We start from the raw sequence: 140294 nt of genomic DNA on the forward strand, positions 1-140294 counted from the left end.
GCTGCGAGTCTTTGGACCAGACAATCACTCAGCAGATGCCCCTGGTTGGCATTGGAAGAGAATGTTAGATTGTGGAGGGGTTCAGGCAGCCCCCCGACTATGTGTGGCTGGCTGGTAATCACGGTGGGTGTCATGAACCGCCGTTCGCACCCAAGGAAAAAGCCACGATGCAGCCCAAGTGGGAATCCCGAGCGACTCGGTTGGTTGGACGGGACATGCCTGGAGTCCAAAGATCCCTGGCACCTCGGGGCAACGCCTTGAGGTGTTATTTGTCAATTGTAAACTTGGCCACCGTGACAGATCCTCGCCAAATATTTCCCACGGCATGTCTCAAGTGATGGAGCTAAGATAGTCAACTTGAGCTGCCGATGAGGGTTGCGTCGAGTGTGACAGAGCAGCCTTTCCTGCAACGTTTCCACAGGTTCCAGGAGCCCGCCGTTGTTACAACCAACGATTGACGCCAACGCTTCGTGCTCGAGACCAGGAAAGAAAAAAAGAGTACATAAGACCCTTCTCATACCGAGAACCCCGGCAATCCCTTTTTTTTTCTTTTCTTGTATAATTCAACGCGCGAATGCACCTCTTCGGCCGACGATTGAGAAAAAATTACAACGGACGTTCCCACACACCAGCCCGAAATACTGACATGATGGTACCTGAGCCGTCGTATGAGTACTACCCTGTCAGGGCGCGGTTCCCAGACACAGAATCCAGGGCTGAAGATGGAATTAACCGACGAGTCTTTGCTCGTCAAAACATTGACGATTGGAGCTCCAAGTGGTCCAATAAAGGGCAGGTTGATCTTTTTATCATGGGCTTGGATAAACTACAGAAATTGGATCGTATGTGACATTTGATCCTTCTCTCGCACCGTCAAGTTCGCCTATAGATGTGCTGATCTTTCGCTATAGCCAAGGAGAGACTATCCTATTTCCAAGTCGCGGGTAATGATTGACTGTTTCTTCCATTTTCTGAGTTTGAGTTTGACATGCATCAAGGTATTCACGGTCAACCCTTTGTGCGCTGGGATGACCCCAGTCCTGAGCCCATGAAGAATGGATACTGCTTCCATGCGCATATCATCTTTCCAATTTGGCACAGGCCATATGTTCTTCTCTTCGAGGTCTAGCCGAAGCCCCAAGCCTCTAACCCAAGTTCGACATTGACCGATCTATAGCAAGCCATATACGACGTCATGATCATGGAAGTAATTCCCCAGTTTCCAGAGGACCAGCAAGCTGCTTGGCGGGAAAAGGCTGACGCCTGGCGTCTTCCATTCTGGGATTGGGCGAGAAGTGGTCGGGTTCCCGACCTTGCCAAGTATCCTACCATAACTGTCCCGAAGCCAGAAGGGGGAAGAATGCGCATTGACAATCCTTTGTTCCAATTCCGTATGCCAACAGATAAGCCCATGCGGAGTGAAGGTGTTGGCACTGAGAACACTTGGGCCAACGACGCAGATCAAGAAGAGTACAAAAATGTAAGCCTGTCCAACGATGTACCCCGTTATGATCTCTTCATCTAATGAAAATTAGTTTGGCAATGCGATTGGTACCAGCAGATGGCCCGACGAAGAAGATCAGAAGCCTACTAGCGAAGGCTGGCGTCACGGTGTGGTCAACAACCGCAAAGTTGCCGATGCGTTCAACGCACACATGGGGTACAATGACAAGAATCATGGTCCTGCTGCAGAGATGGTCTACCGACTGCTCACGGTGCCCATGGATTACACTACTTTTGCGAGTACAAATCCCGCCTCGAAAGACCAAAGTGTGGATGAAGATCTGAATATCGAATACGTGAGTCTTTTCTTCCAGGTTCAACAGCTCAGTTGAATTAATAGAAAGCTTCAAATAGATACACAACAATATTCACGGATGGACTGGTGCCGAGGGGCACATGGGAAATGTACCAGTCGCGTCCTTTGATCCTCTATTCTTCCTGCACCATTGGTCTGTTTGTCATTCATCCTGCAATGCGCATTGATACGAAGCTAACAAGTTTTTTACTCGCAGTAATATCGATCGCATTTTTGCTATCTGGCAAGCGTTGAACCCAGAAAAATGGCTCACCAATATCCCCTCCGATAACGCCACTATTTCGGGATTCTTTCGGCAAAGAGCATGCAGTTGGCGCCGATACACCTCTGCAGCCCTTCAGACTGGATGCAGAAGGTAACTACTGGACCCCAGATGGTGTGCGACACACTCCCAATCTGGGGTACACATACCCGGAAATTCAAAGATGGAATGCCAAATACTATCAAAATGAATCCTTTGATCAATCCTTGCTTGCGGAAGATCTGAATACCGCGATTAACAAGCTGTACGGTGTCTCCCGAGAACTGGCCTTAGACTCGAAGGCTCCGACTCCCGATGGGGTGGAGCAAATTGATGGCGGACTGCAGATCACGGACTTCGCATTTAGTATTCGATTTGTGAAGTGAGTCGGTCGTCTCCAAGCAGGTTTTTCAAGGTATGAAGCTCATGACAAAAACAGGTATGCTTTGGGAGGGCAGCCATTCTGGGTCAAGCTGTATTTGGCACAAGAAGACGGAGTTCAAGTGCCAGTGACGGATCTAATTGCAGAAGTATACAACTTCAGCCAGAAACCGGAGCTTGACGGGGCGACTGTCTGTGGAAATTGCAAAAACGGCCAGACAGTTCGTATCAAGTCGACCGCCTATATCCCGCTTACGCCTGTACTTTACAAGCTACTACGTGATGGTCGCAAACTCAAGTCATTGACACGAGAGGAGGTTCTCAGCTATCTACAGAAAAGGGCCTACTGGCGAGTTGTCAAGGTGAGGGACCTTGATATGTGAGGACCAGATGAGTGATGGAACTGATGAGATACCAGAATGGCAAGGAATTGCCTCGCTATGAAGTTGAAAAGCTCGACTTGGAGATAATTGGCAGCAGTAATGCTACCAAGTTCTTCGAAAACCCTGCAAGACCGCCAGCTTTTGACAACTTCCAAAAAGAGCCCACCATAACGGGTGGCGCAGATGGAGCATTGGATCCAGAGCTCAAACAGCCCAAGGTCCAACCTCCAGCTCCAAGGTGGGTTGATACGGAGAGCTATATACAAGAAATTTCGAGTTCTGACATCTTCAAGACCAGCAAGGCCTCGAGCTAATTTGCCACTGCACACGACCCTCAAGTTCCACAGGCAGCTCAAGGCTGATAGCGTCATTTTGCTGGAGTCAGCGACTGTCGACTTGGTCAGCCCTGGAAAAGGAATCGACATGACTCAAATTTCCATAACAGATGCCGCGAACGAGACAATCTTCCATATGTCCATCCGAAGAGGTCAAGGTCAGATCATGTTTAATGCTAAGGTTGGAAGCTCATGGGGTAAGGAAGAATTGATCAGCCTCGAAAATCGCTTCCGGGCGGAAGAAGGAACAACCATCATGATTCACGATCAGGGCACCGGATTTGAAGTCTGGATTGATTGGATTCATGCAATTTGGTTTGCTAAACGCGTGAAAGATAGCATACCTAATGCTATTTCGTATGGGCTGGGTAATGCGGAAGGAAGTTCTGTGCTATCAGAGGAGTTGGAAGTGCGCACTTATCCATCGATGAAGGCGCTCTTCCTACAGAAGCACGAGAACGAAGAGCACATATCACTCTGATTTTGTTACTTGTTTCATGTTATACACGCACGCGGGATCGCCCACATATCAGTGTTGGGGATTTTCGGAGTCGAACTTGCGGCGGCCAATGCGATGAACTTGGCAACTCTGTGTGGATTAATTATATTTCTCTTCTATCCTATCTCTTTTTCATCATTTTGATATAGTGTCACCCAGAACACCATCCTATGGATCCTACATTGTCCAAAGTTAATCTCCAAATGGGCGGAAGTTTTCGCGAACCCTTTGTATAGACTCCAGGGATTGGACCTGTTTCCATCAGAGCGAGAAAATGAAAGTGGTTGCTCCATTGCGCCTACATTCAGGCTTTTCGCTCTTGCAAAGAGAGATATGCTTCAAAGCCGGTCTCTCCAGCCACCGTAATTTGATGGTTGGTTGGCCGTCGTCTACCTACAATCCATACTTAAAAGGGTGGTTTTAGGGATATCGTGGAGGCTGATTGAACCGAGTCTCCGAGGAGAAAAACAAGGGAAGGGATAGACAAGATATTTGCATCTTGCAATTGATGCTGAGAAAAGTTTTTGATAAGCTTCTTCCAGCTTGAATTACGTAAATCTCAGGTTTCAATCTCATTGTAACGGACATTCCGCAGTTGCCCGGCTACGTAATTGATTGACTATTCGTCCAAAGTGGAATAGCAAATGTAACAAGACGCGCCGAAAAGAAGTCATCTCAATGATCGCTGGTGCAGATTGAGGCCCTTTTAAGAACTGACGCTAGTGGATCTCAGAGGTCAAATTCCTAGAGACGTCTAACCGCCCCGGAGCTCATGAGTTTCTACATAAGAGAGGCTACCAGATTGATCAGATCAGTCACATGAGTGCCTACACATAAATGTGGAATGTACGTGGTCACCACTCAAGCAGTGTCCACGCCTGTCCATGTGTATATCACGGAAGCCTTGAATTGATACAGTGTCATAGAGATAACATGCGTGACTGAAGAATCTTGAGTTCTCCAAGGATGAGAAAACGCGGAGAACAGGAAAAGAATGTATAGCCCTGGTACCAGAAAGTATCTTATTGAGCCGCGAGTATATCCGCAACAACTCGAGAAGCTTTCATTAATTCCTCATCACGCAAGTTTCGGCCCACCAATTGCACACAGCAAGGTGCGCTTTCCACTTCATCCGGCATATCTGGTTATTAGTCATTTAAAGTCAGCTTCAATTGTAGTTTTGAAAGAGAGTCTCTATACATACAAGGTGGTCTGTACTCCACATTTCGAATGAATGCTGCATCTGCAGTCTTGTTTGCGTTTCCGAATGGCACGATGCAAGCCGGGTACTGAGTGGTATTAGTGATGGATCACCTCGTAGGGATCATTTGGGTGCACTTACATCAAGGAGGTTCCAGAGAACAGTGTACGGTACGAACCCAAAGAGATCATGAGTTTGGGCAGTTCCCTGGTAACCGGGCATGATAATGACATCAATGTCGGCTTGCACGATCAGTGAGCGGAACTCCTCTTTGAGCTTGGACCGCTGCTCGTTGAGATCGTAGAGTCCCTCAAGGGTTAGCGGAGCATAGTCATATTGCAGGTATTCATGCGGAAGAGATGTTGAAGCCAGCGCCGGTATGATCGGCTCTCCACTGGCAGCAATGTGCTGGAATGCAGTGCCGGCCGGGTCCATGGCAAACATGCGAAATGCCAGTGCACAGGCGTCCTTGATTGATGGTGTCTCCAGTGGAATAATCTGGTGACCTGCAGCTTGAAGCTTTTGGATTGCTCGCTCCAAGTTGTGAAGAATTGGTGGATGCAGTGGGAAGTGAGGATCTTCCCGGATCACACCTAGACGCAGCGGCGACTTCGAAGTTACAGTCCGCCATGGCGAGAAAATGACCGATGAATCCACTTTCCACGGATCAGCGTTACTTATAAGTGACATGAAAAGTTCCAAATCTCGAACAGAGGGTAGCTAGAGGCCCAGCGCAAGCCTTGATCCCAACCATACCGCGTCGGCCAGAGCTTGTCTGGCCACCATATGGAATACGATCCGCTGAAGGACGCAGAGCATATACCCCATTGCAGATGGCTGGAATACGAATCGATCCAGCAATATCGGTACCGATACCTAGTATGGATCCTCGCATGGCGATCAGTGCCCCTTCTCCGCCTGAACTTCCCCCTGCTGTCAGATTAGAACTATGGGGATTCAGTGTTCTTCCGAAAACGAAATTGTGAGAGTCTGCTGCCTTTGAAAGGTTAGAAATTCATACAGATAGAGCAAAAAAGTGAAGGGAGTGGGTACCATCATGGTCTGTGGAATGTTTGTTTTGACATAAGGGATTCCCCCAAGACCCACGATGATTCCCACAAGTGCTGAGTTCGATTTCACAGGGCTATTCTTGATGAAAGAGGTGAATCCAATTGTGCTGGGAACCCCTTCGACGTTGAAACAGTCCTGAATGGAAGTCACACACATTAGCGTGCGCGCGGAGAAATGATGAGAGGCTCTTGCATACTTTGAAGCTGATGGGCAATCCATGCAAGGGTCCCACGAGCTGCCCAGTTTCTTGCAAATGCCGATCCAGATCTTTCGCTCGCTGAAGTGCGAGATCAAAGAATGTCTCTGTGAGGCACCGGGTCTATGTACAACTGTCAGCCAGCGGCGCCATTGTCATGGACCTTGGAGAGAGAAGTCATACCACCTGCTGTGCAATCGCAGCACGAATGCAAAATGCCTCCGTAACTTCGTAGGCCGACGGTTCCTGGCGACTTAGTTTCTCTAGAAGCGAGGTGGCATCGTAGTTTTCAGTAATTTCTAATTGTTTAGAGGTCAGAAGACCACAACGACGCGGAACGTCCAGCACGTTGATCCTGGCCGTCTCGGATATGTTGGTGTATTCAGCAGGGAGACGCCATGGAAAAGGTATTTTGGCCGCGGCTTCGGCCTGTTTGATCTGGACAAGTACTTCCCAAGATTCTGTCGCCATGGTTTTGATGTATCCGTACTGCTGAGGAGTAAGAGCAAATGCTAGGTTGATGGTCGAGGAGCATATGAGTGAACCGATGGCCGGACAATGGGAGCTTTTAAATAATGATCGAGTGGGGGACTTTCGAGTGAGACGAGTCTGCACATGTGTAATACATTGCCCGAGAGAAGATGACCCTTTGGCCACGAAGAGCAAGTACATGCGAGCTGGGTGGTGTTTCCATTGCTTCGTGTGCTCCAATTTCCCCGCGATCATGCTAACTCGACCCGAATAGGCCAATCATAGATAATTGCGCGCTCCCCGTTCTATACCCGTTCGTCTCCTGAGCCGCTTTTTTAGCGTTGCCTTTGCCGTGCACACCTTGAAAAAGAATGTTGCTGGGTGTCAATCTACCCGAGATTAGTGTTTTACTGGCTACGCAAACTTGACACGAGGAAACAGCGATCTTGATCTCAACCATGTTGTGATTTTGCCATCCTCCCTATACTCCGCCCAAACCCTTAATCCATCGTAATAACCGCGCGGAATCGGACCGATCCCTTCATCATAGCATCTAGGAATTGATCCGCGGTCAGCCGTTCCGTGAAGCCTTGAAACGACATGGGAGACTAAGACTTACCGAATGCTTCGTTGGCTTTCTCCAACGGATACTCTTGCACCATGCACTTGATGTTTTCCAGCTCCGTGAACTGAATGGCTTCTTCTGAGTCCATCGCATGGCCACTGGGCCATCCGTGAACCGACAGGCCTTTGGAAATCTGTTCGTAGTATTAGAAGGACCTTGGTAGTATCAACAACGTAAGCAGGACAAATACCTACCATCGCCAAGGTGTCGAAAGGCACCTCACCCGCCACTGAAGATAAATGTCAATCCTGTCGCTTCTATATTCTCCAGGGGCGGTTCCTTACCGGCAAGAATCAAGATTTTTCCGAGGGGACCAAGGCCTTTCAAGAGTGGCGAAATGACCTGTGGGTTCGGTGCGGTGGCTACGATCAGTGAAGCACCACCAAGCTTCTGCAGCGCCGCGGCCGCGTCCTCCTTGCTGGTATCGATATACTCGTGGGCTCCCAGCTCTCGTACAAACTTCTCCTTTTGCGCATCACGCGAAATGGCGACTACACGGAATCCGAACCGATTCGCGTATTGAATTGCCAGATGTCCCAGGCCACCAAGACCCTGAATGGCCACCGTGGAGCCCGGCTGCACGTTCATCTGACGCATCGCATTGAAGACGGTGACACCAGCGCACAGAATGGGCGCATACTCCGCCGCCCGAACGTGGGTCGGGATGCGAACACCAGCCTCGGCACGGAGAATGCAGTATTGCGCATCTACCCGGGTTAGTTGGTCATCATCTTAGCGGAGAGAGGCGATCTTACATCCGCCGTGTTTCGTGACGCCGTTAATAATCCCAAGGTCACACATCTGGAAGTGGCCTTTACGGCAGGCGAGACAGGTGCCTGGACCCAATTAGCACGGTTTGCTTTCTGGATAAATGCGAATTTGTCGCACCATCGTGGCCTCCATGCCATGGGCCGCCAATTCGATCGCCGACCTTCCACTGGGAAACCGAATCACCCAAGGCGACGATCTTTCCGATAATTTCATGACCAGGAATGATCGGGCTACGGAGATTAGTCGGCGCGCCGAAGGTATCTCGTTCGTTGCTTACAATTTGCCATTCATCCCGTAAGCCTGAGGGATTGTGTCCGAGTGGCAGACACCACAAGCCTCGACCTTGACCAGCACTTCGCCCGCGGCGGGCTTGGTCAACTGCACGTCCTCAATGACCAGTGGGGCTCCCGCCTCCTTGAACAAGGCCGCCTTGTATGAGGTTGGCAAGGACATGATGGACCCTGATATAATGGAAGAGGAATCGATCTGACAGGGGAAATTTTCTGACAGTTAAAGATAGGTAGGGAAGCAAAGCCACTGAGGTGAGGGGCAATTTGAGAACCTCGAGCTTTGATGTCATCGGTGATAACGGTATTAAAATCACAAACCCGCAAAAACGATCGGAGTCGAGAGGCTTTCCTTAGTCTAGCTACAGGTCTCTTATCGCTATGAATCATCATTTCCGCAGCTCTTGGAGACGCCCTCAAACCCCACTCCGATGCTGATAGGACACCCATGGAGATTACGTGCAAGTCCGGTTCACGCGGAGATCGAACCCAAATCCGAACACCAAGTGGATTCTGGCCGGGGCGATCGGCTTTCCTCGAAACCAGGTGGATCCGTGGCCTCTAGCGCACAGAGTAGAGGACGGAACCCCCCACAGTGTGCACTGTTGTCTACACATCCGCCATCTCGGCCCACTGCTTCCCCAACTCGTCCCGGATCCATGCCGTTCGCCAACCCAGCACATGCTCAGCGCGACCGAGGAAATCCAGCGATCCTTCTTGCTCGGCGGCATGTCGCAGACAGTGCCCATCTATATGATCGATGATCGTCAGCAAAAGCCTTTACCCCGATCGGAGTCGAACGAACAGCGGTGAAGGAGATGGCAGGCCATAAAGTATGCATTATGGACACTCTCATTCGATAAAGAGAGACCGATAACGGTTGCAACGTGCGCAGCAATAGTTCTCTAGGAAAGATGAGTCAGCCTAGACACTTACGTTTTTCCAATCCTACCATACCTCGGCTTGGTGCCGAAATCGAGCTCTGGCATAATCGTTCATTTGAAAAGATCGAGGATCTGTCAATGTGAGGAAGACGCGAGCCGTGTGATAATACTGCATTCCCACCACTGAAGTGCCCGTCGTCAGTCAAGTCATTCTCGAAGGGCCGCGTAAGATACAGACCAGCAGGGGCCGACATCATCCAGACTTCAGGAAAGGGGCGATTCGCAGTCAGATCGGGTGCCTGGTATCGAATGGGCTGCCAGGGGATGGTTGTTTTCCCGTGCCACTCGTCTACAGCTCCAGAAATTTGGTGCCAGGCAGTTTCTTCGACTGCCTGTCTGGGAAAGTTTCGGCACAATTGGATGATATGTGCGCAATGAAATACGATCATGTTGGCAAATGCGGCATCTTCGTTCCGTTGAAACATGAATGACCGCTCGTAATTGCGCAAGTCCAACTGAAAGTGTTGATACTGTACTACGGATGCGTAGATGGCCTGACGCAAAAACTGCCAGCTGACAGCCTCGGCCATTCCACCTGAGGAGGCAGCGCGAGACATGAGATTGATAAGATGGTTGGATCCGAGAAGGTGAAACTTTTCATCCGTGTTGTTTTCCAACTCCTCATAGATGCGCAGTATGACCACCGTCACCAACAGATCATCGTCGTACGTGTGTTCAGGACGGTCCAGTGCTGCGATGAGCAATTCTAAGCACTGCCCAAGGTAGGATGAGGCTTCCCAGTCATTTGTCTTAGTGAGAATGGCGTCGTGCCGCGCCGCGAGAGCCATCACTGCCTTGAAGACCATGGGGTTTTCCATTGCACGCCGAGGCACGACGCTGCTAAAGTGCGACTGAGGGTCACATATATCTGCCTATGGTTCCTTTAGATCGCGAGGACTTCCAAGCCTAGACCAGTGAGGTTGGTGCCACTCACCCATGGAGCGAGTTTCTGGATGAAATGTGTCATCAAAGATACCTCTCGCCGAGACAAGGCCATGGAAGTATTTGTTTGAGTCCGTTCTAGCTCATGGTGAATGGAAGCGCGTTGGAAAGACGAATTGAACCCCGTCGTGATGTCTGACAGCGTAGTCAGTTGCCGGCCAGGCGATGGATTTGTTTCCGAGGTGTTTGCTGGGATCGAGGCGGGGCTTTCATGGACAAGGTCATCTCCTTCCCATCCATGAGAGGCCTCGTTGACGAACAGAACTGTGGCATCAACATTAACACAGAGAAAGAAAATAGGAAATTTAGCGCACTTGGCTGTGAAACATCCACCCAGACCTGCTGCTCATCCCATACAAAGGCATAAGGTGCGGACGAGCCGTTGCTATTCTGATATATGTAGTGCACAGCCTTGAAGTGGAAGCGCGCATCGAGATGACATACTCGGTTGAGGCGCGCACACGGGGTACAGACAGAGGCCCCCGCGGCAATCACACAGCGAATATGGCGATGGCGACACCGACGGCAGCCTTTGGCCACTCTCATGAGGCAAATCGGTCGATGCTGTCGCTCTTGCTGTCTACGCAACGCGGAGAGGACTTCCCCGCATATGCTGACTCAGTAAGGCCTTGGCGCCAGCACAAGGGATCAGGTACGTGATCCGTGAAGTTATGCGAATACGAAGGATCTCGGAGGAGAACAATATTCGGGCGGAGCACGAGTACAACATAATAACCGACTCGGAAGATTTCAGAAGATATCTTCGGAGGATCATGTGCGAAAAGAGTATCGAATTACATCGTGGCTACGCAGGGCGACCAGAGGACTTCGTTTGTTCAGCTAGTAGCCTCGTCTTAGTTTCTCTCCGGGCGGAGTCTCTCAATGTACTATGTTATTGGGGAAGACCTCTCCGCGAAAGGCGATTGCTGATCAACGCATATGGTAGAGTAGAAAGCGGGATTTAAAGAAATCCAGGCAGACACATTCGATCAAATACTCTCTAACCTGTAGGACATATCCAGATTAAATTGGCTTCGCGGATCGACGAATGCTGCTGCCTTTGCATTTCGACCGAAATCTCATCTTGAGGCCAATGTAATCGTAGAACTAGGCGGCTCAGTTTCTCCAGAGGCGGAAACTAATTATCGATGAGATTGAGCTTTCCAAGCAACAAAGGGAATTCTACCAGAAGACCCAATTGCGATGGGTGCCGTGGATCAACAAAGCGTCTACAGTACACCACACAGTAATCAAGTCCCGCAGTGGATCCGAAGGGCAGTGCTGTTTTAAACGTCAAATGAAGTACATGGCCAATCATATCTTGCAGCTCATTTGACAGTCTGAGATCGGACGGGGTCTTCAACGGCGGATACATTTGCTCGTCTGGATCATCCGGAAATTCACTTGGAGCCGGCGCCAAGGGGGGGGATCACGGTAGGTGTCATCGTCATAGTTCTGCTTATAGTGCTTCTACTACGGTACATGCTTCGACATAGGCGTCAGCAAAAGAGCAGGCGCAGCTGCGCAGATTCTTCGCTCTCGTTGGCAGTACTTCCAGAGAAACCATCCAGTTCCCAGTACAAGCCCGTTCCTTCATATAACCTTCAACCTGTTTCGCATATGTCCCCTCCTTCACCTCTGTCGCCTGCGCCACTGACCAGCGCACCCGTGAACCGCAAACCGATTGGACCCTTGTCAGCTTTCTTAGATGGGAGGTCAATACATGAAGTACCGTGCGTGGTGACTCCCGTGCAAGAACATCATGAGCTTGATGCCGGGCCAGTATTCAGCACACACCAGCAACCAATAAATCCAGAGGGCTAAGACCTTGAGGGTGAGTACAAGCGGTTCAGCTATTGATGAAAAATAATTCAGAGAAGACCGAGAGATCTATGAATGTCAAGGTGATGCTTGACAATGTTCTTTGTTTCATTCGTCCGTTCGCCTAGATACCCCAGCCCCGTCTTTTCCAATCCTGAAAGTTTAATCAATGAATATGCTTGAACAATCTAGAGTATCTGGCGAATTGTCTTGAGGATCAAATTTCTACGATCTTCCTGGCACCAATTGACTGAACTGAATTTACATATCTCATCATATATTCGAACATTGCAAAGGTTTAGACAATCACCTTGTGGTCAGCAGGCTGCTCCTCTCAGGCTCACCGAAGATGTTGATATTCCAGCGGGGCTTATTGGCAGTGTAAGGAATATTGTAACGTTTGCGGTCCTTGCCCAGCTGGCTAACCTTCTGCACCTCCTCTGGCAGGAGTTCGATCTCCTTGAAGTTATCGCGGATGCGGGACGGAGTGACCGACTTGGGGATAACACTGTGGCCACCGACCTGGGACCAGGCAAGACTGAATGGAATCGTTAAAGGGTGCGATTGGCATCAAGTGGGGAGTTTCATCTTACATGACATGGGCAGGGGTGACTTCGGTGCCGGTACGCTTAGCGACCGCCTCAGCGACCTCCTTGACCTCGGGACGGGTGATGAGGAGAGGAATGTTGAGCATGTTGTTACCAAAGGCCTGATGATGTTAGCACCGAAACACTTCACGTGATAACAGGAAAGACACATACAGAGTATGCAGTAATGTGAATGTTCTTCTTCTGGCAGTACTCGATCAGGTCGTTGCTCTGCAGCACAGGGTGGCGCTCGATCTGGTTGACAGCAGGAACGACACCGGTGCCGTTAATGAGGGCCTCAAGCTATTCAAGTCCTTCGTCAGTGCATGTTCGAGATACCCACTGCAAGCAAGAGCTCTACTTACATGCTCAATGGTGTGGTTCGAGACACCGACCGAGCGAACCTTGCTCTTAGGGAGTTTGGTCATGGCTATTGACAGAGAAAGAGTCAATGCACGTTTGCTCCAGGCGATGCACGAGCCTCCTTACCCTTCCAGGTGTCAACAATGGAAACACCGTCATCAATGATCACATCACCGCCCTCGACAGTGCTGTTGGCGACAAGGGGGAAGTACGACTCGCCCTTCTGGAAAGCGACAGGCCAATGGACAAGGTAAAGCTAAGTCTATCAGTGGCTATTCGTCCGAATTGCAGCGTAATCACACATACATCGAGGTAATCAAGCTCAAGCTCGGCAAGACACGCATCCAAAGAGGCCTCGACGACCTCAGGGCGGTGCTGGCTGTGCGCAGTCAGAACCGTCTGTCATGAAAGGAGATATCGACCTCCGCAATTTACCTATTCCACAACTTAGAAGTCTATGTGCGGATAAATTGTCAGAATTTTCTATTCAATCAAATGTTCCCAAGCGAATGTGTAGTACTCACGATGAAAATGTCCTCACGCTTGAGGCCGGGAACGTCCTGGAAAGCGCGTTTGATGCCAGCGGCAACCTCCTTCTGGTTCTGATAGCTAGAAGACGAGAGTCTGGTCAGCAAAACAAGATTCGGCAGCAATTGAAGCGCCAAAGCGAAACCGAAACGACATACATAGTGGCAAGATCCTAGGAGGTGTTAGTCTTAATTTTCATATTTGCATAGAATGGAGACGTACCAGGTGGCGGTAACCAGCCTTCAGGGCTTCATAAACGGCCTCACCGACTTGGCCGGGGGCAGATTGCCAGGTGCCAAATCCTAGCTGGCTGTGCGCGCGTGTTAATATCTCGACATTCAGCATTTCAATTGGAGAGCATACGGAATCTGGTGGCCAGTGTTAAGAGTAACCTTCTTGCCGAGAGACATCTTGTGAGTTGAATAATAGAAAGATTTAAGATGGAAAAACAGGCAGGAAGCTTGAAATGGAGAGTAAACTCCGGGAGGGGCCACGTCTAATAAAGCATTGACGTGTCTCCGGCGGGGTTTAACAATACCGCGATCTCGCCCTCCGACGCTGCCCCTCCTTCGGAGTAGACCCCCACCGAGTCGGGATCGGCAGCGATTATAGCAGCGGTTTCACCGCACAGGGTCCCCTCTTAAATCAAGCTGAGGTTCACACCTGGAATAAATTGTCGACTCAATGAACACAATCCGTCCATTATAATATTAACATAAATTTTCCGAATGGCAGTAGGGATGAACTCGACTGCATCTCCCAAGAAGTGGCCCCCCTCCGCCCCCCCCCAGTACTTGCTGGTTTAATTCGTGATGTCATATTTATTACCCGTCTCAAGCCGGATAATTTACTGATTCGCGGGGCGACTTAGCAATCAAGATCTTGCAACATAGTTTCCATAGCTCCGTTCTTCATTGCAGTCTCTTGTCGGGCACCAGATTAGGCCTAGTAAAGCTCATTGCGCAATTTAAACCTTTGTCGTATCAATAGAACGTGGAAAGCCTGGTCGGACCAACGCCGGGGTCGTCGGCACGATCGCTTCGGCCATCGCACTTACTCCGAACGGAAACACTTTTGTAAGAGCTGTTTGCATGACAGTCGGCTCGCGCAATCGACCGGAGGCCCAGGTCTTTTTAGTTTGAGCTCGTTGGCAAGCTTCCAAATCCTGATTGTGGGCTAGTTCGCTGTCCTCAACACTTTGACGTCTTGGAGGTTTTTGGCTATACACTGCCAACAGGTGACGCCGTCCACAACTTCCTCTCTTTACAAGTGGAGTCGCAACTTCAATGTGAATTTGAAACCTTTTGAACCGCTAAACACGCCTTGAAATCAGTTAATGTATATTTAACCGGCACCTGGACATTCCGCGAGTTAATGTATTTCGTACCTAACTGGCATGCCCTTTAGAGCCATGTGCGTGACTGGGCAAGAGTCACACTCTTGCGACAGCGTTGAACTTCATATTCTACACGTCTTTCTGTTGAAAGATCGCAAGTCTCGGTTGAATTACAATGAAATTGTATTTGTTAATTCAAGTCTTGGAGTGCCGTTCACTGGCTCATGAAGACCTTCAGCAAGGCCGGGTAGTTAGGACTACCCAATCCAGTCACTGGATCCCAGCCCACGGCAGCCGAGAACCCATTGGTGCCGCAGCCTGGGTTATCGCCCTTAGTGATGTCAAAGAAGGCCTCCGGATGCGCATACAGAACAGGGTTGACAAAACCGACAGTTGTCTTGCCTGCAGCTAGCCGCTCCTCATTGATACGGGTCAAAACAGAGGCGAAGACTGGAGCCGAAGCCGAGGTACCGCCAATTGAGGTTGGCAAACCGGCGTTGAATATGACAACGTTGTCCCCGATCGCGGAAACATCAGGATAGCCTCGTCCAATCCGGTTGTAGATGCCGCCGTTGGCCGCAAAACTGTTATTATTGACGCTCTCATAGTAAGGGTAGGTAGGCTTAGCCGTGGAAAAATAGTCAGCCACAGCTTGAGACTGGTAATCGGGATGCTCGTAGATGTTGCTGAACCCCCCGCCAGACGGGAAACGGGTTACAGCCTCTTCTTTATGGTCTTTGGCACCGGCACCAAGGGGAATGACAGTTGCCCCCACGGCCGTCAAGTACGGGCATGAGGCCGGGAAGTCAGGGTTAAAAACCTTGCCATCTTCTCCCAAGCAGTTGCTGGCTCCAGCAACGCCAGAGTCACCAGAAGCGACAACAACCGACACACCTTGCATGCCAAGCTTCATGAACTCGTTGCACTGGCGTCGCTGGTATGCAACAGGTAGATCAGCTTCATCGCCCCCGTAAGAGATCGAGATTACGTTGGTGGGCTTGTAGACACCGCACTGTAACGTGCCCTTGTAGCCGCCAGCCTGAGGGTCTGGGTAAGGGGGGTCAAGAGGCGAGATTTCATCACAGTATGAGCCGTCGATAGCATCCAGGAAAGTGTTGAGGAAGCCACGGAATGTGTAGTCCTCCTCGTAGACCATGTCATCCGTCTGGAAGAGAATCGAGTTTTGAGGCCAGATGATCGGGTAAGTAATCTGGAAGTCCAGATCAGACTCAGGCCCCGCACTTTGCAAAGGAGCAGGGGCTTTGGCGCCATCTACAGCTTTCAAGGTCGGGTGAGTTCCAGTAGGGATGTCGCTAGCGCAACAGTCAGTGAAAATAGACCGGTTCTGAGATTGAGACACGGTACCTTGCAAGCGTTGTGAAAAAGAGGTTAAGATCCTCCTGAGCGTAGACGTCGCCAATGCCTTCGAAAATTCCGAGTTCGTTACCTTGATTCGCCGATGTGCCTTCTGTGATGTTATACATGTCTAAAGAGCAGCATTAGCGTACATCGAAATTCATGAATACTTGGCGATTTACCCCGGATACACTGGGGTGTGATGGCAACATCGCAGAAATCAAGCAGCCGCCCGAGCAACTGTTCAAGTGGAATTGCGATAGGCTCTAGGATGGGCGGCAGCCCGTTTGCAACGCGCTTCTTGATATTTGGATCACTCCGTCTTCCCACACCAGTCACTTCACGCAAAGTGATACCCGGAGTGATATAGTCGACGTGCTCGCGCACTGAGCTCGGCACATGATATCTATCAATTTTAGTGTTAGTACAGAACACACTCTAAGCTCATCAAGACCCTTACTCGCGGCATGCAACGTGAGAACGACCGGTCTCAGAATGGGCATAGAGATAGTATTCGGTGCGGAGCAGCTTCTCTAGCTCTTCGGCGTCGGCGTCAAATTGCATCCACTGCTTATTCACAGATTGCGAGATACGATCTGTAGCCACACCGGAGGACTCCAACCATCCAAGAACACTATCCACGCTCTCCTGGCTCGGTGCGAACAAGTCAATTACCTCGGAATCGGACATATGTTGACCATAGCGGCTCGAGGATGGGTTCGACCTGGGGTATCCAATTCGTCAACTATTGCTCATATAGAGTAGTACGCACCTTGATCCAGTGTTTTATTGCGCCATAACATACATTTCCATAAGAAGGTCGTGGCCACGGTTCAAATTAGGCTGCATCAGACCGATTCGCACAGGCAATGGTGTCGAGCCGTCTAGTCTTTTCCCTTCATTCCATGAAGATGGCATGAATTCACGTTTCTCGTGTAGCTCATAAGTATGAGGAGTGGGCACGGCGAGGGCACTAACAGCTGCAACTCCTATAAACAGAGCGGAATACTTCATGATGCGTGGATCCACTCAGGTTCACTTCGTATGTGATGCCAATCGGAACCCAGGAATGCTGGGACGAGGCAAGCTTTTATACTACAATTGTAGTGACCCCGCTATCCCCCGTGCTCCGTAGCTCACCTGTTTATATCCTTCTCTTGTCTGTTCTTAGCAATAATCCAATGAGAAGCCACGTACAGCCCCCAACTCAAGATGGAAAGAGGGTTATCAGCTGGTTGTGCCTCGTGGTGGAGCTACGATCGGCGGGGATAGCGGGCCTAGAATGGAGCATCTACTCTGACTATCTCTCGAACCGGTGCATTAGAGACCTTCCCATCTGGAAAAGCCAAAGGACGATCCCCCAAAGCTTGGACCCCTAAAAAGCTAGACAAACAATTAAGGACTTTAGACGAGGCAGTGTTTCGCTTTCTTTGGAATACTACAATTTCGGACTGCAAGCACAGGTGTCACATCCATAAGAAAGGCCATTCACAGAACGGCCCTTCACTTTAGCTCCGGCTCAATTCTAATTCGGTTCTGGCCATGGCTAAAGCCATGTGAAGATTCTGATTTGCCTTCCTAGCATAGCCTTTGGCGACTTTCCTGAGCAGATGCCATTGCAAGCGCGATCTTTATTGCTCTGAATCCTGTCGGCAACGTTCGAGATCTTTTAAGGTAAATAAAGCACTTGCTGAGGAGAAATGGTTGCAGTCAATCGGTCAAATCCACAATTTTTTTGCCATAGCATTCGCCTCTTCGCCTCGGAAGGGCAAATTTACGCCACGTGAAGCTTGCTAGAAATGAGAGATCATTAAAGCGGCTGGACTTTACCACCACGCGTCGAGCATTATATTCAAGACTCAAGCCTCGGTGCATCCATATGAGGAATGAAAGCGGGACCATTTCATCATCGCCCAGACAAGGTTTCCCACCTCCACTTCAAGGGACACCAAGTGGGGGCAGTGTGTCTCCATCAGGAAAGTCATCGCCTAACCCTTGTCACAGGCTCGGGATACCTCTGGATCTGACCAATTATCGAGCATGAGCGACGATCCTGATATGCCCCTGAACTTATAACCAAGGGTCGGGCGCTAGGAACTGAGAAGGGGGTAGGGGGTATAGACGGGGTTAACAACATGCATCCTACCCTTGAAGGTTTTAAGGCTTAGAAAAGAGTTCTACCCCAACATTTGCAACTACCAAAATATTCCGTGCGGGCGCAAGGATATCCGAGGAGTTATATTTCTCTCAGACATGTGCAGCACCTCCCATCTGACGCCGGCAGTGACTCGACGAATGACTGCCTATGTGTGCGAGAAAAGCGCCGACGTCCCAAGATGACCATCAACAGACCCTTACCATCTTATGTACCTATGTGTACGATTCTCTCCTCGTCATATAGTATGGAGACGGAAAAGGCAAAGGGTATTTCAGGATATCAGCTACAGTACACTATACACCCGAAGTGAAAATACTTTTTCATAAGCTTGACATCGATGATCTGGGGGATCTCGACTATGAGCGTCGCTTGCACAATCCATTCTCAAGATATGAGCAGCCCCGGGATAACACTGTATACATGACCACGTCCTATCCCAGGAACCCCTATTCAGGAAGGATCACCGCACCGAGACACGTGTTCCATGAACATAGGTCGCAGTAGCAGAGCGCCCTGTTCGAGCTGGGATTTGGCCCAGGGTCGCTCTTGGTATATTAGGGCCATGAAATGCCGCAGTCTACCCAGAGCAAGTCTAGGCTTTGAGCATGATCTTTGGATCCTTTGGCAACGAACTGTCTCATTCGGCGAGGGATTGCAAATCAGGCTTTGTGATGTCCAGCGGCATAAGGGTAATCCTACACGTGTGTACGTGCAAGGACTAAGACTCATCGGGACTTGAATGCCCGAGGGCAATAGAGCGATTAGACAGGGAGACGGGCCAGAAGATTTTGTGGGGTAAATAAAGACCCACCCTTGGCAGAAAGCTAATGAATGGCGGAATTGGCCACATGGAATAGATTTTATGATCCGCACCATTTCCACAAGATATCCACCAACTGCTGCCTGTGAATCGGCTTAGCCACATAGTCATTGATCCCCTTGGCCAGATAAGTCTCTGCGTCGCCTTTCAGGGCATTTCCAGTCAACGCGATGATAGGGACATCAATGTTAAGTTGTCTGATTTGTTCCGTCGCTGTCAATCCATCCATGACGGGCATGTTGATGTCCATCAGAATCACATTGTAGGCAAAAGGTTTCTGTTTGACCATGCGCACAGCTTCAGCCCCGTCCCAAGCCGCATCTACGCGTTCAAAGCCCAAGGATCCTAGAACCTTGAGCATGATGGTTTGATTGACTTTGTTGTCTTCCACGAGCAGAATTGTCTTGTGCACCGCCACTTTTTGAAGCAAAGATGACCTATCCAATGGAATTTCCTGCCCTCGCGAAATCATTGGTCTGGTCAAAGGAACATGTCGGTCGATACGGCCCATTTTGGCCGACATCCAAAATACACTACCGGTGCCAGCCGGATTCGCATGAAACCCAACCGCTCCACCCATGAGTTCGGCGAGACTTTTGCAAATTGAAAGGCCCAATCCAGTGCCCTGATATCGCTTCGTGGTCGAGTCCGCAAATCGAGCGAAGGGGGTGAAAAGTGTACTGGTTGCATCTTCGGGAACTCCTATTCCTGTGTCCACCACCTGGACTGAGATAATGTACGATTGCGGATCGCTTTCATCCGTGGCATAAGTGACATGAACATGGATGTATCCGCTCTCAGTGAACTTGACAGCATTGCCGACAAGATTTTGCAATATTTGGCGAAAACGCAGAGAGTCGCCCTTGACGCCCCTAGGAAAGCTTGGATCCACAAAAGTCTCAAGCACAACACCGGACTTGAGTGATGGCTGACAGTTTCTTATCACCGCACTCATCACGGCGGGGATGTCCAGGACGTCAGCAGTCAAGGAAAACGATCCTGATGATAATTTCGAGTAGTCTAACACGTCGTTGATGACCTGTAGCAGGATGGAAGTCGAGTCCTCCAAAATCGATGCATATTCTTGCTGTTCGGGGCTGAGAGATGTTCTCATCAGCATGGCCAAAGCGAGAAACATTCCGTTCATAGGTGTGCGTAGCTCGTGAGACATATTCGCAAGGAAATCGGTCTTTAATTTGGAGGATTCCTCAAACGCATCGATCAACCGCGCCTCTGCAGCCTTCCGCTCGGTCAAGTCTCGACTGATCTTGACGAATCCCACATGACGCCCGGCTTGATAGATAGGGGTGATCATGACGTTGGCCCAAAAGTGCCCACCATCCTTCCGATAGCGCCATCCCTCGTCCTCGACCTTTCCGTCGCGCAAGCAGACTTCAAGCTCACGGCCTGGTTTGTCGGACTCACGATCCTCAGGCCCGTAAAATATCGAAAAATGCTGACCGATGACCTCATCTGCTGTGTAGCCCTTGAGAATGGCGGCACCTGAGTTCCACGTCACAATGTAACCCCGGATATCCAACATGAAAATAGCATAGTCTTTAACGGCATCTATGAGAGTCCTATAGGTGTCGTTGAAGTAAGTCTGCTTACTGGTCTTTCGCACGGACTTGGATCGCGTGATTTGAGCTTCCAGGAGTACATATATTAGATCCTCGCCGTCAAAAATGGGGGTCACGTGCAAAGAAAATCCAGATTCGTGGTCTTGGACTAAAATGTCCTCGATAAATTGAACCTCACGGGTTGTGATGGCTGCAGCAAGCGCGCCACTTAACGAAATGATGTCCGGCGCAGGGACGATGCGCGGCGTCAGCTCGTATACACTCACTCCTAGTAAATGCTTGCGATCATATTTGAAGAGGTTGAAATGACTATCTGAAGCCTGAATCACCCGAAGGGAGCCGTCGAGAAGGATAGTCGGGGTTGGTGTGCAGCGGTAGATTTGGGCCATAGGATGGGCATCGATCCCGGGTGCAATTACGGGCGCAGTCGGATTCGCAGTCACCGTCGCCGTCTGCGACGGCGACGGCAGATTGGCGTTGGAGGGATCGGAGAATAGACCAGCTGGTTTGTCCTGATGTCCTAGTTCACTCTCTGCAGGTGGCGTCACAACCATGGCGAAATTAACGGGCCGGCGATCCTCAAGGCTGAGGTGGAGCATTTCCTGGTCCAGAACCATGGCGAATTCAACCTTCCTGCCACTTGGCAGGCACCGCGCACTCGGGAGACAAAACTTGTAGAGGGATCATTCACAGTGATATCGCATTCGATAAGTAATGAGCGAAAGTCCGGTGAGGGTAAGAAGGGGGATGCAAGTAGCTGAGAGATTGAGTTTAGTCCGCCTGCCCTTTCACCTAAGCCTAGGGCCTGGACGAAATTCGGTGTTTGAAAGTTAGCAAGCCCCACGAAAAAACCTGAAAATGGTTCGAGTTGGTCGAGACGCGGCCAAGCCGGCCGAAGATGTACGATGTTCTACTGGACGGCAAAAATGGCCGGCGGGGGGAGAACAGAGCCGCTATCCCGGATCCAGAGTCCACGAACGCGCGAGGCTCGTATATATAGAGAACTCGATTTCTGTAACACAAGGTGGCGAAAAAGAGTCAAGGAGGGATCAAATACCCGGGTGCCCTCACCTAGGTCCAATTGTGTACTTAGTGTGGTCTCAAGGCGGACTTCTGGCACGGACCAAGTTTCGGACCCCTCCCGAAATTTACCAATCGACACTTCAACCATTCCTTCGTGGTTTGAAAAGGACTGGACGAGGACCAAGCATCGAACATCTCAATCAAATTTCCACGATCCACGTAGAAAGCCGGGAAGAAAAACGGCAAATAAGGAAGCAGACAAACAGAAGACAGAACACCCTGAACGACGGAGAATAATCTAAATGATGACGTTCTTGCGCTCCGCCTGCTCCACCATCTTCACCAGCGCGTCCGCGATCCCGTACGAAAACGCATACCCACCTCCACCAAACCCATAGGCCGACAGGATGGTGCGGTGGTCCTTCTCTTCCGAGTCTCAGCCGAAATCCTCCTCGTCGTGATGGTCGGATTCCAATAATATGGCTCACAGCGTCGTCCGGAGGGTGTTCAGGAACGATGTCTGGCGCAAGTCGATGGGCCCGCGCAATCTCGTCGCGAGCGATGTCCATATTGACGTCGGGAGAACTAGGCAGGAACAATCAGCATACCGATCATAGCACTGAGCCACCAGATTGGGTAGATAAGCGTACAGATTACCTTGTTCCTTGGACCCTCCGAGCACAACGCCCTGGGAAAGAGGTCGAGGAATCACATAGGTGTACTCTTTGCCATTCCGGAAGTAAAGGGTGTTGCAATTTTTCGTACGAAAGAAAACATTTTGTCCTCGTTCGGGGAAGCAGCAGTCGTCCTTCACATCCTCAAGAGTCTTGCTACCCAGGCCGCTGGCGTTGATGAACAAGCGAGAGTCGGGGAACATCTTGTACAGTTCGTGTAGAGAGTCGACACGCTGGCGGATGAACGTGCCTCCAAGGGCTAAGATTTTCTTTTTCAGATACGGCAAGTGCCGCGTAGGATCGGTGACGGGTGTCTCTCGTAGGCCCAGCCACAATTGAAGATTGAGGGATGCTCCGTCAGGTCCAGCTCACGGAACTGAATAGCATGTATATGATCAGTGACCATCGGTATGGGAGCAGAGTAGGGTCCTACCTTGGATACTACCGTTCTCCCCCAGATTGCAGAGTCTGGAGCGGGTTCCTGCTCTACATACTCACGGGCATCGACGACACTGACTCCTGATTCAGGGTCTTGGGCCATCTTGAGCATCACGCGATGTGTAACGGCCTGGTAATAGCGCTGGTCTGCAGTGATGCCGCCTGCGGCATGCCACGCGGCCCCTGCCCAGGCAGATGCATAGTAGATGTCCTGATCTCCAGGAAGGAACTCCGCAACGAGCACAACCGAGAAGCCATGCAGTAGGAGTTGACGGGCCGTTGCACATCCGATAATTCCTGCCCTGAGGATCACAATGGGTTGTTGTGCGAAAGGCACTTGAAAAGCATCGTGGGCACGATAACTTTCACCCATTGTGGAAAGCCCCTAAGCGTTGTAGTCCAACAGATCTCAAGACTTCAGCCGGAGAGAAAATGATATCAGCAGCCTCGGGACCCGGAGAGAGATAAAGGTGATACTTCCATGTGCGTGGGGAAGTTCGGTAAGAGATAATGACAGCCCTTCCAGTCTTTTAAATGACTTCCCGGGTCTGTTGTGACTGGCCTTATGTCGGTAGCATCATCAGGAATCACAGCTAGGCCATCTCCACTATGGGTATAGAGCGCTCCGATCCGACCAGTGGAGCACACTGAACACGGGTGGCGGGCCAAGCCGATGTTGCCCGCGTCGCACTCCCATGTCGTCGGTCCCTTTCAGAACGTGTCCCAACCCTGAATTGCTTCGCTCTTCGCTCTGTTTGGACAACTTTGCAGGATATCTCTCGGCATTGTCCGTATTGAGCGTTTTTCTAGCGGGAAACTCCGACAAATTCTCCAGTTCTTGGAACGAGGACGCGTTGAACCTTGATTTTCAGCCGTTGGAAGGATTCCCGTCCGACCTTCAGGCGCATGCCCGACACACCCGGAACGTGTGTGGGCTTTAGCGTCCCGATCCGCTTTTTTCTTTGCGTCTAACAGCTCTATTGGGTTAAGGGGATCTAAAGCTTGTGCTTCACCTCCTTCCGCCTGGGTTCTAGAGGCTGTTGATCGGATCCCCCCGTGTGGGTTGGACACAGTGATGGATAACGAAGAGGAAAAGCATCACCAGCATCCTTGGTCCCCAGTAGGTCGGACCCCTTTCTTCATCCAAGTTCGCATACGCTCCCTTCCTGTTTCAGGGGCAATCGCTCCCCGTTGGCCCCTCACCCCACTTGATGCGATCGACCAGGTGAGAAAGCCGTGCTTGGCACTTCTGAGCATCTCGCCCGTTTGGCCCCGGGAGGCTCCACGACTTTAAAGTGGCCCATGAGCCGATCCACCTAGCTGCCAAGCTGCTTCTTTGAGGACTGGCATGACCATGACAAATGACAAACAACTGACCGTCTGTTTGGCAGAACATCCCATTGGATCAAATCAGTGATGAAACAATCATCCTTCGCGACCGGGAAGCCGAAGAAATCCTGCCATACGATGCAGACGATTCGCCATTCCCTGAAGTTCGCGCGGTCATTCAGCCGGTCGATGATCTATCCCTTCCGGTCAATTCCGTCCGTATGTGGACCATTGGCCTGGTGTTTGCTATTGTGGGTAACACTTTAATCAAAAGTTGATGGATTGGTCCCAACTCTGACCGGTAGATTTGATGCATTTCACTATATTTAGGTCGGGAGTGGTCTCAACCAATTCTTCAGCCTACGGCAACCTAGTGTGACGATCAGTGCTCTAGTAGCACAATTACTGGCCTTTCCTTTGGGGTGCGCCTGGGCGAAGTGGATGCCCATCGGCGCCCTGAACCCAGACCGACACTTTAATATAAAGGAGCATGGATTGATAACCATCATGGCCAATGTCTCTATTGGCTCGGCACAAGCAACGCAGATCATCGAGGCGGTTGTCAAGTTCTATGACATGCCATCCCATGGCGGATTCGAGATACTCCTATGCATAACCACTCAGCTTTTCGGATTCGGACTCGCCGGCTTAGCTTCCCGCTGGCTTGTCAGTCCGGCGTCGATGCTATGGCCGCAGGTTCTATCAAATGCAGCCCTTCTGACCACCCTACACTCTCGAGAAAATCCCGTTGCCGATGGCTGGACGATCACTCGATTACGCTTCTTTCTCGTCGTGTTTCTTGTGGGCGCTGTCTGGTATTTTGCCCCCGGATATCTCTTCACCGGCCTCAGTACCTTTAGTTTTATCTGCTGGATTGCCCCATCTAACGTGGTCGTGAACCAGTTATTTGGCCAAATAACGGGACTGGGGATGTCAGTCTTGACTTTTGACTGGTCCCAAGTCGTTTACGCCAATCAAAGTCCCCTTTTGGTCCCATTTTGGGCTGGTCTCAATGTCATGGGGTCGTTCGCCTTGTTTTTCTGGTTTATTTGCCCCATTATCTACTACACTAACACGTGGGATTCGGCCTACCTGCCACTGCTGAACTCGAATACCTTCGACAACACTGGTAGCAACTACGATACCGATCGCATCATGAACACCGACGGCACTGTAAACCAGACAGCCTACAGGGAGTACTCTCCTATTTTCTTGCCGGCCGGGTACGCGCTCACGTTTGGGGTTGCTTTCGCCAATCTCACGGGAATCTTTATTCACATTGGACTATATCACGGCCGCGACTTGTGGCGGCAGTGGAATGGAACGAGCAAGCAAGACGTTCACGCTCGCCTCATGGCTGTCTATCAGAATGTGCCTTGGTGGTGGTTTATAGTCGTCACTTTGTTAACCTTCGTGCTCAGCATTGTCACTAATGAGGTTTGGCAGACCGGGCTACCGGCTTGGGCAGTGTTAGCGGCGTTCATACTCCCTATGATCTATTTCATTCCCGTGGGCATCATCAAAGCCCTCACCAATATCAGCAGCAATCAGTTAAACTTGATGACGGAGTTTATCGGTGGCTATGCATTCCTTGGACGGCCCTTGGCCAATATGGTGTTCAAATTCTATGGCTATGTTGCCATTCAGCAAGGACTAGAGTAAGCCTGGCCTTTGTTATTACGCTCCGGTCTGCGCTACATCCATTAACCCATGATAGATTTGTTGCTGATATGAAGTTGGCGCATTACCTGCATATTGCTCCGCGGACTCTGTTCGCTGCCCAAGGTCTAGCCACACTAGTCGGTGCCATTGTTCAGTGCGGAGTCACAGTCTTCATGATCACCCGGATCGGCGGGGTCTGTACCTCCGATGCCGAGGGCAATTTCACTTGTCCACATGGACGAGTTACTTACTCCTCGTCTCTTATATGGGGTATGTTGTTCCTCCTATTTCCTTGTCCGGTTCCCATGTCGTTTCTGTCGTGTTTCTCGCTCAGCAGCAAGCAGGCGCTATTGGCCCCGGTCGTCTCTTCTCCCCGGGTCAGATGTATGGCAACTTGTTATGGTTCTTCCTCGTGGGACCGGTGCTTGTAGTTATCACCTATCTACTCGGTCGCCGGTGGAAAGCTGTCAACTACCTGTCATGGCCGGTGGCTTTCGGTGCAATGAGTCTCGTTCCTCCCGCTACAGGTGTGAGCTTTTCTTCGTGGTGGGTGATCAACGCCATGTTCAATGGCCTGATACGCCGCCGGAAGCCTGCATGGTGGTCCAAGTACAGTATGTCTCCCTCTATCGTTCGTCAAGTCCATTATGTCGATCTAACTGGTGTTCTCTAGACTATGTACTATCCGCTGCACTTGACTGTGGTGTTGCCGTGTCCACTTTGATCATATTCTTCTGTATCATTCTACCCGCTGGCTCCTTGAGCTGGTGGGGTAACACTGTATATACCAACACGGCCGATGGGAAAGGCACGCCGTATAAACGCCTTCCCGCCCGAGGCTATTTCGGCCCCCCGCAAGGAACATGGCAATGATACTAATGATACTGGCATAGAATTGTGCTTCGTTGTCGCTTATCCCACGATCCTTCTGTAGGCGCTCTTTTTGAACTGATTTGTGCATACTATCAACGTTCTAGTGTGTTGCATCTGGGTCTGCCCCTGCAATTTGCGTCGGCAAGAGATTCCCTGGCATATTGTCTCGTGTGAATTCCATTCCATTCAAGTTCTGGCAGACAGAGAGTCTTTCTGCGGAATCTATTCATCTGTTCTTCTTCCTTTGCGATGTTTATCTCGCTCTCATTTCAATCGTCCAGTATCATGCCTTACCCTAAGGCCGCACGTCTTCCGATCAAGAGACATACTTACACCAGAATTGACTTGATCTAGTTAACATTCGGACCATATCCTCTTTGAAACCTCCTATGACCTGTACTCTGGTCACAATTTCCAATTTCTTCCAAGGACCGACCAAAATTCCTTCTTTCAGGTGACGCCCTATCTAGGTCCGGTTCATCGTCAAATGGATTATCGCCGCCATGTTTCTATACATTGTTATGGGGTTCGAAATCCTGAGAGGGTATTATTCAATGGGGCGGAACACCGCAAGCTTCATTTTTCAGCTCCACCACAAGGAAATAAATGCGAATGGCATAAGTTGTCGGAAACAAGCGGGAATCAGACAAATGCAGTCATTGCAAACAAAAGAACTCTTATGGTTCCTTTTCCGCCTCCGTTATGGTCAGCGATCAACGGTGGAGCTTGTGCAACCAAGATGCGGGGCAATCAGATCAACCCTTTCAATCTGAGTGAGCGTGAGGAATCAGAAAGACTTACAAGGGAAGCAAGGACCATTGTACAGATATATCGACTCTTTAATGAGCAAATGGCTCATTTTACCGCAGCGCAAACGACGCAGAGGACAGACCCCTAGCCTCATGGGCCCCATTGAGACAGACGACCCACCTCATCGCCATTGCGATCTTCCCCTTACCAAGAAATACCCGCTGCGCACGGGCATGTGTCCCCTCCTTGCCCTCGTATGGACAACAACGGCAACAGTCTGGCATCATGAGTTCAGCTACGAACACTCTAGACTCTTTGACCACCATCGATACCTGCAGACATCCCAAGGTAAGCCGAAGAAGAGTTAAGACGAGAAGCTAACGGGAAGGGTGAGACGGCCATTACCAAGGGTGAGATATAGGAGACTTTTTGAAACGAAGAAAATTAATGCAGAGCTTGCGCTGGCTTGTCTAAATAGAATCGCGGCCGGTGTTTTTCGCAATACGCGAATGTTAGCCTGGGGTGGGATATCTCGAATTAATATGCTTGTTATCTTACAAGTCAGGATACGGATGTCCACTTGATAATATTGTCATCAGACTTTGACCGACTGGCCGCGTACATATACTTTAGCAATATTCCGATCGTCGCCGGTCATTAAGAATTTCTCGAAGATGACCGAGATCGAGTCGTCCTCTTCAACGGGCGTCATCACTCCCGGATATTCCAGATTCATTGTGTGAATTTCGAGTGCATCGAATTCTTTTCCCACAATGAAATTTCCGATCCTTTCGTCGAGGCCACAAACTTGCGCACCCCCCAAAGTGGCCAAGAAGAATCCCTCTGACAGGGACAAAGCAGGATCTCGGCCGTTAGTAAGTGTCTGCCGAGCATTTGAAACCACAAATGCCTGTTTCATGATTTCCAACATCGAGGAGGAATGTCCGCCGCCACTATCGGTTCCCAGTCCAACTTTGATACCACGTCGCAAATACTCCCGTATTGGTGCAACCATAAACTCTTGCATCGTGGTATTTGAGATTGGGCAGTGGGAGACACCACAGCCAAGCTCCTGGAGGGCAACCATCTCCTCCTCCTCCAAAAAAATACAATGGGCTAGAATAGACCGGTCATTTAGCAAGCCAAATTTCTTGTATAATTCAGCTTCTGTGCGGAAATCTGGAAATAATTGCCGTGTGAACTGAATTTCCTGCTTCGCTTCGTTGAAATGGGTCTGAATATGTAGCTGCGGATGCTCCCGAGCGATAACCCCAAGACCCGATAGAAGTTCTGAATCGCACGAAATGGCGAAGCGCGGAGTCAAGACGGGCTTCACCAGTCGGTTCTCTGGGTCAAGATCCCGAATGTGCCGGATCAAGTCACGCGTTTCGTGAAGCGAGTCATCAATCGAGGAGTCTCGATACCAGTCAGGGGCATTTCGATTCATGTTACACTTGCCCACGAGGGCGCGCTGGCCTTTATCAAAACAGATATCGGCGAGGATGCGGCTCGCTTTGCCATGGCGAGATCCGTAATACGATGCCGTGGTAATCCCTTGCTGGAGAAAGCCTGCCACACAAGAAGAGTATGTACGAAAAGCATAGTCTTGATCCTCGAATTTGGCCTCATGGGCGAATGTGACGTTCTCCAACCAATCCAGTAAGGTCTGCCCACGCCCAACGCCGCGTTGAGTCCACTGTGGTGCATGGTTGTGAGTGTCCACAAACCCGGGACACAGAAATTCGCCACGTCGAAGGCGTTTGATCGGGAAAACGTCGGGCGCATATCCGTTGTCTGAAACGATGGCATTTATCTGGCTCGCCTCCACATCTGGCTGCAGTGCTTGGATCTTGCCCGCCTTATCAACCAAGATGAAGCAATTTTCCAGGATCTGGAGCTCGTTGAGAGAGCAAGAGTGTATCACCGTGCCGTGGAAAGCCAGAGGCAACCCCGATGCCGGCGAGGAATGTTTGTCCAATGTATCCATGAAGGAGAAATGTCTTAGGTGTGGAAGGGTTGAAAACCAGCAAAAGCGATCTCTCCAAACCTCCAGCTGGGCTGCGCGGGGCGGTGATGGGTTGCTGTCTTATCAATGAGGGGTTTGCGTCACAACCAATGATGACCTAGTCACCCCATAGAGAGTTTGTGCCCAGTGATATACTTCAACTGGATCGGGAGATGGCGAGATCGAAGCACTTGACAACCGAGAACTTTATTGGAATTGGGGAGGTATTGCCGGCTAAAGATGCATCGAATATATAGCAGATAGGGTACAACCCGGCGACATTCTGGATCTACGGTTTTGACGCTTGAAAGGCCATGTTTCTATGAAGATGTACCTCGCGCACCCAGCTACATGCATACACACGTAAGGCATATCGTCCGAATGGTATAATGGATTAGAAATGCTCTCTGTTTCCCTTCGACGCATCATGGCATCTCCATGCGGTCTTCAAGACTGAATCTATCGCTCGTCAAAATCGTTGGGTAAAACCTGGCTATTGCTTTGCCATTATAATCTTGGGAAGAATTGACCGCATTTCGTCCGAGAAAGCGAAGCTTAGCCTTTAAGTTGATCAGACCTGCACACTTTATTGGCAATTGGAAGAATAGCCCGAGTGGTAACTCTTGCTCGATTCACGAGCCTTTGGCAAATGTCTTCAGATTTGCTTCGCTGCCATTCCAGAGATCCGAGTCGCCGCCGTAACTATAGGAATCCGAGTTCTGCCAGAAGCTCTGGTATGACCAGCCACCAGGGATGGTACTGATAGAGGTTGCATACTGAGCCAACACTAGAGGATAATCTGCACCGAAGGCAGTGCTACCACCGGTGCAGGTATTCCACCAGTCAGCGGTAGTGTAGATCATAGGGTAGCGACCAGTCTTGCTGTTGTAGGTCTCGCCAAAGTCCTGGACCCATGAAACCATAGCGGCTTCACTCAGTCCATAGCAAGTCGAGCCGGAAGGATTATACTCAATGTCCAGCATACCGGGCAGAGTCTGACCATCATTTGTCCAACCACCCCCGTGAGCGAGGAAGTACTCGGCCTGGGTTGCACCGGAACTGGAGTCCGGGTGGGCAAAGTGATACCCACCTCGAATGAGACCAGCATCGGTGGCCCCCTCATAATGACTGGAGAAGGAACTGTCTATGTAGGTTGTGCCTTCCGTGGCCTGGAAATAATATCAATCGAGGTCTTTTAAGCTGTAGATGAACTGCTGGCGCTTACCTTGATCATAACAAACCGGGCGCCGGCATTATACGCACCGGAGAAGTCGACGGTGCTCTGATAACCAGAAATATCAAAGCCCTGAACCCCGCTGGTTCGGGACTCCAGAAGTCGGGCACTCGCAGCACCAGCTGTAAGAAACAGTGACAAAGTGGCAGTCTTCATGATGAAATTTGGCCTATTATCTTGCAGTGTCAAAAGAATGACAACTTTGAGACGGTAGACGCGGTCCTCAGACAGAGACTTATATCCAAATGTATACTCGACGGATTGTACTGGAGGGACCTATGATTAGAATAGGCATCGGGGTGGGCCATTCCTATTTAACTTGGAAGATTCAGGGAGGGCATCGGCTTCACAAGAGTGCGTATCAATGTCACATGCGACATGGTCAATCAGTCAATCCCCAAACATCAAGCTCGTGGTCGTAATAGGGGATATGGTAGGATAACCCGTCCATCGAAGGCATCTACTAGCCGCACCGCTCGATCCACTCAACCGGGGGACTTTTCAGGTCGGCAGATGGAAGAAGCCCCTGTGGTGCCATAGCAGAGAGTTGAAACAATTATGATAGTGGGGATTCAAGGTCCATGTGAGCCAGTGGCAGGCTTCAGGTGAGTGGCACTCATCTCCTTCGCGGATTCAAAAGCGAAGAATGAGACTAGTTGATTAGTTGCAGAAACAACCCCTCCTCGTTCCTTGCAGATCATCTGCCAAGTTGCACTTTATGAATGTAACACACGCTGTGAAGGTGTTGCCGAGAGTGAAGTGCCACCTCGCACAATGCCACCGGAACAAGTTGATCGGCTCCCGCTAAGCGAAGCGAACTTCCCCCACCTCCGCCTTGGTCGTCTCATCCCCAACTTCTCCGAAACTCATCCCCGCCGCATTCCCCACCCCCTCTCCACAACTGTGGCTGAGATGGACTGCGGTTCTAGCCGCCGTCACCATGAGCAGCACGGGTAACAAGGACTTCCGCGATCAGCTGGGCAAATTCCGTCTCGATTCCATCGGATCTTCTGCCTCTCCGGTCTGGTCGCAACCTGCCCCAGAGTCCACACCCATCCCCGACGGCGCCTCAACGCCACCTTCTCGCAGCAAGCGTGTATCAACGGCCTGCGATTTTTGTCGCAAGCGCAAGAAGAAATGTGACTTCCGCTATCCCAATTGCACTGCCTGCACCCGCGCCGGAGTTCGCTGCACCATCCCACCACCCGGCCCCCAAGCCGCCAATGCTTCGATACCTCGAGACCAGTTGGAGAATTTACAGAAAAGAGTGCGATGGCTGGAGGAGGTAGTGTGCAGGAAATCAGGTATCGCCGTGGCGGAGCTTGCCACGGGGACTCCGGTGGATGGCGAGGGTGATCCGGATTGGTGGTATCAAATCCCCGCGATGATTGCGACCGGTGGGAATCGCCCGTCCACGAATTCCATGCCCAGCCCAGGCAGTGGCGGCTCCTCTGTAACGGCTGGTCCAGCAGGGTCGGAGTCGTCAACGGGAGTAGGCACCGAGCTACCCAATGTGGGCGAGATCTTTCGCGATCAATTGGAGCATCGCAGACCGTCTATGGCGCGTCCGACCTCAGCTCCGCGAGTACTACGTCTGTCATCGCTCGACGAAGCGGAGCGGGTCGCCGAGCAGTACTTTGATAGCATGGGCTACCAGTATCCGTTTATCTCACGTCTGGAGTTCATGAGCCATCTCCGGCATATATATTCTGGCGGTGTGCCATCGCCTGAAGTTCATAATACTTACCATATCATCATCGCGATCTCGCTGTTGATCGGGTCGGCGGGTGCGTCGCAGGCTGTCGAGTTCTACCGTGTAAGTCAGGAGACTTTACCCTTGGCACTACAGAACGAAGACTTGGCCGCCGTGCGGGCCCTGCTGGGCCTGGCGCTATATACGATGTTCGCTACAGCTGGCCCGAGCATTTGGCATGTGCTGGGTGCCTCCATGCGATTGTCAATCAGTATGGGGTTGCACAAAGCTCGCTCCTACGCGACTATGGCAGAGGAAGAAATGTCTAAGCGGGCATTCTGGAGTCTCTACAATTTAGATCGTCTCATCGCAAGCACGCTAGGCCGACCTCTCGCCATTGCCGACGAAGACATCAGTGTTGGTTTGCCACGCGAGCTAAATGATGACGGAACAGAAGCCCCGGGTGCCAGTTCCATGACCATTCCATTGCAAGTCATACGCCTTCGCCAGATCTTTTCGCGCATTTATCGTTACCGTGAGTTGACAATATCCCCCCTATGTCCTCCCTCTCGCGCGCGCGCTATCCAGACTCATGTCCTGACTGGGGAATAGTTTACAGCAGCCTTCCTCGCCTGTCGCCGCAGGAAGTTGCCATCATGCTGGGTCAATTTCGCCGCGAGGTGGACGACTGGCGATTGGCAGCTCCAGTGTATCCATCAGCCCTCCTTTATTCCACCTCATATTACGATTATCTGTACTACACAACTCTACTCCTGATGTATCGCCCCAGCCCGCGCAATCCCACCCCCGACGTGACGAGTATCGTCAGCTGTGGTGATTCCAGCATCCAGGTGATCCGATCATACTGGGACAGCTACTCCGTGGGCAAGCTTAAATGGATTTGGTTGACTCTGAGCCAAGTTTACTTCGCGGGTATTACCATCTTATGGTGCCTGGAGCAGAACGCGCGCTCATTGCGCGAGTCCCGCCCTGCGCCATGGCATCCCGAGGCGCAGATGATGCGTCGTGGCATCCAGGCGGTCGTCGTATTATTAGAGGAATTCGGCAAGCGGCGTCCGGGAGTTGAACGGCTAGCTGAAACATTCCGACATCAGAGCACGATCATCTTCAGTCAAATGGCGTACCAACAGCAGCAACTGGAGCAACAGCAGCAACGACAGCAACAGCAACAACCTCAGCCACTTCTGCCACCCCAACCCCCGGTCACCCTGGCTCCACCACCTCCGCCCCCCGTACCCTTGGCGCCGGTTCTGGATGATGTACTACTGGTCGATGACAGCGGGACGATGCCGATGACTGATCCGCAAATGGCAGAGCAACTGTTTTATTCCTATAATTGGTTTCAAGAGGAAATGGCGAGTTATTATACCCTTTAAGCAATAATTTCCTGATAGATCTGTACCGGTGAGCAGATCCGGCCCAATCTTCTGTATTTTATCTCCCGATTCATGCGATTGCTTTCCACATGACGAAAGAAACCCCACGCTCTTCCCGAAATGATGAAGGTTATTTAATCGGTAAGTGAATGTACCAACTCCCCAACGTCCCTCCAGCGTCTCTCCAGCGTCTATCAAGCATCTGTCCCGGGTCTCAGCATCTGACAAGTTCATGGATCTTATGCACGTGGGGGCGGATGCTGACTTCGGCTTCGCCACCTGTGTGTGCGGCAGCGCAAGGAGCCCGGAGTGCCGAGTGAGTCACCGCCTGTGTCACCGTCCGTCTACTGCGAGAATCACAGGCCTTGTCCTCCGCTGTTTGGCTCAGTATAAGGGGATCTACTGGATGGCAGAATGAATCGTTGAGAATATTTGACGATATCCGTCATTAAGGAAGCTGAAAGTCATCAGGGTTTGTCCGGCTCGGTTTCTCGCTGGAACCAGCATACAAGGTGATGACCGCCCTGTGTGATTGGTTTTCAAAATCTTTAATGTCTCTCAACCAGGAGGATGCTATATCTTCGTACCTCGCGTGCCATCCCCCCGCAGACCAGTCTCTACCCAAAAATGAGCTCCTATAGCGTAAAAGTCGATATGTGGATGTGATGAGTAATATGGCCCGATAAGGACAACACATATCAGGAAACAATTCTGCCGCTCCAGGACAGGGTCGGCAATGGGATCGCCACGGCAGCCCGAAGAGGAAAGATGGCACGCCAATTAACGAGCCTGGGAGAGTGGGTGAGTCAGCAAATCAGTGGAAGCGCGGGGTCGCGGGTCAGCAATTTGGTGTTGAAATCCCGGGGAACCCTGAGATCTCTGCCGCGGCTAAGTGCTAATCCGCCACCCCGCGAAGATGCACACATTCTATATCTCCGACCGGCCGCTACTCGGCTGTTAGAATTGACCGGAAATCTAAGTGTTTGAAGACATCAGGAGATCAATTTTGTCGGCACGTAGTCGCGGTAGCCTTTGTACTGTATTTTTCGGCCACCGTTGCGAATTCCCCCACACGGATAGGGAGCCGAACCATTTGCCGTCGCGGTCCCTTTCGGCTTCCCTCACTATGCAGACTTGCCACGGCTTTCCGGTCCCCAGGTTTTCTATAATAGACCCTCCTACCTCTGCAATAATTCTTCTCCCTTTCTCTTTTAAACTATAGTCTGACCCGCTCTCTCCCTCATCTTGTCCATCAACCATCACAATGTCTACCAGCTCTCGCTTCGACCCCAACTTCACGCCCTATGTCGTGAATGCCATGGGTCCTAAGACCCCCGAACGTGCTCGCGTCATTCTGGGCTCTCTGATCAAGCACATTCACGACTTCGCTCGCGAGGTTGAGCTCACCCCGGCCGAATGGATGCTCGGTGTTGAATTCATCAACTCTATCGGCAAGATAAGCACTCCCATCCGTAACGAGTGTCACCGTATCTGTGATGTGATCGGTCTCGAGTCGTAAGTGTTCACCAAGGCGACCAAAAGAAAAGACAATTAATTTTTTTATTAGCCTCGTTGATGAGATCGCCAACAAGATTGTTACCGAGCAGGGCCTGTCCCCCACCTCCAACGTCATTCTCGGCCCCTTCTGGTCTCCTAACGCTCCTTTCCGCGCACTCGGTGACAGCATTATTCAGAACGAAAACCCCAACGGCAAGGTGACCTATATGCACGGTGTTCTCACCGATATGGAGACTGGCGCTCCTATCGCTGGCGCTGTGCTCGATATCTGGCAGGCCTCTGCCAACGGCCAGTACGACTTCCAGGATCCCGAGCAGACCGAGAATAACCTCCGCGGAAAGTTCACCTCCAATGAGAAGGGAGAGTTCTTCTGGTACTGCTATCACCCAACTCCTTACTCTCTCCCCACCGACGGTCCCGCTGGTGTCCTGCTCAACCTCATGGACCGTTCTCCCATGCGCCCTGCTCACATCCACTTGATGATCACCCACCCCGACTACGCCACAGTTATCAATCAAATCTACCCCAGCGACGACCCCCATCTCGACATCGACTCTGTTTTCGCTGTCAAGGATGATCTCGTTGTTGAGTTCAAGCCCAAGACAAACGACCCCAAGGCCTCTCTCGACCTGGAGTACAACGTCAAAATGGCTCTGAAGAAGCACCACCCCAACCCCAACTCTGCCCCTCCTGTTTCGTCATTCGAGCGCCAGGCCAAGAGCAGCCAGAAGCTCTAAGAAAGGATATCCATTGCGGTTTTTACGGAGTTGATGTATACTTAAGCATTTCATTTTGCATTCCATAGGACATATGATCTCATGACTCGTTCAATTTCTTCTGGAATCATCCCCCCCCACAGACCCATACGTATTTCTGGTGTATTCTAAGTGAAGACTGGCGGGGAAAGTCGAATTGTGTCCTTTCATTCTATGAAGATGGACAGATGGATAATAAGAAAGATAGAGGCTATGGAACTAAATATCATAGAGGCTGATGCGAAATTGGGCTTGAGAGGGGCAATATTTCCAATTCAATGCAAACACACTGGAAATCGGAGGAATAGGACTTTGACCTTGTTCTTAGGCAACTTGTCCCGCGCGCGCTGAGCACCCGCGCCTTGTCGTGGTCAGCTGCCCGATACGGAGCCTTCAAATTGTTGACAAACTGTGTCCAAATTTCCGGAGCAATATGGCGGATCTGATTGCAACGTGAAGAAAAGGCGTGGAGAAAAGGAGTGACGAAGCATCTTTGAGGAGTGAACGTTGTAAAGTACAGAATTTGGAGGTTTTACGTGTCTTCATTGGGTACTAGATTTGAATGGGACTCGGAGTCGGCTTTCAGTCTGACAAGAAGGCGAGTGAATGACGCTTTCGACTTGTTGATATCTCGTTGCATAGCTTGGTAATATATTGACGGAGAATTCCGATTGGTCACTCCATGTGTCAAATCTATGCTACCGCCTCGATATTCTCAAGCCCTGTCCAAGCGCCTCAATCTTCAATTGATTGTGGTGCATAGTCAATCTTTGATTGTTCAATATCCTGAACATTCTCGGGCATCGGCCTGGTCGTTTCATGGTGACTTTGCCGCGTCTTCACAGCCACCCCATAGCCACGAGGCCGCTTTGTGGTAATTACGGTGTCTCACATGGTGAATGCCGCAATCCTGGCATCATGCATGTTCACAGATCTCAAGAAATGTGTCAATGCCAAGATAAGTGAAAGAATGTATGGTCGATATGATTCTCTATCAAGTGGGTGGTCTATGTAGATGCATTTAAGCATGCATACATTTTTCAATTCCGTTCATTTCTCCTAGCGGCGTTGATTTTGACACAGTGTTTAGTGGATACGGAGTCATCCTAACATTTCCAACGCACTTTCGAAACTAGGATTATCCGTCTAGTCTGATTATGTATCGGGGTCGTCGCGATTCCTCCTTGGGACAAGCAAACACCACGACCAACATTTATCACAGTTCATCAACTCCACGAGAGAGGGTATAGTGATCGATTCTATTGCGGCTCTGCATACAAGAGTACAAGCATACGGGAGCAGTGAGCGGCAAGTCCTGAGCCCCCCTAAAACGCACTTCAGGCGTGGCTTTGCGCGTGGATGATGCTCTCATCAGCAGACTAGAAACTTTCATGTGTGGTGGTGGCCTTGGGCGATAAGGAAGATGGGTTGTAAAGGCACGAATTAACGGCCTTAGGCGATGAGGAAGATGGGTTATAAAGGCACGAATTGACGGCCTTGGGCGATGAGGAAGATGGGTTGTCAGTCATTGCTCTCATCTCATTCCATGTTCACAGTACAAGTTAAGTAGATAACATCAACAATGTGACCGGTTGCATGAACATTAATACACCCTCCAATCGTGCATTCTTACGGAACAGCGAGGTCAGGTGCTATCACTCAACATCAACATAGCTAGCGCAAGAGCACTAATCAACGGTGCGAGAACAACGACGCTTTTGTCAAGTTGGATGGAAGGTCTGAACACCAAGAGAAGGCGCCCTTCAGGAGACTGAGTGACTGCTGCCACCTATCACTGGCGCGGAGGCGCTTCAAACTCAGCGGGTCTCGCTAATATCTTCAAGAATAACATCAGTCGCCTTCTCACTGATCATGAAGATGGGAAGGACAATAAAAAATCCAGGAATGCGCGGGAAGACAGATGCATCAACTATCCGCAGGTTCCTCACGCCGCGGACACGAAAGCGAGAATCAAGAACGGCTTTTGGGTCTCCATCTGGCCCTATAGGGCAGGTGCATGAAGCGTGATGACCCCACGCCTCATTCCTGATAAACTGCTTCACCTGCTCTACGGAAGAGACTCCATGGCCAGGTGACTGTTCTACAGGGGGCTCATTATCGAACATTAGGTTCTTGTCCATGATGCGGCGTGCGAAGCCAACGCCTTCAGCGACGGCATTAAGGTCCCGCTCAGACGCCTCTTTCGCGGCCGCACTCGTGCCAAAATAATTGAAATTGATATCAGGCACATCCCGAGGATCGGCTGAGTTGAGCCTGACAGTTCCCTCACGGTTATGCGTGTGAGCCTTGAGTATGGCCCACGTGAAGTGTTTCTTGTCGAAGGTGGCGCGTTCAGAATGCCCAGGATAGTAGCCCTCGAAGAGGGTAGGGCCACCGAAGATGAAGAGATCAGGGTCCCCATCAGCATGTCTGGACTTCTTCACCATGCCAATATTGAGTCCATTTGATAGATAGGGTCCGCACTGGTCCTCCCACTGTCTAAGTGCTGGGTCTCCAGGCTTCCCGAACGTGCACTCTGCTATGTTCTGGAAGTCATCCTGTATTTTGCCGATGACCGGAACCTCGTAGCGGTCCTGCAGATTGGTGCCAACGCCCTGCATATCTTTAACAACAGGAATCCCAAACCTCTCTAACTCGTCTTTCGGACCGACACCGCTTAGCTTGAGGAGCTGCGGTGTGTTAAAGGCGCCCGCCGCAAGGATGACCTCCCGAGAGACGAGGACGCGGTGCTTGGTTCCAGCGGCGGATAAATTTGACCGTGGATCAGCCTTGTACAGGCTGTCGCCTTCGAGGAACTCGACACCAATTGCCTTGGGTGTGTTCCTGATGACAGAATTCTCCTCGAAAAGCACACGGGTAGCGAGGCAGCTTGTCCTGATATGTAGCGGATACTTCTTAGCCGTATTCACGACAAAGTCCCGAGTGCCGCTTCGCTTTGCCTGACTCATGGCCAGAGGTATATGATAGACGCCTTCTGTCACATCCCGATGAGGATCACTAGAATTCACATCCCGCTGCAGGAGTCCAAATAGTTGGACAACTTTGTCAGGTACCAGGCCGAGGATAGTGTTTCCCATGGCAGTAGCAGCAGCGGTGATGATAGAAAGGATATTAGAATCCCGCAATGATAATTCCAGATCAGCGCGGTTTGTATGCAGCCAACCTGTGAAGCCGTGACCAGATGTACCATTTGGAAGATACTCGCAGTGTTCCAGGCGCCTGAAATACTGGCGCATATTCTTCGGGTTCCACGAAGTGTCGCCGGTGACATTGGCGATGTTTGACCAATCACTCTCGTGGGGATAGATGGTGATCAAAGCATTGTGTGCCGAACAGCCACCAAGCGTTCCTGCGCGCGGGTAGAGGATACCTTTCGGCTTCGATCCGCTTGGTGGATTCAAGCCGACATACGATTTTCCTGCGGTTGTCTCCCACGTCATTTTCCAGTCTTGCGCCGCAAGGGTCTCGTCCGCATAGTGCTTGACGAAATAGTCCCAGCGCATTTTCTCGTCCTCTGTGGACAGGAAATGAAATCCTGGAACCTGCTGGTGAATGTTGGATCCCTGATCATCCCCTGCTTCGAGCAGGAGAACTTTATGGCCATTACGGGCGAGATTTGCGGCTAAAGGTCCACCACCGGCGCCTGAACCGACTACGACGTAGTCGTAACCTTCAAGTATGTCGACTACCTCCTCGGGAAACGCGTTCTTTAGGTTTGTGAGATGTTCGCTCATGGCTGCATGCGCAATCTCGGAAGTTTATTTTTGACGAGCCGCATATCCTCAGATTTAGTCTGCGAGTGTGCTTTATAACCTTCTGTCAGTATGGAACAAGGCTGACTAACTGAAAGCTCGAGAGCGTCATCCTCGTCAGACAACCAATCCTCAACACAGCCCATAGGGTTCTGGTGCCGCGCAGCTTTTTGTGAAGGTCAACGAACCTTTCCATGAGTCTCTTCTCTGACAGCGTCTGGTCATTGGCCGTCCAGGGAGAATGAATCACTTCGAACCAGCTCGAATAAAATCAGATTTGGACCGGAGACGCTACTAGTTTTATGCTAGTTCCATGGGACGTTGCAAACGTTCTTTGGCTCAATCCTTCAGCCTCTTGGGATCCTGGGAGATTGACACTATTATCTCCAGCAACTCCTTTGCAGAAAGGAGTCCTGCTTCTAGTGTAAAAGTTTATGGAAGATGGAGTTGGTTAGTCTTGTATATATCTATACTCTACATATTATTTTCGTTTCTCAAATAACCGGATGTTCCGCCAGCTTGGGAAATAACCAAGTCAACTAATACCCACGCTCTCGTGAAGCCTTCGCTCGTCAGCCGCACCACCCATTTCTTCTACCAATACAACATGATGTAATTATTACCCGACGGCTGAATTGAGGCATTAATGGACGAAAAGACCTAAGTCTATTAACTCCAAGAGGATTTAGACCCTAATCTAGAGCGTTGGTGGCGCTGCGGCGTCGCTGTTCCTGTGTATTGTCGTTCTTTGCATGACTCATCATTATGACATAAAGCTTTTCTACTTAGTTCTATGATCCGTGCTGGATCTGAAGAAATAATTCCAAGAAGATTTAGACCCTAATGTAAACTGTTGGTGGTGCTGCGGCCTCGCTGTGACTGCGTACTATTTTCTTTGCATGACTTGTAATTATGACGTCATACTTATGAATAGTGCATAACACCCACGGGATATATATCAACATTGTCCCTCATCTCTCATATCGAACAGTTGCTTCTACAGTCATTCAATAATATACTACATCTCATACGTCAACTGCAGAGCAGCTATCGGCCCATCCACAACGACACGTTTTATAAACCCCAAATTCGTACGCCATGATTCGTGCTCCTCGCATCTTGCCATCTGATCCAGCAACACTGCTGCTGATGGAAGGTGACCCCCTTACGGTCCAGCCGCAGCATTCCCATCGCCCCGGTATGTACGACGATCCTGGTGCTATTACACGAGGTAGCTCGCAAATTGAATCGATTGTTCCGAACGTTCCACCGAGTGGCCCCGGGTGCGTAGAATGCGAAGCTGCCAATGAATGGTGGTTCCATCTACGTCGTTGTGCCAAGTGTGGACACATTGGCTGCTGTGACACGTCTCCGTCACAGCACGCCTCCACACATTCTATGTCCACGGGACATCCTACCATTCGCAGTTTTGAGCCTGGCGAGGATTGGTTCTTTGATTATCGCACGGAGGAAACGTTTCTAGGCCCGCCCTTGCAGTCACCATCACACCATCCACTTAGCCAGCCAGTACCCGGGCCCAGAGGAAGGGTGCCACTGGACTGGGAGAGACACTTGCATCTATGATGAAACCGCGTCTTTTTAAAGTTGGCAGGATAAAAACCACGTAAACCAGTACTGTCCTGATCTCGCTGCTTCTTTACACTTTACGGTCCTCATTCAGTCACTCCAGTAATTCCCAGGTCTTGTTATATGTCATATAAGTCGATCTTTATACTCTATTGTCAATTGTAGTGAACACCACACTATAATTCTTCGCCCGATCCAATGTTGGCCTATCGTGCGTACTCCCGCGCCGCCGCGTGCGTGTCTATTCGCGGTCTACTATTGAAAATTAAAAATTGAAATTTTTTTTTCCTAAGATTAGCCAAAACCCGCAAAACCCAAAACCCAACCCAACCTAACCCGCCGGCGGGTTGGGTTTTGGGTCCAATTCTTTGACCCGCGCGCGCGTTTTGGGTCGAGGTGCGTAGCCTAACCTAACCTATTTGAGTGGGTCTCATGAATATATTATTTATACGGTAATAGCCTATATTTTTAGGTATTTGACTTATAATAAAGACCTCTTTCTATTGTGATAACACGGCCTTGTATAAGGGTACGAACGGTCACGTAACTCTACTTTTTCTGCCGAAAGGCACCGCCTATAAGGTATACTTCTATCCTTTCGTACTCTTATTAAATAATATATACTTTTGATACCTCTAGAATCTCATTTAGTAATATACCCTTAAGTAGTTAGCCTATTACGGTTAGCTAGGAACAGAAGTATTATCGCTAGATATATCTCCTTTCCTATAAACAATTACCTCTAAAAACGACTAATTAAGATCGCTTATATATTGTAGTGGGAGAACTGGTGACATAATGAGCCTATGTGTGGCCTCAGGCATGATTTAATGTCTGCAGTGCATAGTACATCTCCAGACACACTTGGAGAGAGACAAGTCATCTACCCAATTCATTCAGGATTCACCCAATTTCTTCTATCCATGATGCAGCATTAAGATTATCCCGCACGGCCGCAACAGGGCATCAGTACGGCCTCATCCAGTATCCTCTACACCAGACAGGCAGTGTGTGTGTGTGTGTTGTCCAGTCTGCATCGCCAGACAGCCATCGAGCCGTTCCCATTTCAATATATAAAATACTAAAGAGTATTTAAGTCTTCTCTAATCCATTTTATTCGCTATCTATATAAATATAAAAGTATACGCCTAGGAAATAATAATATAAGGAAGTTAGATACTTAAGTGATTAGTACCTTGACAAATTACTATCTAGGGCTATAAATTCTAATTATTAGTAATTATATCTAATAATGTTACTTCAGGCTTTTAGTTCCTATATTTCATGTAAAGGAATACCAAGGACTAGCGGTGAAGATTTACCCCTTAGTGTAATAAGTAAGTCTCGGACCCGATTTGTACTTAAAATGAGAGGGTTTCCAGATAACTTAGACTTAGCAAGAATCAGTCATACTTCTTTTAATACCAAACTTAAGTCCAGATATTCTTCCTTACCTGACCAATAGGCCTTCTACCCTGAACACGTAGATTCTTTACATTTTATATCCTTAGATATAGAGTATATTCTTTCTTCTTTACCCTAAAATAGTATAAAAGTATTCTTTCGTACTTAGATAACTATATCTAAAGAAAGCTTATTGATTTAGTCTATATTAATTAAATAAAAAGTTAATATTCTAGTAAAGAATATCTACCTCTAAGAAGCTAAATAGCTATATAGAGAGAATAAATATATTTATATCCAAGGAGATCTAATCTAGACTGATCTTAGACCCGCGGGGCGGGTCTAAGATCAGGAACCTCCACCTAGGGTCTAATCTTCCTAACCCTAACCCTAACCCTAACCCTCTAAGGGTCTCTTAAGGGTTACCCGCGAAGGGTCCGTTAGACCCTTAAATATATAATCTCTTCGCGTCTTTCCTATTTTAGATATATAAAACTAATAATTTAGCTTATAAAAATATTATTATTTATAGCTATTCTAATATCTATTTCTATATTTTCTTAATTATAAATTAATATCTATAAAATTTAAAAAAATTAAATTATAAATAGATAATTTATATATTATTATTTTAATATTCTAAAATTTTATTTAAATTATATAATAGATAGCTAATTTTTAAGGGGGTTATAAAAAGTTAAGAGTTTCGTTATAGAAATATATATTAAAGATAGGGTAAGAGTACTATATTTATATAATAGTAAATATATCTTTTTTTTAATACTAAAAATACCCTAAATCTAAAGCTTTCTTTAGTTATAAGATTAATAGAGACTTATTTAAATAATTATTAATTTAGATTTCTTATAAATATTATAGTTATTATATAAAATAAGTTTAAAGATTTAGATTATTAGACTTAGATATTTTTTATTATAAAACTTAAGACTATATAATTAAAAGGTCTAAAGGGTAACTCTAAGGGTTACCCTAAAGGTCTTAAGGGTTACCCTCTCTATAATTAAATAAGAGAATTTTAGCTAAGTAAAGGCTTATAAGTTAATATATTAATTTATATCTTTATATAACTAAGATAAATAGATTCCCTTTATATAGTAGCTTTTTTTTATCTAAAATCTTTATAAGTCCTCTTATTCTATCTCTCTATAACCTATATATCTACTATATCTTAAATCTCTAATATATATCTATTCTTAGTAATTAAAGGGGTTAGAATAAATAAGTTATAATACCTTATTTTAAATAATACCCTATTTATAAGCCTATTTTTATTAAGCTAGCTTACCTTTAATATAATACTTAATACTCTATAAAGAGTACCTTTAGCGCTTAAGAGCCTTATATAAATTAAATTTAACTGAGTAAACTAATTCCTATTATATAAAAATAAAATAAGTAAGGAGTTTATAACTTAATAGCTCTAAATAGACTATAAAAGGAAGAAATAGATTAATTAAGATAAAAAGTATTAAATAAGTTATTAAGATAGCTTTAAATAAATAACTTATATAAAAAGTAAAAAGCCTAATATAATATATATAAGATATTAAAAGGTTCTTAACTATCTAGCTACTAAATATATTAATATCTGTTGGGATAAAAGGGGAAAGCTACCACGAAGCAGATCGTGGCCCCTTAAGTCCGTAGGATCAACCTTAGTCCGGCTGGGTCAGTCGGTGCCAGACAAAGGTAGAAGGTCAAAGGTCATAGGATAGACTATAAGCAGATATAGCCTAAACGAAGACAGAACCACAGTCCTAAGAATCAAAGGAAGAAGGTAGAGATAACTTTGGAAAGTAGAACTGACTTGATTCTTTCTGCTAGAAAAGAAGGACATATTTATAGGCTAGAATAGCCTAGAAATGATGTCTAGAATGTCATACAAATACTAGGCAGCAACATAATAAAGGTGGCAAAGAAGGGAACCGAAGAAAAGCCAAAAGAATGATGTCAAGGATCGATGGTTTCAGCCACCCCGAAAGCTTCCCCGCAGTATCAGGTTATGCATGCCCAAAGGTGGACCATTTTATCCCTAAGGGAAAGTGGTCCGCCTATCCTTGAGGGGACTGAGGGTCGAAGTCTGTTCACCGAGGTTCGAAGACTATGGTCGAAGTTCGCAGGCAAGATATGCCCGAAGGCACCTCCGAAGGAACGGACCATTCATGCCTGAAGGCGGACCATTTAACTCTGAAGGAAAATGGTCCTGGCTATCATTTGGGAGAGGGCCGCGGACCAGAATCAGAAGTGGTCAAAATATCATTTTGATAGAAGGCCCCAAATTGGTCACGTGATCAATGCAATGCTGATCTTATATGTTGACTATAAGAATAGATCTTTCTATGTAGCATTGGTCTATATTCCAATAATATCTTACTAATATATAAATATTTTAAAAGGCTATAATATTAAAAGGGAATAAATAAACTAAGTATTTATAAGCTACTTATATAAGCTATATATATAATTTAGATTATTCTTTAGCTTTAAATTAATTAATTATTAACTTACTAAGATTAGTGAGCGCTCACTTAGATATTTAATTAAAATATCTAAGAATAGAAGCTTCTAAATCTAATTATTATATTATATTTAATTTTTCTTTTTCTTAAGTATTAAGAGTTTTATAATCTTATCTTATATATATAATTAGCTTTAATAATACTAATTATTTCTTCTTAAAAAATAAATATATGTAAGGCTCCGTTAATTAATTACTAAAAACTAAATAATTATTCTTTAAAGTCTATTATTAGGTATAGAGCTATCTTTAGTACTTAATTATTAGATATTATTATTTTAATAAATATTTATAGTAATTATAGCTTATTTTCTAAATTAGGACTAAATATATTATAAAGTCCTTTTTAACTTTAAATCTTTATTTAAGATATATTTAGATATTAATCTTAATAAGATTATTATATAGATTCTCTAATAATATAAAAAATTATTAATTATATTCTTATAATTATTACTAATAATATATTAAATAATATAATATTTATAGCTATAATAAATAATATAATTTAGGCTCTTTAGCTTAATATAAATTTAATACTTGTTTAAATATCTTATATTATATATATTATTTAAATTAGTATTATAGCTTTACTTAAAAAGATAAATATAACTTCTAAGAATAATATTATAAAATTAAAGTAAAAAAAAGATTATATGTAAGTATTATATACTTAATAATAAAAGTAAGAGATCGCTAATATATTAAACAAGATTAATTTCTTAATTTTTGTTATATAATAATTAATCTAAAAGGTTATTATTTATATATAAATTTTTAGGTTCACTATCTTATTATTTATATTAATATAAGCTTATAATACTATAAAGCCTTTTATAACTTTCAGCCTAATAAGCTAAAGCTTATATTTATCTAGGATATATAAATTTAATAGAACTTAATATATTTTATACTTTATTAGGCTAAGAGACTCTAAGCCACTTTTAATATCTTTTACTTATAATATAACTAATCTTATTTTATATTTAGCGTAAAAGAGTAGCGATAAATTAATTACCTTTTATTTATTTTATAGCCTTTCTATAAATATATAATTATCATTTATATAACCAGAGACTTAAGTATTTATTTAGTTTTTAAATTTTATAATAAGCCTTTTAATTATTTTAAAAAGGCTATTTATTAACTTTAGCGAAAGAAAATTATATAAAAATAGCTTATATTTTTTTTATTTAAGATTATATACAAGAAGCTATTAAAATATTATAATATAATAAATAATATAAAAGGTAAGCTTTTTATTATTAATATAATCTTAGTACTTATAAATAAGCTATAGTTTTTTTTAATAAAGGACTAAGAGTTAGATAACCTAAAAAAAGACTAAAAGAGAATTTATCGCGAAAGCCTTAAGTCTTTTTTTTAGGTTATATAATAAATATTTTCTATAAGATAAGCTATAATTAGATAGCTAATTATTAGAAATAATAATAGATATAGATTTACTATTTAAAGACTTATAATAATTATTAGCTCTATAATATAATAAGCTTATAAGATATCTTAAAAGTTATATATTCTTTTTTTTTCTTACTAAATTATATTAAATCTTTTTTTTAATAACTATATAAGGCTCCCTTTAGATATTCTAAAAAGAGTATAAATATAAATTTTCTATATTTATAAGCCTTACATAAGATATAATATTAATTCTAATAATTAGAGTAAGGGTAAGATATCTCTTTAACTCTATCTAAGATATCTATTATTATTAATAAGGGATATTAAAGCTAAAGATAATTTATAATAGTCCCGTAGCATACCCACACCGCTTCGGGTGTTGGTCCGCCGGGGCCCAACGCAAATTTGGATCCCAACACACATCTTGAAGCTATTCACACCTATTGTTCCACACCCACTATGGATCCTTCGTATAAAGCCATTGAGCAACGTATCCAGGCCGCTTGCGAAGCCGCCAGATGCCGAAAAAACGCCAAAATCACCTCGCTGGCGCGCGAATTCGACGTTCCAATAACCCGGCTGCGGGCACGTCTCCACGGTCGGCCATCTCGCTCTCAGCGTACCATCACCACCAAGCGTCTTGATCCCTCGCAAGAAGCAGCATTGATTAGCTGGATCAATACTCTTAATGGTCTCCACGTTCCACCTACCGCGCGTATGGTTGAAGCGAGTGCGAATGCGATAATCGAGAGAGATGGGGGAGCACCAGTCAACAAGACGTGGGTGTATGACTTTATTAAGCGCCTACCTGATAGCCTTTATTGGGTGAAACAAAAGCCAGCGGAGAAGGCAAGGGTCGAGGCTGAGGATATTAGTATCCTATAAGCCTGGTATGATCGTCTTGAGCTATTCGTGAAGCGTATTCCGCTATCGAATATCTATAATTTCGATAAGACTGGCTTCTAGCTTGGTCAGGGAAAGCCTCAAAAGGTTATTAGCCGTAATAAGCATCGCACGAGGCTATTCTTAAGCGAAAGAGGTGATCTCCTGACTGGAATCAAGTGTGTTGTAGCTGATAGATGGCTTATGGAGCTATATTTTATTGTACTAGGTGTCGTCCACCTCGAGCGATGGTATAATAGCGCAACCCTCTCAGATGAATCACGAATTGCAGTATCGCTATCTGGATATTCGAATGATATCCTTGCGGTTGATTGGCTTCGCTTCTTCTAGCAATATACCTATGACCGCGCCCGTGGTGGTCAGAGGTTATTACTTTTCGATGGTCATGGCTCGCATCTTATATAGGAATTCCTTCACCTTTGCGAATAATAGAATATTATTGCCTTCGTCTTCCCTCCGTATACTACGTATATCGTCCAGCCTCTCGATAGAAGCCTATTTCGAGCCTTAAAAGAGAGATTCCGCGCTAAGAATAATGCTCTCGCGCAGTGGGGTAGGGATGCAAAGGATATTAGCGTCTTCTTCCGCGAGATCACTGGCATACGGGAGCAGGCATTAAAGTCGCGCACTATTCGGAAGGTATTCGCAGACCGTGGCATTTATCCTTTTAATCTAGCTATAGTCATTGAACGCCTCGAGGCTGCAAGATCACCTACGCCAGAGCTTTATTGGCCTACTAGGGATACTCCACCGCCGCAACAATCATCTAGTTTACCCAGTTCCCCGCCTATATCTGCAACCCAGGCACGCCGCACATAAGGGAAGATATCTAGGATAGCTGAGCGTGAGGGTATTAACCCGAATGCCAGCCAGCAGATCGATCGGCTTTCCCGCTATGTTATCCAGATAGCAGAGGAGATCAGCCTTCTAAAGTCTACTATTTAGCACCAGCTGCCGCCTATGCCTTCAAATGCTCGCAAATCACAGAGGCATGTCGGCAAATTCGGTGCTATAACCACAAAGGATGCGAGACGACGGACTTCAGTAAAAAAGGACAAGGAGCATGCGGCGAGTGTTCGGAAAGGGAAGAAGGTGGCGCCTCCAAGCTTATTTTTAACCCCTGATTCAGCTACGGACCAAGTTGAAGATACGGGGACACCAAGTAGGATACCAATAACGCCTGGATATCAATTTGATAAGGGATATTTATAGGTGTGGAGGGAACAATGGGTGTGAATAGCTTCAAGATGTGTGTTGGGATCCAAATTTGCGTTGGGCCCGGCGGACCAACACCCGAAGCGGTGTGGGTATGCTACGGGACTATTACTATTATACTTTAGATATATATAATAAGATTTAACCTTTATAAGTAGAAGCGACTTATCTTATAAGAATATCTCTTATATTAAGAAATTATAGCGTTAACTAAGGCTAATAAAACTTAGGATAAATCCTTTAATTTAATTAATAATACTAAAAAAAATAATATATAGGCTTAGGATAGGGAGTCCCTTTTATAGTTTTATATAATAATAGCTAATCTTAAACGGATAGAGATTATAGATTATAATAAGGATAATAATAATAATATTAATTATATATTTAGGTCTTAATAATTTATTATTTATTCTATATATTAATTTAATTATATAATATTTTTCTCTAACTTTATAAAGGCTAATATTATAATAAAAGAAGCCTATTTTTAAAAGCTATTAGAATTTACTTATATCATAGCTCTTAGTCCTTAATATCCTTTTTAAATAGTTATTAAAAAAGATAATACCTTAATAAAATCTCCCTAAATAATAATAGCTATTAGAATCTACTTATATTATAGCTCTTAGTCCTTAATACCCTTTTTTAATAATTATTAGAAAAGATAATATCTTAATAAAATAGCGCTAAATAATAATAGCTATCAGAAAACTAGAACTACTTAGTATTAAAAATTACTAATAAATATATAAAAAACCCCTAAAATCTATATAAGTTATATATAAATAAGTAAGTTACGTTTTCTACCTCTTTATCCTATTTATAGACCCTAAGGGTAACCCTAAGGGTAACCCTCGGAGGGTCGGATATATAGGTGCCCGACCCTTAGGGGCTAGAAATCGGACCCTCCACCCGCTAAGAGGAGGTACGGGTGGAAGGTCCCGGAGGGTCACCAGCGGGTGAGTGCCAGGTCTACTATTACGTACTAGTTCCTAGGAGCGAAGGCTAGGAAATAGCCTATTCTCACATTACTATAGTAACTTCCTCTCAATCTTTCAACTTATATGAGTGATTGAATATCTTATTATCCCTATAATTCACTATCCCCTCTTTCCTTTACAATGTAGGGTCCGTCCTGCCGTCCGTTTAATAACCCCGAACATAAATTCCCTTATTGTCCCGATTCTATATCCGGGGCTAGCTCGATCCTAGGACTATCGTACACTACTATAATCGGGTAAAGATTCTCGCGCGCCCTATATAGGCCTCGAAAGCATTCACACGCCTTACTACGCAAAGTGGGGAAATAAATTATCGGTCTTAGTATAATTCCGAACAAGAAGTTCGCCACATAATCTATATCATACTAGTGTTCCTAGGATCACTTCCATCTAATCGATCCACTATAAGGTTGAACGGCTGTTAATTAGCCATAGTAAAGGGTCGAGAAGTTGCGCTGATAACGTATATGGTCTTATTTCTATATTGCGTTGATATCACGGAATATCTAGGAAGCATGCACCCGCAACCATGCAGATACAATACTATATCAATTAATTGGTCGGAGTGTCCATTACATGTATTCCACCGCATCACTAAACTCTTCCTCACAGGTTCCCTCTGCTACCTCCGGATTCAAACTCGCCAGCAACTTGTCGAAGGCTGCAAGAGTCTCTGTTGGCATCCCCACCCGTCCAGCAAGCAACCCCATTGCGGTCCTCCCCTCTCCATCTCTCGCATTGACATTGACACCCTCCATGCCCGCCGCCGTCAGTATTTCAAACGTTCGCTGATCCCCCCTCATCGCAGCAATATGCAGCACAGTCTGCCTCCCCTTCACCCGGCGATAGTCAGCCCCCCGTGAAATCAGCAGCTCAATGCACGCATGCGAGTTCTTCATCACTGCCTCGAACATGGGGGTATCACCCTCCCGATTCAGTCGGTTCATATCGGCGCCGTGGTCTAGGAGGAATGCACAGCTGTGAGCGCTGTTACATGAGACGGCTCGATTTAACGGTGTGCGGTCGAAGTCGTTCCGTGCGTCTTCGAGTTCTGCGCCGTGCTCTAGAAGCAGTGAGAAGAGCTCATCTGAGGCGTCACACTGCGCAGCACCGTGGATGGGCATGTACCCATAATTACAGCCAGCGTTGACATCGGCACCGAAAGCAAGTAGTTGAGCTGCACATGCGTAGGTACAGATATTACCTTCTATGTTTTTGAAAGGGTTCCCCCGATCAAGCAATAACTTGACCACGCCTTCCTATCCCTCCTTATAAGCGATCGCTAAAGCTTTCCAGACATATTCTCTCTTCTCTTCGACTGACCCGGCTTCCTTTCCCATAACAGTTCCACTATCTCCACCTTATCGCCGTACTGCCGCCCTCGATCGCCTGCCCGTCTGCTCCATCCCCTTGCTTGCCCTTTCGGCTTTGGTGCCCTCGTCCGCACCCCCATTCGGGTTTAGTGCCACCTCTGGCCGCTTTTACCGCCCCCAACCGGCACCTCCATCTATAAAACACCGCTCGTCCTCCTCGCAGCTTTGTCGGCGCACTTTCTCTTCTTTTTCCTTCTAGTAGGCAAAAACCGGCACAAACAATACGCTTTTATAAGCGAAACTAAGTTATAGTATATTTTTCCCTAAAAGTAAAAGTGCTTTAGATATTATATATTGAATCAGAATATTTTTATCTATTTTATTGAATTTTATAGGGGGTTTAAAGTTACTATTCTTTAGCGGGTATAGATAGTCCAAAATTCCGAAAGAGATTAGCGTTTAGTCCGAAATTTCTAAAGGGGATATAGTCCGAAATATATAGGATCGGCTTAGTCAAAAATATATAAGGTTAGACCTATATTTTAAACTAACCTAACCTTATATATTTTGGACTAACCTAACCCTATATATTTTAGACTAACCTAACTATAGTATTTTTGGACTAACCTAACCCTATATATTTCTTATTACGCTTATCTCCCTTTTTTTCGATTACTATTTCTTATATTCTATCTTTATTACCTTAATATAGAATTCGATAAATAGTAATTAGGAGCCTTATTTTCTCGAACCCTATCTTCGCTATATATCGCGTTACTAAGTTCACTAATATTATATAGGTATAGGTTCGGAGAAATACTTTATTCGCTTAGTCTCCGTGGCGAAGCGTAATACCTATAAGTATATTAAGGAGAGATCAAAGAAATAATAGAAAAGAGAGAAGATAGGCTAGCTAATAAAATACCTTATTAAGGCGCTATCGCGAAAGGTCTTAGAGCTATATAAGAGGCTATTAAAGCTATATATATTTATTTTTATCTAAATAAGATTAATATATATTAAACTAAGTCACTTCTTATATAAAATTAAAGAAAGGGAATTAGACCACTATTATTATAAGTAAGGATCTTAAACGCTAAGATATATCTTACTCTAATACCTATTATATAGTGATCAACGAAGAATTATATTTAATAAGGTCGCTTATACTAACGTTAGTAATACTATAAATTATAATATTATTATATCTTACCTATATATAGCTCGCTACGCTATTATAATAATATATTAAATAGGTCTCTTAGGATAATTCTAATATTCTAAGCCGGAACTAAATAATAACTATAAATAAATTAGTTTTATAGCTATAGGAAGATTATAAAGACACTATATATATATTATTAAATAATAAGACTAGGCTACTAAGAATAGTTAGGCCACTTCATGGTCCAGGCGCCAACGGAAGGGAGCGTCACTCTAGGTCTATAATTGGCCGAAGTTCCAAACCTTCATCACACGATGATTTTCGCGTGAAGCTTAATGCTATAATGAACGCATCTTTGCCGAGCAACGCCTCATGCTCGACCATGGGAAGGGTTAAGTCTGCCACGTTCTAGAGTGGCCTTCAGCTAGGTGCTTATCACTTCCCTTGGGCGTTACTTTTGCCTTATAGAACACATTCTCGTAAATGTCCGAGAAGTTAATGATGAAGGGCAATGTGGTTCATGTACTCTGGAAATAATGTACCATCGATCGAATCAGAATGCTGCAGTGACATTCAGAATCTGCTTTGACCATCTAAAGCAATCCAGCTCGAGAGAGCCTGTCGTAGAAGTTCTAGACTTCCCTTTGCCTACGGGTCTCAAAGCCCAACTTATAAAGACTCTCTTCCTCCATCTCGGGGGTTTGTTTATAATTGGAATGTAATTGTATTATTTTGTTTGGCATGATTCAGAGCCTCTTCCTCTTTGGTACATTTGTGAATATCTGATTGCTCTCCTGCCTGGATTTTGCTTGACCTGATTCAGTCATTTTATAAAATGGGCAAGCTTCGACGGTTATACAAGACCGACCGGGCTCAAGATTTTGATCATAAACAGGTACGCAGCGCCCTATGTTCCGACACGAATGCTGGAATTTCAGTGAGCTCACCTTTCCTGTGAGGATGTAGGATTGCTTTATGCGAGCACGGCAGATCTACGAGACGATCGATCGGCAATCATATCAATGGCTCGTGGTCTTCGTTGCTGATGTTGGGTTCTTCCTGGATGGTTATACAGTAAGATAGAGCCTGCTTAGATACTCCAAGCAAGGAGGAAGCGACTGACACTTGTCCTTAGTTGTTCGCAAGTAACATCGGGCTCCCTATGATTTCCTATGTCTATTGGAAAGATGAGACCTCGTCCATAAAGACTACGTGTATCAACATTGCTACTCTAGCGGGCACAGTTTTTGGTCAACTGTTGTTTGGTTTCCTGGCGGATAAAAAGGGCCGAAAAAGGGTCTACGGAATCGAATTGACAGTCCTCATCTTTTCAACGGTTTTCCTTGTTATGGCGTCGACCGGAGTCAACGATAACATGAGTATTTACCTATTGCTGATCTTATGGAGATTCATAGTGGGGGTTGGAGTAGGAGCCGGCTGTCCTCTCAGTGCTATCATAACGTCTGAGTAAGATAGCCTTATTGTTTTTATTGCATTTCACCCGCCTACTGACGCTTAATAATCAGATTCGCTCCAACTAAGCATAGAGCCCGAATGATGGCCACTGTTTTCTTCATGTAACCTCTTGGGCAAACCACGAAAAATCTTATTTCGCTCGTTGTAGTAGCTATCGGCAAACGGCAAGGGTAGGCTAATCTGGTCCGCACTGTGGATATTATGTGGAGATGGATCATCGGCATTGGTGTGATCCCTGGGGTAATCGCTTTGTGTTTCCGTTTTACAATCCCTGAAACCCCTCGTTTTTCTCTCTGAAATTGAAAAAATTCCAGTCAAAGCCGAGTTTGACGTAATGACATTATTCAACGAACCTATCCCTCTCTCAACCGCCGAGAGTGACACACTCGACCCGGCTCACCGCAGACCATCGGACGATGAACACTTCTTGATGACCCAAAGTGACTATATCACCATTCAACCTGCAACCCTGAATTCACACTATCATCTAGTTAGTGCAGATATTATCCAGTACTTCTGGACAGAAGGAAATTGGCGCACCCTAGCCGGCACATCCCTCTCTTGGCTCCTTGTCGACTTTGGCTTTTACGGTATCAGGCTTTCAAGTCCGCATTTTATCGCCAAAACATGGGGAACTTTAAATATCCGTGGACAAGTACCGCAATGGATGACAAACGACACTCCTGGAGCTAGCGTGTATAATATGCTTTTTCGAAACCTCGGCCCACGCGTTGGTTATTCTCAACACTAGTAGTTGCATTAGCGGTCTCTTACTAGTTTTCTTTCTATATCGATTGGATAGAGTCAGTCTCCAGAAGTACGGATTTCTTGCTCTGGCTGCTCTCTTCATTGCGCTGGGAACTATGTTCATCACCGTACGAATGGAAGGTCCGGTCGCGGTGGTGTTTTACATCATTGGCCAACTACTGTTCAATTTTGGTAAGACATTATTCTTCTCTGGTTTAATTTTGTGTCTTATTTTATACTGAACATCTCCCGGCAGGACCCAATGGAACAACATATATAATCCCTGCTGAAGTTTTCCCTACTCGCTATCGTGCAACGTGCTACGGCATTAGCGCTGCTAGTGGCAAGTTTGGCTCTATTCTCGCCGAAATATTCTCTGCTTATTCTGGACTTGGCACTGGTCCCAGTGACGCCCAAACCAGGCGCCATGGCTAGGCTCTTCTCATCTTCAGTGTTACTATGATCTTAGGGGCTGTGGTGACGCAGTTCTGGATTCCACCCATCCAGCGGGGCAACGCAGGGAAAAAATTCTGGGGTGGTAAAACTGAGACTCTGGAGACTCTAGCTTTAGGCAGACTTGGCATAAGGAGTGGATTTGTGGTTCGAAGACGAGGAGCAACTGGGATTTAGTTTGGTAAGGCATAATTCGCTATTTTCTTGTGGGGTTGTTGATTGGCCTGAGAATAATACCGCCGAATTCTAAGGAAGGAAGAACTTCGTTTGGAAAAGCAGGCTATAAGTGTGCTATTTCCTGCGGCATGAATTATAGCCTTGGAGCAATATCTCGGGCAGGATAATGCATATTGACCTTGGTCAAGACTTACAACCCTTGATAATGTAGCAAATTTAGTCATCGAATTCTTCATTAACTAGCCAGTGAAATGGGAACGGCTCGATGGCTGTCTGGCGATGTAGACTGGACAACACACACACACACACACACTGCCTGTCTGGCGTAGAGGATACTGGATGAGGCCGTACTGATGCCCTGTTGCGGCCGTGCGGGATAATCTTAATGCTGCATCATGGATAGAAGAAATTGGGTGAATCCTGAATGAATTAGGTAGATGACTTATCTCTCTCCAAGTGTGTCTGGAGATGTACTATGCAATGCAGACATTAAATCATGCCTGAGGCCACACATAGGCTCATTATGTCACCAGGAGGGCATAGGTGATCGCACCCACGCCTAGCTCTGACCGCACCCATCACGTGATAATTTGAGGTTTGTGGCCCGTGCTCATCGCACCCATGTAATTTTTTAGGTATACCCTGGTAACCCGGTAATTTACCCATATATCCCACTGATTCTCCCCCACCCATTTTAATCATCATTCCATACCATGGAACGCGCTACAGATTATACCTGGAGGGCGTATAAGGATCGTACCCTCTCTGAGCTTCTACAATTTGATCCTGAATCCGATACGGATAATATAGGCGAGTATGTCGATGAGTTTGATGACTGGCAAGAATCTCAAGCTGCAATTCCTGACCCGGATGAGGTAAATATATATCTGCAATAACTAAAGTCAAACTAATTCATAATTAATTATTAACTAATTTATTTATAGCCAGTTCATATTCTAACTCTATTAACCTTTCATCCAACCCACGCCGTATCAGCTGCTGTGATTGAGTATATGCCTTTACTCCCAGAGTATCCAGAAACTCATAATAAAGGGTTTGCCTATATCGTAAGTCTCGATAGATCTAAACCTAATGAGCTACGAGCTATTATAAAGTCAGTAAGTTATTACCTATTTATTATCTAGTTATAAACTAGTTATTAATTAATTATTAGACATAATACGCTATAGGTGGCTATAGAGAGATAAAATACGTACACTCCGTATTCCTTAGCTGCTAAACAGAGCGAAAGCGCTTCAGATATAATAGTGTGAAGAGCTACGAGTTTCTTGATCCTAGAATCTCCTATCTAGCCTATTCAAAGGCGGATACTAATCTATAGACTATAATTATAAATATACGCAGAGAAATAGCGGAGACATCGCTTTCAGAGGGCTATAGAGAGCTATAACGTAATAGTATTAGGTACGCTAACTAGTTTATTACTAATTCCTAACTAACTTTTACTTAGATTATATAACGCAACCCAAAAGAAATTCCTTCGGGGTACCGCTTACAAATCCCCTCGTATAGGTTGTTAACCTATATTTCGCCAGTACTATTATAAAGTATATCTTATTTCTACTAGTTAATAACTAGTTACTACCTAGTTAATAGAATATAGCTAGAGTGCCTAGCTATTATATAGGCTACGCAAATTTAACCAAAGAGAACTATTAGGAGCATTTTTATACTTCTTTAATACCAAAAGAGAGATCACTTAATATAGAACTTCTACAGAAGCTTCTAGCCTCTACTTATTAGTCTAGACCACTAATATACGGAGTGATTAAACCGGCGGGTATAAGAAGGCTATTATACGGTAAGAAATAGTTTTAGACTAGTTATTATCTAGTTACTAACTAGTTATAGGCGTTATCTATCCTTAGGGTCAGGGTAAAATCCAGAGCTATGGCTCTTATAACGTGATCTTTCAGACCTTTATCCCGCTTAATCCTAAGAGATACCTATATATAATCTTCTACTCTCGTGGAAGGTATTCTTATCCACCACCGCTACCTACGAAAGCTCTATAGACAATCGCTAGTGAGGTCCTTAATCTAATATATAAAAATCTCGACCCGGACCTTAAGCTCAGTAAGTATTTCGCTACTTAGGAACTAGTTCTTAATTATTTACTAACTAGTTATAGGCATATTCCTCCGCAGTCCTACGCTTCGGGATTTCTGCAAGTAGTATCAATATAATACGCTATCACAGATCTACTCTAGCTTTGCTAAGATCGATAAGGTTTCAGTATTACTCTGGAAACAACGAGCGCTTAGCTACCTATTTAGTAAAGGTATAGCTAGCCTACGCTATTAAATCGAGATCAAACCTGAATTAAAGGTAACTTTACTAGTTTAAAACTAATTACTAACTAATTACTAACTAATTACTAACTAATTATCTCTAAGAATATATTCGCGAGATCTATAAAATACCGGAAGGAACCTTTATTTTCTGTGCTTTCACGAAACAGCTTTAATTTATAGTAACGCTTAATGCTATCGAGGTTAATATATCCTATAAACGGGTAAAGGGAGATATTAATAAGGTGATCTTCGCTATAATACTTATAGACTATAGCAAAAGTAAGTAAGGTCACCCTAAACTGATAAATAACTAATTACTTACTAGTTATAGATTAGTTATAACACTCTGTTATATTTTTACTGACTAAGAGAGCTCCGCGGGATATAAGTTTATCTTCCAGATGGTTTTCGAACTTATATTAAGGTTAATAGGGAGACCTATTAAGTTTCACTACCTCTATAGGGAAGGGATTAAGGCAATTATTAGTGATATATGCCTAAAGCAGATCTTTGGTAAGTTAACTAATTAATAGTTAATTACTAAGTAGTTACTAACCGATATAAAGGCCTAGGTACATTCCTTTAGGACTAAGATATCGAGGAATATAGGCGTTCTCTAGCTTAGCACCTTACGCGGATTATAATCTTTTACGCTATCCACTTTATGCGAATAGTATCAAAGATATACCTAAATCGACCAGATAGCTCCTATATAGTATGCCGTGAGCGCCTAAATAGGCTATTATTATGCAAAACCGAGCATGATTATAATAGGCTTCTCGATCTTATTAAAGGTAATTAACTAGTTTTAATCTAGTCATTAATTATTTACTAATTAGTCACTAGAATAAGATCCGTATCTCAAATATTAGGTTCGATATAAGAGACACCCAATTATTACAGCAGGGCTATACTAAGTATACTCTGGTGTTAGCCCTAAATTTTTCTTAAGGTTCCGGCCTTATATAAATATAGTTAAGTAAAGCTATAATAAGTCCTATGCCCTAGGAACTTACGATTTATTACTCGGTGCTATAACTAAGTATATATTAGTTATAAACTAATTCATAACTAGCTACTAACTAGTTATTCTAGGTCCTTATACCTTAATTAATAAGATCTAGATCAATTTAAGACTTAAGAGGCCTTTAGTATCTATTACCGATATTAAGCTGACGATATTGAAGCCCGCTTTAGAAAGAATCTTTAGCGCGAAGCTAGAAAAAGAGAAAAAGCGGAAAATAAAGCTACTTAACACAGAGAAGCATAAATCCAGTTTGATATTAACGATTAAATCCTCTTTGACGCCTCGTCTTCTGGCTATATATTTAATATTAGACGACGGTTAAGGTCGGCTATACCACAGTTAAGATTAAGGTTATCTACACTATAGCGATTAAGCTCTAGAGCGACTACACGAAGCCAGTCTCGGTATATATCTAACTAATTTTGAACTAGTTTCTAAATACTTACTTACTAATTCTATAGTGTATTAATAAGATCTAGTCTCCGTCGCATAGCTATAATAAACTCACAGAATCGAGATTATTTAAATAACCTTCGAGAGCTTAAAATTTAGCAGAAACGCTAAGAGATTGAAGATACTTAAGAAGAAAGACGACTAAAGCGCCAGAAATTAGAGCTTAAGACTAAAGAACGAGAAATTAGGCTTGCTAAGATAGAACTAGAAAGGCAGCTAGTTAAGGCATAACTAGCGCAGATTAAGCGAGGGAACTAGTTTAAAATTACTTACTCTTCTATACTATTTCTCTCCTAGTATCCTCTATCCTAATATACGCTTAAACTAAATTTAAACTATTAATTATAAAGTAATAATATTAAAGAAATTAATTTATGATCTATACCTTAGGGACAAACTAAGTAAATTAAGTTCCTCGAGAACTAGTTTAATACTAGTTCTCTCCTAGTATCCTCTATCCTAACGCTAGAACTAATTTAGAATTAGTTCTTCTAGGCTATATCAGTCTCTTATACTTTATCTTCTCCTTTATCTTCTTCCTCCTCTTTATCTATAAAGAAATCAAAGAAATCGCAGTTAGATCGGCGGGTCTTATAATAATAAACTATAAATCTATAAATTAGTTTTGGACTAATTTAAAATAGGTAAGAGAGTTAAAACTTACGTTTCACGGCCTTATTAGCTTTATAAGTTATATATAAGCTAGTGTAGCCTATTTCATGAAGCATCTCGCGTATTTTGGTTATATTAATCTATTCTTTAATATTAGAAACTAATTTAATACTAGTTTAAAAGGGACTCACTTTGCTATTACGCTTAAGGGGAAGAATAGGACGGTGTTCACTATCACTAGCATACTATTATTCGTACCGAATATATATAGGCTAGTAGAAATTACCTAAAATAATAGAAATTAGTTATAAACTAGTTTTAATTCCAAAATACTTACTAATAGTATTAAGAACCGTAGTAGCGGAAGTCCTTCCACCCTTCCCTCTAGCCATCAAATTATTATTATCTATATATTTTTGGATAATATAGTGCTTCAATTTGTTAGTGTTTTGGAAGACGACCTAAATTAGTTAGAAACTAGTTTTAACGTCTATTATTCAGACTTATAGGATAGAGGCAACCCGGGAAGCGACACTAAAGCTCTCCAGGGAAGATAACCCAGTCACCATCGCTCTAAATTAGGTATAATTAGTTCGGAACTAATATATTTGATAGATTTAACACTCACATTCTTAGTCATATTGTCCCACATACCAGCCAGAGTGAGTTTCGTTTTGCTGAGGTAGAATTTGTAGGTAGGCTAAATGACGTTAGTTTTCATCACTTTTTATCGATATTTCATTATTTTTCATCGATATTTCATCACTTACATTATCATTGAGGTTTGCCATATTGAATTTGGGCTTCAAATACAGAAAAATGGGTAGTAAAGTAGTATGGTGGGTAGTAGAAGTAGTATGGAAGTGGATGGGGTAGGATGGTATGGTAAGGTAAGAGAGGGGGATGGGTTAAAATTCTTCCGAACGGGTGGGGTAAATCCGAGAAAAAATCACGTGATAGGTGCGGTGACCTATTCACGTGGGTGCGGTCACCTACATGCACTGTCACCAGTTCTCCCACTACACCAGTTAGTTAGTTATCTGCAAAACGTTACTTATTAAATAGAATATGGGAAAATTTGCTTGAAATTAAGGCATAAAGGCTAGAAAAGTCTTATATGTCACAGCTGCAAGATAACTGGTTATCTTAAGCATGCCCTAACTTAACCTCTTCTCGAACAGAAAAGATATTATTAATATGGCGATCCAGGCGATCCTAACTCTTATATTAGCTTATAAAACTCTCTCTGCCCGTCAATCTTTTCTGACGTGTCGCATTAGAGCCAAGAGTTTTTTATTTACAATCTAAGACGTCGAAATCGATTTGTCCAGCAAAGGTCTCAACACCCAACAAAAGACCAGGCTCTCATGTTCTAACCCCCGCAGGTTCCCATTTATGACATGAACTTGCAAACGATGCTCGATGATTCATCGGTCGTTGCTCATCTGGCCTAGAGTGAGCTACTACTATGCGCTTTGGATTATAACACCGATATCCACAAGGGCTGTTCAGCACTTCGCACAACAGTACGAAGGCGTTTTTCAAGTAATAGTCCAAATCATCGTTGGGCTTGCCACACCACGATCTTGAAGGCGATTGTTCTGCAGCTACGAATACCATTACTGCTATGACACCCTCTGCTCAGTGCCCGTTATTTCTTGTGTGCTCGCTCTCCTCTATGCCTATCCTCATCGCAGAATATAACAAGTGCAAACACCAATGCGACCTCTACTCGCCGAGTGGGCCCCTAGCAGATTAATTATACTTGAAACTGAGGGCTATGCAGTCCTGGCGACCATGGTCTTCCAAACCTAAGGCCAAAGTGTTGCCTGCGCACTACGAATCGGCTGAGCCCTATGATTTAGTGGTGCTCATCTCAAGCATGATTATGGAATTGATTCAGTTCAACGAGCAGATGCCACCACACCATGGTCAGCGAACTAGATTTCACTCTTGTTCCCTACCCGAAGTTTCTGTGCACGATTACCTTCAGCGGTTGACTACACATGCTCAACTATCGCCGCCGATTCTTCTTAGCATGGTCTATTACCTTGATCGGCTCTGTATATTATATCCTGCTTTCACTGTTTCCAGTCTGTCGATCCATCGGTTCCTGGTTGTTAGTACGACAGTCGCCAGCAAAGCCCTGAGTGATAGCTTTTGGACCAATAAGACATATGCTCGAATAGGGGGAATCAGCACGACCGAGTTAGCAATGCTAGAGCTTGACTTTTTGTTCAAGTTGGAATGGAAAATTGTTCCAAAGCCAGAGGTGCTAGTTGACTACTACCAGCATCTCGTCGCTAGGTGTGGAGGCTTCAAGATCGATAATTCCAACCCCAGCTCACGCATAGGTAATCTCGATAGGCGAGACAAGTCTATTCCTAAGAGCGCTGTCTTTAAATGAGGTTTCAAATGGTGGACCGCGGCTATATCAGAATACCAATATTAATAGAAGAATGCGCTATGTCTATTTGGTCAAAGTGTTTCGCCTCTTGCTTTGTTATGGCTATTTATGATTAAAAGCAATGAGATAGAGAACGAATTTAAGAAAGAGTAATTTCTACTACGGCTGTCTATACGGCTATTTATCACCCACTATTTATAATATGTCTTAACTCAAACAAGCGTACGAGAATTCTTCTTTCCTTCCCGGGGTCTCTTGTCTTCTCGTTCGTTCGCTAAAACAATGGGTAAAGAGCTCGATGCGGACCCGCATCAGGATTGTGTATTTGACAGATTCATCTATACAACCAATCAGACGATCCCGGTTACCACTAGATTGAGGCGTTGATGCCATAATTGACCTTCATTTGGGAAAAAGAGTGGTACACCTTAGGAATTGAGGGCTGATTCAGCATAGTAAACATACGCATATTAGCGACCGAGGATACGCAATAAACGACTGCATTCCACCATTCACTAGAGCAATGGCAAGTGTCCGGCCTTGAGTTGGACGGACTTTGCTTAGAGGTATCCAATCAATCTGGTGTTTGAACACCGCGATCTCGTGACAAAGAATGAGAAATAATAGAATTATCAATCCTAAACACATGGTAAACAGAAACTAGCCAAATTCCCATGCTGCTCGGATGTGCCCATCACTCCGATCACTAAGTTCTCGGAGTCCCTGGACTTTGGGATGCCTTATGGTCGCTGTCATTCTTCATTGGAAGAGAAAAAAGTTTCTCGACAAGTACAGACGGTAGTATGTCACCAGCGAATGATGATTGGATGCGGGTCTGCGGAGGATAACGACTAATGCGGAATGGTCGTTGATTATGTTATCAAACCCTTGCGTACTGTTTCCCCGTGCCGAAGGCAGCTTGAAATTCACATACTCACCACCCGGATCGATTCGAGAAGCGACAATTTTATTCAGTCCTATCTATAGTCGTACGTACCTCCGGAGGATATTGTTACCTAATCCTAACGTACATAAAGAGAGGGAATACTGGAAATATGAAAGAGCGTCTCCCGACCGCGTTGGCTCGAATCCGCGAAAACCAGCGGCGTTCTCGCGCCCGACGCAAGGAGTACACCCAGCACCTTGAGGAACAGCTACGGTCATTCCAAAGACTTGGTGTAGCTGCGTCGCAAGAAGTTCAACAGGCAGGGAGAAAAGTTGCAAAAGAGAATGCCCTTCTTTGATCACTGCTGATACTTCACGGCGTCTCAAAAGAAGAAATTGAAAAATACCTAAAATCGCAGGCAACCTATATTCCATCAACAACTTCCTTAGAACAAATGATCCTCGTATGAATTGTCGCCATACACGCACAGCTTCTAAGCTAGAGTTAAGTAGCTCGCCACCTGAGTTTGACACTTCCGGGACTCGATGTCCTCCATCAAGATCAGGTACAAAAGGATATATCGGTCTCAATATGCAAGGCCCGAGTGCAGGGCGACCAGTAGCACTCAGTCCTGACGCCCACGAAACCGTGTCCAAAGCGCAAGACCTTGGCGGCGCCCGGGATATAGGGCAACTCACATCTTGCGAGGATGCAGCCAGAATTATAGCAAGCCTGCGAGACTATCCGGATATCCATGATCTGCGATTCGAACTTGGATGTGACTCCGAATCAAATTGCATGGTGAAGAATATGTCAATCTTCGATGTACTCGATAAGTGACACAAATACGCAAATAGGGACGCAAAATTATTGGACTTAAATTTTTATACAGAAGTAGCTGACAACTTATGGCCCCCATCACATCACCGCGTGCGTACCTATGCAACTTGAGGTGAGGTGAGGATGACACCCCTTGTGAAGTAGATCCAAATGAGTTTGTATTTCAATTTGCTCCATGTTCAATTCGAGCGAGAGTATTTCCCATGAGTGGAGAAGCAAGAAAAATATCAAGGCTAACAACGTCCTCAATTCTTCCAGTAGCTACCGTTTCTCTTGTCCATACTGGCCTGCAAGAAGTTGACTTAACACTGCCCTGTATATGCTGTCCATCTTTAACATATTGCTAATCTAGTCAGCAAGAATAGCTCTCAGACGATTTTCGGATTACTTATCTTGTCACTGATGAACCTGAACAGCGTAGTGGCAGAAATAAATAAAGGCACTGCTCTCTTGGCTAGTTTCTTTATCATCATATGCCCCGGCCAGTCTGATGAAAATAAGCGTTCCTGCCTTATTTAAAGGAACTTCCCCACAAATGTAGCTTAATGTCACGCTCTACCACGGGCTTCGACGTATATCGAGACCAGGAAATATTTCCGGATTATGTTAAACTGGCTAAGGTATTACAAATTACTTGAATGATTGGACGTAATGCGGCCCTATCGTTCTATCTAGTCCACAATAATAGCATAAGAAAGTCCATATTGAATCCGATGTAAAGCAGAGTGATAACCTATGTAGCATGAATATCAAAATTCTCAACTCGCTTAGCTGAAAGTTACCTGATTTCCAGCGCTGCACCAGCTATGTTGAATAGTGCTATTTTCATGAGACCAGAAGTCTTGTGTGTGCTGGAATTCAATTCATGGAATTTTCAGTCATGGGTGTCGGGTTTAATAGCAAAGATTTTAAATGAGCCTTTTAAATACGGAATTTGTCAGTGGTACGTCGATACTAGGTTCTTGTGAAGGCCAACTCACCAGTCCAGATGTTGAGATCAACCTCTGAGAGATTGTTTATCTCCCCGCTGGTACTGTTATTCGTTGTATCACAGCATGATCCCGTAGGGTCCGGCCCATTGTCTTTCTCGTTCTTCCACATCTCCTTGTAAATATTGAGATCGGCATTAGTGTCCAGTATCACTGCTTCTATAAGCTAGATGTCAGTACAATATTGAATGCCCCATGAATATAGTATGAATACCTTGGAACCCTGCTTCCTTCAGATATCTTTCGTAATCGGCAACCTGGCTAGCACCAGCTATACAGCCAACATATAAGGAGAGATCCTTCTTGATCCCCATCGGAAGCTCTCGTTTCGCCAGGATGTCGCTAATGGCAACCCTACCTCCTGGCTTCAGTAGACGGAACATTTCCTGAAAGACCAGAGGCTTTTCAACTTCCGGCACTAGGTTTACCACACAATTACTGATGATACAATCAGCGGTGGACGATAGTAACGGTATAGAAGTAATGAACGCTTCTATGAACGATGCATTGTGGGCACCGGCGTTCCTTGCGTTCCGACGTGATAATTCCAGCATGTCCTGCTAGCTTTAAGCAAGAAGTAAAGTCAGATGGGTAGGAAGTGATCCGCATACCTTGGTCATATCAATACCAATGGCCTTTCCTTCCCCTCCAACCTTCTTTGCCGCTAGCAAAACGTCAATGCCCCCGCCACTACCCAAATCAATCACAACCTCGCCCTATATGGATATCAAAATCAGCCCCAAGGAGCGACCGGTGACAGTACTTACCACACCTATGTTTGCCGTTGCTAATGGATTCCCACAGCTAACACCTAAATTCGCGTTTTCTGGAATAGAACGCAGATCCTCTAGATCATACCCAAACGCCCTTGCGACTTTGCGTTTATGGTCTCCCGGTTTATGAGCGTCGTCCGTCTGCCTCGCAACTCCAGCGTAGCGGTTTTGCACACATCGATAGGTATCTTCCGGATTCATTCTGACGAACTTTCTGTTTCAGCACGGCGAAAAAAGACTCGTCTGTCGGTTAAGTGAAGATTGTATAGATGATTTACTTCAAGAGTCGTAATGGGGAGAGACCAAGCCTAAATATATACTACACGAATCAGGAGCCTATTTAGCGACGTCAGGCGGCTCACATTTTCTGATTGGACGATCGATACTTTCTGGTATGTCACCGGTGGGCACCGGAATGTCTCTGCCAAGCCTATTTGTCATGGATATATCCTAGCCCCCACCCTCAACCCACAATTTTAAGAGAATAGACGTATGTTTGGTATTTACATGGATGGTGATTCTGGAAGAGCCCAGTCAACTGATAATTTTTCAAGTCGATCAAGGAGTCATTGCCCAAGATGGGATACTGGCGCCTAGGAGCTGATAACCCTGGCTAAAAATAAGTAACACCGAAGCAGCTTCGGTTTATCAGTCGCAAGGACAAACGGAAGAACCACTGGCGCTTCTCCAAAATTATCTAGATTAAGAATCACTCCTTATCTCCCTGACTGTCGTATAGCTTATATGAAGTTCTGTTCATGCCATAACGGCTAGTATTGATGACTGATGTATTACCCATAGTATACGCATGCCCCGAGGATCTAGCCTCTTCAATATTGATCGGTGAATGCCAACAAGGTAGCCACCAATAACAAATGAAAGGAAAGAGCCCCGAAAGCCCAATTGAGCCGCAAACGGGAAATTGTCCTCCTTTCGTTTTAATCCTTCCAGCCAACTCGTTTGGCTATGAATTTGACAACATAGACAAGGCCAAGCAGTACAGGGACCTCAATCAATGGCCCGACAGTGGAGGCAAGCGCTTGGTTGCTGTTGGCGCCAAACGTTGCGACTGCGACAGCGATCGCAAGCTCGAAATTATTGCTGGCAGCGGTGAGACTTTGAGTGGCTGCTAACTTGTAACCAAATCCGAGCTTGTAGGTCACCAGAAGGGTGAAAAAGAAGACAATGATGAAATAAACAATAAGCGGAGCGGCGACTCGCACCACCGATACAATTTGATGCACCACGTGCCGGCCCTGGGATGCGAATAATACGAGGATCGTGAAGAGGAGCCCCAGAAGTGACCATGGGCTAGCCCACTTCAGGAAAACCTGGTCGTACCAACGTGGGCTGGTGATCTTTCGAAGAGTAATGCGCGTGATAATTGCAGCACCAAGAGGGATACCAAGGAAAACAGCCACGCTTTTGGCAGCAGTGGAGTAAGAAAGTGCAACTTGGCTGCCAGAGTGACTGATGACCTTTATGAAGAAAATGGCTAAGGGGGCAAAGAGCACCATTTGCAGCAGTGAGTTAACCGCAACAAGAATAGCGCAGTATTCACTGTCGCCACCAGCAAGACCGGTCCATATGAGAACCTATTAGCGATGATACATTAGTCCAGTTCGGGCATACTATAGGGAAAGGGCAATGTACCATAGCAATACATCTGGCCAATCCAACTAAAATCAACCCTTCTCGAAGCTCCGGTTCATCTGGTAGGAAAGCCCATGCCAGTGCGAGCTAAGGAAGTATAACGTTAGCAAGTTTCACCGTGACGAGTCGAAAAATTCTCACCATTAGGAAAGGCGCAATAATCCAATTAACAAAGATACTAAATGCAATCTGGATCCAAATATCACGCTCTCGGAAGACGTGGTGTAAAGATTCATATCGCACTTTGCAAAGAATAGGATACATCATGACCAAGAGACCGATAGCTTGCAAAATTTAGTTAGAGACTGTATTGTTGAAGATTTCTTGAGTACGTACCAATCGGAATAGAAACCCCGACGAATTGTCCCTTCTGAAGGGCAGGTCCCGTATTTTCCACAAAATTTCCCAGTATGATTCCGATTGCCATGGCCAGAAAGATCCATACGGCCAAAAAACGATCTAGCCAGCCAAGCCCTTTGAAGGCTGATTGCTTGACCGTGGACTCCTCGATCTCGTTTGTACTTTGTTTTTCAACATCCTTAGTCTTAGAATTTGTTGACTGATTATTCAATGTTGTGTTGTGAGATTGCGGTTCGGCCTGCACGGGCAGATTTGCCTGAGGAATTCCGCTAGCCATGTCTAGGATCAGCAGATTCAATGCGTAAAATGCTTCACAACGTCCTTTGTCGGATAAAGAAGCTGTAAGAAAATTCAATAGTAAGCAGTGATCATTCGAAAATCTGCACCAACTGAGCGGAATAGTCTCTTAAATATGCAGAACCTAGAGTTCGTCTTATAAGAGAGAATCTGCCGCTAGTCCTAATATAGTAAGACTGGTGATTAGTGATAGCCAATCACACCGGACGAATGACAATCTGTCGGCTTTGACCAATAATAATCAAGGAGTGACATAGCGGCAATGCTCTAGGCTTGTGATTTGTCAGTGATGAAAATGCTGCACTATCCTTCCAAAAACCCTCGGCCAATGATAGTGTCGGAGTGAGACACAGATTCCTATGTAGTGAGAGCACATAGAGATGGCCATGCGAGTAGTTTCCATTGACAGTTCCTATATGGCTGATAATACCGTCGGTTCACCAGCTGCCAGCGCAAGTTTTTCAGTAATGAATGCCTGAGTTCATTTTCATTGATCAGACGATACTTTTGACTACGGCAAAGTAAACTCGGTCTAAATGCGGTTTCGGCATGTACTGCGACTACGGCTCACAAAAAGGCCCTCGTCGAACGCTATTGAGTTGTGGGACGACGCCGCTGTATGAAGAATGTTCTAGATCAACGGGTTACTAATTCTTCCCCTTTTCCAGCCAACACGTGGTATATATATTTGGAGAACAGCCAGTGCATCCCTTTTGTACAAAAATAGCGGCATTGCCATACCCTTTTTCTCCCATTCCTCATATACCTTAAAGACACCAACTATTATACCCACCAATCCTCATATTCAACTAGCTACTCGCAAGGACTACTCAACCCAATACTCGAAAGGCATGCCCATCATGGCCAATAAGCCCAGTGTCTTATTTGTCTGCGTTCATAACGCCGGGCGCTCCCAAATGGCCGCCGGCTTCCTTTGTTATCTTGCTGGTGACACCATTGAAGTTCGCTCCGCCGGATCGGCCCCAGCCGAGTCTATCAATCCCGCCGTCGTCGAAGCCATGCGTGAAGAAGGAATCGACCTCAGCAACCAAAACCCCAAGATCCTAACTGCCGACGCAGTGCAAGCCAGCGATGTTGTGATTACTATGGGATGTGGGGACGTTTGCCCATTCTTCCTGGCAAGCGCTATCTCGACTGGCAACTGGACGACCCCGCTGGGCAAGGCTTAGACGCTGTGAGAGCTATCCGTCACGAAATCCGTCAACGTGTTAAGAAACTTATCACTGAGCTCCGGTCTTAAAAATCAACAATTTAAGCATCCTGTACTTAAGACCCGAGTCCGGTGGTGATGTGGCAGTCTTCAGCATGTGTTGAGGATAGTGAACGGTTGCATGGCTGGTATTTCCATTGTTCTGTACTATTTATGACTTATCCTCTCGCAGCTATGATATCACTTCTAGTACGTCACCTTTTGTCTCGCAACATGGATTGGAATCAAGAGATACCCGTGTTACTGACGTTCTGAAATTTGGTCCGACTGTATGGGAGCACGGATGCAGAAACATATCCGTAAAGTCAAAGTAAAGATAAGGCCCTCAGTATACGGCGTCAGTCTTATATACCTCTTCACAATCTCTTCATAGTTTGTTTCTATAACAGTACAGATGAGAAAGATGATATATGGTGCAAATGTCAGTAACCATTTACAATCGGTATATTATCCGATCATGATAAATCACTACAGTCCGAAATTGGACAAGGGAGGTAGCCAGGATAACGCACAGTGATCCGTCCTCATGCAATGTAACACAGGGCTGTCTGATGCTCAGTATATATACCAAGCGAGAGAGTGTGTGCCGTACAATTTACACAGAAAGTGCGTACAAATCAGCAAGGTGGCAATGTAAAGTAGACCTGTTGAACTTGGACATAGCCCCTTTAATTTTCCATCCTCGTCGGGGAAATTGCCATTCCCCTTTGCCCATGCTTCTGGTAATATGTGAGCCGGAAGATTGCAGGATAGATTGCAAGACTTCAGATTTGATAGTAATCGAATCATTCACATAATATGCCGACCGAAAGATTTCCAGATACATACCTGTTATTTGTCCAGAATGTCGAAAATCGACATATTCTTCACCATGCAAGTTGATCCGAACCGCATCCGAGTTCAGATCGGACGTCACGAAGTCTGAACGATTATGCATTTTCGATAATTCTTGCTGCAGTTATGCAAGACGTGAACTGACCTGTATCGTGAAGACTAGCAAACCGACGTGATTTAGGGATATTTTCGGGTATGTAGCTTATCAGGTCATTAGGTCGACCCCTGACCTAATAACCTGATAAGGTCAATTTAGTTATACCCTATAATTACTGGTAATTACTGGTAGTTTACACCCCAACGCTAAGTGAAGGTAAATTGGGCGCCGAGAAAGGCTACTTTTGACGCCGATTTAAGCGTCCTATTTACCAGAATATTAGTCATTTGTCAGCATGAATATCCCCCGGCATGAAGGAGAATGTGTTATTCCGCATGTTTGTTGTATTTGCATATCTATTCCGATAACGTGGTCGGTAAGCGAGTGGCGCATGTAAGCGAGCGGCGCACCCGCCCACTTTTTCTCTATATCTTGACACTTTTATCGACCACAACGCCTTTATATTGATTAATCTCTAGCTTTACATGTATTCCTCTTATGTCCGATCTGTCCGCAATTAGTACATTGGGGTGGACGCCGCGTCTTCGGTGCTAGTGTGTCCTGCGGTAGTAGGCTTGGTAGAGCTAGAATTGCCTAAGAGGGCTCCTCATGAGCTTCCTCGAGCTCTAATGCTTCTCGTACGGATAGACCGTCATCGTGGGCTATCCATCTAGTCTTACGAGCACGCTTTCGCCTTTGCGTAGCGTTTGCGGCACGTAGCTGCTTATTTTCGTGCTCGAGAAGTATACCGTTCTGCATTGCGATCTGACAGCCTTTAATAAGCTGGTTTAACGCGGTTTGCGAAGGCGATGGCGGACTTTTTGAGCGTCGCTTTAAGAAAGCTTTAATTGAGGATGCTTGCTTTAAAAGCTTATCGATATTCGCGGGCGTATGTGGGTAAAAAGCGCTTGATTGACTACCGCGGCTTATGGGAGGTATCGGCGTCCGAAGTTAAATATTAAGCTTTGATAGCACTTATTGAGGATCAATCGGCACTAATCCTGCTGCTCAGAAGCTATTTTGTATTGTAGTTGGTTTATAAGCGTCGACGCGAGCTTGTGGGTATATAAAAAGGAAGTTAAGTTTATTAATATGGTTGATCCCGAGCCGTATCTTTTGGTCGATTAGACCGCCGTATAAACGCTTTAAAATAGCAAAATATCCGATATTAAGAGGCTGAAGTAGATGCGAGGAATACGGTGGTATATAGATTGGGATAATTTCATGATCCGCGCAGATTTGATCGAACTCTGGTGTTAGATGACTCCCGTGTCCGTCGAGGACTAGAAGTCAATATCTTCTATGCGTACGATGATTTATTAACGGAATAAATTGTTTTTGAAGCCAGCGAAGGCCTATCTCGTCGGTTGTCTATCCATTTGCACTAACTTCGAAGCGCCAGTCGGGTGGAAGGTCTTCAAACCATGCTTAATTATATTTTTGGCCTTTAAAAATAAGCGTCGGCGGAAGCACCCACCCCGAAGCGTTAATTGACTTAATTATAGTTACCCACTCGCGGTTTCCTGGCTGTAAAACTAATCTCCGACCGTAGTATTCTGATCGGGTAATCACCTTTTGGGCCGTACAGAGGCCTATTGCGAAGCCAGTCTCGTCAAAGTTATAGATATCGTCCGGTAAGATACTATATTGCTGAATTGTGGCTTGTACGAGGTTAAACCACGCTCGAATAATCTTTGGATCCTCTTGTTCTGCCCGTTGGTAATTATAGCGTCGAGAAAAGCGAGCTTTAAGCTCTGGACGGCGTTGGGTAAAGTTATATACCCATTTTTCGCCGACGGTCTGGATAGGGGTAGAACCGCGCTTCGCAAGTAGAATATTCGCCATTTCTCGTACGTGAGCTTGCGTAGGGGCTGCACCGCGTGAATCTAGCGATAATATCCGTTGCTGGAGTATATCCTCTTCGATTTGGGTCAATTTATGACCATTTGCGCGACGTTCAGCGCGGTTTGTAGTACCGCGTAGTCGACGGCGGAGCGTGGTTCCAGGCACATTAAATCGACGTGCCGTCTCGCGTATAGACGTGATTTCCTTATTTTGAATGGCTTGTATAGCAATTGATAAACGGCCCTCTTGCTGGACAGAATCCTGGCTTGATCCGACACGAATTGGAGGCATAGTGCTTGATGGAAGATAAATGGACGCGCGGAGATGCGAAAAAGTGGGCGGGTGCGCCGCTCGCTTACATGCGCCACTCGCTTACCGACCACGGTATTAGGAGAGGTTAAAAGTTCGCTAGAGTTCGATATTAGCGGTCTCCGGTTAGGTATATATTATTATAGTTAAGGTATTGTAGTCGTATACTGGGTAGGTAGTATTCGCGTAGATATTAACTGGCGCAGTAGCTATATCGTAAGGTCTCCTTATATAATTACGCTAAATATCCGAAGCGTTAGTAGTAAAAGTATCTCTTTTTCTTAATCTCGTAGCGTTTTATACTACTAATATATTATTAGCCTATAAGGAACCCTTTATCTAGGATTAAGTCCGTCCCTTTAGCTAAGTCGAACTAGATCCTAAGCGACGTAAACTTTCTTAATATCTTATCTTTTTTTTTAAGCTACGCTACCTCTTTAATCCGGAATCCTTAATTAGTTAATTTATTCTCTTCTATAATTTTCTTAATTACTTATATATTTATATTCTTTAGATTAAAGTCCTTAGTTAGGGTATAATATATAATAATACTAAATTATAGCTTAACTAGCTTTATATTATTTCCTAGTTTATTTAACTATTCGGTATTATTGCGGGCCGCTTCGGCTAATAATATATTCTTAAATTAGATTATATATTCGGTCTTAGTAGTACTAATTCTAGCGACTTAGGTATCTTATATAAATAATATACTTAATAAAGCCGTTCGGATATAGTTATTAGCTAAGTCTATAAATAGGTATTATCTAAAGGTATTACTATTACTATTATTATTATCTCTTAGATCTATAAATAATCGCTAGGTACTAATTCGGATATAATTCTGATTTTTCTTAGGCTATTAGTAGATCCGCTAGGGGGGCTAGGTTACTATCCCCGGTAGTTATGGCGGCCTATAATTTAGCTAAAGGTACTAAAGGGAGTACTTTAAGTTAGGTTCGTAGAGCCTATATCTCCTCCTAGAGCTTCTTATTCTACTCTTAGAGTATATTTTAATTATACTTAATCTCTTAAAGTTCGCTTTAGGTAGATTCGATAAGTATAATTTAATAGTAAATAATATCTTTTAGCGTATTAATAAGCTTTTATACTTCCTTAGTGGTCACTCGTCTTATAGACTCTCCTACGAACTCGGGGTTTAACCGTAGTGTACTAACGAACTTGTCTCCCTAACGAGGCTATCTTCTCTTACGAGGGATAATCTATGGTTCAAAGTCCTTAACCGAGAGAATTTTAGTAGTGCGTTCTGGGTTTATAGGAGGAATCTCGGGAGGCCCCGTTAGTGGGTCCGCTATTAGGCCGGGGTTAGTTCCCGCTCGGTATATAATAACAAATTTGTATTATAATAGTCTTAATCGCAGCTAAGTAAATCGTTTCCCGCCTTTTCGATCAGGTACCGGTCACTCGAAGATTACAGGATCCCGATCTTACAGTATGTCTCGAAACTGGTGCCACCACCTACACTCTTTGTTTCTTCCCCAACCCCAATGCTAAGATTAACTAGTCTGTATCTAGAATAGCCCCGGAATATTAATGTTCCTGTATCAATATCTATACAGTATCTTACTCTAACTATTGTATAATGCTATGTCTTATAACTGTATAGGTGATCCATGACATCGCGAGGATGATGATAGTAAGTATTCCGTGCCATCCGAAAATCGTCGCACTCCGATATACCTCAACTTTTTCTTTAACGAAAGCCTAAGATACTACGACGGTCTTCTTACGGGAAATATAGCATTTACACTCTCCTCAGATTAACGGATCATTCTTCTGCGAGTCCGACCGCGGAGAGTAATCGTGTGGAGTTTCGTCAAACTTCGTCAAATAACATTAACACGATAAAACAGTAATGCATATAGCGTTTACGCAGAATTAGCTATTAGCCACGGCAGGCATCAACCTAGACTCGCAGTGGCGTAAGAGGGGAGATAGTAAATTAAATATAATTAAGTGAGCAAATGCAATTATTATTGTATAAATGCGTAACAGGATTGCGGTGATTTTCAAGCTCGAAAAATTCAAAGCTAAAAAAGCTCCCAACTCTCCGTTAAAATTTCTGAATTTACCTTTCCTTAACGTTAAAGTGAACGATTTCACTATAAAGGCGATCGTGATTGAAGAATTTGGCGGGCCGGAGTCGCTTATTATTAAGGATATTGCCCCACCAGAACCGGAAGGAGGCCACGTTATCATTCGCGTGAAAGCTTTTGGGGTCAATTATGCCGAAATACATATACGGAAAGGCGAGTGGGCGGAGTGGATGCCTATTAGTGGCATTAAGTGCGTCGGTATAGTTAAGGCCTGCCCTAGTGGTGAATTCGAGGAGGGAACTCCTATAGCGAGTCTTATGGGCGGTCTCGGGCGCACTATTAGCGGTAGCTATACTCAGTTCACGAAAGCTAAGGTCTCAAATGTTATTGCACTCGGCTTAGCAGCTTTAAAGCTTCGTTAGGATCAGCTAGCTACTATTCCGGAATTATACGCTATAGCATGGACTTGCTTATTTCGAAACCTTGAGCTCTTAAGCGGGCAAAAGCTCTTAATCCGCGGCGGGACCTCCGCATTCGGCAGAGCGGCAATTAATCTCGCCGTCTACGCTGGAGCTTATGTTATAGCGATAACCCGCAATAAAGGACGAGCGACTTAGCTGACGGCTCTGGGTGTAGAGAGAGTGGTGACTGAAGGACTAAACTTATCTAAACGCTTCCCCGTTAAGTTCGATGCGATTCTCGAGCTTATAGGCAATAGCACTATTCTTAACTCGCTGAAAATGGTTTATCGTAGTGGTAGAGTTTGTCTAGCGGGTTTTCTAGGAGGCCTGGCGCCGGTACCGGATTTCAATCCACTTCTATAGATAGTAAGTGGCGTTCATTTCAGTTTCTTTGGTAGCTTTCGGAACTCCTGAATTTCCCCTATCAGATATGCCCCTCGCGGAAATCGTTAAGATGGCGGTAGGTGGAGAGCTAAATACCGAGCTATGGAAAGTTTTTAAGTTTGAGGAGATTAGCGAAGCGCACCGTTTAATAGAGAAGAATAAGGCCCTAGGGGAAATGGTTATAGTCGTGGACTAAGCTATATATAATATGTAATTATACAGTAGGAGAGTACTCCCTTACTATAAGAAAGTTACTTACAGTAAGAAAGTTACGAATAATCTCTGTTTGTACTCTCACCCTTATTAATATAACCCGCGTTACAGTCGTTCTCGAAATTGCCTTGACCAATACACACTTGATTACTCTTTTCTGGCCCTACCGCCAAGGCCTTAGCGCAGGTTAATTATTGAGGGGGCCGTATTCAAATAAGGGGCACCGTGATATGCTCACTGTATAGTATAGTATTTTACTATGTAAATTCCGTAACGCGGATAAGAACCCAGAGGAATATGTCAGAAAGGAGGATTTCCGTATAGGCTAGTATTCTGCAGACCTATCGAGCTAACCGGATAGTCGGGGTGGATAAATTAATTGAACTGATACTAAAGATCTGTTGAATAAATCTCTAGGGGTTATACCCGTATACTACGACACGATTCTTCCGGGTTAATTCGAATCACTATACAAAAATATAGGGAAATTCCGCGGATGCTAAGTAGGCTAGTCCTAGAGAGGAATGGCGGTAGCATCGCTATAGAATCTGCAGGGGTTGCCTGGCTCCTAGATAATATGCTAGGTGGCTACAAATTTCCTAATAGGGTGCACAGTATATCTAATCTGCGGGATTATGTTCTGTTTGCCTTGGGCCTCTTAGAGGAAGTTTATTATGGTACGTCGGGAAATCGGTGTCACCACCTATACTCTTCGATCGCTTCTCGAAGAGCATAGGACGTGGGGATCCTGAACTAGATGGTCAATTCCCTTAACCACTTAGAGGACAGAGGTAAGTAACCCAGAGCATAACGATACTTCACAAATGTATCTATGAACGTATATTTGGAATGGCCTTCTCCACAGTACACATTAATTGATCAATTTCTATCTAGAAACTTAAGGATAGACCATAGGTTAAGTATACCTATATTGATCGCTGGAACGCCTGGATCTTTGAAATTTATCTACCCTAGATTATGATAGAACAGTGCATTAAGATACTAGCGATCATATTTAGTGTAGACTGGCCGTTCGTCCTTCATTAGATGAAGGTTGACTCTGAAGGTGAGCTTGTTGCGAGCGAAGAAATCATTTATAGTCTTCGCTGTCTGATTCTGTCGCTCTACCCACTACTGGGGATGGATTGAGAGTAGCCGCGTTATCAGTGCATTAATCTCTCTCCTCCAATAGTCAGGTTTTTGGATTAGGCTCGGGATTATCTCTTCGCCCCTGATCGTGCCCAGGTAGACTCCGCCTAGCTCACTCTGATTAATCACCACTGGTGGATTGGGTTGGGAAGTAAGGATCATACTGGACGGGTCTTTCGTATCTGAATAAGATTATTATGCTTTGCATAATAGATAATGCAAATTGTTACCGACCAAGACGAAGAAGAATTCGTGTATCATTAACAGAAGCAACTAAACTGGAGAAGAAGAAGAAGAGAGAAAGAGGGAAACGAGCATCTACGAAACAAACCCACTTCTATCCCGAATCGGGTTAGACCCACGGCTCCTTCCAGATCACGTTCCCCCTCAGGCCTCCCTCAGGCCACAAGACATTCATACGTTATATAGTCCCCCTTTTTAAAGAGGCTCGCCCCGAGGCTCTGGTCTTCCATTATCTAGATAATTATCCACAAAGTAATTATTTAAAGCAGCGTCCAACCACACTAATAACCGTATAGGCGGTCCGGGCAGGGCTAGGTAACGCTTATAGAAAGCTATTAACTTATTCGGAGCATTTTTAAAATCCCCTGCGGGATACCAGTCGTCGTCCTTAATACCGATCTACCTAGCCTTATATTAAAGCTTCCGATAGCGTAGTCGGACGTCTACGATTTTATCGACTTCCTATTCCTATTAGTCGTTAACTTCTATTAGTAAAGCTAGGTCTGCGATCTGACCTATGAGCGGATCGGAACTCGCCGCACGGCGGAGCTTATCTGGAAAAAAGACTAAGTTAACCTTAATAGAAGACGGTAAGTCGAGCCAATAGCTATAACCTTCCTTCGAGAGGATTTTGTAGGGGCCACTAGACTAATCAGAGAGTTTTCTACTTAGCCGGTCAAGTTTCTAATTCCTAGTGGTAATAAAGATAAGATCACTAATATTAAAATCTACTTCCCGGCGGTATTTATTAGCTTAGGCGCGCTAACGCTCCTAGGCTTATTTAATCTCCTTTTGGGTATCTTTCCAGACCTCTTAGAGTCGCCAAACGTAGTCCTAAGTATCCTACGTTAACTAAGGCGACGTAGACGGTTCCGCGGGTGCGTCCTAGTTAAAGGATATCCGGGGCTTATATCCTCGCTTAATAAAGAAGGGAGACCTCTTAGTAGAATCCTGCTATAGAGCTATAGCGGCAAAATCCGTTACCGGAAGCCAGTCAGACTAATCGTCCTAGCGTTAATTCACTAACACACGAAGTCGCTATATTATATATTAGTTCGCAATCTCGCTCTGGCTATCTATCTAGGGGTAATATACTGTCGATAGCTTACGCTTAATCCTTAGGACTTAGTAGACCTCTGTCTAGAATACTAAGATAAATTGGCCTCCCTAGTCTAATACGATTAAGTCTAGTAGGCCAAAGTACCGTATAATATCAGAGATAAATAACTAGGCTATCTCTGGAGCTCCAATTATCTTATAATATAGAAGGGAGACTGGCCGCTTACTTAACCGGTTAACCACCATAAACACTACGTCGAAACCCCGCTTATCTTTAGGGAACGATCGGAAATCTATCGTGATATACTACTATAGACAGTCTGGCGGGGAAGAGGTTATAATAGACTTAGGGGCCGGTCTCTCTATATCTTTATACGCTTATAGACTAAACAGTTATCTATATAACGTTTAACGTTAGTAGACTATCTAGGCCAGAAATACTGTGTGGATAGGAGAGCCTTTATCTTATCCTATCTGGGATACGCCGTTAAGGGCTACCGATAGATCTTATTAAGTAACCGGGCCCGTAAGTCCCTATTATCTGGCATTACTAGGCGACCTATATTTAATAGTAGCCTATCTTATAGTTTTTAAGGTCTATCCGGATTAGTTCTTGCTAATTCTCGGTATTCCTCGAGACTCTCGTATTATTAGTTCGTAAGGGTCACTTAGGTGATAATATTAGAGCTACTGGTAGCCGTTAAAATATATTCGGAGGTACTAATTAGGGTAGGGGTAGGGTCGTCGCGGTCCTTGGGGTATACGCTATGCTCGAGACACAACCGAGGGAGAAGAATCTGTTCTCGTCCGTTTCCTAAACTAAGATCTTTTTGGGAGAGGGTATTTACAATAATATTCCGCTTCCCTATAAAGTAACGGATTAAGAAGTGGAATCGGGATAGGAACTTAGCCTAGTGAGCCTAACGCGAATTTAGTTTCTTAGTAGTTATAAAATACTGTAGGGCTTAATAATCGGAGAAGATATTAAACCGATCTTCTCGCTAGAGGCCTTTAAGCTCCGCCCTCTACTCCTCTAATACGAGGACGATTACGAGTATTTCATAATTATACGTATTATATCGCTACTAGGCTTAATCGAGTTTTTTCGAATAGAAGCTCACTAAGTACTAATATCTATCGAGTTATAATTAGGATATCACTCCACTAACGCACCTATTAGATACGTCAGTCTTAATCTTAGTCGGAGCGGTTAGGTTATAATATACTAGGATCGAGGCTAAAGTGAGCTTCTCCTTAAGTCCTCGGAAGGCACTTTCGTAGGCCTCACTCTATTCGAAGGGTATATTATCTTCTATTAGGCGGTTTAATAGTTTCGCGATTCGGCTATAGTTCTTAACGAACCTCCGATAAAAACCGCAGAAGCTAAGGAACGATCGTATACCGCGAACTATTATAGGTTACTACTAATCTCAAATAATAGTAGTCTTAGTAGGATCTATACGGACCCCTTCGGTACTAATAATAAACCCTAGGAAATAGGTGCTCTGCTAATAGAACTTATACTTACCTAGGCTCGCCTATAGGCCGGCCTCACAGAGTCGTTATAGGACCTTCTTTATATGCTAGATATGTTCCTTAATTATCTCGCTATAAATTAGGATATTATCGATAAATATAATAGCGATATTGTCTAGGTAATCGCCTAGTGTCTTATTAATAAATCTCTGGAACGTAGTAGGCCTATTTATGACGCTAAAGGGTATTACCTTATACTTAAAGGATCTATAGCGCGTTCGAAAGGTGGTGAGATCCTCTGAGTTAGGATATATCCGGATTCGATAGAACCTTTAACGAATATCGAGTCTTATGAGTATCTTAGCCTTCCTAAGCCGTTAGAGAATCTTATTAATAAGTGATAGAGGGTAACGGTCTTTCTTCGTAAGCGCGTTAAGCTTCCGATAATCTATATAGAGCCGCAGACTATTATTAGCTTTCCTAACTATTAGGATAGGAGATACGTAGGGGGCCTTACTAGGCACAATAAAGCCTTAGGTAAGGTTCTGGGTGATATAGGCTTTTGTCGCCTAGAGTTCTTCCTCGGACTACTTATAAAGAGGGCAGTATCCGGGCGTTATTCCCTTATTAAGAAGGATCTGATAATCGGTTGTACCTCGGTGTGGCGATAAGGTATTTAAATCCTATTTCGAGAAAACGTCGGTATACTTATAGTACTCCTCCGGGATCACACTCTGTGTCTCTTAGTCTTTAGCCTATCGTTAGGTATCTCGCTTCTCTTTTAGGATATAGTCGATCTTATAGAGAGAAGTAAGGAAGACCTTATTACCTTCCTTCTTAATATACCGGTGAAACCTAGTGCCTCCGATAAGTATAACTATATCTAAGGGACTAATATAGCGTTCTTAAGGTTTTCGTGGTTACTATAAAGGCTCTAGGTCACGGACTTAGTTACCCCTAAATAGAAGAAGCTTTCTAGCCATCCGCGGTTAAGGGAAGTCGTGAAATAGCCTATTTTGTCGGTTAGCGTCCTCTTAGTGTTAAGAATCTGGCTTTAGTTTTCTTAGAATAGCCCGAGGGAGAATAGTAGGTATCTTCGTGGTTACGTTATCCTCGAGACTAGGCTCCTTAGGCTAGATAAGTCGTCCTTTCCGGTAGTCCGGGAAAATACCGAACTCCTTAAACTATATCCGCCTAAGAATTAGGTTATATTATCCGAGATTAGTGATTAATATAGGTAGGCGGAGGAGTCTCTGGCTATTAAGAATTAGGGTTAATTCGAGGGCATAAGTGATTAGTTTTCCCGGGTATCTATCGTAGCCCTTAGTTAGGATCGGGTAAGATAAGGGTAGAGTATATAGGCTAAATACCTTCGCGGCCTATACCGCGAGGGATAAATCGATATAGATATAACTACCTGCTCCGGTATCACTAAGTGCTAAAATTAAAAGAGAATATCTATTATAGGCTATCTAAGCGGTAAAACTAAGACTTTCGCCTAATCTAAATAATCTAGTTAAATCCAGAGAATAAAGTGATAACTTCTTACTACCTAGAAAGGAGACTTCTTCTAGGTTTAAACTTTTCCCGACTAATTATCCTAAGGGGGGTTAGGCAGCTATTCGAGTGCCTAAAGTTTAGCAGTAGCGATCGTAAAGATAGTATTCTTCTTCGGGCACTCACGAGTTATATACCCTTACTCGCAGCAGTTAAAGTAGCGACCTTCCTTTATTAAAGCGTTACGTTTATTAACCGATAGTGGCTTATATAGAGCGGCGCTTATACTCTCGCGCTTTACGAATAGTAACTACAAGACGCGGGAATAGGTTATGCTAGCTAAGGCTCCCGTAGTGGCTCTAAAGAGGGTAGTTAGTTTATAGGACTCCTTAGCCTTAAATTAAAGGGTGATATTGTGAGCGGCGCTTTAGTAAGTACGGACAAACTTATTAAAATTAACGGAAGTCTTATCTATAAGTAATATTATTTAGGTCTATAGTAAGTTCGGTAGCTTATCGTAAAGGTCTCGCTTTTAGCGATTCTCTAGTTAATTTATTTCTTCGGCGAGACAAATAAATTTGGCGAGAAAATCATAGAAGTCGTCTCTTAGCTTTATTATTAGATATTAGTATTCCTAATAAGCCTTAGTAGCACAGTTTCGGGTTCTGGAAGACACCCTTTAGGTGCTCTATAATATCTAGGGCGTCCTAATAGGGGTTTAAGGTATCTTCTTCTAGACGAGGTAGATATAAAGAAGTGCCTTCCCTTCGTAATAGCTTATAACGTAGATTATACGATATTTGGCAGTGGGATAATAATCGGCGTTCGTAGCTAGCTTATATTTAATTATCGTAGCCTAGGCGTTAAATCGAACTATCTTACTATTATCTAATATAGGAGTATTAGGTATTTTAGCCGACAGATAGCCTTAGGCTTTAGGGACTTAGGGGTCTCGATAGTTCAGAGTATTTTGAGGGCTCGGCGCTAAGGATTAAAGGAGCTAGAAAGTAAGGTTATTCCGTTCGCTAACTATAAGATCCCGGTAGGTAGTAGCCTTATCTCGCTCTTAGGTTAGGTTAATAATAGTAGCCTTAAGTTACCCGTTATTAGTCCGCAGAAGTTATACTAAATATATATCTCCAGAGGTCTGTAGGTCTTATTAGGTCTAATAGGTCTCGCGCTAGATCAGTTATTCCTATAGGCTATTTATATCCTCTTAGACTTTCTTTCGGAACTGATCCTTAGAGTAAAACTCCCGGCGGATAAGGTCCTTAGCCTCTGGGTTATCGACCTCGAAGCTAATTATATTACGATATCTTAATAGGTTCCGAGACAGGGTCGAGAACTTAGGTAGCTCCTATTCCTTAGCGAGCTCCTCTTAGATATTCTCCTTATTATCCCCCTCCTCGGAGAGAAAGTTCTTAGTCGGTGCGGTGCGTCTCCCGCGTCGGTCACGCGACTTAGACTTCGTATAGGTGTCGGTTCCTTTAACCATAACGTCGTTCCGTCGTGGCGTTCGGCAAAGGTTCGGTTCGGGGTTCGTTCGTTCGGTTCTGATTCGTTAAATAGTGTCACTAGTGAGGCGAGACAGCGACAGCGAAGTGTCTGATGTCTGGACTGCACCTAGAGGCGACAAGAAAGAGAAAAGACGAGTTTAGTTATATGTTACCGACTAAGACGAAGAAGAATTCGTGTATTATTAACAGAAGCAACTAAACTGGAGAAGAAGAAGAAGAGAAAGAGGGAAACGAGCATCTACGAAACAAACCCACTTCTATCCCGAATCGGGTTAGACCCACGGCTCCTTCCAGATCACGTTCCCCCTCAGGCCTCCCTCAGGCCACAAGACATTCATGCGTCACACAAATGATATATACATACCAGGACTAAACGGAGGATAAGGCACTGGTGGTGTTTGATCGATATAAGCAAACGAGGTCACTAAAAGAAGCTCTTTGGCATATGCCGCAGCACTGGCGGCGGCATAACCCTGCCATTGCTTATTCTTATGCGAGTCGGCATAGTCGCAGATTCCACGAATAACCAGATATGGATAATTATTCATGAGTCCCGCAGCTTCCATCTCCACGTAATACGCACCCAATTCATGACCTAACTGATCCCGTAGTTAACTGTCTTTCACTACTTGATTCGCAGATGCAATCAGTCCATAGTGGACTATAGGCTGATTTGGATCTCGAGAAGGCCGAGGAACAGTCTTAGCCTTATCACAGCCGTCACAATTCTTGGAGCTGATATCGACATAATTATAATCGGTAAGATATAGATGATCCTCCTAAGTTGGGCGGGTCAAAGTGGAAGATTGTCGTGGTACTTTGCGTTCAATCTCGACAAGAATATCTATGAATTGTCTCCGGCCCGATATATGATTTGCGATATAGCTTGCTTGCAGTTTGGTAAGCGCAGTTAGGAGGACTAGCGGTAGATAGCTAAGCATGCCTATTCGCTGGAACTCGCCGCCACTCAGCGCTTTACCATAATCAAATTGCACCACCCCGCCATATATATCCGTTGGCTTGCTGACCACAATATCACCTAGGCGGATATCCACATTTTTATTTGGTATCCCTCCTCTAATCCCAACTATCAGACTAAATCGAATAGAGCGGAAGCTGGATAATAAGTGCATAGTAACTGCGGTAGCAGACGTAATGCTATATTAACCGTCAGGCAAGCATACAATCATAACATTGTGTCTCCCAATGCGTCTAAGAGTATAAGTATTGTGGTCATTCGGCTGCACAGGTAAGTCTTCGTGGACTTTATCTAGGAGCATTTGCGCGGCTGCTATTTCCAGCGGTAGGGCATAGATCCACCTAACCGTGTAATCGTCACGGGATAAAGGAGCCCGGGCTTCTATAATGCACTTAGTAAATATTAGAAACTTGGTATAGGATAGCTGTTTGATAAACTCGTAGGGAATATAGGAGGATAAAATGTCGTGGAGGGGAGGTTATCTACATAAATGTGGAAAATTAGTTAGGAGCGGGCGGGGTTAGGAGGGAGGCTGAGGGCAACCAGATTTTCCGTGGCTCTATGGAATTCTACGACCTTCGTACGCGTAGTGTAATATTACAGAGCTAGATGCTATAACTTATGAACATACATCACTGCACCCCGCTCAATAATTGATGTGCGCTAAGGGCTTGGCGGTGGGTCGAGCAAATAGAGAGTAAGTGTGTATTAGTCAAGCCGATTTCGAAAATAGCTGTAAGCAGAACTAGAGATACCCTTCCACTAAAAGCGACGTTTAGATACGTCTGATATAGTAGGCGCGGTTTTAGACACTATAAAATACGAGCGCTTGGCCATTCCGATGATATTGAAAGATTGGTAGAGGTGATATAATAATAGATACGCTACACTTCCTTAATAGTCAGGCCTGCGTGCCGGAAGTGACCTTTCGCGCTTCCCGCCCTTGATCCGACTATACCAACGCTCTATCCTAGGTAGTTCTCAAATCCTTGATCTGGCTTATCTTCGTAAGACAGCTAGTGCCGCCGAATAAAGGCCTTTAGCTCGGCAAATAACTCCTTAATAGGATTTAGGTTTATAATAATATAGAGGCAAAAACACTAGCTTTACACCTACTTCTGAGCATAGCTGCTCTATCCGCTCAGAGTGATATAAAGATGCGTTGTCCACGACTAAAATAGGCTTCGGCTCCGGCCATTTCCCATAATGCTGGAGAAGCTCTCTAATAAGACCTTAAAGGCGAACGTATCAGTTAAACCTTAAAATACTCGAGACAAAACAATATCATCTTAGGCATATACGGGTAGTATCTAATATCTTCTACCACAGTGAAATTTAGACACTTAGACTGGTGCTATACCTAATAGGGACTAACTCGTTCGTTTAAAGCCTATTCGTTTATCACACCCAGATTTATCCACGTAGACAAGGTGGTACGAATAGAAATTCTAAATAAAGTGAAAGTAGTCATCTCTTAGGGCGAGATTGCGCTCTTTCGCCTTCTGCCAGGCGGCTTTTTTCGACTATCCTTTAAATACAAGAACGCAACTAATACTAGATTTCGTGGCGTAGACGTCGAACTCGTCCCATAGGAAAATAGCCATCTTATTAAGATATAAGTCGGGGTTCTCAAGTAGATAGACGCAAAGAGCTTCCAATATAACTAGTGTAATGCTTCGGGGCCTTCCACCTTGGTTAGGTGGTGTTTTAACGCTGTTAAATATCCGTATGTTAGAGATTCTTAGGCTAGTACGCTTACTATAGCTGGCAGCTTTGCCAATCTGTGATGTAGACAGCTCTCCACTGCTAATCATATTGTGGATAAGCTCGTGCTTCGAGGGGGCTAGATTGGGCGCCATTCTTTGCTTCTGGCTTAACCGTTTAAGGGATCGATTGTCACTGATCTCTCACCGTACTAAGGGACGTTAATTTTTAAGGTGAAGCAATTAGGTGCTGGTGTGTTTACTATATAAGTAATATATGGCTAACCACTGTCCTTGTCATTTTGTGTATAATATAATATAGTTTTCCCTGGCAGACAGTCTGGAATCATTCACATGTGGACTAACGCGGCTTAGCAATCTTAGCAATCAGGGTTCGGGAAACAATCAAAGAGTGAAGGTGGTGGCGCCAGTTTCGAGACGTACTGTATAACAAGACGAGATAGCACTCTTTCTGTGGGACGAATTTGGGAAACATATCACGATTCAAAGTATCAGCCGGGCGCGCTTCTGTGGGGTGGTATAAGAAAGCAGCTCGACAGGTTACAAAGGAACAGCATACGGATTTACGCGACTTTTACCTCCGGAATATATCTGGCTTTAGATTGTACTATCTGATTTTTGTGGATAAGTTAGGTTACGATAAAAGGGCTGGCTTTCGACGAACTGGCTGGTCCCCTCTCGGGGTTATACCAGTCTAGGTTTCTAAGTTTTATCGTAATAATCGCTATTAGATACTTCCTGCATATTTATAGGACGGAGTCGTCCTACGACGGGTATTTTAAGGCTGTACTGTTGCCGACACTTTTGAAGATTTTATCGAACTTCTTTAACACTGTAACCAGTGGCTAGCGCTAAAGTCTATCCTTATTATGGATGACGCTTCTTTCCACCGGGCGGCGAAGATCCTGCAAATGTGCTCGGATTATAACGTTAAGCTGATATATATCCCGCTATATTCACTAGGTTTGAATCCTATTGAAGAATTCTTTTCCGAGATTCAGCAATTCATTAAGCGAAAATAGATTATATATGAGACGAACCCGGATCAAGGTTTTGATCACTTTCTAGAGTGGTGTGTTGACGCGGTATAGTAGAATTCGAAAACAGATTACCCCTTAGACACTGACGCTTTCTTTCCTAGCGCCCCACTCCGATCGCGCTAAACTGAATTCGGTCAGGGAAAGTTCCCCCTATCTTTTCTTGATGTATCTCTGGTAGATTAACAAAATTACCGTAATTAGAGTTTCCGGTATGGGGTAACCGTGGCCAAACACTAGAATTCGAAAATAGTTTCCCACCCCCTAGACACTGACACTTTATTTCTCGGGCCGCACCTGAGACTACACTAATCTATATTAAAGTAGGGTATAAATAATCCTTTCCTAATAATAGACCCTTTTTTATTTCCAGAACGGAGGCTTTACATATAATACCGTACTTTACACGGGCTACCTCACTGCCCCTCCATAGCCCGACCTCCTATCCTTCGCATAACCACTTTTCGAGATCTGCTAGCATTTCTGTGTAATATAGCACCGAGACTACCCCCTTCTAAGCTACATCTTATCAGCGATATAATACAAAGCCAGTCGTTAACCCGTTCTCAAATGGCCGAGGCAGTAGAATATAGCGAACAAACGATCAAAAATATCCATAGGAACTTGCGACTGTTTGGACACGTCCATGCTCCCCTAACCTATGTCGGTCGGAGACGAAGTATAACACCACCGATGCTAGAAGCGCTCCTTGACTATTTGCTGGAAAAGCTAGGTCTGTACCTCGAGGAGATGGCTATCTTCCTATAGGATAAATTCTAGATACTAGTAACCACCTCTAGTATTAGGAGGGCCTTAGTATTCTAAGGCTAGTCTAAAAAGACCGCTCGATAGATTGCTAAAGAGTAGAGTGCCGAATTACGAGAAGTTTATCTCTATAACCTCTCCGAGTTTGAGTCGTACCACCTTATTTATATTAGTGAATCTGGATATAATAAACGAATTGGGTTCCGACGGATAGGCTGGTTACCACTCGGTGTAGCACCACGATAGGTATCATAATTCTATCGTGACGAACGATATTAAATCTTGCCTGCGTATACTGAGGACGGTATTATACTCTCTCGCGTCTTTTACGGCTCAACCGATGCCGCTATGTTCGAGGATTTTATTGATCAACTTCTTCGTCACTGTGGAAGATAGCCGGAGCTAAAGTCTGTTCTAGTCATAGATAATACATTGTTTTACTACTCCGAGTGGATTATATAGATATGTGCTAATACGAGAGTTAAGCTAGTTTATTTGCCCCCTTACTCGCCGGACCTAAACCTAATTGAAGAGTTTTTTGCCGAACTTAAAGGCTCTATAAGACGCAATTAGAGCTACTACGCAGAAGACCCCGACCGAGAATTCGACTCCTTTCTCGAACGATATATTAATTAGGTTGGGGCAAGAGAAGCTAATACTAGAAGGCCATTTTCGACACGCAGGCTTGACTATTGTAGAGTCCGATAATTGAAACTCTGCTTCTAGCGGCACCTTTCGTTTTATAGAAAGATTCGTCTTATATTAAGTCTGAAAAGCTACTATAGTATATATGTGTGTGTGTAATTTATTTACGCTGACCCCTCGTCGAAGTTGGATCCTAGGTCACGTGATATATATAGATCTATAGGAGTGGCTGCCTGTTAGGTAGACACTCCGCTAGGTAGCAGGGAGATGAGCTACTATAACTATAAATAGCTAGATCTCTTTATATAGATATATTATTACACTTATACCTTATTCCAGGGTTCAACTCGCGAGGGGTCAGCGTAAATAAAATCATCTATCTATCTATCCATACTGTACTTATATGTCCCGTGGTCAAATCTTCCTGCGCTATGGACAAAATTCCCAGTCGAACTGAACCCCTACTAGCAGATCTAGTAGCGAACAGCAGCCTTATCTAGGATCACTCCCGTGACTCCCATAAGGGGTTATATTTCCGTGAGGGCCGGCAGCTTTATGAGGGGTGTAGCCTCACGAGAAGAAATAGCCGTGCCAGTTCAGACGGGTTGCAAAACTAACTTTACCGTTCTACACTCTGGTATATACTCTGGGCCTCACTGGGCGGACTCTAGACTAAATATTAGGTTCTGTTTAGTGGAGTATGTCAGTACCCTTCCCCCCCCCCAAAAACTTACAATTACGATACTCGGAGCCTTCTATATCTAGTTATTGGCTCAGCGACCTAGAACTAGTTACCTATAGTAAATTATAACCCAAAAGACTGTATGGGATTTAAAACTGTGTGGAACTCAATGAAATATTCCACTAACACCGTAGAGCCGTCTAAATTCTCTTCTCCTCCTAGGCCCTTCTTTTAAAAAGAGATTAAGAGAATAGAGGTAGGAATAGAAGTGGAAATAAATGACAGCTGCTAGACACGAAATCCTATAAAAGAAATACGCCCTGATGCGTGTCCTAGGGCAAGTAAATTCCTATTAATCGCGGAATAGCTAGGCCGAGACCGAGGAGGGAGCTATAGTGCGTTTTGGCCGTTTAGCTTTATCCACTGTTGCTCGATGAAAATCTCCTGATTCACATTATTTAAGCTAGACGTATAATTACTATGTGACTGAATATTAAGGGAGCCTAGGTTGGTGATCAAGTATAACCTATCCTAATCAAAGTTAAGGCGAGTGACTGATCTATTAACACTGAGAATCTGCTGCAGCGCGCCTATTGCCGTGTCCTAGAGGCGTACGGTACTATTATCAGAGCCGGACGCTAGCAGCGCGCCTTCGGGCGAGAAGGCTACTGACTAAATAGAAGCTAAATGGCCCTTAAGAGTCTGCTATAGCGCGCCTATCGCCGTGTTCTAGAGGCGCACGGTGTTATTATTAGAGCCGGACGCTAATAGCGCGCCATCGGGCGAGAAGGCTACTGAGTGAACCTAAGCGGAATAGCCCTCGAGAGTCTGCTATAGCTCGCCTATTACCGTGTTCCAGAGGCGCACAGTATTATTATTAAAGTAGGACGCTAGCAGTGCGCCATTAGGCGAGAAGGCTACCGACTAAATAGAAGCTAAATGGCCCTTAAGAGTCTGCTGCAGCGCGCCTATTACCGTGTCCCAGAGGCGTATAGTGCTATTATCAGAGCCGGACGCTAGTAGCGCACCGTCGGGCGAGAAGGCTACTAACTAAACTAAATCTATATGGCCCTCGAGAGTCTGCTGCAGCGCGCCTATTGCCGTGTCCCAGAGGCGCACGGTGCTATCGTCAGAGCTAGACGCTAGCAGCGCGCTGTCGGGCGAGAAGGCTACTAGGTGAACCTAAGCTAAATAGCCCTTAAGAGTCTGCTATAGCGCGCCTGTCGCTGTGTCCCAGAGGCGCACGGTGCTATTATTAGAGCCAGACGCTAGTAGCGCGCTATTAGGGGAGAAGGCTACTGACCAAACCTAAGCTAAATAGCCTTTGAGAGTCTGCTATAGCGCGCCTGTCGCTATGTCCCAGAGACGCATAGTGCTGTTATTAGAGCCAGATACTAGTAGCGCGCCTTCGGGCGAGAAGGCTACTGACTAAACTGAAGCTAAATGGCCCTTAAGAGTCTGCTATAGCGCGCCTATTGCTATGTCCCAGAGACGCACAGTGCTATTATTATAGCCGGACGCCAGTAGCGCGCTATCAGGCGAGAAGGCTACTAAGTGAACCGAATCTGAATAGCCCTTAAGAGTCTGCTGTAGCGCGCCTATTGCTATGTCCCAGAGGCGCACAGTGTTATCACGAGAGCCGGACGCTAGTAGCGCGCCGTTAGGCGAGAAGGCTACCGACTAAACCTAAGCTAAATGGCCCTTAAGAGTCTGCTACGGCGCGCCTGTTACCGTGTCCCAGAGGCGCACGGTATTATCACGAGAGCCGGACGCCAGTAGCGCGCCGTCAGGCGAGAAGACCACCAACTAAATCAAATCTGAATAGCCCTCGAGAGTCTGCAGTTCTGGGCTCCAGGTTTCCTTAACCTATGGTAACTAATATATCCAATTAGGAAATTCTGATTAAAACTGTCTACGGACTATCGCTTTGCGGGGTGCAAATATAAGTCCTGAGCAGTAAAGTTAAAGCGGCGCATCATTGGCTATCTGGAGGTTCTTCAAAATAAATCGCTTTGCGTCATGCAAAAACTCAGATATTGCGGAATGGTGATCGCCCTTATTCTGTTAGTGTAAATTTTATCGGGCTGCCTGCGGGACATACTGATATAATCTTCTGGAGGAGATTAAGTATCCCTACCACTTCCGATATAAGACCTAGTAGGCTTATTGCTTTAACCTAGTGCAGAAAATACTCCTAGAGAAACTGTAACATAAACTCCACCTCAGAGGATAAGCTAGGGCTTTATTTGAGGTGGTGTGCCCAGTAGCGACATAAGTATTGTAGTTCTGGTGGTAAGTGCTGGCGTAAGGATTGAGGTTCGATATCGGCCCTATAGGTTCTAAGGCCTTCTAGATTGCAAAGATTTTTCCGTAAATGGCTTCTTATGTTTTTAAGACATAATAACGTAATTTCCTTATACTTTTTTGGCTTATCTATAAGAAATTTGCTTTTGGATTGGACCAAAAAATCTCGGAACGAAAGATATAGAATCCGAACAGGCAGATCTCGATTACTAGGAACGCTTAGAATAGACCGGAATGAATCTAACCGATTGCTGATCTGGTCTGCTTTAATTCTAAGAAAGAACGAGACCGCGTGTATCGAAAGTGGAACGGTAAGAAGGATGATTATACCGACTATGACTTAGAACTCTTATAAGAGCTGTTGCTGCTCTGACTCATCACTCTCTTAATCGTCTAGTAGTCGCGTCAGAATTAGGAGGTATATCTTATCTAATTTCGATATATATTTGGCTTAGTCTGTGAGCAGCTCTGCGAGGCGTAATTTAGGTTCCTATTTTGAATGTTCGATATAACGGCATATAGTGGCAGCCGAAATAAACAGTGGAGCGGATATCCTGACTAATCGTTAGATAACGTTATCGCCCGGCCAGTCGGGGGAAATGTTTCTGTCATATTTGATCTTCGTAAATCGGTCCTACAGGAATAAATATATGTCGTGTTCTGTCACTTATTTGGGTATATTATAAAGAGCTATGTCCTGATACTCATAATCCCTGAGATCTGAAAACCCTAGTCTGATTAGGAGTTTAGGCCTGCTAGTTAAGAAGATCCGAAGACGAACTGCTTTTGCCTTCTGTAGAAGAGATAATAATCGAATTATGTTTCGTATATCTTGATTATGTTTATATTCGTCTAAAGCGTCGATTACTATCACAGCGGATTAAGGTTATCGGCCGAGTTAGTTAAGATTGAGTAGCGGTTAAAGGAGTAGTTTCTTAAACTGCTCCCTGAGCGATTTTGATGCAATATTAGGGTTATGATCGAGTGCCTTTTGTATATCAGACCTTAGCTCAGAGATCTTAAGTATTAGTTGCCTTATTAATATCGGGAAAAACTTCTTCGCGTTCCCTCGGTCCCCTTCGCCCCTCTTAAAGAAGAAGCTTGCACCTAGATGGTTAGTGTCCTTGAGCGACCTCGCCATAGTCCGAGATATTGTGGATTTTCTAGTCCCGGCTATCCCCTTTAACCAGAAAATACTTTTTTGGGACGGCGACACAGCCCATTCCATTATCTGCTAGAGGAGCTCGATCCTTGTGCCTTAGAGATATTGGACTTCGTCTCGATCGTTAAATGACTCAAACCCTGCTTCTATCGCACCTTCTAACTTCCTAAGGTCAATCTTTTGGTCTAAATATTCAACCGTCGTCAGAACAGTTCTATTTAAAGTTAGCGACAGTGTATTTAACCATAATTAACCGAATTATATGCTACTTTTGGGTGTTGTTGAGACTAGTTAACTCCTGACTAACTAGAGGTTGTTAGCACACTATCCCGAATAAACAATAGTATGAACCGAAAAATATACTGCACTACAGTATATACTTATTATAATTTTGAGTCACGACAAAACTATATGAATTTACAAAATCAGAATATAGGGTTCTAACCTTATTAAAGTTCTTGAGCAACTCGCTCGGCCTAGGGAGGCAAGGTATCCACACGTTACGGTCGTAAAACTAGGAGTAGCTCTCGTGCATACGCAGTAGCAGCGAGTGCGGCATATTTATGCTAGTCGTCATTCTTGTGGGAGTCGCAATAATCACAGATTCCGCGAATAACTAAACATAGAATATTGTTTATGAGACCTGCAGCCTCCATTTTAAAGCATAGGATATTCAGCTCTGGGTCGTTCGTATACGTGTCCCGCACAATGGCGTCCTTAAGTACAGAATTTCCTAATGCAATATTTCCATAGTAAATATGGAGAGTACGATAGTTGCGGCGCTCTGGGCGGACCACTACTGAGTGTGAATCGCATTCGTCGCAATTTTGTCCGTCCATATGTGGATAGTTAGTAGCATAAAGCCGGTCAATAATTGGTTAGTGATAATCTTCTATATCATCGAGACGTTGAAGATATTCGCCGAGTCTGTCTGGTTTCCTTTTATTACTGTGCAGTCTGCGCATCTCAGGAATAACCCCTAGAAGCTTCTTAGGCGGCGCGTTAAGTTGATCTGTCCTATGAAAGTGGCTATCTTTCAACTTGCCCTGATTATATTATATGACACCGCTAAATCTATTTTTTGGTTGACTCACGACAATATCCCCTAATCGGATATTATTTCGGGTAGTTAGTGCGCCGCCTCCGATGCCTACCATTAAGGCGAACCGCAGTCGTGGAAAGGTCCGGACCATATCTCGGGCAACGCGGGCGGCTAAATTAGTGCTATACCGACCGGCTAGAAGATAACCGATCACTATATAATGCTTCGCAATACGACCGTAGACGTATGTGTTATTATCGTTATCTTCGCTTATCTCCGGCCCGTCGAATTCTTCGTTAAGCATACGGTATGCACAAAAATACTCCTCTTCTAGGGCATAGATCTATACTACCGTGTAGGAGTCTATTAAATCTGGGTCTCGTTGCTAAGGTCCAGTTATTAGATTAGAGAGGAGCCACTGTCCTCACGTTGTCGGTTATGCTTCGAGAATTCTTGGAAGAGTTTCTGGCTAGATCTAGTTCGATTTATCGTGAGATAGACGGGAGGACCGGAAGTATTTTGGGGGGAAAAGGAAGTGCTTCAGCTTAAGGGGACAGAGGGGCAGACACCAAAACGAGTGGGGCTATATAAGAACGCGTTTCTATTAGTGCTAATATTAATAAATCTAGCGCTAATTACCCGAATGAAGCTATAATAGCTTATAGTAAGCTCTGGGATATATTCGGGACTTTTATCTTGGGCCACTTAAGCTTCTAGTTAGTGCGGCTAGTTTCCTTAGGGTCTGACGTTTCGAGCTATATAGTTAACTAAGGTTGGGCTTTCCTAACGCCATATAGAGGGGGTAGGTTATCGGCTTAACGGTCGGCCCTAACCGACCCAGACCTATCCTATTGCCCGCGCCTCTGGCCACCTTAACTTCTTTGGTTAACAGCGCGATAATGGATATTATGGCACCTCGATTTGCACCCTCCTAGCTTAATAAATCTGTTACTAATTCTGCTCAAAGATTACGGAACGTCGAAGCTTAAACGTAAGTTTGCTGGGTTGGTGCCTAATTTAACACTTGAACCTTTACTTTATGTGACTTAAGGATTAATACGGTCCCTACCGTCCAGTCGCCTGAATGCAGAGGACGCACTTAATATACTGGGAAACGCTCAAGAATAATAATTAAATTAAAGCAAAAAGATCACTCGTCTACTATTAAGAAAAGCTGCGTCATCTAGTACAGCAAATGCATCTAACTTATAACCAAAAACGCCAATATCTAACGCTAATACGCTTATCTATACCATTTTAATAACGGGTATCTCTTTCTTTACGTTCTTAACCTAGTCACGAATATTCTCCATAAAATTCCGGGCAATTCCGGGCTTAATCCCCTTGCCAACGAAAAATTATGGGTTTTGATCCTTGTAGATATATTTAAGTTTAAAGCTATCTGATAGCGTTATATAGTATGCTTGTCAAAATCTAGCTTTGAGGGAATTATCGGTTACACTCGATATAAGCCACTTACCGTATTCTTTGATAGCTATATCTTTGAACCCCGGAATCTTTAATAGACCTATAGCCCTTAGCCGGAGGCATTATCCGAAGTTATTATAGCTAATTTAGTGGGACGGGATAGGTGAATATTAATATTAATGGGTGGGTGGGGCGATCCATCCCTAAGAATGTTACCGCCTTTGCGCTTTTCTTTCTCCTACCTCTGCTACTCCTCTATATAGAGCTTATCCCGGATTTCATCTAGAACGTCTTTATGGTTCTCTAGCACACTACCTTTCTTAACGTAAGTGACTAAACGTCGGAGAGTTTACGTTCGGAGTCGATAGTGCTTTTTTCCTATTAGATCCGGCTAGCAATATAGGCCTAAGTGGTATACAGCCGAATCACATTTTATTAAGTCATAAACTCGGCGCTAAATTGATTGCTGGCCGCATATATTTTCTTCAGTATCGAGCTAGGCATTTCGATTATTAGGCATTCTTTTGGTGACGGAAGATCTACCTCCCTTCTCCCCTTTCCGTCTAGTAGAGGAAAAAGTGCAATCCTCTACGTAATTAAAACAGACCCTCAGCGTGAGTCTCTTTCTACGACAGAAATGACTCGACTATATCCGTAACTGTTTCTCGATAGAAGCCTAAACAATTTCGGTCTTGTTAAAGCGCTTGGTCAGATTACGCTAGGAACGATCATTGACTGCCATAACAATCGCCGTGTTATCGACCGTGCGGGTGATTTTCTCTCGAAGGACAGTTTGTAGCTTCTTTTCTAGGAATAACCGCTAGTAGGCGTTTGGGCCCAGTACTAGGTCCCCTTCTGTGTCCCTTACCACAGCCTTGTTGTTAAGGGCGACACGCCATTCGATGCAGTAGTGGATATAGCTTGGCGGATCCTTATCGTAGATCTTATTCGCATCCCATTCGGATTCCTGGAGCAGAGGTATAGTGTTCAGTTGAGATCGGCGAGAGACAGACAGCGACGGACTACAGTCAGACTGTGTAGCATAAGGGCTTCGAAAGTATCCCGGGTAGGAGGGGAATATTGCGATTCCTGCTCCCATTGTTCGAACTCTTAGGGCTGAGAGATTTCATTATCGTGGTATCGGCTATCATTTATATCTACACACGATTAAGGCCTTAGAGGTCTGTTAGCATAAATGGGCGATACTAGTTGTGGGTAGACGCCCAATAACGAATGACAGGGACGAGAGAGGGAGCAAGAGCCATGGAAAGCGTGAACGAGAACTATATTAGCCTACCGGGGTTAGTCTTCTACAGCAGTAATACAGTAGTAGTATAGCTTTCGTCATATAAGAGGTAGATGAAGACGAACACTTTGTACGAAGAAGAGGAAGAAAGAGATGGCGTCGATCAAGCCAGATTGACAGACCCCCCACCCTCTCCCTTCTTTTTCCGGGCGCACCCCTTCTAGATCCCTCCCCTAGAAATTTCCATGGGATAGAACGGTAATTTACAATGACTCATAGGATATTACAGCCGAATACGATTTATACCACTGATACAGTGGCACCGCAAAAGTATTTGACCACCTATAGACCGCCTTATTTTCTGCCATATTTTCTGCCTGCCATAAAACTCCATAAATTCAAGCACCACACCACTAATATTTAGTATACCAGCCATTTGACTTTATAATTGCCTGCACCCGATGCGGCATAGTCTCTGATAGATGCTCAAGCATCCCTAGATCAAGCGCATCCCACGCATCTTGTGCCGTATCGATCAGGATATCAAGCGTTTCGTTATTATTCCGCATATGCAATAGATCGGGCCGAATCTGATATATCTTCTGCTTTAGAAGCGTCCAGAGGTTCTCGATAGGATTAAGATCAGGCGAAATCGGTGGCCAGTCCATTACCTTAATTCCTAGCTCGATTAAAGCCTCGCGTACGATATTGGCAGTATGCGAAGGTGTATTATCTTGCTGAAATATCGCATTCGGTGTCGACGATAATAAAGTAGGTAGGATTCTCCGATAAATATCCTCGATCACAAACCGGTCTACCCCCCCCTCGTATAGACTGCGATATACCGGCGGTGATTAATGGAATAAGGCCAGTCCGTCGGTGCGCACCAGAAAATGAAGCCCAAAACATCTGCTTAATCTGCTTCCCTTTCGTAGGCGTAGGCATTATATCGCCTAGTTCGGCTTGATTGCAAGGACGAATAAAGGTATATTCAGGTCGAAGACCTTGCCCACGTTCGATAGAACACTCATCAGACCAAAAAACGCGATCCTAATCCTCTTTTATATAGTGTTCGTATCGCCGCGCCCACGAGAGTCGTTTTGCGGCGTGTTCATCCTTTAAATAAGGCCGTTTCATCACTCGCCACTTCTTTAGACCTTCAATAGATAGTAAGCGAGCGATAGAGTCTTTCTTGCATTTATTACTAACTTCTGCAAGAAGGTCTGCGTATTAAACGCGCGGTTCGGCGTGGACTTTATCGATAATCTTCTGTCGATCAGCCTCATCTAGCACTTTTGGGCGGCCAGAACGAGGTAAAGAAATATTTATATTGCGCTCGTTGGCCTTTTTGACCGTATATTTGATCGTCGATAAAGGAATAGAAGGGTATTCCCTATGGATTTGCTTATAAGACCATAGCGCAACCGTTTTCAGTTCAACGATTTTTGTACGCGTCCATACGTCAAGCTCGCATTTAGGCCTGCGTGGAGCGGCAACTGGTGCCCTCCACGGCGTCGGGGTGATGCGGATAGGAGGCATATGCGCGGAGGTATAGGTAGAAATAATAATAATAGCTTCATACGCGGCACGCGTTGCTAGAACACGCTAGTCTAGTAGGTTTTGGAAGGCCTATTATAGTAGGCGGTGGAATGAATCCATAAAAGCGGTGTGAAGGGGTGGTCAAATACTTTTGCGGTGCCACTGTACTGCTAAGCAGGGGCTGTTTTGAATGGTAACCGTATATGGCCCAACGTCTTTGCGGGTACGGCCCGAGAAACAAAGCGTCAGTGTCCGGGGGGAAAACTGTTTCCGAATTCTAGTGTTTGGCCACGGGCCATTTCGGCAAGTATGGTTTGCCCTATGCCGGAACCAGTAATTACGGTAATTTAGTTGATCTACCAGAAATATATTAAGAAAAAATGATGGGGACTTTCCCTAACCGAATTCAGTTTAGCGCGATCGTAGTGGGGCGCTAGGAAAGAGAGCGTTAGTGTCCTAGGGGTAATCTATTTTCGAATTCTACTGTAGGAGCAAGGGTGGCGAGCGCGGAAGGTCATTTCGGAAATGCTGGTCTGATAATCGATGAAGTCTAATATCAAACCATCTAGATGAATGAAGAATAAGTACTATTTAATAAATATTTATATAAAAAGCTTTCCTTCACTCACATAACCATTACATTCTCGGCCCAGAGCCTAATATCCTTAACGAAACGCCGGGCAATACCCCACTTGACCCCACGCTTCGTAAAGTAATCTGAAATTTTGTCTTCATTAATCTGTACCAAATCTAGCCTATCATCTAAGGCTACCTCGCACGCCTTTCTCACCTCGGTTTGCAATACAGTATATCTTCGCTTAAACGCGATTGCTGCCAGTACTGTATTCCCTCACGGCAATATCGAGAAGGCCGGAGATATAAAGGTCAGAGAGTTCCGTCGAGGATATAGCGTTATTGTCTAGAAACGAGGACGTAGAAGACCCGGCTATCTGTGGGGTTTGTGCTGGAAGAAAATTTGTGATAGTGATAGGGGGAGGGCAACTCGGACGTAGTACGACTTAGAGGCCTCGTTCGTTTAAGCCGTTGCCTCTCTGATCTGTAGATTTGTTCACGAATCATGCCAGGCATATCTCTATGCGACTGCAGAATTCCACCACTTTGTATATATTTAACTAAACTCTCCAATTGATCTCGATATAGCTTATAGTGCTTTTTCTAGTATAGATCCTGCTAGCTGTGCGGGCCTATGTCACAAGATCCAGGGCAGCACATTAAAGCGTATACCGCTTTCCAGGCGGGTGGCTCTCCATTTACTTCTTCCTCGGTACAGAGTTGTTGGTCTCACCCTTAAAGTAATTAAAGTATGCGCTAAGTCGCAGATAAAGCCCCTTGTTTGTTATTAGTTCTGCGACTGACAGATAAACCCTAGGGGTTCTCTATATAGTTAAATGAGATAATGAGCCTTAATTTCTTGCTAGCAAGAAAATAATCTCTCTAACCGAACAGTTGTTTCTCTATCGAGGACTAATTAATATCTGTCCCTTTAAGCCTCAGAGAGGCCTCTTTCTCGTGTGGCTAATACAATAATAGAAGTATTATCCGATTTGAGTTTTCGGTGTGCGTACTTTCGAATAAGTAACTCCTTTAGCTTCGGCTACAGAAAGAGTCGCCAGTTAAACTGAGGGGCTAGAACTAGATCTTGTTCTGTATCTTTCGCCGCTATTTTATTATTGAGAGTGACCTTCCACTTAATTAAGTAGTATATACAGACCAGAGGGTCTTTATCATACGACCGACCTTCTTCCCAGTCACCAAATTAGAGTAAGGGAAGCCTATTCTTTGGCGTAGCTATGTTGCGGAGAGGTATAGCTAATAGGGGAGGTTAGCTCGATATTAGTATAGCTTATGTCGGATAGAAGGTAGGCGAACGATAGAAGTTGCCAGTTATTCGTGCATATTATAAACGTTTCACCTTTTTGAACGCTATTATTATAGCTAATAAGAGAATTAGGCCGCATAATTCTAGGCCTACTGTAAGGACAGATTTTTGGTAAGTGGTTATTAGTTAAGGCCTACGCCATCGGCTGCCCGTGAGAGTGTTGTTCGCCTATAAATAATAAGAACCTGGTCGAGAGATTGTTCACCGATAATTACATCCGTTAAGATATTCCCTAGACTAAAGGAACACCTTTCAGTAGTGACGGCGGGTATATACTATATAGGAAGAGAAGGAAAGTCGAGATCACCTAGCGGATCGTCTAGGTGGTGGGTGCAGGGCGGACCCTAAAACCCTGGGACCCTCTTCGGATAATATATAGGGGCCCACTATCGGCTTCTATGGAATTCTATTAAGGTATCTACGCACTGTGTAAATATCCGTACAGTAGGAAGATACTGTACTATATATAGTGGCTCCTCGATCTAACCTAGACCCCTTAATGAATAATTAGCGCTAAGCTCTTGGCTGTGGGGCTAGGACAGAATGATTGAGTGTGTACTGGTCAAGCCAATTTCGAGAACGACTGTATCCCTTCATGGGCTAACAACTATTTTCTTATTTGCTTATAGTCGACGAGGGCCCTAGGAGCTTAGGCCGCTTACGACCCCTAAGACAACTGCCTAACGTGTCAGAAAAGGGCGTTTCTCTAAACTGTTTATAAAACTGAGTACTCCGTTGCCCTCTCTTGCATAAAATCAAAACAGTCGTCGCATTCTTTTTATCCCGACTTTTTCAAACTGCACGCTCTGATAATACTCTATTTAATCACTTCTCTGTTGAATCACCTTTTACCACACCCTTTATCACACCGTTGAACTACCTTCATCGAATATATATATTTTACCTATCGAGACTATAACCTTATAACTTATTTGACCAACCTCAGGCGATAAATAAAAAGAACGAAAAACCAGTTACTGCAAAACAGAATAGCTACTTTATTCAAAAATGCTCTTTCCTAATAATTGCGCATATATATTAGGCTTTCTTTTTATTATTATCGACTTTGGCAAGGTAGAGAGTTTTTTAGAGTAATATGAAGGCAAGGGAAGAGACACGACGTTAGAGTGTTAAGCGCGGTAGGTTCTATAACTCCCTAAGAGCAACGTTGAACCCCTTAACTCATAGCTAAAGAGTATATCTAGCAATATTGGCTGATATGTTGATTCGGTGACTTTGTAGATTATAACAATCTGGCCCTAAAATACTCTAATGGACCCCGCAATTAGAGTGGAATCCCGAATCTTTCGGTGGAATACTGTACTAGCTAGTTACTATATTCCCTCTGCTTTTTTAGCTTATATACGGCCCTTAAGATAAGTACGCTCTGGGTGATCTATTATTGGCTAAATAGTCACTTTCCTCCCTGAGCTGTTGGCTGCCGGGGATTAAACATACTTCGGCGCATCCACTATTTACTCCTTTGTACCCGTATACTTATATAGAGATCTATATTTAACTAAACGTTGATAGCCACTCTCTGCTTACCACTTCCCATCTAATTCCCTGGCTTGTAGTCTAGCTATTTTATAAGAATAATAATCTAAATAGAGTGATTATAGGTCTCGCTCCGGAGTCAAAAAGGATCTCCTGCCCTCTAACCTCCATATCACGTATACTAAGTTTAGACTCTAGTACCCTAAATGGATTTTCGGCCCTAAATGGACAGCAGCCTAAAAGAGTCCTACACGAATATATACCACTCACCACAGGACTCTATCCAAAGTAAGCAAGCCAAAAACCCCCCGAAGGGTTAACGGGCGTATAGATACGAGCATTCCGGCTGCGACAAGGTAGGTCTGGAGCCGTTAAGTGCTGGGCCTAGACTTATCGACCTATAGGTTTTCACGAGGGCTAAGCACCGTCGATAGCATAAGTTAACTTATACTATAAAGACTGACTACACCTACGCACATAAAGGATGTACGAGGAAGTATAAGCGAGCCTCTTCCCTTATAAGGCATCAGCGCCAGCAGTAAGTGACAATAGCGTCCTAGAGAGATAAGCTCAAAGTTCTAATCCGGAACAGCACACATGAAATACCTGAAAATAGCAGTTCACCACCTGCGATGAATCTAGAAATATTGTTTTTGCCACTAATGCCTTAAATAGATAACCTTTCTCCATAGCCTCCGCATACTTTAAGTATGTCGATCCAGAAAGCGAAAGATATATCTGGACCGGGATTTAGCTTTAAAAATAGCTTTGGTGTTTTTCTCCAAGAGCTAGGTTATATAGAAGCTAAAATCGATGTTGGCGGGCCCGCTCTAGACATTCTCGTTTAGGCCAGTCAACTTCGAGAATCAGAAGATAAGGAGTATCTTACCTCTTTAAGCCAGTTATCACAAATAGGGTTGGAGGCAATTATTTATTAGTACCTACACAAAGTATTACGACCAGAGGCTTTCAAGGCAACTCCGGATCCACCAATTATGGAGCAATTGCCGGCAAACAACGGCTCACCTTAGATAGGATCTATTGGCATAAGATACTATGGTGAGTTGACAATTTCATCTTACAGCAAAGATCGAGATCAGTTTCATATATTCCTTTTCTTGTATTCTAGTAAGAACTCCTTATAACGGCAAGCTAGACCAGCTATGCTTAGCCTTGGCTCTATCCTATTTGGATGATTTCTCTAAGGCTAAACCAAATAAACTAAGACTTTTAATAAACAGAGTAAACAAAGCTGGGGAAACTTATTTCGATCCATACTGTAGTAATCTATTCTGGTTAAGGCGGTGTAGTAATTAGTTAATTCCTATGAGGTTCATAAAACATACTATAAGTACAAAAGCATAGCTACAAGAAAAAACGAAGTTCAAATAATCAATGGTTGTTGAGATCTGAAGTTGTAATTCGTTGCATTTACTATAGTGGTTAGGGTTGCTTGTGGTGGCGGATAGCTTGTGGATTACGTTAACTAAAACTAACTAGTAAAATTTCCTCCCACTTTACCTCTACCGACGGGGCATTTTCAGGGGCGCTGACCATTCGCCACCATATTTCAAGATATCACGTTGATTCGAGCTGCAGTATTCATGTCTTATCAACTCCTAGGTGCCTTCTTGCATTCATTTGCCCAGAAAAAATTTGTTTTAATCAAAATCAGGTTAAATTGAGTTTGGCCCCAATCATATAATCCTACACACCTACGTGGGGCCAAAAATCGTGTTCTCCTATCGCCCTGGCTTAGCCAGCTACTTACCACTTACCGAATTTTGAAGACGAGGTGTAGTCTTATCCTTTCCATGAACTGGTCTCCTCTATAATACTCTACCAATGGACGAGGAGCATATGAACGAACCAATGGACGCACCTATAGACGATGCTGCCGAGCCAACGATCTCATGTCCGTTATGCAGATACGCCACGGATTATATTCAGTCATATCACTTTCTTCTTGAAGAGCAGCATAAGAATAGAGTTGGAACTGGAAAGTTGATTCGTCGCCACTATACCTCTATCCTGCGTTTTACTGAAGAGCAGCGCTCGCAAGAAGTGACGGCGTATGACTACTGCTGGAAAATAGCCCGGCGTGTCTTTAAGAAAGATTATTTTAATCAAACTTGGATCGATCGATTTAAGGACCACCTGTTTTTCCTTCGCGACTTCCTGGAGGTGCCTCTATTCCGAAACGAGCCATATACTCTCGACCCCGATATTTTTGCGATTTTAAAACTAGCAAACCCTAACAAAGGACTTCGAGCCCGGGGCCACATATGTTTGCCCCCGGAACTTATCTAAATAGTTTATCGCTTTCTCACAAACGACGAGGACGTTATCATCTCAGTACAGTTTTGTACGTCGAGCTATGTTTGGAGCAGTGGAAAGAGCTGGGTTATAAATATATGCTTGTGGATAACTTGGATCCTCGGGCAAATATTATAACGCTTATCCAAAATGTCTAACGAATACCGCAGGATAGGTACCCGAAGACTATTAGTTATAGAGTTATTTGGGATAATATAGACTTAGTGCGGAAAGTGATAGAGAACTGTATATACTAGTAAGAACTGCCAAAATATACTCCTGTTATACGTTATGTTAGCCATGGAGACCTTTACGATAGCCACCGATATGCCATAAAGGTCCCAGAAGACTCCTACACTGCGTTTATTTTCGACGAAAGTCGAGACGTACAGCGTCTTCGTGGTATTATAATTAATGGTTTCTTAATTGGTCATAAGGATAGGGTATGGAAATCTGTTCACGTAAAGTCCTTGAAGGGCTTGAAAGTAGCATCTATTAAAGACTGTTTAGTTGGTATCCAGATTAAAGAGAGGGATAGCTGGCAAGCCATATAGTATAGAGATTGTTTACCATCTAGTTTGCATACCTAGATCGAGTGGAACTTTTTGGATAATAAGCTTGTGATATCACATAATGTTAGCTTTCCTACCCTATCGCGTGCTGTGTTATATTTACTGACACCTTAATAGGGCGGAGAAATCGTGGAAATCGGGGTTTACTCGGCTCAAAACTTAGCTTGATTCGTCTATTATATGCAGAAAATCTGTTTTAAGCTGATAGTTGAATATAAAATGATATAATATAGGGATAGCTAGTAAGACGCCATAAATTATAATTTCTATTTTTTAGGCTGTGAATCCGATTTTGTGGGAAAAAGCTAAAAGGAAAAGTAGGGGCCATTCAGCTATTTAAGTCTATTCTTGATGTTTAGGTACTCGGAAGCGTTATATTTAAGCTGGTTCTGGCTTTTTTCTAAGGCACTGATACCTCCAAACGATATAACGACTTATATTCGCCTAGTTAGTACCAGTAAGGGCTTAGTGAGCTAATATAGTATATACGGTAGTGATTAAGCTATTGGGGCCTGGTTTGTCGCTGCTACTCTCCCACCACATTCCCCGCCGAGGCCCTTTGTCATAATATACTCTGCCTTGTTCTGAGCTACTTAGGGCGTGTCGAAGCTAATTATCGTGCGCTAGGTAGGATTATAGCTGTAGCTAGAGATTATTTGCTCTATGTAGTTGACGTTGGAACCTTTTAGAGGCAGAGCTTTATAATCCCTATACGCCGTTTTCCTAGCTACCGCTTCCTACCCTATTATAACTCTTGCCTGGACCGTCAGTGTCTAAAAAGGACCTACCGTATAGTGGCATCCCTAGCACGATTTTCTTGGCATCTATACCGCTGGTTGTGTAGTAGTAAATTGCCTCGTCTGTATTAAAAGGGGTACTGGGGCAATTTTTAATGGATAGATAGATATTGGTATCGTGTCTGGCGACGTTATCCTAGCTTCCAGAATAATCGTAGGCCATTAGGTTCTAGAAATTAGTGTATTAGTCTATTTCAGTGATATAGAGCTTCTGGTAGTGGCTTGGACCTGGAGTCTAGGTTAATATTAGGAACCGCAAAATATAGTTGGACTGACTAGCTAGGCATATAACTGTTATTAAGAAATAATAATCGTTGGCATAGGTGGCACTATAATTATTAAGAGCCTAGGGCGAGTGAGCTATAACGGAGTATTCTAAGATTAGGTAAGGCCTACTAAGCGCAGTTCTTTGAGTATAGTCACTATGTCCTGAGCCTGACTATTATTGGCAGGATACTATAATTATTCCAGTTAAAGTTTCACTTATTCCTAAACCTTCGGTGAACTTACTTCCTAATTAATATCGAGGCTATTAAATCCCAGGTTTTTGATAAGATTCACGGCGGAAGAAACAAAAGCTGCTCTGCCAGTAGCAGTACCGAGCGAAGCCCCAAAATTCTTAGAATAAGTCTAGCCGCCAATAGAAAGCAGCACCTTTAAATTACGATTTCTCTGCTTAAGTAGGAATAGCTATTTTATATATCTATAAGTGTTGTTTCCATTCTTATCCTAAGAATCGCTAGGGTAGTGTTTTTTAAGATTAGCCTATAAGTCTGATAAGTATACTTCTCCTGTCTCCGTATGTACGTTAGTAAATGTATACAGAATATGTGTGAGCTGCTCGGCTGGAAGATCTTAGGGATTAAATTTTCGGCCGTAGATAGCCCGTTATTTAGATTTCTGTTAGCTGTCTGCGGTAGAATGGCCACGTCGATGGGATATGTACTAACCTAATTAATAAAATATGCGACCGAGCGATATCCGGTTATATAACCCCGAGCGGCGGGGAAAATAGCATTATTCCCTGAAGATATATAAGTTAAGCTAGAAGCAAAGGCTATACTTCTTAGCCAGAGAATTATTAGGAATAGAGAGTATTTCTGGCGTATGGTGGTCGACGATCGAATCCTGAATGTCCGTGAAGAAAAAGTAGAAGGGGTGTAAAGGACTACTTTATGTATAGATCTTCGAAAATAAAGATATACTTTTCTTATACGGCCCCATTTCATTCGTCCTAGTGCTATGTCTCTACGTGACCAGTCATTATCTGCGGGTCTCCTTCAGAATTTGAGCCGCCATTTAAACTTACTTTATTTGAGGTCTACCTAACCGCGGGAATAATATCCTAGGTCGATAGGGCTCTCCGTTCGTTTAAACGTTTGAGCTTATGTTTGCTCCCTTTTTCTTTGTATGCCTTGCTATACTTAGTCCACTACTTATTAGAGGCGATAGTTAAAGCCAGGACTAGGGATATCCTTAAGGGGGCCGATTCTTGCGTAGAGCCTCAGCTTTGTGGGGCATCTTTAGAGCGTTCAATAGTTATGTATAGGCTATGAAAAGTCGAAGAAAAAGGTTCCTTTTAACTGTGGTGACATATAGCCGAAAATAAATAACCCCCGATAAGCTTACGGGTTTTGAAGCGTATTTATTTCTTAGGTCTCCTTTGTCCTCTCAGTTAAGCCTAGACTTATATTCTTTGTACTGGGACCGCATTGGCTACAAATTCCTTTAAGGATCCCTATCTCTAGACGAATGCAGTTCATTAGTACGGCTGGCACTCTATTAATAGTTATTTGTTAATTGCTTGGTATACTGAATCTTCCTTTTCTCTCCCGGCCTGCGAGGGATTTTGGCAAAGCTTGAGAAAGTCTTACTTATATATTCTTTGCTAGAGTTTGCAGTCTGTCTAAATACCTCCAAATATCTTTGGGGAAATAGATAGCATACTTAAGCGGATCAAAGAGTCCTGCAGCTAGACGGAGTCCTCTACTTATGACCCAGAAGGTAATAATTCCTCCGATTATACAGATTTAGATATAGTATTAGAGGAAACGCCCTCGGAAATAAGCGAGGACCGTGCTTTTGTTATTTCTGATACAGACTAATTATCGTATATATCTAGTGATTTATCTGGAAGCTATAGGCCAGAGACGTTGGTTCTCGAGGACCCGAATAAGATAAATATAGTAAGCTGCTTAGCTCATTATTTTGCAACAGTCTTAACAAAAAACTAGATCTTAGGGATGGGAGTTAAAATCCTAATTAAGACTATTGCTCAAAGGACGGTTAGCTGCGAAGGTCGGCAGACGATCCAAAATCTTATTTTATGGTATTCTTAGGAGGCAACCGAGCTTTCAAAATAGATTGTAAAGTTATGTTAGGGTTATTGGAATTTGGAAATCTTATTTCTTTACTATAACTAAAATCTAAATAGAAAGAAGTCTAACTCTTCCTCGCACTAAAGTCGTAGAAATACTCTTAGCAGCCACTAGTCACCACAGAGCTAGCCAAACATTTCAGAAGTAAAATAACTACTCTTAAGATGCGAAGGCTCCTAGGGCGGCTTTTGGAGCTCCGGTTATATCGCTATATCAGTGGGTCGACTAAAATTATGCTTGACTAATAACCGACTATCCGATATTTAATTTATATAAAGCTGCCTATTCACCTCGTCAAATCCCCTTTAACGCAATTACGGCTGAGATTCAATACCAATAACTATAGGTTAATAATTACGGAATCCATCTGCCGTGAGAGTCGGTACAGTATTTCTTGAATCGACCTAGAAGATAAGGGAACTGCGGAGACAACACATCCAGTTCCACTTCGTGACTTTACTATGTATAATTTCTTATTTTTATCGAGCGATCCTAGAGTATATTCATTGTTCTTTTTTGAACTTTTGTCGCCTATCAATGTTTGCCCTTCTGCGCAGGACTGGTCTTAGCTGCAAGCACGCTGTTAGCTACTTTTATCCCCAAAGTATTTGTCGGGCACAGAGCTTTCAGCCCTTGCGATAGTATGGCCAACCTAACCGACTGCAGCCGGCTAATAGTGAACGGCGCCGGCAGAGTACCCACATAAGCGTTGAAGTTGTAGATTCCGCAGGCGTAGGTGTTCATAATGTCTTTCAGGCTAGTCCCCGATAGCACCGTCTGTCTATCACGGGTGATAAAAAACTTCTGCTGGCCTATGCCTATCGGCACCGAGTGTGCGCTGATACCTGCAGGAGCCTGAATAGCTTATAATTGGTCACCGGACTGGACTAGTACTCGGGCAGGGGATTTGAGGAGTGTGACGATGAATATTTCGTCCGTTATACTCTCCTATCCGTAGGGCCGGCCGCGGAAGAAGTTGCCGCGGTCGTTTTCCAGCGTAGTGTCGGTGACATCGCAGACAATGCCCTTTTTTATCGTGCGGTACCAGTATACCAGCTTCTCCTCGGTAATATAGTCCCGGACGGAGGTGACGCCGGCTTTGTAAGCCGCGATAAAAGGCTTCAATATCTCGAGCCAACCTATATAGGGCCTTTCGTTCTGCTTAGCAGTCTATGTATAGGGCTGTCTCCCGGAAAATACCTATTGAAATGGGAACGGCTCGATGGCTGTCTGGCGATGCAGACTGGACAACACACACACACACTGCCTGTCTGGTGTAGAGGATGCTGGATGAGGCCGTACTGATGCCCTGTTGCGGCCGTGCGGGATAATCTTAATGCTGCATTATGGATAGAAGAAATTGGGTGAATCCTGAATGAATTAGGTAGATGACTTCTCTCCCTCTAAGTGTGTCTGGAGATATACTATGCACTGCAGATATTAAATCATGCCTAAGGCCACACATAGGCTTATTATGTCACCAATTCTCCCACTATATACTACCCCTCCCCATAAAATTAACCGTCCCGTGGTTAAGCGCAGTTAATTTAGAATGCCTAAGCCACTTTAACAAAAGCAAAGAAAGACAAGACTATAATACCTATTCCCTATCGCCGCGGATATTATATCTCTTCCTTGTTATTATTATCCTCCGGAGGTGCAACTTCTAGATTAGGGGGACTAATATATAGCCCTAATACCTTGCGGTGGAAGAAGGAATCTTTCCCGAATACTAGCTTCTCCGCCTTAATTATATCTCTGAATAATTAGGCGTATATTTGCTACGCCTTCTTCCTCTATAAGATAATATAGGCGGTTGCTACGGCTTTATCCGGTCCGAAGAGGATATCTAACTCAGCCGATATACTAGGGTCTGTCTAGCGGCTACGACTAACTAAGTATTCAGAGATTAAACCTTCCCCGCGGAATCGTGGCGCCATAGGGAATATATACTACAGACGGCTATGCACACTGCTCGTAAGCCCTAATAGAGTTCTTGGAGCTTATATAAGGTCTCGGTGTGCCGCAGACACTTCTTCCTATATACCGGACTCTAGAGTATCCAGAGTTAAGTGGTTATCTCTGATACGTATAAACCATAGCAAAATGCTTCTCCGCCTCTTAGTTACGGGGCCCGTCGACCTATAGGGGATACTAGGCAAACTGATTCGGATATCACTAGCTATATAGATCTCCTTTACTTAGTTAGTGCTATATCGCTTAGTATCTTCTAGGGTCCAAAGATAATTGTCAATCTTCTGCACGAAGCTATCCGTAGTGTTCGTTCTATCCCGCACGAGAGCCCACCACTTCTGAATGTGACGATATATACTAGGTAGAATCTTAGTATAGTTCTATTTATCTTTATTATCTAATGCTAGACTGCCCTATAGGATTGCGCTACCTCGTCTAGTCTGTACTAGGTTATTTAGATTTATATTAATGTGCCTAAAATAAGTCTGTTCCTTAGGTATAGTACTCTTTGCGTAGTACGGGAAGGAGATTAGTCAGTAAGCGTGGTCTAGCCGGAAGAAAACATAGTACGTATAGTACGCTAGATCCTAACGGATAAGCTATTAAATAATACCGTGCTATATATTCCTTAACTACCTAAGGCGAGGCTTACCCACACGAGGTAGATAGTGGTAGTTATATATATCTATCTCCTTATATATAAGAGTAAGAAGGCCACCTAGGTAATGCCTATCGAAGTCCTCCTTTAATTAGCCAAATAACTACGGAATAACCACACTCCCTCGCTCTTATATTTATAACTTTAACGTAATAGGTATAGGCGTCGTGGGGTCGGGAGTAGGAGATACCCTATAGTAGAGGCTTTCGAAGGATAATTAGGTTACCCTACGATAGTCGGCGATAATAGGAGGATTAGCCTAATACTTAAAGCGATAGAAATCTAACTGTTGGGATATAAGGGTAAAGCTACCACGAAGCAGATCGTGGCCCCTTAAGTCCGTGGGATCAACCTTAGTCTGACTAGGTCAGTCGGTGCCAGACAAAGGTAGAAGGTCAAAGGTCGTAGGATGAGACTATAAGCAGATATAGCCTAAACGAAGGCAGAACCACAGTCCTGAGGATCAAAGGAAGAAGGTAGAGATGACTTTGGAAAGTGGAAAATGACTTGATTCTATCTGCTAGAAAAGAAGGACGTATTTATAGGCTAGGATAGCCTAGAAATGACGTCTAGAATGACATACAAATGACGTATAAACACTAGGCAGCAACATAATGAAGGTGGCAAAGAAGGGAACCGAAGAGAAGCGAAAAGAATGATATCAAGGATCGACGGTCTAAGCCACCCTGAAGGCATCCCCGTAGGATCAGGCTATGCATGCCTAAAGGTAGACCATTTTACCCCTAAAGGAAAATGGTCCCGCCTATCGTTCGGGGGAGGGCCGCGGACCAGAATCAGAAGTGGTCAAAACATCATTTTGATAGAAGAGAAATCTGGTCACGTGATCAATGCAATCTGGTCTTATATGTTGAATATAAGGATAGATCTTTCTATGTAGCATTGGTCTATATTCCAATACACCCCCTTCAGCTTATCAGAACTTATAAGCTGAATAAGGCATAGAATTAGGCCTATGCGTACATAGTCTCATAGATCTAGATTTCGACAATTCTGTCTTGGATATCGGTCATGTTTAGATGATCGATAAACCGCTGGTGCTTATGATAAGGCAAAGGCTTGGTCAGACCGTCCGCAGGCATAGAATTGGTCTCAATCCAGGCAATATCGATGTTTCCGGCCACTATTTCTTGTCGTAACCAATGGTGGTGGATATCAATATGCCTAAGCTTTGTGCGGAACAAAGAATTGACCTTAGTAAGGAGGTCCACGGTCTGTTTGTTATCACAAAGGACACTAAGCCTTTCCTGGTCTAGGTCTAGTTCTATAGACCTAAAGAGACGTTTCCACCACATCACATGCTTACTGGCTGATGAAATAGCAAGCAATTCGGCTTCTGTCGTTGATGTCGTCACCGTCTTCTGCTTACGTGCAATCCAGTCTATCGGACCATTGAATAAGTAGGCTACATAGCCTTCTGATGACTTTCGTCCGATATTGTCTGCATAGGATGCATCGCTTGCACATGCGAAGGTGGGACCGTCTAGCACAGGGGAATACTCTATAGCCTTATATCTAGTATAGTATAAATAGGCTATGGCTTTGTCTGCAGCGTCCATATGCTGATTGGTAGGGTTCGTGAGGTGTTCCGAAAGCATTTGGGTAGCTTTTGCGGCATCAGGCCGAGTCATAATTGTGGCATAAAGCAATGATCCTATCTTCTGCTGATAGAGATGAATCATAGCTGGGGAAGCCTGGTGGTCCGAAGGTGGAGCGGGGAGCGGCGAGGGTGGAAATGGCGTTTTAACCGGTTTCAAAGGCGTTATATGGAATCGATGCGCAATTTTCTCAATATAGGCATCCTGGGAGATCCATAGCCTTTTTGTGGCCCTATCGCGGGTGATTCGAATGCCTATAAACCTCGTTGCCTCGCCTAGGTCTTTCATTTCATAGGCTTGCATAAGCTTGTCCCTAAGCTCATGGGCTTCATGTTTGTGCCTTCGGTGGAAGATGACCAAGATATCGTCCACAAATATCATTAAAACGACATTTTTATAGACAAATAGGCACGGGTCTTCAGGAATAGGCACGAATCCAAACTGGGCCAGTTTCTGAAGGACTTCTTGCTGCCATAGGATAGGCGCTACCCTTAGGCCATATAAGGCTTTGTTAAGCCGTAGAACGTAGTGTTTGCGGCCGTATCCTTGGGGGAAGGCAACATAAACGGGGTCGTCTAGCTTGCTATTTAGGAAGGCATTTACTGCATCCAATTGTATGGTTTCAAGGTCAAATGCAGCAATAATAGCAAGAAGAGTCCGAAGGGTCCGTGCAGCAAGGGTAGTAGCCCTAGTTTCGTCATTGCGGTCAACTTGGAGATCTTCGCGGACACAAATTCTAGCCTTAAATTTGGATAAATAGCCGTTTTCATCCACTTTATAGGTAAATACCCATCTTAAAGGCAGAATTTGATGCTTAGGGCATCGATGAGGCTTGATAGACCCTTTGCATGATTTATGGTCTTCCTCAATGGTCTTTCGCTTCACGGGAGTCCATGCATTCATATTCTTAAGCTTCTGATATTCGACGTCTGCGGCTTGCATGAATTCAGCTTTATAAGGATGATTAAGCATTTCTTCCCATGATTCCGGGGGGAGGGGGAAGGTCATCTTGATGCACCTTCTTAGGCTGATCCTTTATTGCCGCAGAGAATGCATTATAGAAGGAAGCGAAGGCTTGCCGCTTATTTGAAGAATCAGGCGAGGGAGATCTGTCCCGTTTGGGGTGGTCATATTGATTCAACATTTCCTCGTCATAGGAAGAGTTATCAATTAAGACCATAAAGTCAGGTGATTGGTCGGAAACACGTGCATCCGGGGTAAGGTCTTCGGCCGGAATAGTGATTCGGGACAATAAAGAAGGTTCAGAGGGAGGTGAGGCGTTTTCGACTTCTGAGTGAGGATGAAGTGAAGGGTCATTTACTCTAAAATCGCCCGAATAAGGTGTGTTTTCGGTGCCGTTTAGAGTAAGGTTATCCTCACTTTCGCATTGGTTTTGCCTTACTTCTTCTTCTCCTTCTGATTCCTCCGGGGAAGGCGGTAGGTCGCCGAGGATTTGGTCTTGGTAGTCTATATCCTCATTGTTATCTTTATCGGTGTCGTTATCGGATAATTGGTCTGTTTCGTCCGGTAAAGGCCGTATCGTCAATGGATCATCGAGAGGCTCATCAATACTAGCCTTGGTGATGACTAGGTTGAATTCTGGTATCGACAAAGGCTCGATAGCTTCTTTTGATTGGTCGTCTATCACATCGTACGCCGTATTTGGTTGGTAGAAGCTAGCCTCATCGAATACACAGTCTCTTGCATTAATGACCTTATGGGCCTTAGGCACCCAGATTCTCCATATATTGGATGCTTTGAAGCCGACAAGGTAGCCTATCATTGCTCTAGGCTTCATCTTTGCGAGACGAGGGATATTATTGATCCTCACGAAGGCTTTGCAGCCATAGACCCGTAGATTCGATAAATCAGGCTTTGGTTTCATATAGCCTGGTTTGGGGTCTAGGCTATCAAATAAGGCCTGATAGGGTGTCTTCCATCCTAGTTGTTTGTTCGGGGTTTGATTAAGCACATAGACCGCGGCTTGGACTGCTTCAGGCCATAGATATTCAGGTAAGGATGCCTGAATAATCATAGCCCTAGCCCTTGAGATAATGACCGCACCAGACCTTTCTGAAAAGGGGTTTTGCTCTGGTTGGTAGGGCGGTGAGGTAATGACCTCAATTCCTTGAGTTCGAAGCCTATCCTGGTGGATATTGCGGTCCCCGTCTAGGTGGATGCGTTTGATGCGAATGCCGAATTGGGTAAGGACGAAATCAATCATTTGCTGCAATGATAATTGGATCAGGTGTTTCCGTGCAATGGTGACCAATAGGTGGTATTTCGTCACTGGACAATACGCATGGCTTGCATAGAGGATATTGTTGATTCCAGGGCCTAAATGAATAAGGTCCCAATGCAAGGTTTCGAACGGTTGGTCTCCAATATGCATAGGTCGTCTAGACACCTGTCTTTGAGCCTTAGAGATAAGGCATGTCTCGCAAGGTTGTTTTTCGGCCGAAAAATGGTCTATAACCACCCCCGTGGTAGAGGCTTCGAGATGCTTAACCGTATCGAGGCTAGGATGCCCTAGACGCTGATGCCATAGGCTGTCTGAGCCTTTAAGGATAGGCGAGTCGTAGGATGATGCTAGGGCCATAGGCTCGTAGATGTCGTCTTCAGGGTCAGATTCCTCCTGTATAGGCTGTATAGGCTTCATAGTGGTGTTGAAGGCTGTCTGAGGTGGAAGCAAAGGGGAGTCGGGGGAGGTCTGATCCTCATACATAGACTTGTTCTGATACCCTAGAATAAGGGTGATGCCTGTGTCATCCGAAGTCTTGCAAATAGGCGTCCCATCTTCTGTTTCAAGCCTATTAAGCCTCTGATTATGGTAAACACCCCCTTTCTTGGCCCTCTTTGCTGATAGGATGTTCAAATGGAAGCGTGGAACATATAAGGTTTCATAGAGGTCAAAAGTGGTGTTTTGGAAGCGTAAATAGACTAAGCCCTTCCCTTTTATAGTGGCTTTTGTGTCGCCGACTAAGAGGTCTCCTTCATAGGGCGAAAAGGTGACGAATTGGGAACGATCATTGCAGACATGGGTGTCTGCGGCCGAGTCATATGCCCACACATTAGGCCGTGTATGCCTAGAAGCTAGGCAGGTAACCATACCCATATGAGTGTCGGACTGGCCCTGCTGACCTTGATGCTTTTTGATAGCATTGTCGTAGGCTTGTTTAAAGCCTGAATGGGTGCATGCTTGTTTAAAGCGGTCAAGGACGGTTTGGTCTGGTTTCCAACCTTCTGGCCTAATAGAGGGGTTGATATAAGGACAATCACTGAATGTGTGGTATCCATCATAGGCGCCCCCTTGGCATGGACAGGGCTTCTTAGTCTTCTTGCCCTGGCCCTTATCTGCTTGTCCACGGAAGGTTGCATGGACATTAGAAGGTCGTTTAGGCGGTATAAGCCTAATAGAATCCCTATACCTCTTTGTCAAGGTAAAGAAGTCTATAGAGTCTATCTGGCCTATAGATTCAAGCCGGTTGATCTCATTATGCCAGTATTCGGCGAAGGAGGGAGACATAGAGGCTAGGCCATCTAGGAAGTCCAAAAGTGGTCTAGTCTTTGATTGGACTTCACCAATGCCTAATTGGACAGCCTCTACGTAGGTGTTCTCGCATTGCGAAATCCATGCATCTATGGTCAAAGAATGCGGGATTCGGCGCATTTGATGGTATTTCTTGATGACCGACCGCTTTCGGGCTTCAGTGGTTGGTGCATAGCGCTTTTGAAGGGTTTGTAAGGCTTCATAGACCGTCGGTAGGTGCTGAATGATAAGCTTGCTTGAATAGGAGATCGATGATTGGACGATAAGGTAGATCTGAGAGATAGCACCCGAAATACGGTCATATTCGCGAAGGTCAAGCTCATAGTCTCTTCGTCTGTCTCTCCACCTTTCTCGCTCAGAGGTAGTTAGGTCTTCATCGGTAAGGGCTTTAGGGTTAATATCAGTAACCCTAGGACGAATAGGATAAGAAGGAATATCCCTCTTTATTGGATTATCGGGGTCAATATAGTCCCATACGCCTTTTGCAATAGCATAAGACTTAATTTGACCAATCCAGAGATACCAGTCTGATGACTCAGACAAGGTAATACCTATCTTGCTTATATCAGACATTATAGGCAAGAAGGTAAAGGCAAAGTGAGAGAAAAGTGAGAGCGAAGTGAAGACGAAGTGTGGTCGAAGTGAGAGAGGAAGAAGGTCGTCTATAGGCCACAGACTAGGCCTAAAAGAGGAGGAACGTCGTCGATAGCTTTAGATCACAAGTCTTATAACTATCGGGTATAAGACCGCAAGTCAAGAAGTCGTCGATAGCTTTGGATCACAAGTCTTATAACTATCGGGTATAAGACCGCAAGTCAAGAAGTCGTCGATAGCTTTGGATCACAAGTCTTATAACTATCGGGTATAAGACCGCAGCAGAAGGACTAGTCTTCAATAGAAGACCGCAATAGATATCAAAGGGAAGCGAGATCCGGGCTCATAACTGTTGGGATATAAGGGTAAAGCTACCACGAAGCAGATCGTGGCCCCTTAAGTCCGTGGGATCAACCTTAGTCTGACTAGGTCAGTCGGTGCCAGACAAAGGTAGAAGGTCAAAGGTCGTAGGATAGACTATAAGCAGATATAGCCTAAACGAAGGCAGAACCACAGTCCTGAGGATCAAAGGAAGAAGGTAGAGATGACTTTGGAAAGTGGAAAATGACTTGATTCTATCTGCTAGAAAAAGAAGGACGTATTTATAGGCTAGGATAGCCTAGAAATGACGTCTAGAATGACATACAAATGACGTATAAACACTAGGCAGCAACATAATGAAGGTGGCAAAGAAGGGAACCGAAGAGAAGCGAAAAGAATGATATCAAGGATCGACGGTCTAAGCCACCCTGAAGGCATCCCCGTAGGATCAGGCTATGCATGCCTAAAGGTAGACCATTTTACCCCTAAAGGAAAATGGTCCCGCCTATCGTTTGGGGGAGGGCCGCGGACCAGAATCAGAAGTGGTCAAAACATCATTTTGATAGAAGAGAAATCTGGTCACGTGATCAATGCAATCTGGTCTTATATGTTGAATATAAGGATAGATCTTTCTATGTAGCATTGGTCTATATTCCAATACTAACTATAACTTATTAGTATCTGATAGAAATCATGTCCGGTTCTCCTTTACTATAGTATCTTAGTCCTTAGTGTATCAGTAAATAAAACTAATTCGTACCGTTAGTGCCGCGTGGTCTTTACTAGCACTACGTATATCGAATAATTTAAACACTCTCTTCGCATAAGGCAGACAGATTATATCCTTAGTAAAGGTCGAATCTAGTTCCGGAAGGGACAGCTTTCTAATACGCCTAAGTGCTACTAACTTTTATCTGTTCGTAGCGTCCGCAGGAAGGGCCAGAGTCTTATTTATAGCTGCTCTTTAGGCGGTGTAACCGTATTTAGTAGTCTCGTTTCTCTCCTATAAGGGGTTATATTCCTTATTACTTTCTAATAAGTAGTCGTTAAGAAGTAACTGGGCCACAGAAAGATTAGAGACCACACTAGACGAGTCGCTAATAGATATTAGGTCGGCCGTATATTCCTTATCTAACTCTTTAAGCTATATCGCTATATCCTATATATTGTCGGGTATAACACTCTTAGGATCACAGTTATCTATCGCTTTAGTATCGGTATCGGCCTTAGCCTCTATCTTAACCGCAGTAATAGAAATAAATTATCCTAAAAGAGCAGTTTAGCCTCCCGGTTTAATAGCGGGTAGATCCTGGCCGAAGCCTACTTCGCAGCAGTACCTATCCTAGTCTAATTATAGTCCACACTAAAGAAGATCCTCTTATCTAAGGGCTAAGGTACACTTCCGGAGGAGGGCCTTTGAAAGATCCCCTTAAATAACTCCTTTAGTGTTTCGGACACCTCTGCCCGGCGATAATAAGCGAGAGAGAACTTCGTTATTAATAGAGAGGCGGATATGATCGTAGCTAAGGCCAGTAGTGATAAACCTACTCGCTAGCTCTATTATCGAATAAGTAGTTAAGTAACCGAAGAAGGTATTCGCTTACTGTTCTCCCTATACTTTAATAGCTTTTAGCTTATTCGCAATAAGATACTACTTATTCTAGGCGCGTCGTGCTTGTATCCTCTGGCCTTTAGACTACCTTCTCTGGAACTCCTTATACTCTTCCGAGCCTCTCTATAGTTCTTCCTTATTAACGTACTGGTATAGTAAATTAATAGTACGCTCCGTATAACTATAGTTTATAAGTAACCTGTCAAATAGTTAAGATACGAGCTCGTACGCCTAAAGCTGCTCATAACTTTAAAGAAGCTAAAGGCATTCTCGATACTATTAACGGGCTATCTATGTACCTTAATATCTCTTAGGAGGTTATCGTTATCTATATCGATCAGAATTCGTATACGAAGGTATGCGGAGGTATACGAGGGTGTGGTAGGGGGTTAGAAAGAGAGGTTTTATAAAGTAAGGTTTTTAAAGTGAAGTTTAGGGCTTTTAGCATTTTATATTCTAATACTTTATAGGGGATTTACTATATAGTCTTTTTAAACTAGCAATAAAATTATAATAAATAAAGGAAAATCGTAGTAATAAGCGTTTAATCGGTAATAACTAGTAGTAATAAGTATCCTTCCCCTCCTCGTTATAATAGGAGAGCCGTCCCTTAGCGATATAGATAAGTGTAAGGTGTGAGGTGTTTTGGTGCCTTAGGCGAAGGATCTTTTTGGCCGAAAAAGTATCTCGCAGTATCGGTGGAATGATCGTTTGAATAGCAGGATAAAAGAGTTATTATACTACTCTTAGTCGACTAATTAGTCTTCGCTTCCGAAGGTGGCCAGTCTATATAATATCCTATATCCTATTAGAATCTCCCATTCCACGAGGGTAGAATCTTTTGAGTCTGTTACCGTTAATTATATCCGTATTCTTGTCTCCGATATAGTATAGGATAGTGCCGTTAAGTTCCCTGATAGAGTAGGATCTATTTCCTTTGACAGACTTAATTTAGTATAGTCTAAGCTATCGAAAGCGGAGCTTCTGAACAGATATTATATCTAAAGACCTTTAACTATTATATAGTAAGATATAGTTATCTTTCTTAAAGGGGAGTATCACGAGTGCGATAGTGGTCGTCAAAGTATCCTATATTATTCTCCTTAAGGCGGTTTATTCGTAGGATAGCTTCCTTAATATCCTTCTCTCGTCTTTCGATCTATCGTGCGCGTATTGCAATAAGACTCGGTCTGTCCTAGACAGTCTCCTATAGCAGTATACTCTATATAGGTATCTCTAGTTTAACTGGCAAGACTATATATACCCCAAACAGGAAATAGTATAGGCTAATTCCGGTGGTAGCATTAATAGTCACTCGGTCTGCTATTAATATAGTATAGAAATAAGGTCTCTATCGGTTTATCTGGGTGGAAGTGTCTCCTATTAGATATCCGCTAGTTATCTTAGAGAGTGCGTCCTTTAATGTTCTTATAGAACGCTTAACCGGGCTATTTGAGCCAGGATAATATACTAAAATAGTGACCTTCTTAATACCGCGGTCTTTAAGGAATTTTAGTGTCTTACTACGGTTTTTAGGTCTATCATCTATTATAATCTCTCTTAGATACCTATGGCGGCAGATAATATCTTCGTAGATAAAACTCTGGATTACTTCAGAATCTGCGCTAGTGAGGACTCGCGCTTCTACCTAGCCGCTAACTGACTCTCGCCCTTAGACGACAGATTTAAAGCTATCCTTATCTGGTATACGGGTAGTATTAATAAATCACTTATTAAATAGTCTTAGGTTCTTTAGGGTGATAGCGGGCTCGTATATCTGTGTTAGGTCTCGTGCTTAGTATTCAATGTAAGTTCTGATAAATATAGCGGTGTCTTTAAATATTTATGGCTAATAGTATCGGTGCTTTAATAATATATAAGTGGCTTCTCGACCTTTATAGGATAAATCTATGTGTGCGCTATATAGTGTATTCTGTTAGTCTTCCTTATTGTCGAGAATACGTCGTAAGATCTCTGTTCTTCCCTTCTGTCGATAGAAGAGGTGGCCGTCTTGGTAAACGAACTTTATATAGCGTTTCTTGAAGTAGTAGAATTAACTGCGAGATATTTCCGGCGGTCTTCTTAGTATAATTAGGTACCGCGCGATATCTTATGATTCGGTCGAATAACCCTCTCTAAGAGGTAGGACTAGACATTGACATGGGTTGTCCATGGGCAGAAGGTTCGACCCATGACCCAACCCATGGGTTGCCCACGCTTGGGCAGCGGAACCTGACCCGTCCATGGGTTGGGTTGGGTTAACCCATGGGCAACCCATGGACACCTAATCCTGCCTGATTTAGGATTTTCGGCCTCATTTGGCCTGATTTGGCCTGATCCAGCCTGAACTTTTTGCATAATTTTTAGCTTATTTACCGTTTTCTACCTTAGTTCTGGTCTAAACGCATACCATTCCCTCTTTTTTCATCCTTCCCTACTGTATTTATATGAAATATGATCGTTTATACCTAGACTAGTACGTTTTATATCGGTCGCATAAAGAAGACTAATTATTATCGTCTATAATAGGGTAGTTGTGTCTATGTTAGTGGTGTAGAGCAGAAATATATATTTCCCGTAGATAAGTGTACTACCACTTTCTGTTGGAGATTCTTCTTTAATTTTTAATTCACCCAAATGTCAATATTAAGCTATGATATTTTGTGTACGTATTATCTATATATATCTCTACTTTATCTCCTAGTTTAAGAGCTTATACATTTGATTTACGTGAGTAGTGAAGATAAAGACTAATCCTTTCACAGCCTTAGAGAGATTGATTCTGCAGAATAGGTGTGTGAGTCCGTGCCTAAGGATTAGACCAATAATATCAGATCAAAAGACCCGCTTAACACGCGTTATAACCAATTAACGCGTGTATAGTCCTACCCGCTATTTATTTCATAGTTCACTTCCTCCCTACTTCACCCTTACTTTTACGTTCTTTCGCATTATTATAGCTAGATCCTTATCTGAACACTTTGATTCTATCACGAGTGATAGTATCGACCCTCTTCTATCTGATTGCTGCTTCTCTATCCCACCCTCCTCGGTTCCTGAAAGCTAGTCTACCGCGCCTATTACTACCGAGCCCCCCACCGATCCTTAAACGCGTCGGACCTAAGAGAAACTATATCCTATAGACCGATATAAATAAGGCTATATTCATCCAATAGTGGCTTATAATAATATATAGGCAGAAACCACGAGCGGAACATCCCCGGTAGGATAAAAGGGGCTTAATATCCGAGGTTTAGACACACTTTGAATAGGGCGCAGAGATCTCTACTAGTAGACTATACATTACCTATAAGGACTGTGGCCAGATCTACGCGTATAGTCCTAAAAATAGGACGAATATTATGACAAGGCATAGAGAAAGATACCTACCAAAGGGTAAGCTAAAACAGAGAAATATCTAGGCGGCTATCCGTACCCAGGTAAGACAAAGGTAAAAGAGAAGTGAAAGAGAAGTGAAAGAGAAGTGAAAGAGAAGTAAAAGAGAAGTGAAAGAGAAGTGAAAGAGAAGTGAAAGAGAAGTGAAAGAAAAGTAAAAGAGAAGTGAAAGAAAAGTGAAAGAGAAGTGAAAGAAAAGTGAAAGAGAAGTAAGACTAATACTCCTTTGTTTGAATCACTAGGCTCTATGCGCTCCCCCGCCCGACGTATAGGATAAAAACGATTAGAAGAAGCAGCTTTTGGTCATAATCACTAGCCTTCGTCTACTATTCCAGATTATCGAAAACTAGCACTTTCGAGACCTTTTACGCTTAACCTAATAAGCCCCTTCCCTCCCTATTATCCAAACGGGTAAAACCCTTGCTCGTTAGCTTTAAAGTACCGTCTAAATCTAATAGTAAGGTATACTAAATATGCTTCTGTCAGACGCAAAGCTATCACTTATACTTAACTGCTAGACATCGCCCTTTTATTAGGCGTTTATAGCTATCACTAGGTATTTCCTTAATAAATAGTGGGAATATAGGCAGATCCTACTCGGTTTCGAACCCCTCGAGGGTATATATACTGGGGAGAACCTTGCTTTAGCCCTATATATTGTTATTAACAGATATAGGATTAAAGATCAGATTCTGGCTATCACCACTGATAATACGTTAAATAATAAGATAATATTTAATAAGGTCCAACGGACCTATCCAGATATCTCTATTGTTCATATTCCGTGTATGGCGTATGTGATTCAGCTTAGCCTTAATAAGCTCCTATATCGGATCAAAGTAAAGCTAAAGAACGACACAGTGAATATAGTGTGGACCGATAAGCTACAGAAGGCTTCTACCCAGCGAGGACAGAAAGGGGATATTGCAAACACCCTCGATAGGGTACGCCGGCTTATAATATATATTAACGGAAGCCTATAAAGGCATACGGAATTCCTTAGGCTTCAATCGATAGAACTTAGTTAATTAGTCCTAATTCAGGACGTCCGAACACGGTGGAATTCTACCTATCTGATATTATAAAGAGCTAAACGACTATAGCCATACTTTAATAGGTACTGCTATATTAAGTGCCTAGACAACCTAAAGCTTAATTCCGAGGAATAGCGACAGGTTAACTATCTTCTTTGCCTCATAAGACCATTCTTCCTATATATAAGCACATTCTCAAAGACAAAAGACGTGACTATCCATTAGGTGTTTAAGCTTTATAATAAGCTATTTAAATACCTCGAGGCGTTAATTAGTCAGCTTAAAAAGAAGAAGGTACGCTCTCACTTTTCTCTCACTTCTCTCTTACTTTTTATTTACCCTTATACTAACGAATATTAGATTAAATAGAAGCAACAGATACTTATCGCTCTTAAAGCAGGCCTATAGAAGCTCCGTAAGTACTACGCAAAGACCGATTAGCCTAAGGCTAGTAATATATATGCGTATAGCACTATCCTCGCACCAAAGGATAAGTTACAGTACTTCAAACGCAAGGAATAGTCTGGTGGGCCAGAGGGCTCTACTCAGATATAGGCCGAACACTATCACAGCACCCTTTAAGATCGGATTAAAGCTTATTAATTCGAAGAGAATAACACCCTTCTATCTAAAGCTTATATATAAGGGTCGGAACTTGATCGGTTACTCGAAGATAAAGGTGAATCTAACCTAGACCGGGATAAACTCGCACGGTATCTTTAAGCCGGTAAGCCTCTTTATTTAAGTCTCCTCCACTCCTCTTTTAAGTTAGCTCGACTCCACTTTTAAGTTAGACTAACTCCTCTTTTTAGTTAGGTCGACTCCTCTTTTTAGTTAGGTCGACTCCTCTTATAAGGTTAATCCCTTATATTATTAAGTCTAAGCGACTACTCCCACGAGTCTGATCGACTCCTTTTATGAGTCTGATCGACTCCTTCTATAAGTCTGATCGACTCCTATTTAAAGGCTTGCTCGCTTATTAAGCCTCTTTACCCTCTTTGCTTACTTCTCTTTCTCTTTAGGTATTATACGCACTACCCCTCAGGCCTTCTGGAGAGACTATTAATTTGAATATCCTACCCTCGCACGGGTAGCCCGCGATATCTTCTCTATTCCCGCTACTGGTGCGGGGGTAGAGAGGCTATTTAATTTAGCCCGCGATATTTGTTATTATCGCCGAGGTCGTCTAAACTTAACAACTATCCAGGATCTAATGATATTCTCTTGCCTTACTCAATTTGAGATAGAAGATAAATAGCTTAAACTAGCTCGGGCTCTAGAGATCCCTGAAGAAGGTAAAAATAAGAAGATTTCACCTTCGTTAGAAGGGATTAATCCAATCAGCGATACTAAGGGAGGTAACGATAAAGTGAGGCTATCTATAAGGGTAGGGAAGAGACGAAAGAGTGTTTTGTCTGATTATAAAAGTGAGCAAAGTGATAATAATAATAGTGGTTTACCCTTAATAAGCCAAGTACGGCATTCTGGAAGGGTAAGGAAGGCGCCAAGGATACATAAAGGGTTCGAAATTAGTAAATAGTTTAGTATTTAATTAATCTCACTTAATCTTCACTTAATCTTCACTTCCTAAATAAATGCGGTAATATTCTGTCTAAATATTACCACTCTAATACATTAAATACTACATAAATTGTATAACTTATGTCTTACGGTACTATGGGTTGCCAAGAAACCCATAGGTTAACCCGTCCATAGGCAGCCAGACCTAACCCGTCCATGGGTTCGGGGTAGGTGTCCAGGACCCGTCCATGGACGGGTTGGGTTCGACCCATGGACCCAACCCATGGGTTATGTCAATGTCTAGGTAGGACTATAGCGTCAGCGATAGGGTTATTATCCTCGTCCTCGTCCTCGTCTGTTATAATAGCGGCACGCGCTAGGAAACAGCTCGCCCGTAAGTAGGACACTTCCGTATTAATAAAGTTATTAACGTTAACCTCCTACTATTATTACCTGATTTCTTCTTCGGTAGCAGGACGCCTTAAAAGCCTATCTGCCGCGCTATTCTTCCTCCCTAATATATACTTAACGTCGAAGTCAAAGAGTCGGATCTATACTATCTACCGAGTCACTAATGCACTAAGTAGGTCGGCCGTAGGGCGATTTAGTTAGGACACTAATATTTTCGTGTCTGTTTCTAATATAAAGTAGATACTATATAGCTAGTATCGGAACTTCTTTAATGCTATTAGTATAGCATAATATTCTAATTTGCCCGTATCGTAGGTAAGCTACGTCTCTGTCTAAGCACCTAATTTATATCGCGCGGGTTTCCTAACACTATCTCGTTCTTGCATTAGGACGGCGCCCTAACCCTTTCTAGATGTGTCTACCGCGACAATAATTACCAGAGGCTTAAAGTTATAGTCGATAGGTAATATAGTGGGGAATATAGAGAGCACTTCTTTGACCTAATCGAAAGCGGACTGCTGCTTCGCCCCCCACTGGAATAGGGTATTCTTCCTTAGGTAGGCGTATAGGCTATCTATAATAATCTAAAACCCGGCCACTAGAATACGGAAGTAGACGGCTAGTCTAATAAAAGAGCGCAGTTTATCTTTAGTTAACGGGGTTAGCTAGTTAATAAGCTTCGCCACCTTACTCTCTGTAGCGCGGCGCCTATTGATATCGTAGACCTAGCTAATAACTTTAATGCCTAATATAGCGAATTAAGATTTTTCCGCTAAGATAGTAGTATTAGCTAGCTTAAGAAGATATAAAGTCTCGTCGAGATTCTGGAGATACTTAAGGATAAACCTACGTATTCTTAGTAATACGAACTTATCGTTATATCGGGACCGCGGCCCTTTGACCGTAATATCGTCCAGAAATAACCTAGTAATAATACTAAAAATTAAATATAAGATCTATAATATTACCCTTTGGAATTATGGTACTAAATTGGCCGCGCCTTATAGGATAGTGGTCTATCGCAGAAGGCCTAGCGGGATTTAAATAGTAATGAGGTCCCTATTTTCTTCTGCGAGGGTAATCTAATCGTATCTAGAATAGAGGTTAACTAAAGAGGCTAGTGTAAGTCCCGCAAATTCTTTAGCGAACTTATTAACGTCTGGGGTATATTTGCGTCTCGCTTTATGACCTTATTAATTAGTATCGCAGTATTAATTAACTGATACTTACCTATGCCTTTCTTCTTTACTAGGAACTATAGGTTTCTGTACGGACTATCGCATAGCTTAAGGATACCCTTCTGCAGTCTTTCTCGGAGTATCTTATTAATAATAGGCGCGAGAGTATAGGGAATCTTAAAGCTAGGATATTACTAAGCTTTATAGGGCACAGTCTTAATATACTAGGCTAGCATAACTTCTTTATAAATACGACTTATATATTCCTAAGACTATATAAGCACCCTTTCCCTCTTAAATAATAGCTTACGTAGTAGTAGTCTCTCTCTAGGGAGAAGAGCTATACTAATAAGTATTGGAATATAGACCAATGCTACATAGAAAGATCTATCCTTATATTCAACATATAAGACCAGATTGCATTGATCACGTGACCAGATTTCTCTTCTATCAAAATGATGTTTTGACCACTTCTGATTCTGGTCCGCGGCCCTCCCCCGAACGATAGGCGGGACCATTTTCCTTTAGGGGTAAAATGGTCTACCTTTAGGCATGCATAGCCTGATCCTACGGGGATGCCTTCAGGGTGGCTTAGACCGTCGATCCTTGATATCATTCTTTTCGCTTCTCTTCGGTTCCCTTCTTTGCCACCTTCATTATGTTGCTGCCTAGTGTTTATACGTCATTTGTATGTCATTCTAGACGTCATTTCTAGGCTATCCTAGCCTATAAATACGTCCTTCCTTTTCTAGCAGATAGAATCAAGTCATTTTCCACTTTCCAAAGTCATCTCTACCTTCTTCCTTTGATCCTCAGGACTGTGGTTCTGCCTTCGTTTAGGCTATATCTGCTTATAGTCTATCCTACGACCTTTGACCTTCTACCTTTGTCTGGCACCGACTGACCTAGTCAGACTAAGGTTGATCCCACGGACTTAAGGGGCCACGATCTGCTTCGTGGTAGCTTTACCCTTATATCCCAACAATAAGTAGTGTTTCCTCTCTCTTAGGCGTGAGCCTAGCCCCTCTCGTAATAGTTACTATATAAGGTCGTAGTAAGTTATTAAATTCGGAGGAAGTATTAGTGGCGCGGTACTTCGTGTGGTACTTTTCGAGGTATATCTTTTGCTAGTCAGGGTTGCCGGCGGGGATCGACCTATTGGAATCAGATAAATTAACTAAGTGTATCTTATTTGCCTTCCTCTTATAAAGGGTATTAACTTACGCACGGTAGGCGATATAGTTCCTTAATCGAAGGGTATTAGATAGTCTCGTCTTAGGGAATCCTAGCTCTAATATAATAAAGTCCGAAAAGGATATACAGTACTTAACTTCGTCGAAATAGGTAATATTAGCTATAGTCTTCTAGCAGTAATAAGGTTCTATTAGATACTAGATCTGTAAGGCACTAAGATAAGGAGAGATCTTTTTAGCCGAAAAACTATCTACCCCGTAATTTATCTCCCCCGTATAATTTTTCTTCTCTTATCGCTATATTTTTGTATTTTCTTGCTTTCTATATATTTTTATTATTTCTTCTTTAGTGATTATCGTATTTATAGTATTCGATAGTGCTATTAAGTAAACAGTCTCGGTGGACTCGGCCGCTAGGACAGAGGTAGGTATTAAGGTAGCTGCTAAATACTTACTTAGGCTTTTAAACTAAAAGTCTTATATTCTTTAGGCTAGAGTTAGTCTTTATAGAAGGATCCCCTATTCCGTGGATAATACGCTTCAAAGCTAACGCGCTTCCTTCTGTCCTAGCTCGATATCGTGTAGATAACCCTCCTATCACCTTTCTCAGAGGTTTACAGTAATACGTCTTTCGCCTATATCCTACTAAGTAGGAGATTGTTCGTATAACTATCCCCGACTATAGTATACGACTCAGTTACGATATCACCGATATTAATTGGCAGATTCTTAATATAAGCACTAACTGCGAACTCACCGCTATCGATAGGAACGAGCTTTAGCCTCGGCTTTAGCCGTATCTGCGCCTATATAGATTGGGCGATATCTCTGCGAATAATATTAACTAACAATCTAGTATTAATATACGCCTTAACCACTTATCCGCCGACGGAAACTATTATAAATAGGAGGTCTCTAGAGTATTCACAGGAGAAGACACGGGCGAGGTATCTGCTATCTAGGTATTCTAGTAGCTTACTTTCGCGGCCAGATCTTTTATATTGATAGGACTACCTATCTCCTAATAATACTTAGTAATATCTCTTATAATTTAGTTAATCTTATCTTCCACTTCCTTCGAGAGAGAGACGTCTGCGAAGTTCGACTGAGTATATACTTACGAGAGTACCTTATTAATACGTTAGTTAATAATGTCTATGCTAACACCTTTGCCTATTTTAGCGCGTATCTTCGGAGCAGACCCGGCGAGCTCACCGATCGTAAGGGTGATCTCGGTTTCCTATATCTTTTATATCATAATATCCGAAAGCTAAGATCTTCGCTGCGCAATATCTGGGTTAATAGGGCCGCGGACTCTTCTCGGAACCTAGCTATATAGCGGAGTAGCTTCCTACTAAGGCCGTATAGTTTAAGTCTCTTTAGGCTATCTGTCTTATATTATATTATTATTATTGGTATTAGTAATATACGGTTAGAATCTGCTAGTCTGGGAGTTCCTTATTCTAATAATATCTTAGTCTCTGCGGCGCTTTATAGGACGGCCTTTAATAGCGTTAACGGCACCGAATAGGATAATTGCTTCCTTATCCTCGCTTTCCTCGAGCTTCTCCTATATAGGCGCGATACTAAGAAGCGTGGCAGTAACAGAGTAGATAGGTATATTTAGGTTCGTAAGATAAGTAGGAGCAGGAAGAGTAGCATAAGCGATATTACTGCTTAGCTACACGGATACTCTGTACGACTCTTGCTTCTTCTAGTTATTATACTGCGCTTAGAAGGCTTCTTAGTTTAATTATCCTAGGATCACGCGTAGTCTCGGGCCTAGTTATTTAATAGTACCTAAAACTATCTGATTCGCAGTATTATAGTATATAATACTACGGCCTTATATATCGCGGATAGATAGATATTAATCTGGTCGAGAGAAGTAGGCACCTCCGTATATCTAGTATTTTGCTAAAGGATTAGCGCTAAGGCTATTCGAAGGGTTTCTTCTATTAGGCTCGTACCGAATATTATTCCTTATATCTTAGCTAGCCTATAGCTTAAGAGTAAGTGCCTCTATCTGTGATTATATTTTCTCTAAGCTTCCTATCCTATTTATCCTAACGCTAGACCTAACTAACAATTAATTACCGATTTTCCTAAGGCTTCGTAATAGTAGTAGGCGACTGCTATAGGGGATAAAGTTATTGGTTACGCTTAGGGTTACTCGGAGAAGATTCGACAGTCAAAAGAATTCTCTGAATATCGGTTTTCTCTCTAATATATAACCTAATTACTATATATGCCTCCGAATAAGTGATTAGTGTCTCTCTCGGTAACTACTTATAAGAATGCCTTCTAATAACCTTCTCCTTAAGCTACTACGGAAGTCCTTAGATAAGGAGACTTACCCTATCTATATCGCTAACCTCGCCTTTTAAGTAGACACAGCCAGAGATATTATCGAACTTATTAAGATACGAGCGGATATTATCCTATATTATCCGCTTAACCTATATAAGGGATTAAAGGTATATCTTTGTGTACCTTTGCTACTCACTATCGTTATTATAGAAGTGCTCTAAGAAAGCTTCCTTAAAGATATCCTAGTCCTTTCTTAGCCAGGAGTCTTATCTCTTCACCTAAGACTTAGTAACCTTCGCATAGTACTGAGGTAATATACCTATAATATCTTTATCACTTTTAACACTATATCTGAAATATATATCCTATAGCTTCTCCAGGAACTCAGAGATATCGGTCTTATCAAAGTATAGTGCTCTTAGGGATCCTAGAGCTAGCAATACAGAGAAATAAGGCACTTAAACTATATAAGGATAAGGCATAGCCTACACCCTACTAGGCGGTTCGGCTAAGGACGATAGTGGCTGGTGCTTATAATCCGTATTATCCGTATAATTATTACCACTTAGGGTCGATTCGGATCTTTCTAGTGTAGGTTCACAGTAATCTATAAAGGTTAGAATACCCTTAGGGTCCGACAGCTTAGGAGCTATCACACCTTGCGTACCGTACGCTATTACTTACTTATAGAAAAGAGATAGCTTTTCGGCCAAAAAGAAATGCTAACTCTATGCGCTTTGCTTTTGATCGTATCTCTTTAATAATTCTTCTTCTTCTTCCTTTTTTCTTGTCGAGGCCGCTTCCTCTTCTTATAATTTATAATATAGAATTGTTTGTATCAATATTATCTGTGTGGTAGAGTGCTATAGCCATCGGATACCTAGGTACCCCTGCTCGGCCACCGCATTTAATTAGATAGGCTACATCTTCAGTAGTATCTGAAGCACCGCCGCATCTCCCGCATATCAGTCCGATAGTATTCCTCGTAGGAACTAGGTGTATTTAGGAGAACACTGTATCTCGGCTAGTCACTCGTTTGTCCGCACCGACTGTATGCCGTCGCAATCACTAGTGAATGTGGTCTCCCGCTTGAGGTCTCAGACAGTCTTATAGCCTTCAGGGTCAAACGCGATCCCCACCCTTTAGGTGTGTGTTTCTTCGTATAGTGATGTGCCTTGACAAAAGAGCCTTCCCGGGGACGCCAATATGAAATGGGAACGGCTCGATGGCTGTCTGGCGATGCAGACTGGACAACACACACACACACTGCCTATCTGGTGTAGAGGATGCTGGATGAGGCCGTACTGATGCCCTGTTGCGGCCGTGCGGGATAATCTTAATGCTGCATCATGGATAGAAGAAATTGGGTGAATCCTGAATGAATTGGGTAGATGACTTCTCTCCCTCCAAGTGTGTCTGGAGATGTACTATGCACTGCAGACATTAAATCATGCCTGAGGCCACACATAGGCTCATTATGTCACCAATTCTCCCACTACACTATATATCTATTACCCACTTAGAAGCACCGTCGTCAGTATAAGGGGATGAAAGGGGTCTAATATAATATGATTCTCCGTAGTTATTCCAAGTGATGATCTCTACGAAGCGAGGACCAAGTTCTAAAATCTCTCGCTAGCGATTATACCAAAGAAGACCGGAGGGGAATACCATATTTTTACTGTAGGTAACCTCTCCTCCAAAATGAGTTAAGAACCAAGCCGAGACAGTTACACTATCAGTAGAAAGAACACCAAGGATCGATCATAAAGGACTTACAAGCAATATAGGGCTTCCCGTTCAAGGCAGCGATATAAGCTTTATCACCGTCAGCCACACTGATATAGTGCTCCTCTGACGGAGCCTTATTATTACTATTATTAGGCCAAGCTATCCAATTCAGTGCACCCTAAATACTACTGAAGTTGCCCTAGTTAGGTTAGAAGTTAGGCGCGAAGAAAAGATCCTGTCCCGCCGCAGAATTCACAGTAGCAACATTAACGACCTCACTTACAAAGGAAGATACGAAGACCTTGCTATCGACCCTAAGTTGAGCTAAGTGGTCGGCGTACTCCTTAATCTTTGCCCCGATAGCGCCTGCCTGGCCGGTATGCCACTAGTTAAAATTAAAAGAGAGAAATGCCTTTATTCCGTTCCGAGCGGCGGAATTATAGGCGAAGCGGAGCTAGGTATCGGTGTAGAAATTAGTTCTAAAGTTTAAGGCAAAGGCATTAATCCCTAAGCCTTTGGCGTGTTTCATGTTATCGTCGTAGTCGGCAGAATTCTGGCGGTTGCTCGTGATGCCAATCTGGTTATATAGGTCAGAGAGGTGTTTCGGGTTTTCCGATACGAGGTACTCACTATAAAGTGACAGAACACTAGCCTATCGGTCGTTTTAATTGAATTCGAGGACATAACTGCCGAAGACGCGATGGCCGCGGTTATAGCTGTGGTCGTAGTTATAGGAACCGTTATAATATATGCCAGGGTGTTAATTAACAGTGGTGTGAGCCCTATCACGGTTAGGAGAAGAAGTGAATACTACATGGCTCGCGGTAACTGTAATAAGAGGTAGGATATGGGTTCCGGGCGAGCTTTGAAATACGAAACATCAGATAAGTTGCCTAAGTATTTATAAAGATTGAATGTGAGTAAGTATAGTAGATAAAGTAAGGTAAGCAGACTGGTTAATAGTGTATATATTCTGTTAGATAAACTTAAACGGTGAATATTTATTGTGAAAACTGCGGTGGATTCCTTGGCTGTAAGCGTGGGTTTCTGGTACCGTATTTGCGGGGCGAATAGTGGAGCGGCTAGGAAGGTGGTCGCTGCTGGCCGCTACCGCTAGCCACGATCTGGCCGGGGGTGTTAGCGGGAGTATTTTAAGCTGTGATCATAAGGCCTGGGCCTTCTCGTCGAGCTTCTTGTCCCAAAATTGAAGAAAATTCTTTTTACGTTTGTCTTTCTCCTCTTATAGCTCGTAATTTGTGGATATGATTAGTGCGGTCTGATAGCGGATAATATTTGAGTATATAGATAAGTTCTCGTACCTCCTAGGTGGTGACCCGGGCCGTGGTAGCGTATCTATCGCTATTTCGATTTCTTTTATGATTATTAAGGAGTAAGCCCCTATTCATTTAGATTAGATACCCTCTCCCGAAAACCGGTAGTGGTTTCTTTAGTGTTTGTGAGAGGAGATCGTGAGGCCGCTAGGTAGGTCCGCTATCCGGGATTAATTCCTGCTCAGTACATATAATATAACGATTGTATATTAAATTTATCTCGACCTAGCAGAGACTGATTTATAACTTATAGGATACTCTGGCGAGCTACGTTGAGCTCGTGTTGTAATAGTATTGGACATTCTGTAGATGTGAACACAGAGAGTGGCTAGCTTTCTTGAATAGTTAAAAACTAGGAGAAATGATAGTGCTTGATCCAGAATTCGATGCTGTAGACAGAAATCGTAATGAGTGTTTGCCTAATTCCTGTAACTTAAATAACAGACGTATGTCCTTATATCTGAAAATAGAAAAAGAATGGCCCCCTAGCTGCTAATATATAGCTTCGGCTGCACGCTAAGGTATACCTACCTATAGAGCGACTTATGACCACATTTCTATTTTGGATCTCTCTATAGTTTAGAAAAGTAGTTGGAGAGGCTTTTTCTTAGCACTTACTGGTTGTATAAATGAGCGAACCTGGTTATGTCCTCTTCGTTCTACCTAAGTTTTGGGTCCAGAGTATTTTGGAACTGAACCTGGCAGGTAATAGGAGACCTCCCTGGAAGCTCTCTACTAATGGCTATCCACCCCTAGCCTTTACTCCTGAGCTCTGAAATCCTCTTTTCTTCTTCCGCAGACTATTCTTGCGGATGAGAAAACCGTATCTTTGAGGGTTTTCGGATACCTGACGTATGGTGAGCCATTTCAATTTTTCTGTTAATATTCGTAGTGATCTTGAGGCTGGGTGGCTGCTTTGTTACTCCCGCCGCGAATTGGATTTTGGAGAATTTGCCGATAGCGGAAGTAAGACTTAGAAAATGTAAGGGAATGCCTCGTCTAGTTGGATAAACTTTATATAGAGAATTTGTGAAGCGGCCTATCAGTGTGCTTATACGTTTAATAAATATATGACCCAGAAGACTTATAAGGTTCTATTGGCCAGAAAAAAAGGTCCGAGGCATAAGCCTATACGGAACGTAGGTCCATTCCGAAAACTCCGATTTGAGTACTAAGTTGCGGGTCCCCACTTACGTGGATTGTCACTAGGTCAAACTAAATACGGATGAGCTAACCGCTAGTGAGGTTATGAGGAACGGTGAAAACACACTATAACGCTGAAATACGATAGTTCGCTTTTTCCTTTTTTTTTTAATATTCCTTTACGAAATAGTCTCCACACACCCTTTCTATAAATATTGTTTCATATTCCCGCCGCAAATAGGCGCCTTCCTAGTCTTCTCTTCTTTCTAATGATCTTGAACGCGCGTGTCTTTCTCAATTGCAATGTATCTTGCTTTTAGGGATCTTATTATAATGCTAGTTCGAAAATCTTGATTTAAACGTTAAGACAGAAAGTGAAGGGATGAAAACCCGAATCCGTAATATTTCGATCCCTGATAAGATTCAAAAAACTTCTATAGAAATTTGATGCGTATATATTGCTGCTAGCCTCACATACTGAAGAGCTGTAAGACACTTGCTCGATTGTGCTACAGAGAGCTGCCTATATAATACGCTAAATACTTTTCTATAGAAGATACCTTTCTCACCTCGAAATTGATATCGGCGCCCCCAAAGAGGAGCCGGCCAAAATGGGGTATTGCTTAGGGTTACTTATAACTTCTAGTTTTGTTTTTGCCTGTTGTAGCTTGGCTGCCCTATACTATTACTGTAGGGAGACTCTAGCCGCTATCACTGAAACCATATGGAAAACACTTCCCGTGACCTCTACTATTACTTTGGCTCCATAAGGCACTCGCTCTGCTAAATCTTTATCATATTCGGTGGTTTCTGAAAGGTCGAATATCATCGCTGTAGATTTATCAGAGCGATATGGTACTTCCACTTCTGTTGGGCTTTCGAAAGCGAAGAATACGGGCATTGGTCTATAGCTACACTCCGTCGGTAGTGAAATTTGCTCTCAAAGTGAACCTTGTACTGGCAACCTAACTTATCTTGACACTGCGACGAAACCTTATCTCTAAGCGTATGTGGAACTGTTAATAACGGAGAAATAGGAAGTCTGTTTGCTTCGCCCTATAAAATCATGAGTAGTGAATTGTGGCCGGATGATCTATGTCGAAGACCACGGAGCGATAGGCCTATTAGTCTCCCTCTAAATGTTCGTAGCTGGCTTTTTTGGTAAGTGACTTTGATCTATCCTTTGAACCTCGCTTTTACCGTTTGACTGAAAACTAGAACCTATACGGAATTTACGATACTGAGCCAAGCGTAATTGGAAAATCAGTAATTCAAACTATTTCAGTTTAGCGTTGAGAAATTTGACTTAGGGTTAAGATTTATTAAGGGTTATCACTATCAATTGGATTAAATTAAGGCAAATATATACTTAAATTGTTGAATATAGGCATGTCACTTCTTAATAGCTAGCCGGCGTGTCCCAGATTTCCGTTATCGGCAATAAAGAGTCGCCGAGACGATACAGTATGCCCCGATACCTGGGAACTAGGGCTTTAACCTGCTAAAGTGGACGTAACTATCGGTCTCCGGCCAATATTTAGCTATAGATGAAATTTACTACCCTTTTAGAGCTGCTTTCTCAAATAAGTCGACACTCGCTGAAGGAGTACCGCGCGAAGTGTTCCGTCTTAAAACACCCTCCTCTTAAACACCCTCCTCTTAAACACCCTCCTCTTAAACACCCTCCTCTTAAACACCCTCCTCTTAAACACCCTCCTCTTAAACACCCTCCTCTTAAACACCCTCCTCTTAAACACCCTCCTCTTAAACACCCTCCTCTTAAACACCCTCCTCTTAAACACCCTCCTCTTAAACGCCCTCCTCTTAAACACCCTCCTCTTAAACACCCTCCTATTAAACACCCTCCTCTTAAACACCCTCCTCTTTAATTCAAATCGTTAATTGTAAGCTTGATCCATTTCGCACGTCAGGTATCAAAAGACTAATATCTAGTTGCAAAGATTGGTTGTTTACAACACGGAAGCCGAGCGGATTATGAATTGATCCCAGAGATAAGGAATTGGTGAGACTTAGCATTCGATAGATTCTGGTGATATACGCGTTTAATTGACTATAGCGGACCTAAGCATTGATTTCCAAATCTAAACGCTGCCACGAAAAAGGAGAATAAAAGACATAATAAAATAATTTCCATAGGGATATATACCTTAAGTTGGTGGTATCTTGACCCTGCCGGCTGGAGGTATACTTTTTCCATAGGCCGTGCCCCTGAAAGCTTGGCGGTTGCAGACAACAAAACAACTATCTGCTGTTTACACTCGCCTATCCTCCGTTCGAATCTGAAAAATAATTTGAGTTTCTCTGTCTGCCTGTTTCCCTAAAGAGTTGTTGAATTAACGTAATTATTTGCTTTTCGGATAGAGAGCGAGGATTTGGAGAAGGTACGTGGATTAGCGAGTGAAGCTGATTGTAAGCGCCTGCGGTGTACTTCGGCGAAAGACCAACATAAGGACTTTGAGTTTCGTTTAAGCTCCCTAACTCGTTAATGGTTTTTGAGTTATCTCTATGGATGACCTGCCGGATAGTGGGTTAATCAGAATAAGGTCCTGCTATATCCAGTCCACCTGGCTGGCCACGTCTGGGTAGAGGAATCTGGTCTTGGACAGTTTGCTCTGCATAAGGTGAAACGGCTTCACGAGAGTTCAAAGCTTTGCGTATCTGTGGAGGCACCGGTGCTTCATAGCCCTCGCATAGAAGTTCACTCTTCCCACAATTATCGCCTGGGGTATTCTGTTAGCGAGACGTAATGGCTAAAGAGACTTTGTCAATGGAAAGTCGCGTATATGTTGGTTGATGCTGATCGCATTTTATTCTTTTACGACGGCATATAATATAACCAGACTTGTACCTGTGTCTGTAGGCACGCTTCGGTTTTGACGTTAACTGGATTTTAGCCTCAGGGCCTATCTATAAAATACGTGGGGAGGGAGAATATCTGGCATCTGGGGCGTACTTCACGCTGCCCGTGTTAAAGTTGGACGGATTTTGAATAAATAAAGTATGTGTTAGCTATACGGCAAGAATATTAGGCCTTTGAATCCGTTTATTTTGGGAAGTGACCTAGATTTCCTTATGCTTTCGCCTAATAGATATCGTACTTTCGGCCATAATTTCTTTATAAGGTAAATTTGGCACCGCCTACGACTTACTCTACGAGGTTAATTAGATACGCTATATGCCGGAAAAAGAGTCGGACTTATATATACCTAATTGTCTCCAGTGGGGCGAGGACTCCGCGTTATGATTTCCTAAAATAAGCTAGCAGAAAGAATCTCTTTATTGGCGTCGGTAGGGAGGTTATCTAATATATAGCCCGGTTCTTAAGATCTATTCAATAAGTTTATAATAATATACGTAGCTAGAGATTAAGGGGCGATCTCAGAAGTAAGAGTTTAGGCGCTAGCGGGGTCTCTATCTATACAATTTGTACTTATTATCTCTTGCGATTTATTACTCTCTGAGAAGAGGTCCTTATTTTCTAGCGGATTTTTCGAAGTTATGCCTTTATTTAGAGTTAAGAAAGAATATATCTCCTTTTGAGAACCCGAAATAGAGCCTAAGAAGCGTAAGGTTTTTAGGGAGTGAATTTTAGCTTTAATTAGGGAGAGACTCACTAGCTCTCCTGTGATCTTTAGTAATTTATACTAATAATAAGTAGCTAGGCATATTTTTCGCTAATTAGTCTCCCTTTAATAGTGGCAATAAACTAATATCTAGATTAATATAATCTCTTAATAATTCTATTATTTTAAAAATAAATGATTAGCACTTACACTAGGTGTGGGGGTCCTATAGATACCTAGAATATATATAAATAACGATATAGTATCTTAGCCTAGTACCTAATAAGTAACGACTTATATTTAAAATAACTGCGAGGCTTCTAAGGGCTCCTTACCTAAGAATAACACTTAAGGCTCTTTAAGGCCTATAGCGCCCGAGTTACGCTTAGTTCTTTTATTGTGTGATAATAGGGTATTAGGTTAAGGAGAAGTATTTAAAGAATCTTTATTTCGAACGATTATTCCTATTATCTATTCCGCGGCGTTTTCGGTAGCTAACTTATTATTATAGCTAATTAGTTATATTATAGTATTAGGGTCTTTGGAAATGCTAGCTAAAGTCGATACGGAACTATTTTCTAAAGTGTGCGGCACCGACCTGTTTCGTTAATAGTCCCGCGATAATAAACTTTCATTTCTCAGATTCACTCTTAGGCTCCGTAATTTATTTTTGCGTATATAGCTAATTAGAGATAAGATCTAATGCTTGTGATAGTTAATATAATTAATTACGGTCTCGGTGGTAGGAGGTGAAATAAGTGAAGTCGGCTCCTCGGAAGCAGTATTTTTTCTAGGAGAATACTTCTTTTTCTTATTAGTTAAGTGGCCGTACCCTTATTGATACAGTTTAGTCACTAAGGCGGAATAACTCCGAACTTAACCAAAAAATTAAAAGTACTGTTCCTTAATTGCTTTTTCCGATAAGTATCGATATCGCACAAACCATTCGGGCAGATTGCTGGTCTCTTCGGGACTCTACTATTCGCTATAGCCTTTCGTCAGAAAAGTCAGTAAATCTTTAGCAATACTTATTGCTTCGACTCACCCTTTCGCTTTTTGCCCCTGGTGGCTATTTGAGGAGTCACGCTTTTTTTAGTTGGGCTATAATTTGTCTTAGGCCCACTACTAGTCTTATCGCACTGAAGATCCGGCACTTTCCCTTGCTGTAACGCTTCCATCTTCTCGGATAGCCCTTTAAGCACATTGCTAATTGTTTCTGTTACTATATTTAGTCTAATCAGTATAATCAATCGATTAAATCAGGAATGGGTTTGGAAAGTACGAACACTGCACGGCTATGCCTTTCCAGGGCGCTATCTTAGCTATCACCGACTTTGCAGTCTCGATTTCTGAGACCACGTCGCTCGGGTATGATTTAGGGTCAATAATCTGCTAGGGAATACCCGTTTCGATAAACTTATAATCGATTTTTGATAACTTAACCAGCGCCTGGCCTTTATTAATGCGAATACGGTATTTTCTATTTTCTTGGAGCTTTGGTTCGTAATCGAAAGAATAAATAATATCACTCTATTGGATAGAGATATTTTCTGCTTGCTCGGCTTCCAATAATCGCGGTATTGGTTTACTGAACAGATAACTAAGTCCCTCGGCCTTAAGATCGCTGGTAAGAGGGACCCCAAATAGCGAAGCAAGGTTAACGCCGTCTTGTAGCATAATTTGATGCGATCGCAACAATTTAAGTGTGGAAAGTAAATGCTCCTTAACCGTTTCGAAGTAGCGTATGCGACTCTGGTCTACCGAAGGACTTTCAGGCGACTTATTGCGCGGGCTATAGAGTTTCTCACTTGTCTGACTGAAATCTATTTTCGCACGAAACACTAAAGCGTTCTATCTCGACTTTAAAAGAGTAGAAGGCCTAGAGTCCAGACTCTGTGTAACGCTGTGGCGAAGATATAGTAAGGAGAGACGAGTAGGCGGGCGAGGGATTAAAGAGAAAGAGAAATAGTTAGTGGATAGGCAATTTATCGAATGTCGCTAGCGCTGCTTGGCTAATCACTGCGAGTCTCCGGTGGAGACAAAATAGGATCGAGAAATTTGAGCGTTCCGTTTTATATTATCCGACGTTACAATACACTCTGGACAGTTTGGAAGTGGCCGTTACATTACGGACTAGTAACGTAGTTAATTAAGGTCTTAAGTTTGTCTAGTGTACATACTTAAGAACTGTATTAGAAAGTGACGTTTAGATGATAGGGGCTCTTAAATAAAGGTCGTAGAGGGCCGCGTGGTCGATATTAAGTATGTGATAATTATTCCCCTAGCTTTAAGTAAAATTAGGTAAAATTGCGACACTCCCTCCTTTGTTAACACGGACCAGACTTTTACGACTGAAGACCCACGGTGGGTCCGAATGACTCCGACTTCCGACGTATGCTATTAGCTATGGTTAATACGGTCATTTTTAGAGGGGGGCCTACTTTGTAGGGATTTAACTTAACCACTTTTCTTAACCACTCTCCATACCCACTTTCTATAACCACTCTCCATAACCACTCTCTATAACCACTCTCCATAACCACTCTCTATAACCACTCTCTATAACCACTCTCCATAACCACTCTCCATAACCACTCTCCATAACCACTCTCTATAACCACTCTCTATAACCACTCTCTATAACCACTCTCTATAACCACTCTCTATAACCACTCTCCATAACCACTCTCTATAACCACTCTCTATAACTACTCTCTATAACTACTCTCCATAAACTTTTCTGAGCCAATCTCTATAGCCTTTCTTGATAACCACACTTCTTAATCTGTCTCTATTTAATGTTTATCCCTAATTGACTTTGTCGTGTTCGTATACTGCTTCGTCTCTTTAATAAATTAAGATGGCTATAACTCCCTCGGATCACCTAATGTGAAACTGTCTATTGTTTTTCTTGAAAGATTGTAGGTCGCCGTCAAAATGTATCTATAAGTTAATTTTTAGATTTAACTTACTTATTATAAGAAAGTTACGTATATTAGTCTGAATATAATCACTAATATTGTGCGGTGCAGGCCTTGGGACTCTCCAATATCTTTAATCTGGAGACTATAGATCTGTAAGTCACCAGTCTAAGTGAAAGTGACTCGTTTTGGGTGAAAGTAGAGAATACATTTCGGAGAAAGCAGGTCTTAGCTTCCTCAATGATTTATTAGAATTGGTGAGTACTAGTCCCTAGTACCGCGAAGAGGTGCCTGAAGTTCACTAGAGGGAGCACAAGATACACGCTCGCCGGGCTCAAATCGACAAGTAGAAGTTGAGCATAACTGATACTTCGTGGGGCTCGAAGTCCGCGAAGGAGCACTAGATACACGCTCGCCGGGCTTAAATCGGTAAGTAGAAGTTGAGCATAACTGATACTTCGTGGGGCTCAAAGTCCATAAAGGAGCACAGAGATGATAGCATCCGAGCGCATAAAGGCCAAAATGATAGGTGTGTCTCTCCTTCTTATCGCTGATAACTACGATATCTCCTTTAACCTATGTGCGTAGTCTTAGCCCCCGGACCAGTGGAAACGTTATATTAGTAGCAACTACCCAGAAAGTGAGGGGCGCAGATATCCCGCCTAATGGATACCTGAATTTCTTTGCTTTGCTCTAATCTTTTATATTGAAACCCTTCACGGGATAATTTGAAAAGCCTTTAGTAGGTATGGTACCCCCTAATTAGCCTCGGAGTTATGAAATATTCCGACTCACTAAAACGAAGTTCTAAATACCGCACTGGCGGTAAGCTAACGTGGTTCCAGACCAGAATATAAACGGGGGGGGCTGGCGGAATCCGGTGTAACGTATAGTTGTTCTTAAAATCGCCTTAACCAGTATACACTCACACTCTCTCTTCTGACCTTACCGCTAAGACCTTAGCGCAGATCAATCATAGAGCGAGTAGCGTTAAATTAAGGGATACGGTAAAGTGTGCCTTACACGTTATAGTATCTAACCATAGAACGTTTTTATAAGAAAGGCGTGGAATTTCTAGTGGATCCCTTCGAGTTATGCGGAGAGGCGCTGACTTACACCCGTTACCGATTGGCAAGATCATATAGATTATCTCACGAGTAAGATGAATTTGTACAAATTATCCTCTTCTGCTACTTCCTGTATTTCGAAAGAGATCCTAAAGTAGTTAAAAGAAGGGAAACAGGAATTATTGATATCTAGATACAAAACCCGACGAAGGAAACCCGCCCTGATACGTGTCCTAGAGCAAGCGTATTACTATAAACCTTAAAATAGCTGGGCCGGATTAGGAGCCAGAGAACCTTTTCGCTATTCTTTTTTACCCATTCTTTATGCTTAATAGAGATACTAAAGTTCACATAGTGCCGATCAAAGGTAGAAATATGGCACCAGGATTGAATATCTAGGGTGCCGGATGTAGTATCGAGATATATACCGTTATGAGAAAATTCAAGCGAAGTGATAGGTTCTCCGAAATTCTAAGTGCGCGTAAGCGCGTTAGCTGTCGGGTCCCAGAATCGCATAGTCCCATCGCTTGAGCCAGATACTAGCAGGCCGCCGTCAGGCGAGAATACCACTGAGTAAACCTAGTCGGAATGGTCTTTAAAGGTCTGCTTAGGTATGCCTGTCGCTGGGTCCCAGAGCCGTACTGTCTGATTACTAGAGCCGGATGCTAGTAGGCGGCCATCTGGCGAGAAGGCTACTGCGTAAATCGAATCGGAATGGCCTTTAAGGGTCTGCGTAAGTATGCCTATTATAGGGTCCCAGAGCCGCACTGTCTTATTATAAGAGCAGGACGCTAGTAAGCGGCCGTTAGGCGCGAAGGCTACTGAGTCGATTAAATCGGAATGGCCTTCGAGGGTCTGCGTGAGTGTACCAGTCGCTGAGTCCCAGAGTCTTACTGTCTGATCACCAG

At 44.0% G+C, this 140294-nt stretch overlaps 32 protein-coding genes across 32 annotated transcripts, besides 2 other annotated features; 11 read left to right on the forward strand and 21 right to left on the reverse strand.

Moving 5' to 3' along the window:
- Positions 1-649: 649 nt before the first annotated feature.
- Positions 650-3640, forward strand: tyr1 (uncharacterized protein; the record flags this gene model as incomplete). The annotated part of the gene is made up of 11 exons (XM_056970618.1): positions 650-842; positions 912-944; positions 999-1123; positions 1178-1480; positions 1536-1799; positions 1858-1952; positions 2016-2128; positions 2193-2442; positions 2500-2803; positions 2860-3062; positions 3118-3640. The coding sequence occupies 11 exons, from the start codon at positions 650-652 to the stop codon at positions 3638-3640; spliced, it is 2406 nt and encodes an 801-aa protein (XP_056820650.1).
- Positions 3641-4680: 1040 nt separating this feature from the next.
- N7477_008957 (Amidase) lies at positions 4681-8446 on the reverse strand (the record flags this gene model as incomplete). The annotated part of the gene is made up of 13 exons (XM_056970619.1): positions 4681-4799; positions 4863-4947; positions 5001-5515; positions 5616-5856; positions 5913-6065; positions 6127-6249; positions 6310-6638; positions 7217-7355; positions 7417-7451; positions 7507-7929; positions 7978-8058; positions 8111-8223; positions 8271-8446. The coding sequence occupies 13 exons, from the start codon at positions 8444-8446 to the stop codon at positions 4681-4683; spliced, it is 2532 nt and encodes an 843-aa protein (XP_056820651.1).
- Positions 8447-8889: 443 nt separating this feature from the next.
- N7477_008958 (uncharacterized protein) lies at positions 8890-10712 on the reverse strand (the record flags this gene model as incomplete). Its single annotated transcript, XM_056970620.1, has 7 exons — positions 8890-9029; positions 9086-9185; positions 9238-9347; positions 9403-10096; positions 10159-10430; positions 10481-10556; positions 10611-10712. The coding sequence occupies 7 exons, from the start codon at positions 10710-10712 to the stop codon at positions 8890-8892; spliced, it is 1494 nt and encodes a 497-aa protein (XP_056820652.1).
- A 1581-nt stretch (positions 10713-12293) lies between these two features.
- On the reverse strand, positions 12294-13875 carry akr1 (putative aldehyde reductase (AKR1); the record flags this gene model as incomplete). Its single annotated transcript, XM_056970621.1, has 11 exons — positions 12294-12525; positions 12581-12696; positions 12749-12877; positions 12940-13004; positions 13064-13193; positions 13244-13316; positions 13373-13392; positions 13462-13546; positions 13624-13637; positions 13688-13775; positions 13829-13875. 11 exons carry the CDS (start codon positions 13873-13875, stop codon positions 12294-12296), a joined length of 999 nt encoding a protein of 332 aa, XP_056820653.1.
- Positions 13876-15015: 1140 nt separating this feature from the next.
- Positions 15016-17171, reverse strand: N7477_008960 (S53 family peptidase; the record flags this gene model as incomplete). Its single annotated transcript, XM_056970622.1, has 5 exons — positions 15016-16114; positions 16167-16287; positions 16340-16563; positions 16618-16881; positions 16963-17171. The coding sequence occupies 5 exons, from the start codon at positions 17169-17171 to the stop codon at positions 15016-15018; spliced, it is 1917 nt and encodes a 638-aa protein (XP_056820654.1).
- A 2004-nt stretch (positions 17172-19175) lies between these two features.
- N7477_008961 (PAS domain-containing hybrid sensor histidine kinase/response regulator) lies at positions 19176-21332 on the reverse strand (the record flags this gene model as incomplete). Its single annotated transcript, XM_056970623.1, has 1 exon — positions 19176-21332. One exon carries the CDS (start codon positions 21330-21332, stop codon positions 19176-19178), a length of 2157 nt encoding a protein of 718 aa, XP_056820655.1.
- A 704-nt stretch (positions 21333-22036) lies between these two features.
- Positions 22037-23223, reverse strand: N7477_008962 (FAD-dependent oxidoreductase; the record flags this gene model as incomplete). The annotated part of the gene is made up of 4 exons (XM_056970624.1): positions 22037-22162; positions 22227-22323; positions 22389-22728; positions 22785-23223. 4 exons carry the CDS (start codon positions 23221-23223, stop codon positions 22037-22039), a joined length of 1002 nt encoding a protein of 333 aa, XP_056820656.1.
- Positions 23224-23925: 702 nt separating this feature from the next.
- Positions 23926-26714, forward strand: optF (uncharacterized protein; the record flags this gene model as incomplete). The annotated part of the gene is made up of 6 exons (XM_056970625.1): positions 23926-23970; positions 24242-24430; positions 24510-25837; positions 25897-26111; positions 26186-26455; positions 26515-26714. The coding sequence occupies 6 exons, from the start codon at positions 23926-23928 to the stop codon at positions 26712-26714; spliced, it is 2247 nt and encodes a 748-aa protein (XP_056820657.1).
- A 1345-nt stretch (positions 26715-28059) lies between these two features.
- On the reverse strand, positions 28060-29451 carry N7477_008964 (putative guanine deaminase; the record flags this gene model as incomplete). The annotated part of the gene is made up of 1 exon (XM_056970626.1): positions 28060-29451. The coding sequence occupies one exon, from the start codon at positions 29449-29451 to the stop codon at positions 28060-28062; it is 1392 nt and encodes a 463-aa protein (XP_056820658.1).
- Positions 29452-30101: 650 nt separating this feature from the next.
- Positions 30102-30859, reverse strand: N7477_008965 (lysozyme; the record flags this gene model as incomplete). The annotated part of the gene is made up of 2 exons (XM_056970627.1): positions 30102-30638; positions 30695-30859. 2 exons carry the CDS (start codon positions 30857-30859, stop codon positions 30102-30104), a joined length of 702 nt encoding a protein of 233 aa, XP_056820659.1.
- A 784-nt stretch (positions 30860-31643) lies between these two features.
- N7477_008966 (putative C6 transcription factor) lies at positions 31644-33793 on the forward strand (the record flags this gene model as incomplete). Its single annotated transcript, XM_056970628.1, has 2 exons — positions 31644-32931; positions 33009-33793. 2 exons carry the CDS (start codon positions 31644-31646, stop codon positions 33791-33793), a joined length of 2073 nt encoding a protein of 690 aa, XP_056820660.1.
- Positions 33794-35057: 1264 nt separating this feature from the next.
- Positions 35058-36048, forward strand: N7477_008967 (putative catechol dioxygenase; the record flags this gene model as incomplete). The annotated part of the gene is made up of 2 exons (XM_056970629.1): positions 35058-35308; positions 35361-36048. The coding sequence occupies 2 exons, from the start codon at positions 35058-35060 to the stop codon at positions 36046-36048; spliced, it is 939 nt and encodes a 312-aa protein (XP_056820661.1).
- Positions 36049-37883: 1835 nt separating this feature from the next.
- Positions 37884-39821, reverse strand: N7477_008968 (GMC family oxidoreductase; the record flags this gene model as incomplete). Its single annotated transcript, XM_056970630.1, has 1 exon — positions 37884-39821. The coding sequence occupies one exon, from the start codon at positions 39819-39821 to the stop codon at positions 37884-37886; it is 1938 nt and encodes a 645-aa protein (XP_056820662.1).
- A 1116-nt stretch (positions 39822-40937) lies between these two features.
- On the forward strand, positions 40938-41423 carry N7477_008969 (uncharacterized protein; the record flags this gene model as incomplete). Its single annotated transcript, XM_056970631.1, has 1 exon — positions 40938-41423. The coding sequence occupies one exon, from the start codon at positions 40938-40940 to the stop codon at positions 41421-41423; it is 486 nt and encodes a 161-aa protein (XP_056820663.1).
- Positions 41424-50485: 9062 nt separating this feature from the next.
- N7477_008970 (ankyrin repeat domain-containing protein) lies at positions 50486-51037 on the reverse strand (the record flags this gene model as incomplete). Its single annotated transcript, XM_056970632.1, has 1 exon — positions 50486-51037. The coding sequence occupies one exon, from the start codon at positions 51035-51037 to the stop codon at positions 50486-50488; it is 552 nt and encodes a 183-aa protein (XP_056820664.1).
- A 2189-nt stretch (positions 51038-53226) lies between these two features.
- On the forward strand, positions 53227-53862 carry N7477_008971 (uncharacterized protein; the record flags this gene model as incomplete). Its single annotated transcript, XM_056970633.1, has 3 exons — positions 53227-53328; positions 53358-53465; positions 53527-53862. 3 exons carry the CDS (start codon positions 53227-53229, stop codon positions 53860-53862), a joined length of 546 nt encoding a protein of 181 aa, XP_056820665.1.
- A 206-nt stretch (positions 53863-54068) lies between these two features.
- On the forward strand, positions 54069-55049 carry N7477_008972 (uncharacterized protein; the record flags this gene model as incomplete). Its single annotated transcript, XM_056970634.1, has 4 exons — positions 54069-54150; positions 54182-54597; positions 54683-54806; positions 54871-55049. The coding sequence occupies 4 exons, from the start codon at positions 54069-54071 to the stop codon at positions 55047-55049; spliced, it is 801 nt and encodes a 266-aa protein (XP_056820666.1).
- A 908-nt stretch (positions 55050-55957) lies between these two features.
- On the forward strand, positions 55958-56366 carry N7477_008973 (uncharacterized protein; the record flags this gene model as incomplete). Its single annotated transcript, XM_056970635.1, has 3 exons — positions 55958-56119; positions 56189-56311; positions 56364-56366. The coding sequence occupies 3 exons, from the start codon at positions 55958-55960 to the stop codon at positions 56364-56366; spliced, it is 288 nt and encodes a 95-aa protein (XP_056820667.1).
- An 8372-nt stretch (positions 56367-64738) lies between these two features.
- Positions 64739-65747, reverse strand: N7477_008974 (UbiE/COQ5 family methyltransferase; the record flags this gene model as incomplete). The annotated part of the gene is made up of 4 exons (XM_056970636.1): positions 64739-64932; positions 64988-65330; positions 65385-65489; positions 65541-65747. 4 exons carry the CDS (start codon positions 65745-65747, stop codon positions 64739-64741), a joined length of 849 nt encoding a protein of 282 aa, XP_056820668.1.
- Positions 65748-66484: 737 nt separating this feature from the next.
- N7477_008975 (arsenic resistance protein) lies at positions 66485-67836 on the reverse strand (the record flags this gene model as incomplete). The annotated part of the gene is made up of 4 exons (XM_056970637.1): positions 66485-67141; positions 67200-67286; positions 67341-67483; positions 67536-67836. 4 exons carry the CDS (start codon positions 67834-67836, stop codon positions 66485-66487), a joined length of 1188 nt encoding a protein of 395 aa, XP_056820669.1.
- An 880-nt stretch (positions 67837-68716) lies between these two features.
- Positions 68717-69046, forward strand: N7477_008976 (arsenate reductase ArsC; the record flags this gene model as incomplete). The annotated part of the gene is made up of 1 exon (XM_056970638.1): positions 68717-69046. One exon carries the CDS (start codon positions 68717-68719, stop codon positions 69044-69046), a length of 330 nt encoding a protein of 109 aa, XP_056820670.1.
- A 9360-nt stretch (positions 69047-78406) lies between these two features.
- N7477_008977 (uncharacterized protein) lies at positions 78407-79243 on the reverse strand (the record flags this gene model as incomplete). The annotated part of the gene is made up of 4 exons (XM_056970639.1): positions 78407-78603; positions 78696-78771; positions 78923-79027; positions 79205-79243. Coding segments are annotated over 4 exons (417 nt in total), but the record flags the coding sequence as incomplete, so codon positions are not given.
- A 1807-nt stretch (positions 79244-81050) lies between these two features.
- On the reverse strand, positions 81051-82794 carry N7477_008978 (Nucleoside phosphorylase; the record flags this gene model as incomplete). The annotated part of the gene is made up of 2 exons (XM_056970640.1): positions 81051-81070; positions 82593-82794. The coding sequence occupies 2 exons, from the start codon at positions 82792-82794 to the stop codon at positions 81051-81053; spliced, it is 222 nt and encodes a 73-aa protein (XP_056820672.1).
- A 7508-nt stretch (positions 82795-90302) lies between these two features.
- On the reverse strand, positions 90303-90742 carry N7477_008979 (WD40 repeat-like protein; the record flags this gene model as incomplete). The annotated part of the gene is given in 2 exon segments (XM_056970641.1): positions 90303-90697; positions 90712-90742. 2 exon segments carry the CDS (start codon positions 90740-90742, stop codon positions 90303-90305), a joined length of 426 nt encoding a protein of 141 aa, XP_056820673.1.
- A 1298-nt stretch (positions 90743-92040) lies between these two features.
- N7477_008980 (uncharacterized protein) lies at positions 92041-92365 on the reverse strand (the record flags this gene model as incomplete). The annotated part of the gene is made up of 2 exons (XM_056970642.1): positions 92041-92142; positions 92234-92365. 2 exons carry the CDS (start codon positions 92363-92365, stop codon positions 92041-92043), a joined length of 234 nt encoding a protein of 77 aa, XP_056820674.1.
- A 39-nt stretch (positions 92366-92404) lies between these two features.
- On the reverse strand, positions 92405-92911 carry N7477_008981 (uncharacterized protein; the record flags this gene model as incomplete). Its single annotated transcript, XM_056970643.1, has 2 exons — positions 92405-92572; positions 92621-92911. Coding segments are annotated over 2 exons (459 nt in total), but the record flags the coding sequence as incomplete, so codon positions are not given.
- Positions 92912-98285: 5374 nt separating this feature from the next.
- Positions 98286-98590, reverse strand: N7477_008982 (uncharacterized protein; the record flags this gene model as incomplete). The annotated part of the gene is made up of 2 exons (XM_056970644.1): positions 98286-98396; positions 98510-98590. Coding segments are annotated over 2 exons (192 nt in total), but the record flags the coding sequence as incomplete, so codon positions are not given.
- A 3433-nt stretch (positions 98591-102023) lies between these two features.
- Positions 102024-102488, forward strand: N7477_008983 (uncharacterized protein; the record flags this gene model as incomplete). Its single annotated transcript, XM_056970645.1, has 1 exon — positions 102024-102488. One exon carries the CDS (start codon positions 102024-102026, stop codon positions 102486-102488), a length of 465 nt encoding a protein of 154 aa, XP_056820677.1.
- A 7380-nt stretch (positions 102489-109868) lies between these two features.
- N7477_008984 (Ty1/Copia family ribonuclease HI) lies at positions 109869-111431 on the reverse strand (the record flags this gene model as incomplete). The annotated part of the gene is made up of 1 exon (XM_056970646.1): positions 109869-111431. One exon carries the CDS (start codon positions 111429-111431, stop codon positions 109869-109871), a length of 1563 nt encoding a protein of 520 aa, XP_056820678.1.
- A 22-nt stretch (positions 111432-111453) lies between these two features.
- N7477_008985 (GAG-pre-integrase domain-containing protein) lies at positions 111454-114612 on the reverse strand (the record flags this gene model as incomplete). Its single annotated transcript, XM_056970647.1, has 1 exon — positions 111454-114612. The coding sequence occupies one exon, from the start codon at positions 114610-114612 to the stop codon at positions 111454-111456; it is 3159 nt and encodes a 1052-aa protein (XP_056820679.1).
- A 5823-nt stretch (positions 114613-120435) lies between these two features.
- On the forward strand, positions 120436-122254 carry N7477_008986 (uncharacterized protein; the record flags this gene model as incomplete). Its single annotated transcript, XM_056970648.1, has 5 exons — positions 120436-120443; positions 120549-120906; positions 121222-121290; positions 121397-121517; positions 122091-122254. 5 exons carry the CDS (start codon positions 120436-120438, stop codon positions 122252-122254), a joined length of 720 nt encoding a protein of 239 aa, XP_056820680.1.
- A 7540-nt stretch (positions 122255-129794) lies between these two features.
- N7477_008987 (uncharacterized protein) lies at positions 129795-130024 on the reverse strand (the record flags this gene model as incomplete). Its single annotated transcript, XM_056970649.1, has 2 exons — positions 129795-129917; positions 129971-130024. The coding sequence occupies 2 exons, from the start codon at positions 130022-130024 to the stop codon at positions 129795-129797; spliced, it is 177 nt and encodes a 58-aa protein (XP_056820681.1).
- Positions 130025-139974: 9950 nt separating this feature from the next.
- Positions 139975-139987: a sequence feature (Short protein (N7477_008988, KAJ5666540.1) was converted to a misc_feature.).
- A 55-nt stretch (positions 139988-140042) lies between these two features.
- Positions 140043-140089: a sequence feature (Short protein (N7477_008988, KAJ5666540.1) was converted to a misc_feature.).
- Positions 140090-140294: the final 205 nt, after the last annotated feature.

The sequence above is a fragment of the Penicillium maclennaniae genome, assembly GCF_028827695.1.
Source record: "Penicillium maclennaniae strain IBT 15551 chromosome Unknown utg000007l:1.0-4884863.0:1.0-4888362.0, whole genome shotgun sequence".
Taxonomy (NCBI): Eukaryota; Fungi; Ascomycota; class Eurotiomycetes; order Eurotiales; family Aspergillaceae; genus Penicillium; species Penicillium maclennaniae.